Below are 144,179 nucleotides of genomic sequence, written 5' to 3'. Positions count from 1 at the left end.
TAATGTATACAGGAAAAAACATGATGGCTGGCCTGAAGAGCATCCCATGCTTTGATCTGATACCAGTGCAGAGGCGGAGTGCTTGCCGGTGCTTGTTAGATGTGTGCTGTGGGCAAGTTGGTGCATTAAATATGTGTCAAGCTTTTTGTCTTCCTGTGTATGATCATGATATAAGCATCATTGTAAACTGGGTGGTTTGAGCCCTGAATGCTGATTGTCTGACAGTCGTGGTATATCAGACCGTATACGGCAGGTATGACAAAACATTTATTTTTACTGCTCTACTTACATTGGTAACCAGTTTACAATAGCAATAAGGCATGGGGGAGTGTGGTATATGGACAATTTACCATGACCAAGGGCTGTTTTAGGCAGGACGCATCGTGGAGTGCCTGGACACAGCCCTTAGCTGTGGTATATACAGTTGAAGTCGGAAGTTTACATACACTTAGGTTGTAGTCATTAAAACTTGTTTTTCAACCACTCCACAAATTTCTTGTTAACAAACTATAGTTTAGGAACGTCGGTTAGGACATCTACTTTGTGCATGACACAGATCATTTTTCCATCAATTGTTTACAGACAGATTATTTCACTTAAAATTCACTATATCACAATTCCAGTGGGTTAGAAGTTTAAATGCACTAAGTTGACTGTGCCTTTAAACAGCTCAGAAAATTCCAGAAAATGATGCCATGGCTTTAGAAGCTTCTGATAGGCAAATTGACATAATTCGAGTCAATTGGAGATGTACCTGTGGATGTATTTCAAGGCCTAAATTCAAACTCAATGCCTCTTTGCTTGACATCATGGGAAAATCAAAAGAAATCAGCCAAGACCTCAGAAAAATATGTAGACCTCCACAAGTCTGGATCATCCTTGGGTGCAATTTCCAAACGCCTGAAGGTAACACGTTCATCTGTACAAACAATAGTACGTAAGTATAAACACCATGGGTCCACGCAGCCGTCATACCACTCAGGAAGGAAACGCGTTCTGTCTCCTAGAGATGAACGTACTTTGTTGCAAAAAGTGCAAATTAATCCCAGAACAACAGGAAAGGACCTTGTGAAGATGCTGGTGGAAACAGGTACAAAGTATCTATGTCCACAGTAAAACGAGTCCCATATCGACATAATCTGAAAGGCCGCTCAGCAAGGAAGAAACCACTGCTCCAAACCCGCCATAAAAAAAGCCAGACTACGGTTCTCAACTGCACATGGGGACAAAGATTGTACTTTTTGGAGATATGTCCTCGGGTCTGATGAAACAAAAATATAACTGTTTGGCCATAATGACCCTCGTTATGTTTGGAGGGAAAAGGGTGAGGCTTGCAAGCCGAAGAATACCATCCCAACTGTGAAACACGGGGGTGGCAGCATTCTGCTGTGGTGGTGCTTTGCTGCAGGAGGGACTGATGCACGTCACAAAATAGAAGACATCATGAGGGAGAAAAAGTATGTTGATATATTGAAGCAACATCTCAAGACATCAGCCAGGAAGTTAAAGCTTGGTCGCAAATGGGTCTTCCAAATGGACAATGACCCCAAACATACTTCCAAAGTTGTGGCAAAATGGCTTAAGGACAACAAAGTCAAGGTATTGGAGTGGCCATCACAAAGCCCTGACCTCAATCCTATAGAAAATGTGTGGGCAGAACTGAAAAAGCGTGTGCAAGTAAGGAGGCCTACAAACCTGACTCAGTTACACCAGCTCTGTCAGGAGGAATGGGCCAAAACTCACCCAACTTATTAAATTACATTTTTAAATTTTTGACCCAAGTTAAACAATTTAAAGGCAATGCTACCAAATACTAATTGAGTGTATGTAAACTTCTGACCCACTGGGAATGTGATGAAAGAAATAAAAGCTGAAATAGATCATTCTCTCTACTACTATCCTGACATTTCACATTCTTAAAATAGAGTGGTGATCCTAGCTGAGTTAAGACAGGGAATTTTTACTTGGATTTATTTTTAGGAATTGTGAAAACTGAGATTAAATGTATTTGTCTAAAGTGTATGTAAACTTCTGACTTCAACTGTATGTCATATACCACAAACGCTGAGGTGCCTTATTGCTATTATTAACTGGTAATCTGTCACATTCTAACCATAATTATTTTGTGTTTTCCTTGTTTTAGTGTTGGTCAGGACGTGAGCTGGGTGGGCATTCTATGTTGTGTGTCTAGTTTGTCCGTTTCTATGTATGGCCTGATATGGTTCTCAATCAGAGGCAGGTGTTAGTCATTGTCTCTGATTGGGAACCATATTTAGGTAGCTTGTTTTGTGTTGGGGTTTGTGGGTGGTTGTTTCCTGTCTTTGTGTTCACCAGATAGGACTGTTTCGGTTTTGTTATTTTCTGGAGTGTAGTGTTCACGTTATCGTCTTTCATTAAACATGTTGAACACGAACTACGCTGCATTTTGGTCCTCCTCTCCTTCGACGGAAGAAAGCCGTTACAGAACCACCCACCACAACAGGACCAAGCAGTGTGGTAACGGGCAGGAGCAGGAGAGGCAGCGATGTCAGGATTTCTGGACATGGGAGGAGATCCTAGACGGGAAAGGACCCTGGGCACAGCCAGGAGAATATCGCGCCCCAAAGAAGAGCTGGAGGCAGCGAAGGCGGAGAGGCGCTGGTATGAGGAGGCAGCATGGCAGCACGGATGGAAGCCCGAGAGTCAGCCCCAAAAGTTTATTGGGGGGGCACACAGGAAGTGTGGTGAAGCCAGGTAGGAGACCTGCGCCAACATCCTGTGCTTTACCGGAGGGCGAGAGAGACCGGGCAGGCACCGTGTTATGCTGTGGAGCGCACAGTGTCCCCAGCGCGGGTGCATAGTCCGGTGCGGTACATACCAGCTCCTCGTATCGGCCGGGCAGAGTGGGCATCGAGCCACGTGCCCTGAAGCCTGCTCTATGCATCTGGTTTCCAGTGCGTCTCCTTGGGCCGGCATACATGGCACCAGCCTTAAGCATGGTGTCCCCGGTTCGCATGCACAGCCCAGTGCGGGCTATTCCACCTCGCCGCACTGGCAGGGCGACCGGGAGCATTCAACCAGGTAAGGTTGGGCGGGCTCGGTACTCAAGAGCTCCAGTGCGCCTGCACGGTCCGGTCTATCCAGTGCCACCTCCACGCACCAGCTCTCCGGTTGCAGCCCTACCGGTGCTCCCGCCTGTCCAGCGCGGCCAGAGCCTTCCTCCTCTCCAGTGCTGCCAGAGTCTCCCATCTGTCCAGAGCTGCTAGAGTCTCCCGTCTGTCCAGAGCTGCCTGAGTCTCCCGTCTGTCCAGAGCTGTTAGAGTCTCCCGCCTGTCCAGAGCTGCTAGAGTCTCCCGCCTGTCCAGAGCTGCTAGAGTCTCCCGCCTGCCCAGAGCTGCTAGAGTCTTCCGCCTGTCCAGAGCTGCTAGAGTCTCCCGCCTGTCCAGAGCTGCTAGAGTCTCCCGCCTGTCCAGAGCTGCTAGAGTCTCCCGCTTGTCATGAGCCGCCAGAGCCGCCAGTCTGCAAGGAGCCGCCAGAGCCGCCAGTCTGCAAGGAGCCGCCAGAGCCGCCAGTCTGCAAGGAGCCGCCAGAGCCGGCAGTCTGCAAGGAGCCGCCAGATTCGCCAGTCTGCAAGGAGCCGCCAGATTTCTTTTGTGTTTTCCTTGTTTTAGTGTTGGTCAGGACGTGAGCTGGGTGAGCATTCTATGTTGTGTGTCTAGTTTGTCCGTTTCTATGTATGGCCTGATATGGTTCTCAATCAGAGGCAGGTGTTAGTCATTGTCTCTGATTGGGAACCATATTTAGGTAGCTTGTTTTGTGTTGGGGTTTGTGGGTGGTTGTTTCCTGTCTTTGTGTTCACCAGATAGGACTCTTTCGGTTTTGCCACGTTTGTTATTTTGTGGAGTGTAGTGTTCACGTTATTGTCTTTCATTAAACATGTTGAACACGAACTATGCTGCATTTTGGTCCTCCTCTCCTTCGACGGAAGAAAGCCGTTACATAATCATCTTATATCATCGAAATGAAAGTCATGTTGGGGTGCTTGTCTTGGGGCGGCAGGGTAGCCTAGTGGTTAGAGCGTTGGACTAGTTCAAACCCCCGAGCTGACAAAGTACAAATCTGTCGTTCTGCCTCTGAACAGGCAGTTAACCCACTGTTCCTAGGCTGTCATTGAAAATAAGAATTTGTTCTTAACTGACTTGCCTAGTTAAATAAAAGTCCCCTGTTTTAAGATGATACACAAGCAACCTTAATCTCACTGAAACGGGGGCTCCCAATCAGCTAGGTCATTTTCTCCGAACACAGATATTTAAACAAGCTAAACGGTCTGGGGTTTAAATCAGTAGATATAGATGTGAACTTCAAAATAGCCTGCGGTGTATCATGGTCCCAATGTGATCAGACGTTGCCATCAACGTTGTAAGACTCTTTGCTCGCAAAGGGATAAAAGACATCTGACAATGCAGCATGAAAATTATCATTTTTCTTAAAATATCTGAACTGGATAAAAAAAAAGAGATTCAATAGCCTCCGCATGTCTCAAGGACAAATTCAAAGCCTCCGCCAACATAATAGTTGAGAATGCTCTGGGAGAAGTCATTGAATCCAATACATATGCATAAAGTGAAAGACACTCAAACTGTTTGTGATTCACTGTGACCTTGAAAAGGCAGCCTGTTTAGAATCTGCCAATACTTAACAACCTCCAGCTAAATAAGGTCAGATGGTGTGAGCTTGGCATTGTACTGTACGTAAAAGACTGCAAGAAATAAAAGACTGAGGAGGTTGTTCAAAAGTTTGAAAAATCTCAATTCAAGTAGTTTATTGTGAGTAACAAAAGAGAAGTTATACAATCCTTTCTATTAATTCAACATCTCCCTATGTGAACCTTGATATTGTTGATATGACTTTGTAACAACCCCCACACCTAGTTCCCTCAGTTCACTCTTTGTACTGATCTTCATAACTCTGATCCTGAAACAAACTTGGTGACATTGTGCTTTGTTTCCTCAGGGGCACGCTGAGGGGACATATTCTATGCTATTTCAGCTCTGCATGTCTCCAGTGCTGAGGCTGGGTGGGAGGCTACCTGCAGGGCAACAGATGAGATTGCTGATATGCTGTTCCAGAAGGCCCATGCACCCCCCTTTGAGCCACCAGCAGACCCCTGTCCTCTCTCTGCCCATACATTTTGAACGGTTGCAAGGGATTATGGGTTCATTTGGCCAGACATTTAGCTCTCCAAAGCCGCTCCGTCCTCGGACTGGAGGTGCCTCGAGAACATGAGCCCTTCTGTACCAACCCTGCATGCTAAATGGGGATGGGGACTCAGGAGGCAGCTCTACTCCATGACAATCCCTGCCCCGGAGCTTGACGGGGTGTCAGACAGTCAGCCCAGGTGCCACAGTGGCTCAGCCCCTCTCAGAGCTCCAGACAGGGCCGAGCCAGGCCTCTGACATCCTCAGTTTATGGGGAGAGGCTCGGTCCAGACACACAGCTGACCCCATGCCCTCCTGTCCACTATTTACCTTCAGGTGGCCACACTTCCAAGAAAAAAATGGGATTTAAAAAAAAACTCACGTCTGCTTTCTTTTAGGTTTTCAAGACATAAATGTGAAATTGACAACAATGGGTTAGAAAACACCTCATCTGACCCTGTGGCCCAGTGGGGCTCCCAGACTCTGACTGGAGATTTATTTTATTTAACCTTTATTTAACTAAACATTTTCTTCAGGCCAACTGAGCACACACACATTCAGTGTTACCTGGATGGGATGGGGAGAAAGGACACATGAATCACCATTGAAAATATTAATGAACACTGCTTATGGGAGAATAGCTGAATTGGCACCTTTTTCCACCTTGAACTCCTTCTTTACTATTAGCTTAATTTTACATTATTTCAAACATTTTATTATACAACCTCACATGCAAAATATATGAAAACACAATATAATATATTTAAATAAACTTGACCTTTGAAGATGGGTTTAAAAAGAACGGACAGCAATTAAAGACAAACACTTCTGGTTTAGTGAATAGTGTGCTGTTCTTGGTGCGCATTAGTGCATGTGCAATTATGGAGAATTATTCAATGGGAGCGTAATTATGCAAAGCCTTTTAAATGACAGCCAAATCTGTTGCATTATGTTCATTGTTTTGCAAATGTGGTTCATGATTCCTTTCTCTGTCTTTTGCTTAGCAACACCTATTTAGTATAATTTAAACAAACTTTGACATGGGCTTTTGACAGTGGCAATCTACATAATCACAAATGTCCTTCTGCACTGGGTATTGGCTGGGTAATAGCTGTCCACTGGTGATATTCCATATGTGCATTCTTCAATAATAGCTCAGCTATAATACAGATCTACTATACCCTCTTGTTTTGAAAAATATATTTATAACAATCCTAGCATCATTTTGCCATAAGCTGTAGCTTATCCAGACAAAATGCTTATACTAGTTAACATGGCAGTTTTCCAAAGAAATTGTAGGCTACTGTAAATGTTGTTTTAGAAAATGTAATGTTTAGGTGGATACATGAGAGATCTCTCGAGGTTGGATTTCACTGTCATTTAAAAAATGGAATGGAATCAGTAATTACGTTGGTACACAAATTAAAGGATGCAATTGAGAAAACTACAAAGCTGTCATAACACATTTAAATGGTATTTGTGTTTGAACAATAATTGTAGAAGTATGTGTATTTGCGTTTATGTCCTGATCTGTCTGAGATGCACAGAAAACTAGAGCATAAATCAAAGCCAAAGCAGTAGATACGCCTATATGGGCTCTGAAAGCAATTTGTTTCACCCTTAAACGAGAAATGTTTCAAATTGATTTCAAATTGTTAAACAGATGAAAGGGAAGGTGAAAGAATGAAAGTAGATAGGAGTATTCTGATTGTCTCATGGCAGAACTGAAATGTAAGTCAAAAGGGATCACCAGTGTCCTCAAACGGTGCTCCCAAGGGGTCAAAGTCAATAACGTATTACATGAATTAAAATAGCCTCCTCCGTCCCTCACTGTTCTCTGCTGGACAACAAATAGCTTCTGATTTTTTATTCATTGGTTTCTATCAGAAAGAGATAGTTGGTAAAGAACGTGTCAGAAACTCTCTAGTAGGACATACCTTCCCCACAGAAGGAGAGACCCATGCTGAGACCCACTGCATTGGACTTCAGAAACTCTCTAGTAGGACATACCTTCCCCACAGAAGGAGAGACCCATGCTGAGACCCACTGCATTGGACTTCAGAAACTCTCTAGTAGGACATACCTTCCCTACAGAAGGAGAGACCCATGCTCAGACCCACTGCATTGGACTTCAGAAACTCTCTAGTAGGACATACCTTCCCCACAGAAGGAGAGACCCATGCTGAGACCCACTGCAATGGACTTCCTACCTCACAAAGAGAGAGAAAATCCTATTTCATAGAAAATCTTAAGCAAAGAGCACAAAAATCCCCATGATCAAGCGGCATGGTGTGAAAAAGAAAAACACTCTCTGGTTATGAGCTGACAACACAGTGCCTTTATTTAACATGGTTTTCATCTGTGACCGATCTCACCATTTATTTCAGAGTTGCACCTCAGATCAGATTGTGTCTAACCTGAGCAGCGAATCCTCGTGAATTGGCAGCTTAGAACGTTTTACACCATCGCACCATGAAATGGGATGGGTGCCATGCTTCCAATCCACCACAGATATGTTAGGTTCTGCCTGACAACATTTTTACCACCCAATAGGGGGACTTCAATGGCAGACTTGACTACCATTACACCTGCAATTCGAAAACCTTTTGTACCTTGTTGTGAACCAACCCATGGTTTAATCAAACTGCTTACCTGTAACCTTTTGAGTTTGCATGGACAATACAAAGGGTGTATATAGCACCCTTTTGGGAACCATACTTGATACTCCATTACAACTATGTTATAAGAATATGAATGCCAGTTCTCTATACAAAAACATGTAAACAATATATGCGCAAGTTAGCATTCTACTACTACTAGCAACTCCATGATAAACTAAGACAATTGTGGTGAAGTGACCTAGCTATGTTTCACCATTACGTTTTAATTACCTGGGTGATTTGATTCACACTGCCCATTGAGTTCCAGACTTGTCCCCGACACAGAAGTTGTTAAAGGCCTGGCTGTGATTTATTTAGCCAATTAAACTTGGGGATAATTAGGCAGAGACAATGAGAGAAGTGGGCAGGGAATTTGTCCAGTATGCAAAGGTTAATGATAAGCCTCTTTGAGATAAGTGCCATGTGACCAGTTAAGACTTCAGTGTAACGTCTGATCCTACACCCACAGACATTGTCGTTGTCGTGCTCTGGTCTCCCAGCTCTAGCTGTGGATCTATTAGCACTGCTGCACAGGTCAATAGTTGCTTCATTGAGTTACTGAAAATGCAAGGGTCCAGACAGAGGCAATAGAATGCCAGATCCAGACTACTGTAGTACTTCCACACTTTATTCACTCACACTTATTTGGACCTCATAACTAACAATATTTTTTGAATAATGCAACCTGAAAATGTAATTACTGTGTTAAGAGTATCTTAAATAACTCTCACGGTACATCAGACACACCCCCTACCCATTCCAACTGGCGCTGGCTTTGCTGATAAATACTTTGTTGAGGGTAAATGTACTTGATATGATTGTGATGTGTTGTTGTCTCAAGTAGGTATCTTAAGATGAATGCACTAATTGTAAGTCGCTCTGGATAAGAGTGTCTGCTAAATGACTCAAATGTAAGATACGTAGATGTTACTGATCCATGCTGTACGTGTTGGAATTCACCATCACCAGACACGTGCTCTGCTGTGATGGTTCCCTCTATGATCATGGTGTAGAGTGAGACTGAACACTGAACACTGAATCAAGGAGAACAGGCACCGTAAAAGTGGGACAAATATTGTGTGGTTGCATGACATACATTAAAAATAAACTGTTACCATTTTATTTCTCATCCTGCTATGGTAATTGGTAATAGTCTGTGAAGGAGCTCTGAAAATACAAGTGACAGATGTGAGTCAAAGCCAGGTCTATGTCTGAAATAATCCCTGGGAGCGCTCTGAGACCTCTCACCACTTGCCACCAACAGATGGATCTGAATTAGAGAAGATAAATGAGAAATGACTTGTACTGTATGAACACCGTCCAGCACACAATACAACACAGAAATGTTATCCATGGCATGAGAAACAGACCTGGAATGCTGGTTCACTATGGGGAATAAGTAAACCCACATTATTCTGATATGAAACTCAAGCCCTGAGAAAAGAATAAGATCAATCATGTCTTTCATGCTTTTCTCCAAATGCAGGATGTTACTAGTCTGGTAGGCCAGTGTCAATGACAGGTTGTATACTATAAAGCACTGGTAGCATGTACATTGAAACAACACACAAACCCAAGAACAGGAACAAAATGTCTACACTGCGTCATGGCTCAGGAGCCGCTGGGAATGCAGAGGGGGATGGCAAGAGAAGAATCCCTGGATGGGGAGAAAAGAAAACTGGGCCTGTTAGTCTGTCCATTTATACCTGCTGGGAGAACTGGTGAGGGAAGTGATCCTGTAAGTCTACTCTGTTTTGCCTGCACCTCCCACCCACATACCTCCCTCCAACCTCCTCTGATAGAAGCAGCAGTCTTTGCAGACCTGTGCTAAACAGACAGCCTATTGTAGCCCCTTGCCCTTCAGGCTACGAGCTTTCATCGGTGGGTTTGTCGTGCCCAAACAAAAAGGGGAAGTTCTGGGGTCGTTACACACAGAGACACAAGGCTTTGTTTACTGTATGACTTCCTAAAAGCCTCCCAGCAGAATTGGGTCGACCACCGTATTCCAAGTCAGTGGCAACACTCCAAAGATAGAGAGGGGCTTCTTCGAGGACAACCTATCATTGCCTCATCATTGCTCAGGGTGTATTACTGTAATTCACATTAGCACATTAGGCTCTCCTGATTTCAGTCTAAAAGGGGATAGACAATGAGTAGCGTTTTCGTGAATAGAGGAAATCAGAAATAAATTGTTCGAATTCCCCCCAAAAAACTCTTTACTGCATAAATTTCCGTGGAATCATCTGTGTCCGTGGAATCATCTGAATGTGAGTAAAAAATATGATTTGTGCCAGATGCCTCCAATAAAATGATAGGGGATTTTTTGCCATTTTGTAGCCTACAGCAATCTACTCTAAGTATTCTGTTGGAGATTCTGATTATGACGGTCATTCAATTAGGTTTGAAGCCACCGATATTTCATCAACATCTCAGTGGTTTAGCGCCATATTCCCAGGTGTGCTAACCATACACAGTACCAGTCAAAAGTTTGAACACACTTATGCATTCAAGGGTTCTTCTTTATTGTTACTATTTTCAACATTGTAGAATAATATTGAAGACATCAAAACTATGAATTAACACAAATTGAACAATGCAATAACCAAAACAGTGTTAAACAAATCTTCAAAATAGCCACCCTTTGCCTTGATGACAGCTTTACACACTCTTGGAATTATCTCAGCCAGCTTCATGAGGAATGCTTTTCCAACAGTCTTGAAGGAGTTCCCACATATGCTGAGCACTTGTTGGTTGCTATTCCTTCACTCTGCAGTCCAGCTCATCCCAAACCATTTCAATTGGGTTGAGGTCGGTTAATTTTGAAGGCCAGGTCATCTGATGCAGTACCATTACTCTCCTTCTTGGTCAAATAGCCCTTTCACAGCCTGGAGGCGTAGGTGTGTTTTGGGTCCTTGTCCTGATAGTCCCACTAAGAGCAAACCAGATGGGATGGCGTAACGCTGCCGAATGCTGCGGTAGCCATGCTGGTTAAGTGTGCCTTGAATTCTAAATAAATCACAGACATTGTCACCAGCAAAGCACTCCCACACCAATACACCTCCTCCTCCATGCTTCACAGTGGGAACCACACATGCAGAGATCATCAATTCACCTACTCTGCGTCTCACAAAGACATGGCGGTTTGAACCAAATATCTCAAATTTGGACTCATCAGACCAAAGGACAGATTTCCACCAGTCTAATGTTCATTGCTTGTGTTTCTTGGCCCAAGCAAGTCTCGTCTTCTTATTGGTGTCCTTTAGTAATGGTTTCTTTGCAGCAATTCGACCACGAAGGCCTGATTCACGCAATCTCCTCTGAACAGTTGATGTTGAGATGTGTCTGTTACTGTCAGGTTCGTTGGAATGAATATCGGACCAAGGCGCAGCGTATGTTGAGTTCCACATAATTTTAATGAATGAAGTGAAACTTAGCAAAGACAAAAAACAAAATAAACAATAAACTAACAATGAACCGTGACTACAGAGATGCTACGTGCAATAACTCAAAACACATACATTCAAACAATTGGGAATCATACACAAACCCCAACATAGAAAATTAAACCTAGAACCCCACATAGAAATAATAAACTAGACTAAAACCCGTAGTCACACCCTGACCTACTCTACCATAGAAAATATAGGCTTTCTATGGTCAGGATGGGACAGTTACTAAAACTCTGTGAAGCATTTATTTGGGCTGCAATCTGAGGCTGGTAACTCTAATGAACTTGTCCTCTGCAGCAGAGGTAACTCTGGGTCTTCCTTTCCTGTGGCGGTCCTCATGATTGCCAGTTTCATCATAGCACTTGATGGTTTTTGCAATAGCACTTGAAGAAACTTTCAAAGTTCTTGAAATAATCCGGATTGACGGACCTTCATGTCTTAAAGTAATGATGGATTGTCATTTCTCTTTACTTATTTGAGCTGTTCTTGCCATAATATGGACTTGGTCTTTTACCAAATAGGGCTGCCTTCTGTATACCACCCCTAACTCATCACAACACAACTGATTGGCTCAAACACATTAAGGAAAGAAATTCCACAGATTAACTTTTAACAAGGCACACCTGTTAATTGAAATGCATTCCAGGTGACTACCTCATGAAGCTTGTTGAGAGAATGCCAATAGTGTGAAAAGCTTTCATCAAGGCAAAGGGTGGCTACTTTGAAGAATCTCAAATATAAAATATATTTTGATTTGTTTAACACATTTTTCGTTACACCATGATTCCATATGTGTTATTTCATAGCTTTGACGTCTTCACTATTACTCTTCAATGTAGAAAATAGTAAAAATAAAGAAAAACCCTTGAATTAGTAGGTGTGTTCAAACTTTTGGCTGGTACTGTACATTACATCTTCAAAACCATTTAGCACATTTCATAAGATGGTGATCATGTAAGTTTGATCCTGTTGAATGCCCTCTAAAAATCCAGAAATTAATGTGACATGAACATGAAAATTACATATTTAGGTTACACTGAAACTATGGTTATATATGTAAATATTTGTTATTGCTGGTATATTTTTTTAACAAGGTAGACGTGTTTGTAAATGTGCTTAAAATGCACTTCATTAAGCAAGATGGAAATATGTTACTGGCTGGATATTGTATCTGTGTTTTATACTACCCTGCATAAAAATGTTGCTGAGTTGCAAAAAGCTTGTTAGAAGGTCTACCACCTCCACATACTGTAGCATTCCCACTGGAGAACTAGCCATCTAGGCTGTCGTCAGTGTCAAATAACCTACCCTCTACACTCATGCTTTTCCTAGCTTCATGCTACCAACGTACAGGGTCACAGTGAGTCTACACAGACAGTACACACAGAGAGTTGCACAACTTTTTGGCCACAGAATTGTGTAGCAGTTCCCTGTGTCTGAAGTAGGCTGTGCTGCTTAGCTTGTAAGTCTTCCTAACACGTTTTAATATTCCATTACAGCTTTCTATTAGCAAATGATTCCTTACGTACCAAGAGCCATATATTTAGAGAGTTAGGCCAACTTTAAGAATTTGTAATATTGTACTAATTGTAGACTTTCAGGTACATTGCATTGTTTAAACATTCCCCATATAATGTTAATGAGGAGCTAAGATGGCTACCATAGAATGTTGAAGTGTCATGTAAATGCATCATAATGTAGAAACCGCTTCGGCCCAACTCTCTAAATCCATGGCTCTGAGCATACCCTGTTTGGTATTTGTTAAGAAAACAATCCCAGCAATTAAATGTAAGGAGAGGGAATCAAAAAGACCACACTATGATTTTCTGGTTTTAACTAAGAAAACTACAGTTGAGATGATATGGGCAGGGTTCTAACGGAATGTCTAAATTGTTTCGTTTTCCAAGACATTAAGAAGATAAATGATTGTGCGTGTCTGTTGACGACATGGGATATGCGGTATCCTGACCTGAAGTCTACAGTTGCTATTGCCAGAAGAAGTGAAAGAAAAACAGGGAATGGAAAACCTATCTGAGTGTGTGATTGCAGTGCGTCCTGGGTAAGTAAGACAACAACTGGACCCCTTTGACAGCTTGCACTTTTATATCTGACAGGCAAAGAAAGGGAATTATGTGGAAAGAGAGAGATATCAGGAGGTTCTGAAAGATGAGGAGATATAACAAATCAAATGCAGAGAAAAAAATAATAAAGACAAAAGATAAGACCAGAATAATAAAGATTAGATGTAAGACCAGAATAATAAAGATAAAAGATAAGACCAGAATAATAAAGATAAAAGATAAGACCAGAATAATAAAGATTAGATGTAAGACCAGAATAATAAAGATAAAAGATAAGACCAGAATAATAAAGATAAAAGATAAGACCAGAATAATAAAGATTAGATGTAAGACCAGAATAATAAAGATAAAAGATAAGACCAGAATAATGAAGATAAAAGGTAAGACCAGAATAATAAAGACAAAAGATGAGACCAGAATAATAAAGATAAAAGATAAGACCAGAATAATAAAGATAAAAGATAAGACCAGAATAATAAAGACAAAAGATAAGACCAGAATAATGAAGATAAAAGGTAAAACCAGAATAATAAAGACAAAAGATAAGACCAGAATAATAAAGACAAAAGATAAGACCAGAATAATAAAGATAAAAGATAAGACCAGAATAATAAAGATAAAAGATAAGACCAGAATAATAAAGATAAAAGATAAGACCAGAATAATAAAGACAAAAGATAAGACCAGACTAATAAAAAAGGTAAGACCAGAATGTCCCGCTCATGCTCTTTCTTTCTTTTCAATCAATGAACCTATAAAACTAGAGCTTCCAGTCCGGCATTATTGAGACCTATGAATACAGAGGCAATGTAATCATGTAGATTACATTGGTGCATACAGACAGTATGAAGTTCAGCAAATAACAGCAACACATTCATATTGACCTGGCACCCTGGCACCATTAAGCAATTACCAGCTAATGACTATGTTTGTGAAGGCCAGAGGGTTAGCATCATTATGTGTGTAGTCAGCCGCAACGGTCAGCTCTGTCTGACCAGTGAGGGAGGTGTAAATAGATGTGACCTGCATATACATATTTCAGAAAGATGTTCTCAAAACAGAGGCATTAAGGAAAAGCAATACACTATAATCCACAGCATGCCTGTGCAGGACAGAACTTCTGCATGTTCAACTGCACAGACTTGATTAGAGTCATCAAATAACGGAGATAATAACAATACATTTAGGATGATCCTCATGCCCTAGCATGTACTCTATGATGAAAGGCAATCAAAGTATTTAAATATAAGCCATAGATAGCCTTACATCACATTCTGCACATGCATGAGCCTATAGCGAAATGTTTATACAATCTTATACTGAACAAAAATATAAACACAACATGCAACAATTTAAATGGTTTTATTGAGCTACAGTTCATATAGGGAAATCAGTCAATTGAAATCAATTCATTAGGCCATAATCTATGGATTTCACATGACTGGGCAGGGGCGCAGCCATGGGTGGGCCTGGCTCCCAAATGGATGGCTCCCAAATGGATGGCCCTCCCAGGCCCACCCATAATTTTTGTTCAGTGTATAAAGTCTAGAATTGCACCACTATGTAGCTGAGTGGGATTATATGAGTTTCATGTGGTGATACGGCACAGACACTTACGACTTGCCCAGGGGAGTAGAAAACAGTTATTTTGCAAAAGCAGCATGGGACAAGGAACATTCCACTAAACAATGTCTGTTTTCCCCTGCATCTTCATACTCTACATGAGGACATTTATATACTGTAAGTGATGATTAGGAGGGAATGAGGTCTAATAACTGTCTTAGAATGTCACTCAAGTGTCACCAACTTGACAGTAAGTACGTTATCCCCCCAAGCCAGGGAGACATAAATGTCTATTGAGCAGACCCCAAGCTGGTGGGGCAAATCCCCATGCCATATCTATTACTAGGAATTTCAATTTAACCGCAAATATAACTTTACATCCATTTAAACCCATAAAGTGCACTTTAGAGCTCCCTTTATTATACAGTGGCTATTATTAAGTGAAACGCTCGGAACAGGGAATAATTGGTACTCTGGTTCTTCATAACGTTGAGTTTTCTAATCCAGTAATGTCGAGCTATCTCTGGGAATTAAAAGTGTGTCTGTTCTTTTTGTGCTTTGTGTCTTAGAGTGCCAGTTTAGATTTCACATGTTGAATCAAACATTTAAGAAGATGTGAAACACAATCGTCGCGTGATTTAATTATCTGATAACATTGTATAAGCTATGCTTTTCCAGTTAAATCCATGTATCTGGATCTGTCTTGTCAATCCTGACCAGTGCCCGACCACTATCTCCCCCTTTTCCCAACAGTCCTCAGGGTCATAAAGTTAAGCTGTCTTTTGTTTATCATTTGATGCTTTCTCTGGTTTCTTCCCTTTTGGTCACATATGATAATGTCTGATATTTCTCTCATTTTGGTCACATATGACAATGTCTGTTTTGGCTGTATGTCAACCTCTGGCTACACATTGAAAGTGGGTTATTATGTATTTCTATATGTATCTTATTTAAACAATATTTTGTTATGTGTTTTGTATCAACGTGTTTGTGATCTGAGACAGAGGTCAAATGTGTGTCAGAGAAAACAGGCCCCATAATTGTTTTCTTCTCTAACAAGATCAGCTTTAAACCATAGCTCTCTGATTATTTTCTCTTTGATGAGATGCAGACCGTTGTTTAGTATCATCTCTTGTTTTGTTGCTTTCTTGTGTGTTAAAATATCTTTATTTCATATTCAATAGGATTTGTTTTGCTAGTTTTTGTTATTAAAATCGATGATTAACATTAATAAAATCCTTAACATCACATTTACATTTCATAATACAAAAAGGATTGAGAATTGATTATAAAGAAATCAAAAAACAAGAATCTCCCATTGTTCACCCCTTCCTCGTTTCATTTCAATAGTTCTTCTCCCTTTTAGTTCCATTTAGTTCCGTTGCCTCCCGGTTGTTAGCTTGTGCTACGGTATTCATTTCACTTCCTATAATGAACAAATAAAATGTATAAAAGTTCCACCACTGACATTCCTTTTACTCATAGCCCACGTTTTAAACTTGGTCAACTTCTTTTAGATTTTTCAGGCAGAATTTTTGTACAAAAATAATATTGGCCTTGTCTTTTAAAAGGGTCTCTATTTCTCCTTCCGATTACTGCTCAACTACTATAAAGGCCATGTAGATTACTTCAGAATGTTAATTTAGTGTGGCATCATCAACAAATACAGGGTGAAATGCTATGTAGGGGTAGGTTTCACTCCTTTCTTTTTCCATTACATGTACTGTAGAGTGACTTCGCTTAGCAGGTTGAGCAGGCCGCATTGATTTTTTGGGGGACCGTTTTTGTTCACCAGAAGCAATTTGCAGGCCAAATTGCTGGGCGATATGGACAAAAAGTCATACCACAATAAATTAACCCATTGTATATACCATATACAGTGGGGAGAACAAGTATTTGATACACTGCCGATTTTGCAGGTTTTCCTACTTACAAAGCATGTAGAGGTCTGTAAAAAAACGAACGAAAACGAAACAGTTCTGTCTGGTAAAGACACAGAGACAGAAACAATCACCCACAACTAAAATGGGGAAAACAGTCTACCTAAGTATGATTCTCAATCAGAGACAACAAACGACACCTGCCTCTGATTGAGAACCATACCAGACCAAACTCATAAACACAACATAGAAAAAAGAACATAGACTACCCACCCCAACTCACGCCCCGATCAAACTAACACAAAGACATAATAAAGGAACTAAGGTCAGAACGTGACATTCAGCCTCATTTACTGCCTTTAAGTTATTTTTATAGTTCACTAATATGGAATGGCATTCCCATAGGACATCTCAAGTGTTGAAAATGTACTGGTATTGTTGTGGGGCAGCTCACAGACATATGCATCTGACACCGGTTTGTTGATAAAATCACATTTCTGTCTCTGAGAGTCTGTCTCTGCCCGGGTGAAGTAAAAAAAATGCAAAGCACTGAAGAAACAGTAATCATGCCACATAATTTATCCCATGTTTAAACAGTAGAAGGCTCTTATTCATGCCTTGGGTCAAGTAGCGAGAAAAGGAGGGAAATCGTCAGAAAAACCTTAATATGCAGTGATCCAATTAGTCAGTTCAAATAGAGTGATATGAAAACTTATCTTTACTAAGCATTTTCCTATCTGTTGTGTAGTTCTATTCAGAGATAACAGAGAGGAAGGATAGCAGGAAGGATTGTAGGCATATGTAGAGAGAACGTATTGTATTGCGGTGTTCTCGGCTACTTGTGTAGGCCATTGGAACCAGAGTACGATGATTTGTCAGTGTATAAAGGCAGGCTGTTAAGCTTGAGTAATTGTCATAGCAATAATTTTAAAAAGTACACTTTTTTATATTTCATTTAATTACACAAAGAACAGAAGTTGGAATGGAAAATTATACACAATTGAAGACTAATGGAGCCTCAAACGACACAACAGAGGAAAAAACAAGCATTGATTGATGTGCTCACATTAAAGTTAAGCTACAACGATACTTGTGCTTTCTATTCAAGCATGTTATTTCATAGCAAGTGGAAATTAATTAAAGCTTTCAAACTATCTGCAGTATGTACCAAAAAACACTGCCTTTATGCACCGATTTCAAATTAATCTGCCGTTTTACCCATTGCAAATGGGGATAGAGTCGGTTTGCTTTCCGTCCATAATTTTCCTTTAACATTGAAGTTCCAGTACTTTTCAGGGAAGCCCTTCAGTTCTGCTTGTGTCGTGTAAGTTCTTCCTCTGCGTGCTGGTTCCTTAGAGGTCTGCCTTACTAATGACTGGGTCAGTGCCTGTGTCATGGGTCTTTGGGCTACCCCAGACATGGCAGGATTCTTGGAGTGACAGATGAAGACATCCAGACACCCATATGTATGGAAACCATGTGGTTACTCAGTTCCTCCTTCGTGCTTCAGGAGAAGCAATTTGATTGGCTGAGACAGGATCATTAACGTCTACCTGTATATTTTGGAATGGTGAAAAAGACCCGCCTACATAACTTCAGTTGTTTAAACAGCTGTCACTTTGTACCTGGAAAAATTATGAACTATAGGGTCACTTTGTCCAAGAATAATATCACAAATCAACCGTTTGCATAAACTGTACAAGGAAGGGTAGGTCATTCTTGCAGTCAATGATTAAGTCATTGAGATGTAGCTTTGAGATACATAAACCTTTTCCTCCTTATACCTGACTATAAATGTGATCTTTATATCCTCTGAAACACAGATGACAGCACATGGTGAGAACTGACATTGACAGATTCCCGCGCAAAGATCAGACTTCTGATATAATCTCATGATATGCTGTGGAGTTTCAATGTTAAGACTGAAAGAATATGAAAGGATGAGGCGTGACAATGACACTAAGAACCTATAAGCCGCCAATTACTGTCCATGTCTCATGCAGCCACTGTTCAATGAACAGTACATTTACAACACCCTATTCGTTATCACTTTGCTTGCCACCCAGTGTCATATACAAGGATATAACCATGTCATAATATGTCATAACAGCTGACATCATTTGTCATAACCTGACATCATTTATATTTACACCTGTTGTGACATATATTGCGTTATTTTATGGCTGGTTATGACATACTGTAAGAGTGTCAAAACCCACATTAATTCAAATTTGTTTTTTCCCTGCTAAGAAGTTTCCTTTAAAAAAAAAAAAGTTTTTATCTTAGATCCTTTGTAGATGTTGTAATGAATTCTCTACAGTCATGTTTTTTTTCGTCATATTTTAAATGACTTCTAGAAAATACACTTTATGACACTGTCATGATCCATTACGACCATCCTGTGTCGCTTTACTTGGACTAAGAAAATACACTTTATGATACTGTCATGATCCATTACGACCATCCTGTGTCGCTTTACTTGGACTAAGAAAATACACTTTATGATACTGTCATGATCCATTACGACCATCCTGTGTCGCTTTACTTGGACTAAGAAAATACACTTTATGATACTGTCATGATCCATTACGACCAACCTGTGTCGCTTTACTTGGACTAAGAAAATACACTTTATGATACTGTCAGGAAGGATTATGAGCATCATAACCATATAAGCCAGGCCTATCATGTACATTCCCTTATTTATATCAGTCAACAGTCAACAAGAGGGTGTCTTGTCCTGCTCCTGAAATCTGCTCCTGCATTCATTCCAGCAACAGAGCATTGGAGTAGGTGCATGCCTGACATCAATGTGTGCTCAATTACAGTGATAATTTAACATGGTCAATGTCAAAGACGGTTATAATTTATATCATAAACATACTGTTGACACGTATTGTTACTCACCTGGAGGCCCGCGGGTGATTTTATTTGGCCCCCCAAGTTTTCTGAGCAAAAGATAAATAGATAAATAAAATACGTGTTGAATTTTCATTGTTGGACATAAAAAACGGTAAAAACACCAGGAAATCAGCTATAAGTGATTTTAATTTGGGAAATCTGACAAATGTAAGATGTGATCACATACAAATGCAAGCAAAGTTTGAAATCATAATGTTTTAGTCCAATATTATGTCTGTTTGGGCTTCTTGCAGTCAATTTGCAGTCAATTATTTGTAATTATGTTCCAGCTCCCCTACCATGCGCTCAAAAAATAAATCGTCCCCCAGGTGAATGATCCCTGGTGTAATGGAATGTTTTACCTTGTGTGGTAAGTTTTGTGGGTTTTGACGGTCTTATGGAGGTGTCATAACCAGTCATAAAATAACACAATGTAAAACTATGTTTGTCTGAATTATTGCAGAAGAATAGTGGGTAACACTTTATTGACACCCAGCGTCGCAACACGTTATGAAACGGTCATAACCATGTCATAATATGTCATAACAGCTGACATAACTTGTCACAACCTGTCATAGCAGGTGGAAATATTTGGGTCATGACAGTGTTATGACATATTATGAGATTGTTATGACCTTGTTATAACGTGTTACGACGATGGGTGTCAATAAAGTGTTACCCACTATTCTTCTGCAATAATTCATGCAAACATAGTGTCTATGGTATGTATTGTATAATGTAAAGTGTTACCATAAATGTATTAATAACCTGCTGCAAGACTTCAGCACGGTATGTGCTGCAAGGATTCTGTGGTGGGGAAATACACTTCACGTATGAAAACTCATCATTTAAAGTTATCGTTATTCGGCTGTTCATGCAACGACGAATCTCATTTTAAAGACAAAAATAGGTACAGGTTGCTGGGCTCAAATCAAGGGATACGTCCCAAATGGCACCATATTTCATAGTGCACCCTACACCCTACATAGTGCACTACTTTAACTAGAGCCCATTGGGCACTCGTCAAAAGTAGTGCACTATGTAGCGAATAGGGTGCCACTTAGGACACATTCAAAGCCTCTCTCTTTCAGATATTGCAGCTCTGTCAGAGTGTTACTGTATGTGTCACCAAGATCCAAATGTGGTAACAGTATAGCATTACTTGACTGTCTCTAATAAATCACCTACCTCAGAGAGAAAAAAGCAGCCAGGGAGTCAGTTAGGATTTCCATAGCGTGAAATAGTAGTCGGTGGCCCCTCTGAATCTGAAGGATGCCCAGCAGAAAGGTGTTTTATTTGACTGTTTCTCCAGCTGCCTGTTCTGAAATGCTGACGGCATCCACTTTGGTAATGGTTGGCCTGCCTCTCCCAGCATGTGCAGCCAGCCAGGCAAACGGCCACCCACAGCCCAGACAGAACAGAGCCTAGCCCAGCTAGCCGTTGTCAAGCAGCCATTGCTCCTGAAAAATAATATATGTCCTATCCTCCAATTATGGTTTAATCAGGTCCCTGCACAATATATCGACCATTTCTCATTCCTTTAAGCATTTTTGTTTGGAATATTGCAATCGTATCCTCTTGTGAACACAACCAAGGTTATTTATCCACTGTCTCATCCTTATGGGACTGGTATTTGCCTTCAATGTTATTTTTGGCAAATATTTGGTTAATTTGTCAATTGAATATGCTTTTTCATGAAGTGTAAGGGCTTACTCTGTAACGAACTTGCATAAAGCCTAAACTTGTCTGAAATGAGACATTGGGGAACTTGGTCAGTGCAACAGTAGTGTATTGATAGGAAAATCAAAGGAGTTCAGCATAAACAACAAAATAATGATTCGATAATTAACAACAAATTAACTGAAAACCTTAGTCCTACCAGAACCTCTGGTTGAGTCAAAGTCCAAGTCCAAATAAATGTTTGTATTCCAATGGAAAAACCTTTGACGGACAAAATCCAGACGGATTTAAAGTCCCAGATATAAAGTCCATAATCCAACATAAATTGAAGTTGATGGTTCTGAACTATTCAATTTACACCAAAAACAGAGGAATATGGGAGTAAAAGAGACCTGAAATCCATTTGAGCAAACAATGCTAGCTCTCATTTTCATTTTAGGCTATCATGGTAACACACGTTACAACTCTACTACTTCATTGCAATTGACACCAAAAGTGAAACTCACCGATTCGACAGACTGTAATTCTTTACTGCATTAAGCTGTGAGATGGTAAGTGTAATTTCAGAAGTTTTGTCCTAAAAAGCCAATTAGTACTTACAGTGCTCCCTATCCCTCTCTATTATGAATTGAGCGTCTTTACCCATGGAGAAAAATGGCCAAGCTCCTTCATCTGGCAAATCAAAGCAAAATAATCCTACGCTCTTCAGATTTTGCAGAAGCCCCGAGCTTTCAGATAATGAACTAGTGGCCTTGGGAAGAACCTACTATCATTAAAACATCAATTGTCTCATCAAGAGACTGCTACTTTTTCAGCACTACTTTTTCCCTTTTCTCAGAAAACCACTATTTTTTTTACCTGTACAGATATAGGATCTTAATTTGATCACCCTGTTGCAGGATAACTTTCCTGTAATACAATAATTCAACTGTAAAATGTGTAGTGTATTTGAGGTTTCAAAATACTTCTGAAGTTTGTAATTTCAACTTTGAAATTTCAGACTTGATTTTTCATTACGAAAAACGTATCAACCCGTACAAAAATGTCCATTAATTATAATCCACATAATAATTCACACTTCCTGTTGCTGCAGGATTATTTTCATGCTGTAGAAAACTGGCTCAAATTAAGATCCTGCAACTGTATGCCTTGACTCAGAAAGGAGACAAAGTAAGAGACCAAGAAATAAATCCTTTAACCTGTGAGACACCTTAATGAGATGCCATTGGTTCGCTCCAAAGTTTCGGCTCAACTTCAGATTTAGTTAATTTTTCCTGCAGGAAACAAAAGGCATTATGTAAGCTTTAAAGGGATTGGCCCCCATCTAGCCCTGCTCTTCTGTTCCATTTCATCTCCTGATTGGGTTAATTCTTGTTTTGGGTAAAGGAGGAGGCAGAAGTGCTGAGTGAGCGAGAGAATGGCTTTGAAGCAGGGCCCGCCGTGCCATGCTGCCACTGTACATACTTTGCTCTACCGGTGTCCTTTCTCTGCTCAGAGTACACAGGCTGAGGAGCCTCTCTCTCCATCTCTTCTCTGTCTCTCTCTCCTCTCGCTCTCTTCCCCCCTCTCCCCATTTTCTCTCTCTCCCCCTTTCTCTTCTCTCTCTCTCTTTCTCTCTTCACATCACCATGTGTCCTTTGTCTCCACACCACTGTCTTTGCCTAGTTTTCCTCACCTGTACTTCTCCATTTCTCTTGCTCTCTCTCTTTTGCGCTCTTTTTTTTCTCTCTGTGTGTGTGTGTACATGTTTGTGTGCGTATGTGCGTGTATTTTGCACCACCTCTCACTCTCTCTGTCTATATGTACTGCATTATGTGAAACTCCCTCCCATTTTCTCCCTCTACTACTCTCTCTGTGAAGCCACACTCCTTCATTTCTCCCTGTGAACATCAGTTAGAGACAGAGAGAGAGTGAGAGAGAGAGAGAGAGAGAGAGAGAGAGAGAGAGGGGGGGAGAGAGAGAGGGAGAGAGAGAGAGAGGGAGGGAGAGAGAGAGAGAGAGAGAGAGAGAGAGAGAGGGAGAGAGAGAGAGAGAGAGAGAGAGAGAGAGAGAGAGAGAGAGAGAGAGAGAGAGAGAGAGAAAGCCTCACTATGCTTCTTCTGACAGCCATGTAAACCCCAAAGTCACACAAGTTAACAGTGGCATATTTTCACATGCTAATTCAGGTGCCCTGGGAAGTGTTGGCATGCAACAATGACTTATCTCCGAGTTAACGTACACCACTAGCATATTAATGCCAATATAAACAATACTCCAGGGGTAAATTACACGAGTTGGGCAATACCACCTACATGTATATTTTTATCAATATGATTTATTATTATTTCACATTTGGGGTGTTTAAAATGTCCACTTACTGTAACATGAAAGGGCAAGACTATAAATGCAAGCTAAATTAAGGCAAGCAAGCCCCTAAGGGTGGTAATGTATTTGCATGTTGGTTCTAAAAAACATTATTTTAGAACAGTCATCAAATGACCTCAAGAACACTCACCTCTAGACAAGACATTCTCCTGGGACAATGTGTATGGTGGTATTAATAACAGTAAAATTAAGGGCGAAGGTGAACATTTTAACACATGCTAGACCTACCAAGCCAAAAACGTCACATGGTTGGATAGATAACAACTACAAGATAGATAACCAAAGTCATGGGCAGAGGCGGACTTACCATTAGGCAACTCAATTGCCTGAGGCTTCACAGTGGCCTCGTGAACTTGGCATAATTTCATTTATTTGGTCAATAGTAATATGCATTAACCTGCTTCTTGCAATGAAAGTATCTGTCCTGTCCCTATTTCGCTGCCTGCTCTCACTCCCTCTCCCCAATTTGTGCATGGAGTGAAGGGAGAGATCAAATCAAATCAAACTTTATTTGTCACATAGACCTTACCGTGAAACGCTTACTTACAAGCACTTAACCAATAGTGCAGTTCAAGAAGAGTTAAGAAAATATTTACCAAATAACTAAAAAGTAACACAGTAAAATAACAATAACGAGGCTATATTACTGGGAGTACCGGTACCGAGTCAATGTGAGGGGTTAGTCGAGGTAATTTGTACATGTAGGTGGGGCAGTGGCGACACGTCATTCAGGGCAGCGCCCCACCTGTTTTGAGCCCCATATTTTAAGAAATAAACAATAATAAAAAATAAAGTTTTTATTTTATTTTTTAAATTGGGGGGGACTTGCCTATTTTGCATGCTATTTTGGCCTTAATACGTGTCACATATCAGTTTGCAAATAATGTAAAAAACATATATATATCATTGAGTTAATAAAGCCGCATACAAACATGGTCTCTTTTTTGTTTTCTTGAGTAAGGCAGCTCCAAAATGCAGGTGTTTCAGCCTAGATCAGTGCTTTCTATGGTGGTGGGACAAGCCAAACAGAAAATAGGAGCATTGCGCCGTGATTGGCTCAGTGTTCTGTCACTCATGGGGACACTACGTCATAACCAATTCTGAGTTCTATTATAAGTGCCTTTCCAAAAAGGCTCAAGGTCATTGGCCACAAATAAAATGATGTCAAATCACATGTTATATGTGCAGCAGCTTTGATTGGGCTGATCATGTCAACATCTTACTTTCAACATTTCAGCTAGCAGTCATCATCATGAATCAAGTCGACAATCTGCTGGCATATCATTTTTAATCCTTGTCATATGAAGAGAAATTATAGATGAAGAGTATCGGTGCTCATTGGTCATTGGACAGTAACATGACACTACAAGTTTGCCACGTTCGTTCGTAGAAATGGACCAAGGTGCAGCGTATGTTGAGTTCCACATAATTGAATAAAGAAAGTGGGTGTTCTGTGTTCGAATCTCATCACTGACAACTTCAGCGTTTTAGCTCTTTATTAACTTTATAACTACTTACTACATTTTAGCTACTTTGCAATTTCTTAGCATGTTAGCTAACCCTTCGCCTAACCCTTACCTTAACCCTTTAACCTAACTCCTAATACTAACTCCTATTACCCAACCTTACCCCCTAACCCTGCTAATGTTAGCCACCTAGCTAACATTAGCATTAGCCACCTAGCTAACTTTAGCCACAGCAAATTGGAATTCATATCATATCATACATTTTGCAAATTCGTAACATATTATACAAATTGTAATTTGTAACATATCATGCGAAATTAATGATGGATGATGACAAATCAATAAATTTAAGTGAACTATGTTACGTCTATCCCTGAGTCCAGGATGTTATAAGTAGCCAGTCACCAACTTCTCAGCAGTCGTCAGATTGCTTTTGGTGAGAACCACATAATTCAGTCCTGCAGGGAAAGAAGCTAAAAAAAAGTGTTTTGTAACTGCCTGCTGATGACGACAGTGTGGTTGGTGGAGGATCAGCTTTCACTGGAAGGGAACCAGAAAATAAATGTTGTATATAGCTGTATAATAAACTATTGCGTATGTGTCACTAAACTTGCAGTTACTCTTGTGAATTATTGGTCGCAGATGGTAATTTCTTCTCAGGCTTTATGAATTGTTTCGGTTTTGGTAGGCTACAGTACATCCACTTGCCTAATGATGTCACATTCATTTCCAATGATATCTCAACAACTAGGGGGTTCCTTAAACAGACTGAATGGGAGTAGTAAGTGTCTGTCAGTTCACAGCTTGAAAGAACACTTGGTTTTGCAGCAACAGCTGCATCTAACCCTCTGGCCACTCTCTCATTATTGTTTCCCCATATGATGGACAGTTGGACACCTGTTTCAACATAAGTTGCTATAATTTAAATATTATATGCAAAAATAGGATTTCATTGCCCAATCTACACCATTCAAAAATGATGATTTATGATTATTTATGTGTACCTTTCATCTGTCACATATATAATATGTAATAACTTATCCACACCTTATTGCAGAGGATAGGCCTAGTTGCTGCTGATAGCTTTACTAGAGCTGCGTACCAAATGGCATCCTATTCTTTATTTAGTCACAATTCACACCCTGAAAAGGGAATAAGGTGCCATTTGTGACACAATCTATTAAACAGTGAACACTACCACTACAACAATAAGTCTTCCCTTGTGAAGAGTGTCACTTCCACATGACCACTAACCACAGCACGGCTATAATAATAAGAACCCAATTAGAGAGTGCCATGGTCACAGTAAGCAACAGATAGTAAAAACAAATAGAGGTAATGCATCTTGGAAGCTTATAATGACCTGAGATCTGACCCAGAGTGACAATTCCTTGGCATAATACAGAATATGGTTCGATGGATCATGGATATTCTATGATGTATTAATGCCGGAATGTTAATATTGACATCATAAAAAGACAGCATTGTGGTTTTTGGGAAACTACTTGTAAATGTAGAAAACTTTATGTATTGTTTACTCTTTGAATATCCTTGTGATCATTTGTCTATTCTAGCGATGGGGAAGCTTTGTAATGCCTGAGCTTGTCACGTGGGAATCAAGCCAAAGATTGAGACTGAATAACAAATAGCCATGAATATTCAAATGTCTTTGAAACAAATCCAACAGACAGAGTATAATGACAGTCAGTGGTACAGTAAATAAACACAGTCAACAGGTCTGAAATGATGCCCCACTGAACATAAGAATTATTTTTCAAATCAATGATTAAAGTCACGGTTTAAATTATTGAGATAGACTATAACTATAAATAATAAAACATGCTGTATAATGAAGGTAACTTTAAGACATTTAAATGATCTAATAATGAAGGATACAGCATAATGCATTGGTGGAACACGTTTCCCAGGTGAAGAGGATTAAGACTAATTTGCATAATAAACATGTCAAACAAAAAGTTAGGTACATAAAACTTGAATGTCTCCTTACATCCATTCATGATGTACATAGTTTATTAATCAATATTTGTGGGCCATAATTACAGCTGATTTTACTTGGTAGAGGTCAATTGTGATTAATTGGTGAGCTGAAACACATGTTGTGTATGTAAAGGGTTACTGCGTTCCTCTTTTACGCTTTAATTTATCAGTGATTTTCCAAATCAACTGAGCAACGGGAAATTAACGTTACACTTTTTAATTGTGTTCTGTGTTTATCTTGATGTAGAGCGCTACTTAGAACCCCAGGATGCAGTTAGTTCCATCTTTACTGTAGCAGTTTTCCATGCAGCAACACAACACAACATAAGGAGTCAACTCATCTCCTCCTAATGCCCAGACTCCTGTCTTAAGGTGGCCTTCTCAAATCAAATTGTATTTGTCACATGCGCCGAATACAACAGGTGTTACAGTGAAATGTTTACATTCAAGTCCTTAACCAATAATACAGTTTGTTTTTCTGAAGATGATGCACCCATTGTCTTTACTCACTCTTCTAAACAAATACATGGGACATTACAGTGAAGTGGTGACATGGTGAAAGTATGGTAACAGTTTATAACAACATTATTTGCCCAGATAGCCCTTCATCTTTTTATATTTATGTTGTTATTTCAGGGTAATGCACCACATACTTTGGATTAGAGTTTTTTGGTTTAGGCTATGTTAATGTAGGCTGATAACTATTTGCTTTGTCTTGTATGGAAGGAAAGTTTCTTACCATCATCTTACCCAAAGCAAAGAGGTCCATCTTGCCCAAAGAAGACTGGACTGTAACATTGACTAAAACCATAATTCATTAAATTATCCTGATGAACAGCCTCTGCAACGAATGTATTTGTCACAATGCTTGCACAGGATACTTTTCTACCAGCCGCGAGTGGATCATTCTTCTGTCAGTCTAGTTGAGTGACATCAGTTGTGTTACAGTCCACGCCCAGCAGATGCGGATGCTATTTGAGTGAGACACGGCAGGTTCTCGTACATAGAGCTGTTTTAGCGTCGTCAATGGGAAGTGCACGCCAAGGTGGAAAAGCGAATACTGTCTAGCTAACTTCCATTTACAACATGGGTTCTACGTCGATTCCGTGTTTGTGGATTACATTTTGCCTTCATTTATGTTGTTTGATGAACACTGGAAAAGCGCAGAATGCGAAAGAAGGTATGTAATAAAGTTTGATAACCTCTCATCATCGCCTCATCCAGGCTACATCTCGAAAACTGATCGGCAATCGCGCGTAGTGACATCCAGAGAAATAGCGCGCAGTAGACTATCCTGCGATTTTGTTGCTTGCGCACGAATGATCATTCCTGTATTTGTTAAATGTTTAAAAAATACAATATGTCAAGACATTAGTTCAATGACATTACAGTGTTGTTAGTCAGTGGATTGCAGTCTGGACATTACACAGCGTTTGTGTGACAAACGACCCGTCGTAGGCTATTTTAGTAGGCTTTTACGCGTGGCACCAAATCCAAAATAAGGCTCTAAACGGACGATGGTGAAATTGTTGTTTTCAAGGCTAAAATAGTCTACATTTAGACTGTCATTCCACTCAGTCTCATATCATGACTTGGGATAAACTTCCAAGATCGATGGGTAAGCTAATACCAACCCATTCACCCTAAGTATGGTACACATTAACCCTCCTTGTCATTACAGGAGTTCATGTTTGAAAGACCTGAAATGAGTCTATAAAAACTGACATGCACATAGCGAGAGCGCACAAGGAAAGTCTATATCACAGACACGGAGAGATAGCAAGATCAAGGTATACTGTTTATATAAATGAACTAAAGGTTAATTTTGCTAATTGACCTAATAATATAAAAAATACAATTGGAAGGAGATAAATAATATTAAAGTATTGCCAAGTTGCTGACCTTCACTTTTAAGGTGATTATTGTATTCGTAAACACACTGTAATGATTCTGAAATACAAACTATTTTCGAGTCTGTCTGAAGTTTGAAACGGTCTGTGTAAATGATTTAATGCATATGGGGCTATAATATCTGATCGCATGTCTGATCAATAGATTGAAATTATATTTAGCCTATAGTAACTCTGCTATTAAACACTTTATTTCACGGCTCTGCGTTCAAGGAGAGGAATCGGCAGTACGCTCTGAGGCTCTATTCGGGTGAATGAATACAAAGTCTACTCGCTAATAATCTATTAAATGCATATATATATATAAATATTATGTTAGATAAGTGACACTTTTACACCAAATTCATGTTGCCGTTGGTAGACTACAGCCGAACAGTTTTAGGATTATATTTCTGTTGTCAGTGCGCCTGTCGCCCATGGCACAGCAAGGACTCGTGCATTGCTTTTTATTGTCTTAGATTTACGTATAGAGGCAGGTGTTCTTGTCTGACCCTATTGCACCAGTATGTATGCCTCCATACTGAAAAGACACAAACAGATAGATAGGTTTAAAAAAAAAATGCAATTTTACCCCATGTTTATGTGGGTTGTAGGCTTCATGAAACCCAAAGTTGTCACAAATAACACTTACCATTTAGCTTAATGGAGATAAAAGCTGTCCTTAGTCTTAATAGGAAGGGTAGCCTACTGTATGTGACATGCGTTTATCCAGTAGTCTTCAATGTGAAAGCAGTTCTCAGGCAGTGCCATTGAGGTAAAAAAATATTGTCATCAAATCAATACCCTATTGCACAGCCTGTAATTGTTCATTTTCATAGCTGGCTGCAGAAAATGGGTCATGTGTATAGTCATCTAGCCCTCACATACTGTATCAGGCTGTAGACTTTCATAGCTTATTCATTTAATAATATTTGTCGAACTGACAGTGGCACATACAGAGATTTAATCATCTGCTCTACCATTTTATTTCCTGTTGCTAGTGATTCTGTTGGATTCCAAGGCACAGCAGACAGAGCTGGAGTGGATATCTTCTCCTCCTGGTGGGGTAAGTGGGACACTAACTAGCCTACACCTCTGAGAACATATAATACTCCAATTAACACTATTCTTTCCAGCGTTACCATGCTCTACCTCAATGGAGGAAAATCTAGATTTAAATGTGAAATTTCAACACGGTCCAGTATTATTATGTCTTTCTGGCTGTGTCATTACCATGGATATGTGCCTCTGGGTCATTACCATGGATATGAGCCTCTGGGTCATTACCATGGATATGTGCCTCTGGGTCATTATCAGTTGCACTATCCAGAGGCAAGCTTTTTAAAATTGTCATAGTGTCGGACCGAGTTCGAGAAAGGCCATTTGGGTGGGGTGTTTGTTTATGTTAATTGTTGTTAATTGTAGCAGTCCTGAAAATCTATAGGATGGGTGGCATGTAAGTGAAGACATATTGATTTTGTTTTTGATGTAGCCCAGGCCTCAAGTCACCTTTCCATAATAGCCTGTCCGTAAAGGTTTTAAAATCTAAAATAACAACATTTAAATAATAAATAAATACAAATCTAGCAATATGACTGGAAAGTAATCGTAGTTGATCCATTTGTTTTTATGCTTATCAGATTTACTTATTTGCTATATTAGGAATATCTAACTTTAGGCTTATCTCTGTTTTCTAATCTTTCTTTAGGTCTGATTTCACAATAACACTGCAGAGGTTTATGGATTTAGTTTAATAGTTCCATACTCATTTCCAAATACTGTAAAAGCAAAATGGATGACCAATTGTTTTTAAAGTGCTCCAATAATGGAGGTCTTTTCATGCCCTATGTTTTTGTGATTTCATTTAGCTAACCCAACTTTAGACAGTGTTATTACTAGTTGTTACACCTTGTACACGTCTTTATTATTATGTTAAAACACTGTATTGACTCAACACCACAGTAGGACACAAAACCAGCCAGTATTTACATTGTTGTGTTTTGATTTCCTTGCAAAAGTATGTTGCTGTTGAGAACCAATCCATATAAATGTACCAAACTTGTGCTCTGTTCTTTTCAGTGGGAAGAGATCAGCGGGTTGGATGAAAACTACACCCCCATTCGCACATACCAGGTTTGTCAGGTCATGGAGCCCAATCAGAATAACTGGCTTCGGACTAGCTGGATAGAGAAGGGCGATGCCCAGAGGATTTTTGTGGAACTGAAGTTCACGTTGAGGGATTGTAACAGTCTACCCGGTGTGGTGGGCACGTGCAAGGAGACATTCAACTTGTATTATCAGGAAACCGATTCGGAGGTCGGCAGGAATATACGAGAAAACCAGTACGTGAAAATTGACACAATCGCAGCAGATGAGAGCTTCACTCAGGGGGACCTGGGAGAGAGGAAGATGAAGCTGAATACAGAAGTACGCATCATTGGGCCGCTGTCCAGACGAGGGTTTTACCTGGCCTTCCAGGATGTAGGGGCATGCATCGCTCTGGTCTCTGTCAAAGTTTATTACAAGAAGTGCTGGTCCATCATTGAGAACCTGGCCACTTTCCCAGACACTGTTACGGGATCAGAATTCTCCTCTCTGGTCGAGGTCGAGGGCATGTGTGTCAGTGACGCAGAGGAGGAGGCCGATAACGCTCCCAAGATGCACTGCAGTGCAGAGGGAGAATGGCTGGTGCCTATAGGGAAATGTATATGCAAAGCTGGATTTCATCAGAAGGGCGATGCATGTGAACGTGAGTGCAGTTATATTCATCTTGCTCTATCCTCTCTATACGTCATTTTCATTAGTGGCATAACTTTTTCTATCCTCTGCTACACTGCAATTTTCAATATGGAAAAATATTATTGTTTTAATTAGGGGAAATAGGAAACTTATTGGTAAGCAGAAAATGTGCCTCATTCAAATGTAAATGTTTAGACTAGTTTTTCTCTTTGATTTATGGTTTTGCACAGGGTCACCCATGCCTAAACAACAGAAAGAATCTGTTCAGTATTTGAGTTTTTAATTATACAAAACAGGCAAAGGACAATCTAGGCCACATTGAATAGTTGTGGTGGCAAATAAAATTAAATCAGCTGATTTGAGGGCCATATTAATGATGGATAAAGTATGGAGGCCTGAAAATCCTCAGCGTAATAATTGGAATCCATGTTAATTGTTTGGTTAGCAGGCTCTTAATTTATAGCCATGGTTCTGTTGACACTGGGATTAAATGATAACTTGCACTTCAGTTTAGCTCAGTGCTCCTCGGTAAGAGCACTTCCCTCTCTGGCTGGCTGCTGGCCAAGGCAATCACTTGCAGAATAGACAGGTCTGGAGGATGTCCAACCAATCTCAGTATTCCTCTGCCCCTTCCAAACAACCCTGACAGAGAGAGAAAACAAATAGCCGCCATACTGTGGCATTTAGGCCCCAAGATATTTATGAAGGGCCCTAACAGGAAACACAATTAAAGTCACTGCGGATATGCATTTTGTGTTGTTTGGTCCTAGCACCATGCCTCGGCAGTTAGCATTAAATGCTTTATGTCACTCTAATTGCACAAAAGATTATTTTCAGCGGCCACCTGACTTGTAAGATAACAATCACTGTGGATTAAAGGGGAACTACTTAAGTCACCGAGTTTAAGTGCTCTGTCTTGTCAGCCAAGCTTTTTTTCTTTCACGGAATGGGCAGTGTCCCTCTAAGCAGCTTATGAGGGGTACTGACCAGTAATAATTAAATGAAATGTGTCTCAGGACAAACTAGAAGTCCAGGCAGGCTGGCCACTTTCAGGCAACACGTAGGCCTCCACCAGAGAGGTAGGTCTATACCTTCTACCATGTGAAGTGCACTTAGGTGATATTATCAAAAACAAACAAAAATTGGCTCTTGAGTAATGTTGCTCTAAAATGTGGCTAGAGGTTAGAGCTTGTTCAACACCCGGTGAGTCCTTTTTTGTGTAGTCGTTTATATTATTTTGGAGCAAACAATGTAGCATATATTACATCAGAGCTTTGTCTAAAAGTACCAGCTGAAGCCTGCTCTTCTGCTTGTAAAGCAGGCCTGTTAGAACTGAACTGTTGCCCATTCGAGGCAATTAACTGGTCCAACTACTGTGCCAGCTAAAACTGTCCTTAATGAGGTGGAAAACATACCCACCTGTGTATGAGTGATTCAAATCCTTTCTCAACATGGTAACTTTATAAGATATTTATTTCCATTGGGGCATGGCTGGCCATTGTATTGAGGGGTAGTTCATCTAAATAAAATGAACATCTTACTGCAGAATCAGCAGCTTCTCGCAGAGATCTGTTGATATTAAATCGGCCATTCAGTGGTTTCTCCTAGAGCAAGGGGAAAATCCAACAGTTTTCCATCGGTTGAACACCACTTCAATGGGGCCTAGAATGGAAGAGGGTTTTGTCCTCTGTAACTGCCCCTTAGCTACAGTACAGCTATAATACTTGTGTTGGAGTTTACTCAGTCTTCACCCAGGCCTCTCTTTTAGCATCCTGCTTGCGATACTGTGACTTTCTATATAGAAAATAGATACACATTCCGCTCACTGTCCTATTTTCAATATATGCAGTATCCTCCAATTGTAAAATGTCCATCTGTGAAATATTGAGCAGAAGGCTGCAGGAGGAGCAAGTGAGTTGAGCTGTCAGTCATGTCATTCGAGGACTAGGAGCCCCCCCTCTGTGAATGCAGAGGCCTCCTCCAAAACGTGTTGTGATCCACTCATTCATCACCGTCACTGGAGAGGGACTGCATGTCTTTCACTCCTCTCCCTCCCCGTCTCTGTCTCTCTTTAACTATTTTGTGGCATCTGCAGCACTATAAATACCTGTGTTTCTCTCTCTCCCAATGTTAGGAGAATCAGTGTTATGGGTGTTGAAAAGGGCACATTTTAAGTGTCCTGCAACGTGCACAGGGTTTATTTGCATAGAAGTGTGTGGTGCTAAAATAGTGGCCATTCAGAAATGGAGCCACTGAGTCGTTACGAGAAATAGAGGGCCCTTGTGGACAGACATTGGTGTCTTTGTTTTGCCAGGAATGTAGGTTGTCCAATTTTAACACATCACATAATTATACCCTAAAGCAACCGACTCTTGAGAACTGATGAACTATTCACCTGTTCAACTCTTTCTCCAGTGTGGGAGGCCTAGTCTCTCAAGTAAACAGATAAAAACACAACCTTATCCCAGCGCTATCGCTACATGCTAACTAGATGATTCATGAGAGGATACAGCATCCTGCAGACACTGACACCATCCATCTTGGTGTGTCAGGAACTCAGACAGTGGTTAGTCTACGGCTGATTGATGGGCTGAGACCCCTGAGGGAAGGACCTAACTGTGATGCGGTTGACCACACAAGCCAAGGTGTGTCTGTCTATGTGGAGGGGAGAGGGGCACCAGGCAGCCCCAGCTCCAGGCCCAGGCAAGGCCATTACTTAGCATTTCAAATGAAGCCAGGAGTCAGGGGTCCTCATGCATCTTGACGCTCCTCCTGATTGATAAGGTGTGATTTTAATAATGCTCCAAATGGCCGTCCTTTACAACCGCTCCTGAGCTTAATTATTCAAACGGTGGAGCGCACAGAATCCCCAGGAGACACAACTGGATTGAAATCACTCAAGATTGAAATAATTTGGTGATGGACGGTGGCTAGTCTTGTCATCGCCCGTGTCGGCTAGCTTCTGGTGAAAAGCTGCATTCTTCCACACCTTCAGGGTTGTTCCTGTTTTTGTTTGTTTGACCTGGCAGGTAGCACAGTGATAGACTGTGGGGCCATTGTATCTGTTGCTTTGAAACACAAACATGGTTGACAGCTAGCATCAAGTCTCAAAATGAATTAGTTTCGTTTTTGGGGGGGGATTCAAGTAAATAGTATGTAGGCTTATACAAAGTGTTCACCAAGCCTTAGATATTACTAATATTTGATATGGAGATTTACATTTTTGATTTGTTAGAAGCTGGAGAGACACATATCGACAGAAACAAGCACCCTCACATACTTACACACCCCATATGTATAGTCACAGCGTAATAGAGTATGTGCCTGTTTTGTCCAAGGAGAACAAGTCACTGGGAAATAAATGGTAGGCTTTTATGCAACAGAGCACTTCTAAGCACATTTTTAAGTCCCCTCTCTGCCTGCTCGGGGTGTAAGTGGGGAAAAAAGTGTTGAGCTTATGTAATAAGTTATTGATTTTCCTCTTAAAGGAAGATTGAAGTGTAGAGCCACCGGTCTACAAAGCTCCCAGAGGAGACAACAGACAGAGCCTTCCCTCCCTGCCTCCCTCCCTCTCTGCCTTTCTCCCTGACGCACGGTAAGGTGCTAAGACCCTGGGCCGAGTCACTTTCCCCCACATGCCACAGGGACACTAAACGGCAAGACGTTGTCATCTGACATAGTGTTCCCCTGTCCGATCGGATCCCTCCCAACAGAATGGTGGCTGAGCAATTACAAAAAAAGACATCTGTGCCACAGTTTAGATAGCCAAAGGAAAATAAAGCCCGCAATCTCAAGAGGTATGGAACCGGGGATCGATGGAAGTGTCTGAACCTGTTAGTGCAAGTGGAGATGAGGGCTGCTGAGGCATGGGGAGGGGGCTATTGTTGTGCGGGGAGAGGGGGCCAGAGAGGTGACTCTTCTGATGAACAAGGGTCAACTGCTGCGATCATCCATCTTCCGTCTTGGCAGTGTTCTGTCATCCAGGGCGCTCACGTTACTAAGCACAAAAGGCAGGCATCCATTGTCCAGCCCGGCCTTGTTTGCAGCCATGTGTAAATTAAGTTAATATTCACTGACCTTAAGCGTAGCCAATGAGAGACCCCAGTGTCACCTTGGAAATAACGCCATCTGACACAAAATAGCAAAGGTCTCTCTTTTAGGGTCAACAATGTCTACCCACATATCTCTTCCTCTGTTGACGTCAAAATGGAGAATGTTTACTATGATTCTGTCTATAGATGAAATTCAACTTGGGTCTCTAATTTGGCCTGACAGCTCAGATTTAGTGACAGATCTATAGATGAATAATGTGTGTCAGTTAGTTAGCCTCCATTTTGAACTAACATGACTCCGAGTGCTTAATACGAATATTAGGTATGGTTTTGCCCCATTTGATTAACTGGTATTCAGCTAAGGGGTTAAATACATTTCATGTAATGGTGTCTTCTGGGCAAGTTGGTGTGTCCCCACAAGCGTTAAGTGGATTATATTTTACTGTCCTCTGATTCATATTTATATATACATGATTTAGTTCCAGCAGCTTATCAAGCGAGGTGAAAGAAAAACCTATTACCAATGACCAGGCAGCGAGCAGCAATGTTTCAGGGAGACTTATTCCGGATATTTTTAGGTCTGGATTTTACACCCTCAATGTATCAACTTTTATCTCTAGGTATAATATCTGCAAGAATGACAAACAGTAGGGACAAACGTTAAAGATAATAGAGTTTTCGTTTGATTTGATATAGCAGCAACCCAATATGCATTATGTTCGAGTAAAGACAACTAGATTCAGCCGCGGGCCGATTTGTTTCAGAGCGGATGTTCGGGGGACCGGAACATAATTATAATTTGTACACTGCAAATTGACTAAGCCCAAAAATAGATTTTATTTGAAAATAACAATAATTGTATAACCTTGATAACATTGAGACATGTTTGTGAATTTCCCTTATTTTTTAAAAGTGAGAATACTTAAGAACAGATTTACTCAATTATTATTATTATTTTCTGAATTCCTGGTGATTTTACTGTCTTTTCTTACCCAACACTAAAACCCCCAAATATTTTAGTATTGTATACTGTATGTGTTTTTAATGAAAACTGTGGGGGCCGGGGGAAAAAGCATGGTTGCCGACCACTGGATGTGAATCAATGCATATGGGCATATTCTATTTTTGCATATGACTTTGAAACAAATATTTACCATGCCTAAATGAAATGGAAATGAGTGAGCCCCGTGAAACTGTTTTGTTTAGAAAATGAGGCATTTGTATTTCATTTCACATGTTAAAGTTTCCCGCAGAATGTCAGGCCTGGCAGCGTTGTGCAGCTAGGAGTCTTGTATCCAGGGAAACTTTGATTTTTATTCTTTTATTTCTCATTCGGAAGTGGTGGTGTATATTTAAAAGGGAGAGACATTGTATCCAACATTAAAATGACTACCCTGTTTATTATAGCTCTCCACATTTACAATTTAAACCAATCTGTGCTCTTTCCAGTTCTCTGAGGAAGAAACTATGATTCAGTCTACTAATGAGAAGCAGAAGAAACTGCCTTTTTCTCATAACAAGGGATTAAAAAGAGCAAAGGCACTGCACAGAGGAATACAAGCTACTTTGTGAGGCAGGCAATGAGTGTGTTTCTGTGCTAGGTTATTACTAAATCAAAAATCTAAGCAAATTCATTGTATAAAAATGAATAAAACAGCCAATGTTCTCTTGACTCAAGCCGCCTGTTTTTCCCCACTCCAAATAATTTGATCTGCTCACGTAAGCAAAGCAGCACAGTGGTACCGCTTATTCAGATGCAAAAAAGCATGTTTGTTCTAATTATCGTGATTATTATAATCCATAAACTCATGATTAGCATTTGTTTGAACTGGAACAGCCACGGACCTGAGCTGGGTTTAGATGTGGTGTGTAGTTGGTTGTCAGGACAGGATCTGGGTTTAGATGTGGTGTGTAGTTGGTTGTCGGGACAGGATCTAGGTTTAGATGTGGTGTGTAGTTGGTTGTCAGGACAGGATCTGGGTTTAGATGTGGTGTGTAGTTGCTTGTCAGGACAGGATCTGGGTTTAGATGTGGAGTGTAGTTGGTTGTCAGGACAGGATCTGGGTTTAGATGTGGTGTGTAGTTGGTTGTCAGGACAGGATATGGGTTTAGATGTGGAGTGTAGTTGGTTGTCAGGACAGGATCTGGGTTTAGATGTGGTGTGTAGTTGGTTGTCAGGACAGGATCTGGGTTTAGATGTGGAGTGTAGTTGGTTGTCAGGACAGAATCTGGGTTTAGATGTGGAGTGTAGTTGGTTGTCAGGACAGGATCTGGGTTTAGATGTGGAGTGTAGTTGGTTGTCAGGACAGGATCTGGGTTTAGATGTGGTGTGTAGTTGGTTGTCAGGACAGGATCTGGGTTTAGATGTGGTGTGTAGTTGGTTGTCAGGACACGATCTGGGTTTAGATGTGGTGTGTAGTTGGTTGTCAGGACAGGATCTGGGTTTAGATGTGGTGTGTAGTTGGTTGTCAGGACAGGATCTGGGTTTAGATGTGGTGTGTAGTTGGTTGTCAGGACAGGATCTGGGTTTAGATGTGGTGTGTAGTTGGTTGTCAGGACAGGATCTGGGTTTAGATGTGGTGTGTAGTTGGTTGTCACGACAGGATCTGGGTTTAGATGTGGTGTGTAGTTGGTTGTCAGGACAGGATATGGGTTTAGATGTGGAGTGTAGTTGGTTGTCAGGACAGGATCTGGGTTTAGATGTGGTGTGTAGTTGGTTGTCAGGACAGGATCTGGGTTTAGATGTGGAGTGTAGTTGGTTGTCAGGACAGAATCTGGGTTTAGATGTGGAGTGTAGTTGGTTGTCAGGACAGGATCTGGGTTTAGATGTGGTGTGTAGTTGGTTGTCAGGACAGGATCTGGGTTTAGATGTGGTGTGTGTAGTTAGTTGTCAGGACAGGATCTGGGTTTAGATGTGGTGTGTAGTTGGTTGTCAGGACAGGATCTGGGTTTAGATGTGGTGTGTAGTTGGTTGTCAGGAACTGAGCTGGGTTTAGATTTGGTGTGTAGTTGGTTGTCAAATCTGGATTGATGGTCCTCTTTGCCTCGTTAGGTTGACCTGGCTGTTTCTCTGTGGAGCAGCGCGCACATCAGCACGGCCAACTGAGGCCAAACGGACGCCTTTGTGTGTAACTGGAGCCCACGGGGGCTGGCCCGCTGTAGGGAGACTAGTGGCTGGTTTGAAATTGTTCCTGTGTTCCAGTCCTTTCTGTCACAGCAGTGGGTCCATGGGGATTGGAGTGGGGTGGGGTAGGAGGGAAAGCGGGGCATGGGGAGAGGGGTGCGAGGCATTGGCACAATTTGGAGATAATGCTTGGTTGCTGACTGGGGACATTTTAAGCGCTGATTCGTTGTAGCTGCAGGGGGCTTTGGGTCGGGGTAGACCTTTGGGCCCTCTGCTTTTATCCCGAGAGCAGCACAGTCTCTTCTCTTCAGTGTAGAAGTCTTTCAGCAATAAGAGGTCCTCTTACATCTAGCCACGTCCTCCATTTAAAGGTAGCCAGCCGCCCGGGCTAGCTGCCCTTAAGACTTTTTTCTCCCGTCGCCATGCAAGTTTAATGAACTAAACAAAAGACGATTAGGCAGGGACATTTCCATGTCACTGGAAAGTCATTTGGAAAGCCCTTACCCTGCATGATGAATTAAAGAAGTGAAGACCTCTCTCTCTCTCTCTCTCTCTCTCTCTCTCTCTCTGGAAGAGGGTGTACTTTTGTACGGACACAAGGTTCAGTTTCTGCTCATGCGGAACCAACGCTATAAATTCTGTAATGATTTAATGTGAAAACGTCCTTCATTTTCCACCTGCAGACCCATGCAGTAAATAAGTGTGATAGCTAAGTGAGGAAACAGGTGCTGGGGTTTATTGTTGCTTATTTCAATTTCTGACAACATGCGGTAGCTCAGGCTGTAATGCACTAGGAACAGATTTGAAAAGTTTGTGAACTGGTTGTGAATATTGTTTTTTTCACACTTATCATGTGACCTTTGTTATCAATGTGACATTTACCAAAACAACTGTACATATTGATTATTGAATTTGATGTATTGGCATAATTATCATCACACCCGATACAATCTGTTCTCTTCCAAGCCTTAGTTTTTAATATAGATGCCTTGGTTTTAGGTTTGACACAAAAAAATTGAGGCTAAAGATACTTCCTTTGGTGTTGGGAACGACTAAGTGGAGCCAACAAAATGGGAATGTCAGAAATATAATGTATTCAGCAGTAATTGCACAGCTGATACATTATCCTGCTGTTTTACTTAATATAAGTTAAATCAGTTAATTTTTCTGTTATATTTCATTCCTAATTATGTGTATATTTCTAATTATAAAATGAAAATACTTTAAGATTTAAATAATATTTAGGTAGCCAGAAAATATTTTTGGGACTTTTAAAAGTTTGATCAGTAGGCTAGCTAGCTTTGATCTTAGCTCGGTACGTCCAACCAGACACTTCCTCAGGAGTTTGGCTGTTTGGAGGCCAAAGCAGTGTGCCATCCAACACAGTGTAAGGGAATGCTAATCTTCTCTTTGTTTCTCATAGTAAAGCTACTTATCTCCCCTTAAGCAAAGGTAGCACCGATGAATGGAGGGGTTGTCTAGGTGTGCTGAGTACACGCATAGCCAGGCACAGCCATTCAAGCTATGTGTGGTGTGGGCCTATGTGGGAAGAATTAGTGACAATATGATAGTTTTTTAGGGTTTTCAGCCATTTAATCTGGTCTTTCTAGCTAAAATTCTTCATCTGAAAGTTTGTTTAGTTTTTTTGCTCACTGTAGCCTTGTTTCCTCTCTCCTTCTATCTCCACCCCTCCATTCAAAAGCCCACAGGAGGTGTAGGTGTTTGAAAGTAGCTTGTTTGGAAGGGGTTAGACATTGAAACTCTATCCCCGTCCCCTGTGAAGAGGGTTCCAGCAGGGTCTCAGTTCTCTCTCCCTCCTCTCCTTTGTGTGTTGTGCCACTGTTTCCAGGAGCTGGGTAGGCGCCTCGCCTTTCAAAGGTGGGAGATTAACATGTCTCGGGGCAAAAGCCCAACTGTTCAGCTTAGTTTCTCTTTCTTTTCTTTCTTTATGGATAAAAAAGAGGGAGATTTAGTAGAAAAGTGCAGTACGCTACCTCAAGATTTTTTTTTCTCACAGAGGTGGAGAAGTCTAAAAAACACCTGTTGCTAGGCGGATGCTGTGAAATTACTTGCAAGATTTACTCCATGGGAAACAAGAGAGGTTGTTGAAGAAAAACCAAAGGGCATTAGCGTAAAAAAAAAAAAAAACAACTGTGTAGAGTACACAACATGTCAGTAAACAGAGCTTGATGGATGTCCTAACACACTACTTGCCATGGCAAAAACACCCATCTAATCAGAGCCACACAGTATGCAGAAGAACCCAGCTTCTCCAGGGCTATTGACATCCCTCTCCAACAACACAGTGTCACGTTCATAATTATATATTATGCCCTCAGAATAAAACCCAGTCATGGACCTAAAGCAATGATTCTGGAATAGAATTTCATGGCTCTGTGAACGTTGAGAAGCAGGGTGTTTTTAAATTACTAGCAAAGAATGTCCCCGGTAATATGAACATTGAGTTAGCAGTATAATGGAGTTGATGAAACAACACCTCGCAGGGTGAATAGGAGATAAATGTGTTTATGCTGTGTAGCCAGACAACGGAGCACTGAGGTCAGATCAAACAAAACAAGGAAGAAGGAAAAGACTCTCGGAGGAAATGGATTCATAAAAACCAGCCTAGACAAGCTTCCCATATTTTGTGGGGCCGGTGTTTATAGTTGATATTTGTAAAGACATTTCCCTATCGTAGCGGCGGTGGCGACAGAGACTGTTTAAGGAAAGGCAATGGCGTTTTGAAATTAGAAAATAATCTGTTTCCTTTATCGTGTTTGACCTGCTTCACCTGGCATACATCAGTGAGCGGAGCCCGGTCTGCCTGGCTGTTGGTCCTGTCGACTGCAGCTCTCTCCCTAGGCCTCCTTTATCACTCTAATGGGGTGCTATCTCTCTAAGCTTCTCTCTCACTCCGGGTCTCTGCGGCCTCCACTCACCGGCCTGCCGACTCTCACATTCTTTCTCCATCCATCCTGACAGACACGCAGGCTGGTTTAACACATAATCAGGCTGGATGAGAGGGTGGCCAGGGGGAGGCCCGGCCCTGTCAGGGCCCTCAGACTAGCCCACACCAGTCCATCTCACTGAGGGTCAGGAGAGCTGGAGCACCACCACCAACACACACCACCACCACCATCACCACACTCACCACCATCACCACACTCACCATCACCACCACCACACTCACCACCACCACGAAAACCACCATCACCACTACCACCACCACCACCACCACCACCATACTCACCCTGATGTCCCCTCTGTCCTCAGTAGTTGATAGGGAGAACTAGCCTGTTTAGACCCTGATGTCCCCTCTGTCCTCAGTAGTTGATAGGGAGAAGTAGCCTGTTTAGAGCCTGAAGTCCCCTCTGTCCTCAGTAGTTGATAGGGAGAACTATCCTGTTTAGAGCCTGAAGTCCCCTCTGTCCTCAGTAGTTGATAGGGATAACTAGCCTGTTTAGAGCCTGAAGTCCCCTCTGTCCTCAGTAGTTGATAGGGAGAACTAGCCTGTTTAGAGCCTGAAGTCCCCTCGGATCTCAGTAGTTGATAGGGAGAACTAGTCTGTTTAGAGCCTGAAGTCCCCTCTGTCCTCAGTAGTCGATAGGGAGAACTAGCCTGTTTAGAGCCTGAAGTCCCCTCTGATCTCAGTAGTTGATAGGGATAACTAGCCTGTTTAGACCCTGATGTCCCCTCTGTCTTCAGTAGTTGATAGGGAGAACTAGCCTGTTTAGAGCCTGAAGTCCCCTCTGTCCTCAGTAGTCGATAGGGAGAACTAGCCTGTTTAGAGCCTGAAGTCCCCTCTGTCCTCAGTAGTCGATAGGGAGAACTAGCCTGTTTAGAGCCTGAAGTCCCCTCTGATCTCAGTAGTTGATAGGGAGAACTAGCCTGTTTAGACCCTGATCTCCCCTCTGTCCTCAGTAGTTGATAGGGAGAACTAGCCTGTTTAGACCCTGATGTCCCCTCTGTCCTCAGTAGTCGATAGGGAGAACTAGCCTGTTTAGAGCCTGAAGTCCCCTCTGTCCTCAGTATATTATGTGGAGAACTAGCCTGTTTAGATGTGGGGGTTATTAGGGAAGTGGAGAGTGTTGTTTCCCTATTTCACCGACTCTAAAAGTGAGGTAAAACTGTTGCTTTCCGGGAATGGTAAAACTAGCTAGAAGGCAATGGGCCCTTTATGAAATGCGATCTGTCAATCTAAGTGGAAGATTAACCGAAGGAAAAACTCAAGTGCCATTGCGTCACGCCGAGACATTAGGAATAATTATCATCTGGTAAGGCCACAGGAAGCGATATGTCAGCCTGTCACAAAATGTCAGCACAGGATGAGAATCTCATCTATCCTCTTTCCTTTTTCTGCCTCTGTGTCCTTTACCCAGATTGCCATTCAATTGCCAAACATAGAGAGCGTCTGGATGGAATTGAAGAATGTTAAGAAGCCGAGCTCGGAGGAAACAGACAAAGCAGTATCTTGAAAAAATTGAGAATTTAATTTCTTAGTGTGTGTCTGTTGGAGATAACGGCTTGTTGTTTCATCCTCTCGTGGCCCCGCAATGTGGAGAGTGATGTGGAGAGTGATTGAGACGTCCTCAGTATAGGGAGTCAGTCAGGGCATATTCCTCCCTAACTGTGCTCCTAGCCCCAGAGTGAGGCCTTTCCTGTTCTATCAGTACAGTGCATAAAATTGTGACTGCAGACAGTTTTTTCCCCCCCATCGCTGAATGAAAGCGTTTGACCACTGTAAGGTAAATGACAGATGCTGTCTGTTGCCCCTCGCTAAGGAGCCTGGTGGAATGTCAGACTTGTGTTTTCAACCTCAGCCCTGTTCTCTAAAGACCGGCTCATTTCGCAGTGTGGTGTAAATAAGGCCTGTGTTGTCTGTCCCAGCTCCTTCTCCATGTTTTTTAACCCACCGTCTGTGTCAACAAGCACAGCATGTTAACCTAGCCTTTATCTGAGTGGTAGTGTAGGGCGGGTGTCACAAAACCAGACATTTTCAAGTAGTCTCTGTACTTTTTTCCCCCACGTGTGAGTTTGTAGGTCGGATTCGGCGTCAATGTAAAACGCAATGGATTATTGTGAGTCAGGAGATGGACATGTACGGTGCTCTAATGTGTTTCCGTGTCAGTGAAGTTCTCAAATACTGTATGAGAGGCAGGCCGGGTTTGTCCTGATATTACAGACAAGCACTAGAGATTAAACCCAGGGTAATTATACAGTGATGTGTTATTCCCCCCCCCCCCCCCCCCCCCCCCCCCCAAAGAAATGTGTTGCTGCAAGGGAAAAACGAGGGGAAAAAAACTATCACCCTCTTTTACCTAATGCTTCAACATCTCCGTTAAAGAGTGTGTTTTCAGCTGATGATGCCAGGAACAGGATCTGACCAAAAGGGTCTGTGCTGCTGGGACTGGAATGCAGGCTCTGGGATGGCTGTGTTTGTGCATGTCACTCAGTGCACTGTGAGAGAGGGCTGGAGAGGGAGAGCCAGGGCGAGCCCAGAAAATGGTTACCCATGTCACACAGCTGTTGGATTTGAGGCCCTAATTTGCCGCCTTGTTGCTTCTGTAAACATTTCCGGATGCCAAAGCCGGTCAGACACGTTGATAAACACAGGGGCCCTGATGACAAAACAAGGAAAATAATGTATTTTTTTCATGGAAACTTTAACTTGGAGTACTATTTACTTTTCAAATCCCTGTGGTTCTAGTGGCTGAGATAGCACTAATCTGGGCCTGCTAGCTAGCGACGTGGAGGCTCAGCCTGGGAACATGGTAGCCAGGCAGCCCTGGGCTCAGCTGGGCCTCCCCTCCACACTGCTACACTACACTCAAACCTAAAGGTAAACAGACACACTGGCTTATCAGAGTGTTTAAACAGCCATGCGTGGTGAGAGAAGAGAGGAGAAAGCAGCCTTTCAAACAGCACCGTTGGCCAATCTTTAACGTGCCTCAAATGGACTGCTCTATGTGATCACAGACACGGGCCAACATGTGAATATTTACATAGTCTTATCAGAGTATGGTATAGCGCATTATGTGTGTGTCTTTGCGCAGGTACATTGTTTGCACGTAAAGTCTAATGTTATGGTAGATTGGTAAATTAGAATATGTGTGACTAATATGTTTCGGCAGGCAGCACACAACTCTAACCAAAGGCACCTCTCTCACAGCCTTAAAATCCTGTTTTCAATTACTAGCTATCTCAGCTAAAGTAATGTTAGAGCTAAAATCATGTATTTTCCCACCCTTTCTCCGAATAATGTCTTGTTTCATGAGGCTGGTGAGATAAATAGAGAGTGACAGGGCTTTTATGTTGCTGAAATGGGGAAACCCCGTCCCTCGCTCTCCTCCACGCGCTGAGACGGTGTTAGAATGAGGAAACCTGGGTTCCCTTATCCTCTCTATTTTAGATCTGTCACAGAAGTATGGCCAACGATTTTGAACGCTTGAAAAAAGAGTGCAACGGAGATCTGAAATGGGAAACATCGCCATGAAAATTTCCCCAGCAGCTCATGAAATTTTTTTATTTTTTAAATGTTTTTATATAATTTGCTAGTTTGTATGCAGAGCTATTTACAGGCGGATAGACTCCTTGCAGATTGGAACAGAAATCATGTGGGCAGAAGGCTTAGCAAAGGATCTTACACCAACAGTAGGTCACCGTGGATTAGCAGACTTAGTGTTGAGACAAAAAAAGCCAAACCTAGAATTTCCCTATTCACTAACATGGAACCCAAACCGCCTGCGTGCGTGCGCCATCGTGCATAAATGTATTTTGTCCCCCCACACCAAACACGATCACGACACGCAGGTTAAAATATCAAAACAAACTCTGAACCAATTACATTCATTTGGGGACAGGTCGAAAAGCATTAAACAATTATGGCAATTTAGCTAGCTAGCTAATTTGTCCTATTTAGCTATTTTGCTGTTGCTAGCTAATTTGTCCTGGGATATAAACATTGAATTGTTATTTTACCTGAAATGCACAAGGTCCTCTACTCCACCAATTAATCCACACATTAAATGGAATCGTTTCTAGCCATCTCTCCTCCTTCCAGGCCTTTTCTTCTCTTGACTTTATATTGCGATTGGCAACTTTCATAAATTATGTTCATTTCCGGCACTGACCTCGTTCGTCTTTCAGTCACCCACGTGGGTATAACCAATGGGTAGCTGCTTCTATAAACCAATGAGGAGATTTGAGATGCAGGACTTGCAGCGAGATCTGCATCAGAAATAGAACTGATTTCTATTTTACCCCTTGGCAACGCAGGCGCTCGTTGGCGCACGCAAGCGGTGTGGGTGCAATAATTGAATAACATGTATGTCTAAATTTATTTTGAAGTGCTCGCGCACGTGACGCGAGTGGTGTAGTCAGCCTGTAATGCTTAAAAGTGAATTTGGATAATGTGATTCACAAAGCCCTCTATATGAATAATTGTATTCATTATACTGGAATTGTTTCTTTGCTAAAAAAAATTGTTATTATCGCTGGATTTTGTCTGGAAGTATGCCCTTTTTTGTCCCCTCATGATTTAGTTTGTGGCCCATTGCATAAAACAATGATCTGTGATAATTCAAGATGCTCATGTGGATAGATTGAATCAGCGGCTGAATTAATGAATTGTCATTGAGACATGTCAATGGACCCACACAAACAACCATGTGAACGATAGTGAATTATTCACTGTCTCCTATCCCTGGTGGACAAGCCTATTCATCTCACCTCTTTCTTTTGAAGGTGAAACATTAAAATAATCCATTTAGGATTTCTACAACCTTGTCTGTGTTCCCACGGAGCACTGTAGGACAACATTCTCTCTCCGACTGGGCTTTGATTAGCAAAAACCCTTATTTATTTCAAGTTTCAAGTTTTTTTTATGTCAGGTGAACAAGCACTGTAAAATGCTTTTTTGCCAGCTCTAAACCCAACAATGCAGTAATCAATAACAATGTAATACTAGAAATAACAAGGTAGAACAAAAATACACAAGAAGTGAAAATAAGAAGAACACGATAAAGTAAGAAGCTTTATTCAGGGTCAGTTCCAATACTATATTTACAATGTGCAGGAATACTGGAGGTAGATATGTTTAGGGGTAAGGTGACTAGGTGTCATGATATATATTTTTTTATTCAATTTTTTTTACCTTTATTTAACTAGGCAAGTCAGTTAAGAACAAATTCTTATTTTCGATGACGGCCTAGGAACAGTTGGTTAACTGCCTGTTCAGGGGCAGAACGACAGATTTGTACCTTGTCAGCCCAGGGGTTTGAACTTGCAACCCTCTGGTTACTAGTCCAACGTTCTAACCACTAGGCTACCCTGCCGCCCCAAAATGATAAACTGAGTAGCAGCAGAGTAAATTATTATTAGTGTGTGTGTGTGTGTGTGTGTGTGTGTGTGTGTGTGTGTGTGTGTGTGTGTGTGTGTGTGTGTGTGTGTGTGTAGAGTCTATAAATGTGTGTGTATGTTATGTGTGTGTTGGAGTGTCAGTGTGTGTAAGTGTGTAGGGTCCTGTGAGTGTGCATGGAGACAAAAATTAAAATAAAATACTAGGGTCAACTCAGATAGTCAGTGTAGCCCTTCTGTTATCTATTTAGTCTTATGGCTTGGGTATAGAAGCTGTTCAGGAGCCTGTTGGTGTCAGACTTGATGCACCGGTACCACTTGCTGTGCGGAAGCAGAGAGAAGAGCTTGGGTGGTTGGAGTCTTTGGCGATTTTCCGGGCCTTCTTTTCACACCACCTGATATAGATGTCCTGGATGGCAGGGAGCTCGGCCCCAGTGATGTACTGGGCTGTCCGCAGAACCCTCTGTAGCACCATGTGATCGAGGGCGGTGCTGTTGCCATACCAAGCAGTTATGCCGCCTGTCAAGATGCTCTCAATGGTGCAGCTGTATAACTTTTTGAGGATTTGAGGGCCCATGCCAAACCTTTTCAACCTCCTGAAGGGGAAGAAGCGATGTCACCCCTTCTTCACGACTGTGTGTGTGTGATTGGACCATATTTAAGTCCTTATTGATTTGGACACAGAGTAACTTAAAGACTAAAGGATAAAAAATGCACCAAATATAGCCAGATTTTTCCTCTGGTTAATAAGCAGTGATTTTTCCCCATGCAGTGCAGGCTTTGCCATGGTGATATTTGTGATGTGTTTTTAAGTAGAGTTTGTTAAGCTTGTTGATGATGCCAGAGGGGCAGGTTGATCCAAACACCAGCTGTTCTGTGATGTGAGCACAAGTGTAATGCTCTGTTCCATCATGCCCTTTCTCTTTTATGGGAATTCAAGTGTGAACTAAAGTATTTTCTCTTTCTCTCTCTCTCTCTCTCTCTCTCTATCTCTCTCACTCTCTCTCTCTCTCTCTCTCTCTCTCTCTCCCTTCTCTCTCCCTTCTCCTCTTCTCCTGGTCATAGCATGTGGCCGTGGGTTCTACAAGTCCTCGTCCCAGGACCTGCAGTGTTCGCGCTGCCCAGCACACAGCTACAATGACCGGGAGGGCTTGTGGCGCTGCGACTGTGAGGACGGCTACTACCGGGCGCACTCAGACCCACCCTCTGTGGCCTGCACAAGTAAGTACTGGAGTGTTGCTAAGTAAATGAAGGAAGGACCTGTAGTAGAGTCTGCATTTATGCCCCCATTAACACATCCTCGCACACGTACAAACAATCTCGCACCCCTTCCAGATCCTTACTGACCACCCTGAGAATGTTTAATCTGGAGAAGTCTGGTGAAAACCCACTCCAGAGTCCATACCAGAGCCCTGCTTAAGCTTCCCAATATGTCTTTAGAATGATGTTAATGGGCCTGGGTGTCTGTCCCCCCCCCCCCCCCCCCCTAGCTGGTAGCTAATTTGCCATTTCCCATCTAAAAGATTGCAATTACAGTCAGCAGCAGTAGCCCTGGCAGCACCCTGTGTCTCCATTTGTCCTGGCCAATGTGGCAATTATGTGACAAGCATTGATGACTTGTTTACACAGGCCAGGGGATTCATTTTACAGGGCGGGGCTCATTTGCTCCCAAATCCACTCCTGTTGCTCCCAAACAGGTTGATTCAGGAGAGCCAAGGGGTATTTTTACCGAGAGAGAGGGAGATTGAGAGAGAGAGGGAGAAGAGGGGGACAGATAGAGAAAGAGAGGTAGATGTAGATGTGGAGGGAGAGGAAGAGGGAGAGGGAGAAGGAGAGGGAGCGAGAGAGAGAGAACGGGGAGAGATAGGGGGACAATGAAATTAGTCTTCATTTAAAGGAACAGTAGCGTGGGCAGGGTGGTACAAGACTGTGCTAATAAGGTGAGGTGGAAAAGTGGACTTCTTCTGTAAGTCTGACAGGCTGATTTATCATTAGTGAGTTATTCCAGCGTGTCTCTCTCTCTCTCTCTCTCTCTCTCTCTCTCTCTCTCTCTCTCTCTCTCTCTCTCTCTCTCTCTCTCTCTCTCTCTCTCTCTTACATTTCACTGCCCCACAACCATTCCCTAGCAACTACAGGATGGTCTCTCTCTCTCTCTCTGTTGAGCTCTTCCCATGTTTGTTCTGGCCAGTCTTAATACAGTCATTGACTTGAAACAAGGACAGGACACACTGAATGCAATTTGACCTAATTGTTGCCTGGTACCTATCCCTTCCCATCAAAAATTGGTAGAAAAAAAGCCCACATTTCCACGGTAACCAGTCTCCACCAGGGCCGTCCTGTGGCTTTTATGAAAAGACTCACTTTACTGCTCCGCAAATCCCTCTTACATTGACCAAGAGAAGAACACATCTGGTTTGTTATTTGTCGATGCCCTCTGCCTGTTCTGCTGTGAAGAATCACTTTGGAAGAAACAGGAGATTGAGCTCTCTATTTCACAGATTCACTATGTCTAGGTTTATACAACATAGAAAAATATTCATTGTATTCAAAATTACCAATATTAAGTAAAGTTTAATTCTTCCCATTCAACCAATAGAGAAGGTTAACAATGCTTTTATGCCTGCATATGTAAATTATTGCTGGATGGAAGTTATTGTGACCACATCAATGTTCGTGGACATTTTCTTTGTGGGGTCTTGTATGGTCTGGGGTACAATAGTAAACGAAAGCGAATTTACATTGCTTGAGCAAACAGCTTGATTGACATATTTTGAAATGGCCGCTTGTAAACCTCCCTTATGTTAGGCTCTGCACAAACAGATAGATCTCTGCAGCAGATGGATTAGACATCTAAGATGAAGATTGGACGAAGGGGAATATAAAGATGCAACATCACGGGAGGTAATTCACTGCAAGAGGCAAAAAGCCACGCAGAACAAAAATTAGGACACTAGTCAAACAATATATTTTGCATTATAATTGTTGCAAATATTGCATGTTGGGAGAGAAGGGAAAAAAAAACATTGTATGATAATCTTTTTACAATATTTGCTCACTCCATTTTTATGCAAAGCCAAGAGATAATGAGAACTGTATGCGGGTGACACTGCAGGAATCCTGCAAACATTTTTCCAAGCAGAAGCTGGGGCAAAGACTTGAAGCTGTTGACTGGTTAGGGAGTGGGCATCAATCATGTGACAGCTGTGAATAGTGCTGGTGGTAGTAGCATCTGAAAAGGGCAGTTGTGATCAGCCATCTCACCCCGTCCTCCCCTCCAGCCCCTCTCCCCCATCTCCCCTTTCCCCCCTCCAGCCCCTCTTCCCCATCTCCCCCTTCCTTCCCCCCAGCTCCTCTCGCCCCCCGTCCCACTCAAATTTGCCACCTCAACAAGTTGACATCTCACAGAGGGAGAGGGAAAGGGAGTGAGAGAAACAGAGAGAAACAAACCATTCTGATTCCTGCCTGTAGTTGCTAGGGGGTGTTCGGGTGCCAGTGAAATGTAAGAGCCCCACTCCTCTTCTCCTATCACAGCCCCCCCTCTCTTCTGCATGGCTTCACTCAGCCAAGTTTTAATCACCCAGGTCAAAGGTCATGACACGTGTTTGTAGATTAAGGATTACTGCTTGGCTGATTTGAATACCAGCCTCCCCTTTCTCCTTCCATCCCTCCAATTAGTGAGCTAATACAGATGTATGATTTTAATTTGAGACAGTTTGCTAAAGCAGGGAAATCATTTTGCAGCAACAGAAAATGTTAATTATTATGTGGATTATAATTTTTGTTGGGGTTGATACATTTTATTTAAGGTCAAATCAAGTCTGACATTTCTAAACGAAAATTACAACCTTCTTTTTAAACTCCAAAGTTGTACATTTCCCGCAACAGGGTGATCAAATGAAGATTGTACATCTGTAGGGCAGTGGAGGGCTGAGACAGCCTGGAGCACTTCTCTCTCCCAGCGCAGCTTTCTCTCACACCAGATAAGCACAGGATTCTTTTCTCCTAAGCCCTCTGACTAACTCAACTCTAAACAGACAAGCGACAGGCTCAGGAAGATGACCTAATTATCAACTAACCGCTATTAACCAAAATAGTCAGCCATCTTGATTTATGCAATATAATTCAGTTGAGAAATGTCCATTAGATTCTGTTGACACTTTGGGGGAGTGAGAACGTGCTGTCAGAGGCGGTTATTCATCAGCAATATCACAGGTTCACCCTGTCTCTGGAGAAATAGCTGCATTACGCTATGAGAAGGAGGTGGCAGGACACACATGCACACACTCACATGCACGCACACACACACGTACGTGTGTGCTGACACACACATATGCGCACACAACACAATGCCGTGTTGGAAGGAAGAAGCTAGCATGTGACTGAGACATCTCAGACTGTGAGGGCTATGGAAGGCCAATCCGTGAAATGAAACTTCACCGGGAGGAGGGGGTGAGAGAGGGAAATGAAACTTCACCTGGAGGAGGGGGTGAGAGAGGGAAATTAAACCTCACTAGGAGGAGGGGGTGAGAGAGGGAAATTAAACTTCACCGGGAGGAGGGAGTGAGAGAGGGAATAGAAATATCACCTAGAGGAGGGGGTGAGAGAGGGAAATTAAACTTCACCGGGAGGAGGGAGTGAGAGAGGGAATAGAAATATCACCTAGAGGAGGGGGTGAGAGAGGGAAATGAATCTTCACCTGGAGGAGGGGGTGAGAGAGGGAAAGGAAACTTCACTGGGAGGAGGGGGTGAGAGAGGGAAAGGAAACTTCACTGGGAGGAGGGGGTGAGAGAGGGAAAGGAAACTTCACCAGGAGGAGGGGGTGAGAGAGGGAAATTAAACTTCACTGGGAGGAGGGGATGAGAGAGGGAAAGGAAACTTCACCAGGAGGAGGGGGTGAGAGAGGGAAATTAAACTTCACTGGGAGGAGGGGATGAGAGAGGGAAGGAAACTTCACCAGGAGGAGGGGGTGAGAGAGGGAAATTAAACTTCACCAGGAGGAGGGGGTGAGAGAGGGAAATGAAACTTCACCAGGAGGAGGGGGTGAGAGAGGGAAAGGAAACTTCACTGGGAGGAGGGGGTGAGAGAGGGAAAAAAAACTTCACTGGGAGGAGGGGGTGAGAGAGGGAAATGAAACTTCACCTAAAGGAGGGGGTGAGAGAGGGAAATTAAACTTCACCGGGAGGAGGGGGTGAGAGAGGGAATAGAAATATCACCTAGAGGAGGGGGTGATAGAAGGAAATGAAACTTCACCGGGAGGAGGGGGTGAGAGAGGCAAATGAAACTTCACTGGTAGGAGGGGGTGAGAGGGGGAAATTAAACTTCACTGGGAGGAGGGGGTGAGAGAGGGAAATTAAACTTCACCTGGAAGGGGGGTGAGAGAGGGAAACATAAAGAGACAGAGAGGCGAGAGCAGCAAGCCCTTGAGCTACCAGGATCAGCAGACAGACGGTGGACGCTCGGGATGTGTCGCGCCTCCGAGTTGCAGGTGAGGCGGGGGGAGGACAGTGTCACCTCACCCTACAGTGGCTTGGAGAGGACTGTGTCGAGGCAGGGAACCAAGCCAACCCAGTGAACAGGAAGCACTATGTCTAGCCAAGGACAAAGAGGGGAAGCTTGCACCGTATTGCATGTCTGCAAAAACAAGACCAAGACCAAAACACAGGCCACTCAAATTCTATTTCAATATCCTCCTCCAGCTGTTATCTCTGAAATCACTGCCCTGGTCTTTGTCACTTGAGACCCAATGAGAGTGGCTGAGTAAAACTAGCTATTATCTGTTGGTAACCGTGATCATTGTAATGCAGTACCAACAGACCCCAGAGACGTGTGTGTGTGTGTGTGTGTGTGTGTGTGTGTGTGTGTGTGTGTGTGTGTGTGTGTGTGTGTGTGTGTGTGTGTGTGTGTGTGTGTGTGTGTGTGTGTGTGTGTGTGTGTGTGTGTGTGTGTGTGTGCGTGCGTGCGTGTGCTTGTTTGTGTGACTCTCGCTCTTTGTCCCTGAAGATTCTTAAGGACGCAGGTTGAGTGTCGGCGACAGTGCTGAAGTTGTGCCTTGGTGCTCGCTAGAGTCACGCCGCCACTCCTCTTCACCTGCCACAGGTGTCTCTTTCATCTTCAGAGCCCCGAGTCTCACCATCTTCTCCCTCTGGGAGGAATGAGTAAAATAACAAAATGTGCAGTATTTTTGACACAGACGATTGTAGTTTTCGCTCTAAGCATACCTATTACCTGTTTGTAAATACGTCTGTCTCATTAAATGGGTTGAGAAGCTCCTTGCGAGGGTTCACTAGAGGAACCATTCTGATGAAAATGGAGTCGTTTACAATTTTAGATGTTTTTTAAAAATGCTAATGAACAAAGATTACAAATCATAATCTACAGATGTAGGTATTCAAAGTTGAAAAAGGCTTCTAAAGTTTCTAATTTCCACTTTCAATCGTCAGACATTATTTGCCCTAACGGAAAATGTGTCAACCCCTACAAAAAATGTCCAGTAATTCTAATACACATTTCCTGTTGCTGCAGGATTATTTTCCTGTTGTAGCAAACTGTGTATGATTAAGATCCTACATCTGTATGGTGTATTAAGGGGGCTATAAAACAAGAACTCAATTTCAAGTGTACAGTATGTAAACATCTGGGTCATAAAAACAAGGGCTGGAATTTGAATGATAAAAGCAGCAATTTGTAAATCATTGTTTTTATGAGAGGAATGTCATTCTTTGCCATTACACCCCCTGTTCAGAGGGCAATGGTTTGTGTAGTGCAGTTTGGAGACTTTCTGGAACTGATTGTTATTCTATAGGCTGTTGTAAGGCTGTTGTGAGATTAAATTTCACTTGTAAATTCTGTGGTGAGTCAGACTTGTCTGTCTGCCTATTTTACTCAAATGTTTAGTGTCTCTGCAATTCATTGGAAAGGAAACCCTTTGTCTCACCATGGGATAATTCTATTTTGGGGAGGACTGAGGGAGAGCTAATAATGCCCCTTTATGCCTCCCTTTGATCCTCCATTCAGGATGAATAATTATACAATGTAATGAATGACATCTTAATCATTTCAAAATGGGATATTCCTACAAATCTTACATTTTTCATATAGGCCTATTCCATGTTTTAATGTAAACACTGATTTGTGAATTGTGGATGCATGACCATCGAATGAAGGGAACGGGCATCCAAAAAGGGTCTACCTTGTCCTGGCATGAGCCATTCACACCCTTCAATAGGTCAAATCTCTATAAAAGGATAATCACACTCAAAAGTAAATGCTGTTGCACACTTGACATTACCATGTTGAATACTTCAGACATTAATAATTCATAATTGTTGCTGATTAACAATGAAAACACCCCTTAAATGGGAGAAAACAAATGACGTTGGGCACACGACCAGTGGCTAACGATTAACATTCATATTTAGCATGCACAGCATCATATCAGAGTGGTAGTAATGCAGCCATTTTGCATTATAATGGTCTCCATGGGTTATTTCTATTTCAGCACCTCCTCTACATTGACCTTACTTGTATTTAACTTCCTCTGACGACCTGCACTAGTTTTTCTTTTTAGATCTGAGTTCTGTCATAATTGTGTGTCAGGCTTAGAGCTGGCATGTCCCGTGGAATTCAGTCTGAGGGAACAGAACAGAACGGTGAACCACAGATCCAGTCAGTGCACACATATGGTTGGCTGTCACTTTCCTTCCCTGGCACTCTGTTATTTAACTCTCCCTCCTCTTCCTCATTAAATCGTCTCCCGCCTTTCCTCCTCTCCCTCCTCTCATTGTCTTCCCTCCTGCCCTAACAGGACCTCCCTCGGCACCACAGAACCTGGTTTACAACATCAACCAGACCACCGTCAGCCTGGAGTGGAGCCCGCCGGCCGACATGGGCGGTCGCAACGACGTCACCTACAGGATTATGTGCCGGCGCTGCAGCTGGGAGCCCGAGGAGTGCGTGCCGTGCGGGGGGAACGTGGGATACTCCCCCCAGCAGGCGGAATTAGTGGACACCTACGTAAATGTGGTGGACCTACTGGCCCACGCCAACTACACCTTTGAGGTGGAGGCCGTCAACGGGGTCTCTGACCTCAGCCGCACCCAGAGGCTTTTTGCCGCAGTCAGCGTCGCCACCAGTCAAGCAGGTAGGCTCGTAGAGTTACAGTATTCAGTTCAGTTTAATTGCCTAGAACACTGAGAGAAAGTAGAAGTGCTGGGGAACTTCAATATTCCTCTGATGTGGGCTGGTGTGGGCTGGTGTGGACTGGTGAGGGCTGGTGTGGGCTGGTGAGGGCTGGTGTGGGCTGGTGAGGGCTGGTGTGGGCTGGTGAGGGCTGGTGTGGGCTGGTGTGGGCTGGTGAGGGCTGGTGTGGGCTGGTGAGGGCTGGTGAGGGCTGGTGAGGGCTGGTGTGGGCTGGTGAGGGCTGCTGTGGGCTGGTGAGGGCTGCTGTGGGCTGGTGAGGGCTGGTGTGGGCTGGTGAGGGCTGGTGAGGGCTGGTGTGGGCTGGTGAGGGCTGCTGTGGGCTGGTGAGGGCTGCTGTGGGCTGGTGAGGGCTGGTGTGGGCTGGTGTGGGCTGGTGAGGGCTGGTGTGGGCTGGTGAGGGCTGGTGTGGGCTGGTGTGGGCTGGTGAGGGCTGGTGAGGGCTGCTGTGGGCTGGTGTGGGCTGGTGAGGGCTGGTGTGGGCTGGTGAGGGCTGGTGAGGGCTGCTGTGGGCTGGTGAGGGCTGGTGAGGGCTGCTGTGGGCTGGTGTGGGCTGGTGAGGGCTGGTGTGGGCTGGTGAGGGCTGGTGTGGGCTGCTGTGGGCTGGTGAGGGCTGTTGTGGGCTGGTGTGGGCTGGTGTGGGCTGGTGAGGGCTGCTGTGGGCTGGTGTGGGCTGATGAGGGCTGGTGTGGGCTGGTGAGGGCTGGTGTGGGCTGATGAGGGCTGGTGAGGGCTGCTGTGGGCTGGTGTGGGCTGATGAGGGCTGGTGTGGGCTGATGAGGGCTGGTGTGGGCTGCTGTGGGCTGGTGAGGGCTGTTGTGGGCTGATGAGGGCTGGTGAGGGCTGGTGTGGGCTGATGAGGGCTGGTGTGGGCTGGTGTGGGCTGATGAGGGCTGGTGTGGGCTGGTGTGGGCTGATGAGGGCTGGTGTGGGCTGATGAGGGCTGGTGTGGGCTGATGAGGGCTGGTGTGGGCTGGTGTGGGCTGATGAGGGCTGGTGTGGGCTGATGAGGGCTGGTGTGGGCTGATGAGGGCTGGTGTGAGCTGATGAGGGCTGGTGTGGGCTGGTGTGGGCTGATGAGGGCTGGTGTGGGCTGATGAGGGCTGGTGTGGGCTGATGAGGGCTGGTGTGGGCTGATGAGGGCTGGTGTGGGCTGATGAGGGCTGGTGTGAGCTGGAATTGCTTTCATGATTGCGTTACAAAGAAATGTAAGTAATGTTCATATGCAGCATTTTTTGGTCTTCTAGATGTTCAGGATAAGCGAGTCAAATATGGCCATTTTAGGATACAATATAATGTTAAAAGTTTGCTCTTTAGTCTCAGCACATTCTGACAGAATTATATGGGTATTTTGCACTGAAGTCATTAGTGAAGTTCAATTGAGAACATGCACCTTAAGTACCTTAAGCATTCTACTTTGGCTTTAATGATCATAGGCTGATATTATCCACAACATTTACAGTTTGCATATTCCCCAGATTAATTTAAAGTGTGCGTCAGAGCTATGGTGGCAAACATTATTAATGTAGCAAGGCTTGCTGCCAGTTTTACCATAGGAAACAGTGCGTGTCGCTAAACGCCCCTGGGAACCTACCATAATTAAAATGCTGTATTTTTTGGGGTGACACACTCCAACTCAAGGCTGCACTAGATCTTTTTATTTGTTATTATTTCTATGGATCCACCAAACAAGATTTGTCTATCATGCTCAAGCATCCATGAAATCCAGTTGGCGTAAAAAGTACCTACTAACTAGTGTTATTGAAAGAGGACTGCACAGGTCCCTGTTTTTGACCTCGTGGGAGAACTGTCGACGTGCCCTTGAGCAGGGTGTTGACCCTGATTGCTCCTTTGGATCGCTCTGGATGGGAGTCTGTTAGATGAATGAATGTAATATAAATGTTGAGCGGCTTCACGGCAAGTAGATTGTATGGTTTAATCATTTTAAAAAAGAGGATTGCATAGCCATTGTGGCATATAAAGAGAGTATGGGGAATATTATCATCATAACCATGTTGCTTACCAGTGTCTACAGATGTAGGATCTTTAATTTGAGTCACTTTTCTACAGCAGGAAAATAACCCTTCACCAACAGGAAATGTGAATTATTATGTGCATTATAATTCATGGACATTTTTGTAGGGGCCGATACATTTTTCTGAAGTCCGACATTTAAAAGTGGAAATTACAAACTTCAGAAGCATTTTTAAATCTTGAATACACTACCAGTTTTAAATGTTTAAAAGTTCTCCTGCAACAGGGTGATCAAATTAAGATCCTACATTTGTACGAGCATTCTGGGACTCATGTGGGGCACTCATAGGCTATTGTGGTATACGTTTAAGTTTTACTTTGAGGCACCTTTCAGATTACTGGCTAACTGAAATGAGGAAAGGGATGTTTTCTTTTGGGGTTTAGTATCACCCCTACCCAACCTTATAAATAAATGGAGAAGAGCTGCAAGTCTTTGAATTCTTTGCTGAAAGATTTGGGTTAGTCCTGCACATCCAGCCATGTCCTGTGGTGCTATGATACTCTCCTAGTAAGATGAAGCTTCATACAGTATCTGTTACATTCTGCAACGTTTGATTGCACTATAGAAAATTGTACCACATTTGGCATGTATTGAGAAATGAAAAGATCAAATAAACAAAGTAGAGAAACGAATATGGCGACAACCTCCATTCTTAAATTGCCAGAAGGTTACAGAGAGAGAAATGGGTGGAAGAAGATGGTAATTGCTGCCAGGCAGCAGAATACATTTGGGATGAACTGTAGGGAATGATGTATGTTCTGTGACACAGTTGATGACAGAGACACACGCTGGATGGTGCTGGTGGTTGCCTTGCCAAGGACACATGGACACTGCAAGGAGGGAGACCTGCAGGAAAACACAGGGAAAACAATTAACACATGGCTCTCTCAAAGCCTCTTATAATTACATGTTGACAACAGACAATTACTCTGCTCACCCTGAGGAATATTTAGCCGTCATAAATGGAAGGAAATAAAGGGACGCATTTTGATGAGGAAGGAATTTGAAGCTATGTAGGCTACTATTTGAAGCTATGTAGGCTACTATTTGAAGCTATGTAGGCTACTATTTGAAGCTATGTAGGCTACTATTTGAAGCTATATAGGCTACTATTTGAAGCTATGTAGGCTACTATTTGAAGCTATGTAGGCTACTATTTGAAGCTATGTAGGCTACTATTTGAGGCTATGTAGGCTACTATTTGAAGCTATGTAGGCTACTATTTGAAGCTATGTAGGCTACTATTTGAAGCTATGTAGGCTACTATTTGAGGCTATGTAGGCTACTATTTGAAGCTATGTATGCTACTATTTGAAGCTATGTAGGCTACTATTTGAAGCTATATAGGCTACTATTTGAAGCTATGTAGGCTACTATTTGAAGCTATGTAGGCTACTATTTGAAGCTATGTAGGCTACTATTTGAAGCTATGTAGGCTACTATTTGAGGCAAAGCTAGTTTAAGATGCACTCCACTATTTATTGTAATGAGATGTGTTGATATATGTTTTATTAACCTATAGCCTAGATACATGATGACTGATTTCAACATTATGGATGTAAGAGATTGTTTGGCTTCAGTTTGATGATGGGCAAACACATATTGTTAGTGAGATCTTCATGTGAGAGAGCAAGAAGAATCAGAGTGTTGTTGTGCACGTAGAAGGCCAGACATTAACCCCGTCCTGCTCAGCTCTTAGCACTGGCCCCTCACTGTGTCCGGCTGCTCTTCCCGGAGCCGTTAGGGAACGCTCCAGCGCTTTGTAATTGGAACGTCGGCGCTTCCTAAAACAATGGCCCCTTTCCGAGCAAGCATGCATGGCCACATCGTTAAAGAATGACTGCATTATTAAACCCTTTACGGCTCATCATCCAGAATTGATTAACCTTTCCTGGGGAAGGGGATGGAGGATGGGGGATGGGGGGGGGGGGGGGGGGGGGAGAGAGAGAGAGAGAGAGAGAGAGAGAGAGAGAGAGAGCTGTGGTTCAGAAAATGTCTTAAAGAGAGGAGGGAGAGGAGAAACCCTCTAGCGGGTGGTGCCTATCTCTTCTCCTGCATGATAATCAGCCTGTGCAGAAGAGAGGAGAGGGAGCTAGAGGAGAGGAGTAGAGGGACTGACTGGGGGAAGGAATGCTCCGCAGTGCTGCTCGAATGCAGATGGTGATCCATCTGACGAGGAATTCACACCTCCCCTAATTATACCAAAGGAAGTGTGTGGAGTGAGGCTGTGATGAGGCAGGCTGCAGCCGTGGAGCTGGGGAACTGTACAAGGTGCTGAGTGCTTATTGTTCCAAGTAAAACCTAATTACCTCTCATCTCAGTGTTTAAATAGCTACTGTTGGAGACACAGTGCAAGTTCATCATCTTGATTTCTATCCGACTCCCCCCCCCCCCTCGAGTCCTCACCATCTCCTCCACAGGTGAATGAATAGAAATGTGTCATCACATCTTGATGATGTGGAGTTTTTCCGGAAGGTCTTTTCGTGGAAAGTTAGGCTAGCTAGACAGAGAGTGCATTTCAATCAGGGCTCTATTGTTGCTGGACAACTCTACAGAGCCATCCTCGAAGGTCCTCCGTGCTCCGCCTGCTTTCATGCCGCCACACTTGTAAACAAGGCCTTCTGTTCTGTCAGGAGCCAGTGAGTGGGAACCTTTCATGGAATAACCATTCATATTTATTCAACAGAGTGTGTGTGCACATCTCAGACAGAAAATTCACTGGAGAACAAGGTAGAAATAAGATTGGAATTGGTTAAGTGGAATGGCTATAGGAGTGTTGTGGTGGCGGGACACTCAGCCACAGATGATGATGCTGTTGAGGTACGAGCAGCAAGAGGCTTAAACAATATCATAAAGAGAGAAAGGGAAACGCTGTGGGAAATGATTTGAATGCTGACTCCTCATATTAGCCAGGAGCAGCGATCAGAAAGAAACTTCTACTATCGCTGAGCAATGCTGTTTGTGTTCAGAGCCCTCTAGCATGCATGAGTCAGAGTGGGACTGGGATATACTGTAACTAAGCAACATGTATTATTTACACCTAGATGAAGATTGGGGTTGTCTTTTTTTCTTTATGACATCATCTTTCATGGTGGAACTGTTGAGGTGAAGTGTATGGAAAATATAGGAAGCCTTTCTTTAATAAATTGTTATAGATGAATGGATTCAGATAAAACAATTGCTTATTTGTTTATTTTGAGAGAATCTCCTTCAGGACTATTGTTTGATTAACTTCATTGGTACTATAAAGGAGATTGGAGTGCCCTCGTGAACAAACCTATTTAAACATTCAAAGGGAAGAACACGCTATTCCCTTTGCTACCAATTCACCCAGGGAAATATGCATTCTAGCACGCATGAATGTAAGTTAAGCATTTCACTTTGATCTGAAAAGCCTCTCTGCTCTGGCTTTGCGTGAGAAACAAATATCCCCCTTTCAACAAAGTTGTTGGCCTGCTAGTGTTGTCAGGACTACTTGACTGTCTGATGTCAGTCATTTGTATGAAGGTGTACAGCAACATAAAAGTATTAGTGTAATGATTGGATAATCAATCTCCCTTAACACAGTGAAATTAGTTAGATAAATGTTGGGAGTGTGAAGTATTTGGACTTCTAGGGCAACCATGCAAGCCGATACTCTCAGGTTCTCCAGCGGTAATCTATACGGTCACTTTATCCACACTTCATCACCACAAAATGGATATTGCTGAATGCATTGGTGAGAGTAACACTTTTGGGAACAATAAGGCCCATTGATTGATTCCTAATCTGTCATGGTGGCCTTAAACAGAATGGATTGATTGATTCGGAGGATTCCCCACTGACTTCCACCACCCGAGCCGGTGTAATTTTCTACTTAAGCGGATACTCCTTTCTAGCGTTTGTCTGTGGTTTTACGTTACCTGGGAGCCCATTCTTTTCTCTCTCTTTTTGCTCTGCCCCTCCACATGCAGTAATTTGATGAGAGCCGGGCAAAGCAGTCCGATTCAACAGCTGCAATAAGACAGCGCTGGTCTCCCCGAAGCACAAGCTCTCTGGCACTTAACCTGTTGCTTTCTGTAAATGCCTCCTGATTTGTCTGTCACCCAATCCGTCAGCAATGAATAATTTTCATGGAAGGTGCACTTTAATTACTTTCCCATTTAAATGGCATTATCGTGGCCTATCTAGGTAATTAATCTCCCAAGTATCCTGTTTCAGTCTTTTATTGCTGGCAGACGAGCCACCTAAATCCCCCTGAATCTGCCGTGCATGACTGAGCTTTAGCTCACAGTAGCCCCACAGTGTTCCGTCTTTCCCCTTGACTTGGTCACCCACAGTGGACAGCCCAGTGGCAGAGGGGCTTTTCTATGGGAACACACAGAGTTTAAGCTCTCCGTGCACCCTGTCAGAATGACAGTCCTGTTTCTCTTTCTCTGCCTTGGAAAGGACACTTTTACAGACACCGTTGCAGACCGACTGTGTGGAAGAGCTGTGAAAGACATTTCCCAGTGGGCACACACTGGTTGAATCAACGTTGTTTCTACGTCATTTCAATTAAATTACGTTGAACCAATGTGGAATAGACATTGAATTGACGTCTGTGCCCAGTGCGTTGTTACCGTCCACTTAATAGCATTTAAAAATAATAATAACTTTGTATTCCTTAGTCATTCTAAACTGTGATGACGTTGATGAAAGCAATATCTATCAATCTCTCAGTCTAGGCTTTTGTGTTTGTGTGTGTCTGAGAGTGTTGTGTTGTTATGCGTGAACATTTGTAGAAAATTGTGTTATTTGCCAGGAGCTGCAACTTTTTCATGATTATGTTTTTTCCCCAACTGGGAATCTTGTCAAAGTTAAAAGGCTCCGGTGCCCATTCCTATTCAGTTTCATCTTCTAGCTGGTGTCTCCTTGCAGAAGTCAGGATGGAGACCAGTTAATTATTTAGACGCCTGCGAAACTGCAAACAAAGTTGGAGGCAAAGTTTTTCCCAGGCTGCCTATTGTTCACCGTAGCAACATAGCAACTGAACTTTTTACTGGATCATTCCCTGATCATCTTCCAATCTTCACTGTTTATGTCAAGGACCAGGACTCAATCATTCGTTTTACCTCACATCTCAATCCTTTAAGACCATTGGCATATATGACATACTGGCATACAGGACAAGTCCATGTAGTGCAGATTACGAGCTCAGTGAAATAAATGTCCTTACAAAGAGTAGGACAAAAATGGAACACTAATATAGTTCATTCAAAATTGGATGGACTCTTATTAATGAGTTTCTTTGACTGACAGGTCCTAATTGAAGTAGTTGTTGGCTGGGCGGACATACCAGACGAGGGCTGGGATAACTAATAGCATGACCCGGGAACAATGCAACGCTAATGAAAAATTATGAAAATATTGTTAGCACTGATAAAAATGACTCAACACAGGTTCAGAGACAATGCTTGCATTGTTATATAGAGGAATGGATTTGGCAATGCATAACCCTTGCTTTCAATGAGGTGGCACTTATTGTGTACCTCTGAGTTGTTCAAGAATGTGTTCAGCATTAGTATGTAACGCTTGTCTGTAACGCCAAGTGTGTAATTACCTCCCGCGCTTTCAAGATGTATACATACAGTAACAGTCAAAAGTTTGGACACACCTACTCAGTCCATGGTTTTTCTTTATTTTTACTATTTTCTATGTTGTAGAATAATAGTGACGACATCAAAACTATGAAATAACACATATAGAATCATGTAGTAACCAAAACAGTGTTAAACAAATCTAAATATATTTTATATTTGAGATTCTTCAAAGTAGCCACCCTTTACCCTGATAACAGCTTTGCACTCTTGGCATTTTCTCAACCAGCTTCATGAGGTAGTCACCTGGAATGCATTTCAATTAACAGTTGTGCCTTGTTATAAGTTAATTTGTGGAATTTCTTTCCTTAATATGTTTCAACCAATCAGTTGTGTTGTGACAAGGTAGGGGTGGTATACAGAAGATAGCCCTATTTGGTAAAAGACCAAGTCCATATTATGGAAAGAACAGCTCAAATAAGCAAAGAGAAATGACAGTCTATCATTACTTTAACACATGAAGGTCTGTCAATCAGGAACATTTCAAGAACTTTGAAAGTTTCTTCATGAGCAGGCGCTAAAACCATCAAGTGCTATGATTAAACTGGCTCTCATTGAAGACCGCCACAGGAAAGGAAGACCCAGAGTTTCCTCTGCTGCAGAGGATAAGTTTATCAGAGTTACCAGCCACAGAAATTGCAGATCAAATAAATGCTTCACAGAGTTCAAGTAACAGACACATCTTAACATTAATTGTTCAGAGGAGACTGCGTGAATCAGGCCTTCGTTGTCGAATTGCTACAAAGAAACCACGACTAAAGGACACCAATGAGAAGAAGAGACTTGCTTGGGCTAAGCAACACGAGCAATGGGCATTAGACCTGTGAAAATATGTTCTTTGGTCTGTTGAGTCCAAATTTGAGTTTATTGGTTCCAACTGCCGTGTCTTTGTGAGGCGCAGAGTAGGTGAACGGATGATCTCCACGTGTGTGGTTCCCACCGTGAAGCATGGAGAAGGATGTGTGATGGTGTGGGCGTGCTTTGCTGGTGACACTGTATGTGATTTATTTAGAATTCAAGGCACACTTAACCAGCATGGCTACCACATCATTCTGCAGTGATACGTCATTCCATCTCGCCAATGACCTAACATACCTCCAGGCTGTTTAATGGCTATTTGACCAAGAAGGAGAGTGATGGAGTGCTGCATCAGATGACCTGGCCTCCACAATCACCCGCCCTCAACCCAATTCAGATGATTTGGAATGAGTTGGACCACAGAGTGAAGGAAAAGCAGCCAACAAGTGCTCAGAATATGTGGGAACTCCTTCAAGACTGTTGGATAAGCATTCCCGGTGAAGCTAATTGAGAGAATGCCAAGAGTGTGCAAAGCTGTCTTTATTTAACGAGGCAAGTCAGTTAAGAACAAGTTCTTATTTATAATGATGGCCTACACCGACCAAACCTGGACAACGTTGGGACAATTGTGCACCGCCCTATGGGACTCCATATCACAGCCAGTTGTGATACAGCCTTGTTTCGAACCAGGGTATCTTTAGGGACGCCTCAAGCACTGAGATGCAGTGCCTTAGACCGCTGCGCCACTCGGGAGCCCCAAGACAAAGGGTGGCTACTTTGAAGAATCTCAAATATAAAATATATTTTGATTTGTTTAACACTTTTTTGGTTACTACAAGATTTCATATGTGTTATTTCATAGTTTTGATGTCTTCATTATTAGTAAAAATAAAGAAAAACCCTTTAATGAGTAGCTGTGTCCAAACCTTTGACTGTTAATGTACATATTCATGGTGATAAATGGATACATTTATAAATGTTTGGCTGAATGAAATTATGTTGTAACAACTGTATTAAAGGGATAGAGTTCAGATGAACTTGTAAATACCATTTGTATGTCTCTGCGTCCAGTATGAAGTAAGTTAGAGGTACAATGTCCTCAGAAAGTATTCATACCCCTTGTTTTTTTCTCTACCATCTATGCAGTACCCCATAATGACAAAGTGAAAACGTATTTTTGAAATGTTTGCAAATGTATTGAAAATTAAATACAGAAATTCCTCATTTACATAAGTATTCACACCCATGAGTCAATACTTTGGCAGCGATTACAGCAGGGTAAGTCTTTAAGAGCTTTCCACACCTGGTTTTGTGCAACAATTGCCCATTTTTATTTTCAAAGTTCTTCAAGTTCTGTCAAATTTGTTGTTGATCATAGCTAGACAACAATTTTCAGGTCGTGCCATAGATTTAAGTCAAAACTGTACCTAAGCAACTGAACAAGTTTTTCCTCTAGGATGTTGCTTGTCCATTCCATTCCCCAGTCCTTAAAGATTACAAGCATACCCATAACATGATGCAGCCACCACTATGTTTGAAAATATGGACAGTGGTGCTCAGTAATGTGTTGTATTGGATTCGTATTAATGACACAACTTCATTGTTTGCCACATTTTTTGCTGTATTACTTTAGTGCCTTGTTGCACTAAATGGACAATGACCCAAAGCATATTTCCAAAGTTGAGGGAAAATGGCTTAAGGGCAACAAAGTCAAGGTATTGGAGTGGCCATCACAAAGCCCTGACCTCAATTCTATATGAAATTTGTGGGCAGAACTGAAAAATCGTGTGTGAGCAAGGATGCCTACAAACCTGACTCAGTTACACCAGCTCTGTCAGGAGGAGTGGGCCAAAATTCACCCAACTTCACTCAACAATTTAAAGGCAATGCTACCAAATACTAAATGAGTGTGTACACTTCTGACCCACTGGGAATGTGATGAAATAAATACAAGTTGAAATAAATAATTCTCTCTACTATTATTCTGACATTTCACATTCTTAAAATAGAGTGGTTATCCTAACTGACCTAAGACAGGGAATTTTTACTAGGATTAAATGTCAGGAATTGTGAAAAACTGAGTTTAAATGTATTTGGCTAAGGTGTATGTAAACTTTGTTGAAGTCGGAAGTTTACATACACCATAGCCAATTACTTTTAAACTCCGTTTTTCACACTGGCAGCTTGCGGCTGTGTTTCCCTTTGTTGTCTATAATAGTTTTCAAGCCCTGCCACATCCGACGAGCGTAGGATTCAACAAAACATCGAACAAAAAAACAAACAAAATAGCATAGTTAGTTGGGAGCATGTAAAACGTCAGCCATCCCTTCCGGTGCCATTCTTTCCTTCCTCTCCGGCAGCTGAGTTAGGAAGGACGCCTGCATCTTTTTAGTGATTGGGTGTATTGATAAACTCTCCAAAGTCTAATAACTTCACGATGCTCAAAGGGATTTTCAATGCCTGCTTTTTTTAAAATCTACCAATAGTTAGTTGCTAGGCATTGAAAAGCCTCCCTGGTCTTTGTGGTTGAATCTGTGTTTGAAATTCACTGCTCGACTGAGGGACCTTACAGATAATTGTATGTCTGGGATACAGAGATGAGATAGTCAAACAAAAATCAAGGTAAACACTATTATTATTGCACATTTTTACTCCTGGACTTATTTAGGCTTGCCAGAACAAAGGGGTTGAGTACTTATTGACTGAAGACATTTCAGCTTTTCATTTTGTATTCATTTATTCCACTTTGACATCATGAGGTATTGTGTGTAGGCCAGTGACAAACAATCTAAATGTAATCCATTTTAAATTCAAGCTGTAACACAACAAATTGTGGAAAAAGTCAGTGTGAATGATTTCTGAAGGCACTGTAGTAGCTATTCTCATCGAATTCTAGTCATTGAGCTAAGGGTAGTTGGCAATTGCGCAAACGCTAGAAAAAAATGTTATCCACTAATTAATCTGACTGTGGAAGTAGATAAAAGGCCTCATTTCCAAAATCCCGAACAATCCCTTTAAGATATTCACCTTTTGCTTGAAACACAAATTTAGTTTACGATGAACCAGGGAGATCCTTTGGAGAAGTTGCAACTCACTGCTCAATCTAGTTGACCAGCAAAGGGCCCTACACACCCTACGCAAACAGAGCGAAGGAGCGTCCTATACGGTCTGTTCCAACATTTTTACGCCATAAAAAAGTACATAGAGTACTTAAAAAACACTGCTACATCGCTTTGTTTGTGTAAAGTTTGTAGTGGCTTTAAGTAGAGCAGACTGAGTGAGGCTGGCCTTTGTGTTGGTATGCAGAGTCTGTACGCCCCTTTGCTGCCCATGGGGGTGACTGTGAGGCCCCAGTAAACACTCATATACTCTCTCTTTCTCTGAGACACACACACACCAGCTCAGCATGCACCTGTGACTCCCAGACACTGTGTTTATATGGAACACATGCTCGTCCATGCTAGATCCCCTGGCTGGAAAGGGCTCCAGCAGTTTGCAGCGTAGGCATTCAAGTGTTTCATTTCCTGTCGAAGAACTTAAAGGAGTTTGGAAATAAAACCTAAATAGTGATGCATGTCATAGATGCCTGATAGTGACCAAATCCCCATCGACCAGAGAGAAAAAAACACATACTTCCACGAAGCCAACCACCAATTTCAAGACCTTCGTGGATTGTTTCTTTCACAGAGGGAATTTTCCCAGCACTGCTCTGGGTGCAGACTAGTGGGATAATTTACTTACGATCCAGACAGTTTAACCCAGGTTGACAGGGAAAACTCTATCTACTAGACTGCCACACACTGGAAAACGGTTCCGTCAGCCTGAGGTTAGACATTTGATATCCATTTGCAGTCTATTTCAGCTTGTCACCATGACTTTTATACAGAGAGAAGAGTTGAAGAAAATGAGCTGCAACGTCTGCAACAAGAAAACAACTACCTACTTTTCAGAGTTTATTTTCTTCTTTTGAATTCAGCTTGGGAAAAATCACAGATTGTCTTATGGGATGGGCTTTGGCAGGACTTGTATGTTGTATCACACAAGAATGTATTTTGGTAGCAGCGAGAAACCGAGATTTTTTTCCGGGTCTGTGAGCATTACTCACTGTTGTTTTGTGAGATAAAAAGAAAGGAGGCAGATTGACAGGTCTGTTTTTTCACTCTTTCATTGTCTCATCAGCACACTGTCTGTCTCCTGCAGTGAGGGGAACTAATTATGTCTTCAACCCCCTGCTTCACCCCCTCCCCTTTGTTCAGATCATCACACTTGGAAATCATAATGAGTTTGAGTCAGACGACCACTTCGGCACTGAACGCAAAAAACAATATCAAAATCCAGAAATCCTCCAAAACTGCAGTTGCTACCTCTGAAAAGGCCTGCTGGTAATTGGGGGTGACCTCTTGACCCCCAAAGCTGTCGCCTTATAGCCTGACCACTAGCCACCTGCTTGTCTCCTCAGCTGTGCTAGCTGAGCTCTTCACCTTCCCAATGTACAGCAGCTCAGTACCAGAAACACATTGTCTTTTAGCAAAGGACAGGGAATATTTGACAGCCATCTGCTACGCTGCTTTTGATGATTTGGTATAAAAACAACAGTAAAAAGATTATATCATCCATGGAGTCCACTGAGTGTTGGTTACTGGTTGTGAAGCAGATGGGACAAACATCTGGGCTGGAAGAATTTAGCGAGGGGCAGGAGGGAAGCTGGGTCTGACTGAGAAGTGGCCTTCCTTGGGCTTTCAAACCTACCTCCCTCCCTTCCTCCTTTCCTCAGTATCCATGCCCAGTGGTGAGGGTGGAGTCATCTCTGTGGTCATCTGGGTTAGTCTGTAACAAAATCCTTGGACAGTTCTGTAAGAAGTTCTAGAGAAGGACTTTTTTTTTAAGTGTTCCTTTGGTGTCCTATTCTAACTAGGGAGTCATGTAGTTGGGAATTTAATTGCCTGTTTAACCTTGTGCATCAGTGCAATTTTATAATTTTATACTTGGATGACAAAAACATATTTTTACTTAATACTGGTGGAGAAACGGCTTAATTACTATCTTGGTGTCTCAAAGGATATTTCTTCTGGTAGTAGACTAGACAATAGTCTGTGTTGGGGATACATTATCCTTGCATGATCAGATTCAGCCTTTTTGCTATTATTTGTGTTTGTTGTCTGTTGTGATAGTGTGGATGTGCACAAAGCTTTGGTGAAAAGGTGCTTTCTAGGTTCCTCATGCATAAAACCACCATAAAACCACATTATTTCATAGTGGAATTATCAATATACATGTATTTTTATTTGAAGAGATCTTGGGATTGTTTTCTGAAAGTATTCTCTGAAGAAAAACGATATAAAAAACTTGAAAGAGCCGATATCCCCAGAGACTGCAATAATGAAATGAGTTAATTAAATTCTCCTCAAATGCTCTCGTTGTCACGCCACTGAATAGCCATAGCCAGCAATACTGTCACATAGCAGCTAGACTAATACACTTTGGCAAGACCATATTGTTTCATGCTGTGGATACTCTAGATTAGAGGTTACTGGCTGATACTGTAAGACATACTCCATGCACGGTAGCTTCATTGGGCTTGCTGCTGCAGGTGGGAGCAGGCTGAACCCCCAGACTGTCAATACGGTTTTGTTAGTTTGTTACCTCCAGATAATTGAAAGGTAGTTCATTTTAAATTGTGTGAACATTCCTGGTATTTACATAATAATACGGCAACATCCTCCAATTAGCTGGTGATTTGTGGATTTGCTAAAGAAAACAGTGTGAAACAAAGAGAGGCAAAATCTTCTGTCTGTCAGTGTGCAGTGCGGGTAATTGGGAACAGGGTTTGGGACAAGCTCAACAAACTGAAAGCAAACGATAGTCCAGCCCTCCCACTAGCCCTAAGCCTGTTCCTTACTGTCTAACAATGCCCAGAAATCACCAATTACTGTAATGGCAAATCCTGGCCTCAATACACAGGCTGAGAGAAGTGACACCTGGTTGATCTTCATCAACAAGGTTTACTTGATCTCTCAATACAGAGCTGCTCAGTCACTAACTCCCCTATATGCACAGCATTTAACCGTCTTAGTCCAATTTCAGGTTATTTTGTTATCCCATTGGGTTCATTGTTAGGAGAATGTTCTATCTGTGTAAAAGCTGTTTGTGTGCTCTCTGCATTGCTGGTGGTCCTCCCGGTTGTCCTCCCAGTGTAGAATATCACATCACAAACAGCCCCACCCCCTTACCCTTCACTCCCTGCTGCCGCCTAAACTAAATCCACATCGAGGCTGCATGGCCAAAATGGAGAGCGCATGGGATATGGATATGAATGGCTGGACTAACTGTTCTTTAGTTTAATAGTGAAGGATTAAGGCAATTCAGACTGATAAACAAAGAAAAGGCTGTGGCAGCTTTTTAATTGTGCTGTTTGATAAATGGCAGCTGCGTTAGGCCAGGCATTTTAGGAGACAACACAATTAAAAGTGATGTAAAGCATTGACTACTGATTAGTTCCATGTGGAGGGCTGAGAATTTGATTTGACCAGAACACATTTTCATTTGTAATAGATTAAGGGAAGTCTTCCCCCCTCTTCTAAAGACGAACAGGTCCACAGAATCTTGTGCTCTTACTGTACTGGCGTTCTCTTTGAGAAAATAAAATGACAATTCCGAGAGAAAATTTGAAGTAAGTCAAGATTGGGGTTTTTGTATCTGGCAAAGCTCCAAACTTTAATCAGGCTGACGACTTCAAAGGCCTTGCTGCCGGCCTTTCTATTTTCACATTTCAATACATTCCACTGGCCGTGTTCCTCCTTTCATAAATCCAGAGAAACGGATTCATCTGCCAAGCCTAGCTGAGTTTTATTGGGCCATTCCCTGGGTTTGTCATTTTAAGCAACTTGCAATAACTTCACCACAACGCCATGAAAAAGTCTTGCTTTGATTCCCAAATGAGAAAACATTATCCAGCTAATGGAGCTATTACAAAAAGTACCCTCAATGATTATTAATGAAACACGGTATGCTACCTACATCATGCTATATTTCATGAATACCGTTAGTCCTGCTCTTCTGTGGGCACATCAGAATCAGTCTCTATAGATGTAGCTGGGCTGACCTCTACAAGAATGTTTCTCAACTTTGAGTAAGATCTTGATTAGTAGCTTTTATAACATTTACCATTCAATATTTATCCTATTAGTCTGTGACTTACTTGTATTGTTTCAAAGGGCCATAGATTATTATGTAGTTGATCAATTGTTTTTAGGGCTGTTGGAGTTAATCAGTTCATCAGTTAATCAGTTAACTTTGTGTCGTTTTAGTGCACCATTTTGTTTTTGTGTGATTATTTGCATTGTCTGAAAGTACAGTACCAAAATGCATAATATATACAGCTAAAATCTACAATGTGATGTAGAAACTAGTTGACATTGAGGTTAAAGAAAGTGTGCATTTTAAATGTACCTGATTTTGCTAACCATTACTTTAGACAGAATTAAGACATTCATATTCTTGTAATATTATTTTCTGAAAAATCCTTAAATTATACCTCACTTTGAGCAAATTCTGACAATGCGATTAATTGCGATTAATCACAGAAAATTCTGAGAATAACTCATTTAAATCATTTGACAGCTCTAATGCTTGCTTTATATCAGAGATGAATTGCAGTCATCTTTTTCCTACATTGAGGAAAGAAGAAAGAGTCATTACAAAGTCAGTTAGAAGAGTTAGTAACCAAATAATGCTCTTATAAGACAAACTCTGAAGAGTTCATGGAACTGTACAGTGTTCTGAGGGATAATTACCTTAGATAATGATGCCAGTGTAACTCATCATGATCCTTATGTCAAAATGTGAGAACGTATTCATATTCACACACTCACACCTGCTCTCCCTTGTATGAGCAAAATGTTGATCTGAATACCAAAAAAATACTACATTTATAATACCCCATTACTATTTACCAGACTTGTGTAGCAGCAGAATCATTTCAGCTGTTGTGTTGAGAGATCCATTGTTTTCCTGAGAGCTGCGGTCTGGGGGAATGAGTCTAACCAAAAGCAGTTCAGGTACTGAATACAAACAGAGAGGAAAAGACGGAGCGCGAGGATTTACTCCGCCCAAAATCTGTCCGCATGAGATAAGCCTGTTTTTGTATGGAACTCTAAGAGAGAGTGTTGAATTACCTGAGGCTTATTTGATCTAATAGAAGTTTCGTAATGTTTAGTCTGTTACAAATATACTGATATAAGTGGATGCACATGGCATTCTGGCAACTTTAAGATAAACAACTTAGCTGTGCCTGTTGTTCACACTTGTATCTGCCCTCTCATTGGCTAGGATGGTCCCACCTCATCTCGCCTACCTTCAATCATAGCGGACTTGTATTTCCATTGTTCGAGCGAGCGGTCACTTGGTTATCTTGTCAATATAATAGATCATCTTTGATACAAAACAACAACAAACAGATCATATCCTCCTACCTCAGCAGATATAACCTCCTGTGGTTCTATTTCCTGGGTCAAGGGTCATACTACTGTATATGGTATAGCTTAGCCAATATCCACCAGCTGAAAGGTTGGGGGCAGCTGCCTCCAAACCCCTCGCTTTATTGTTATTGTCATCCCACCCAGAATAGTGTTGAAAAGACTTAGGGGGGTGCTTTCTAGGGAAATGGAGCTGACCTGGCTATCTTCTGGGTATTATAGTGGTGTTGCGCTTCTCACGGCAAACTGAAGCCGATTTGTGCCCAGTGATTATGGCCAATCACATGCTCTGGAAGCTGGCGTAGGCGAGGGGAGTAGGGCGGTGGAGGGACAAAGGACAGTCTCACTGGTCTTTGTAGGGTAGAGAGAGAGAGAGCCTCTCTCAGCAGTTCAGGGTTCAGCTAAGCAACCTGAGAGAGACCCTTGTTTTAGAAGGTAGGATATCACTCAGCACAGTTTAGGTTGAAATCAGTGAGTGTTTCCATGTAAGGAGAGAGAAGACAGTGGTGGGAACAATCAGCTCTTTCTCATTCTGTTCAATTCATTCCCAACCTAGGGGTGGAAACAACGTAAGACTTCAATGAGTTTTAGCACGCCAAAACAGGTTTTACCTGACACTTTATAATAAATCATGGTTACAGTTGTGATCAAAACAGATTGTTGCAAGCTGGGGAAATGTGGCAAACCAACTCTGAAATTGTCTCCAAAGCCAGGAGTTGTAATGTTTTGCAGTGTGATATGAGAAAGCCCCATAGACACAGAGTCATTGGATTTCTCTTTATATGGTAATCAGACATGACTCATAATCAGTTATTGTTTCTGTTTAGCTAATATAATACATCATGAATAAATATGGCTGGGTGGGCGGTCACATCTAAGATCATCAACGCATCTACATACTTTATTCCCTGAAGGAACTATGTTTGGAGTATGTGTTGAAGTATAAATTGAGCACACACTGTCAATGTAAGTGCACGTGTCTGATTTTCACCATGCCCTGTCACTTTGTTTTTGACTGAACATAAGACATCAAGCTTGCTTCACATCACACAGATGAATGATAGCTCACCGGCGATGACACACAAAAAGCTGACCTCTAAAACTATACTGTGACTAAGCAGACTGTTCCGCGCAATCTGTGTCTTAGCTGTCTGTATGGCTCAGTGGAGGGCGGGTTGAGGGCTGTGGGCTGAGTTTGTCTGGGTGTCCGAGGCAGGGTTTACTCATCATGACAGCTGCTGCTGCTAGTATGTGGGCCTTCCAAATCATGTCATTACTGGCTGCTTGGAGTTTGGTGGGCCTGCCAGCTCTGTCCCTCAACGCTCGGCACACTAAGCAGATTTTTCTCCCGCATGGACAGGCACGCTCACCTGTCACGGGCGGACTGAGTTCAGCTCCATCCTACACCCACTTGGAGTATTCCTCCCACTACTATGTTATGTCATCATCACCCGGTTTGCGACAGAGGTAGAATGAGGTGGCAAAATAGGAGGTAGAATGACGGAGTTGTGACGTGGGCATTTATCTGATTTGTGATTTACAGGCAGACATAAGAGAGCTAAGAGGCAGCATACCTCCCCTCTGAGAGCGTGACTGTGACCTGTGGCTTGAGAAACATAAAGAGTTGCCAGTAAACTGAGAGGGTCAGAGTTGTAGTGAAATCTACTGTGGTCGGCCATGTCGTTAAATGAAATGACTTTCTACTCTTTTTTTGTCCGTCTTTTTCAGTTTTTTTGTTTTGCCTACGCTACAACAAACATTCAATAGTTTGTTGAATAGAACCATCTCCCCACTTATCTCACTCTGTGAGTCTGTGATGTCAAGTTTGTTGACTGATCATTTCCAGTCTGCTTGCCAAACCAGAAAAAACACTTCAACCTCAAATCCGTGATGTTCAAAAAAGAAAGTCTTGATTATTGTGCTGCTCCTGCTTTATCTGTTGACAGACTCAGGTAGTCACTCAGTACACTGGCCACAGCAGCTCCAGGGGTGATGATGATGTCTTTATTTTCCAACATATCGCACCCCTGTAGCTTTCCAAAATGTTTCAAGCAGGCAGGGTTATTTTCCACACTGGGGAGAGATGGTCTGCCTTTGGCCTGGAATCCACAGGTATGGACCTGACTCGGTGTTCTTACACAGTGAGAGAAAGAGAGACAGAGAGAGGCAGAGAGAGAGAGAGAGACAGAGAGAGGTCTGCCGGCTTGGCTTAGAGCTGTTGGCAGTCAGCAGAGTGCGTCCAACCAGACTGCTCAATGCAAAATTACAGACTTGGCTGGAGGGGCTCTGGATATAATTTCCCTACTATGGATGCTGTCCAAGACTGTGATTAAAGAGCATATGAGCTCTGATTAATATGATCATCTTGGTGATGACAGAGGTATTTCTATAATAAATAGATCTTTATGATGCCAACCCTCGGTGATCATATGTTCCCCCGATTCCTGCGAAATGGTTTTGTAGTGGTTTCATTTGGCATTTGTATATTCGCCGTGCCGATGCCAAACTTAAGATTTATTCACCGCTGATCAGGAAATGAGGATGCGGGGTTAAGGCAGTCTAAGACAAGCAGAGCTGCCGTTGTAGGAAGGCATAGATAAGTGGCCATAATGCTCCAGACCCCAAAAAAATAGTCGTGCCTCGGGATTCCGACACACGCTAGCCCCATCACCCTCCAGCACACTGCATTTTATGAATTCTCTCTCATTTCAATCCCCTTATGGCTCGGTTGTCCAATCAAGGCTTTAGATGCCTGCGCCGGGGGCCTGGGGCTGTGCTTTGACATTTAATAGAAGCGACGAGGAGGTGGAGGGCCTTGTGGCTGGTTAGCAGTGGATCCTGTAAATGTCCACAGTCACAGTCAGACCTACTCTTAGGAACATTCTGCCGTGTGCGCCGCTGCTGTAATCTGCCTCTGTGCTTTTTCAACCCAGAGCCTTTGTTTTATTAAGATAAATGATAAAGCCACTCTGTATGCAAACACATAGGCTTTCTCTGCTTAGGCCTGTTGGTGGATTTGAAAAGACAGGCCTTGCAGCTGCCTGCAGCAGAAAGGTCATTGAGGCAGGCGATAAGCAGATCCAGGTGTGTACATTACTGCATTACCACCTGTCCCACTACTTTCATTTCTCATCAGTTGTTTCATCACCTGATTCCCTGTGATATTCAGTGTGCTGAGCAGGATTTAGATATCATCATTAGAATACGACTCACAAGGGATTTGGATGAGCATGGCCGTGGCGTATTTTTTCTGCCTTGAATTCCATGGATCTGGCCCTGTACATCTTTCAGGGAGGTTCTGTTCTGTACTCCGACTGGGATTTACACTAAGTGAGTTCAGATGGAAAACGGACTGGAACAAAAACTAGATTCATTTACAAAGCCACAGAGATCTCACTCTGTTTTTTACCTTACATGTATTTCCGACGACCGCCCCTAAAACAGGTTGGTATTTAGCATCGTTTACATTCTTCTCCTCCCACATCCAGGCATGCTGTTTATTGTCAGTCAAATTTGGATTGCCAACATAAGTCAACAAAAAGCCTTATTTGGCAGCAAGTAAAATGTATTGCATTAAATTGGCCTCTTGTATTCCCCTTGGTGTGAGCAGCAGAGGATTTGACAGAAATACGGAGCTGAATTACACATTTTATGACGCTGTTATTGCATGTTAAGAAGCCAAATTTGACTTCAGAGGTGAATGCAGGGTCTTTGTGTTGTGTTGTGTTTTGTATTGTAGTATATAGGGCAGGGACAATACCAGTATCGCAATATTTTATCCATTGCCAAAATTATTTGGTCCTTTAAAACCTGCTGTGAGTAAAATATTGTGTGCTATAGCTTGGAAAATAAATTAATGTGACTCTGGATGACAACATAATGATGTTTGTTTCCAACATTACGGTTGTTTTCCTAAAGAAGTAGGAATCCGCTTCGTGTTTTGTTTCCTTGCTAACGAGTATCGTGATACTGGTATCGTCCCGGGCCTAATAGTACATGAACCATTGTTTACTCTCTAATAATACATGGACCATTGTTTACTCCCTAATAGTACATGGGCCATTGTTTACTCCCTAATAGTACGTGGACCATTGTTTACTCCCTAATAGTACATGGACCATTGTTTACTCCCTAATAGTACATGGACCTTTGTTTACTCCCTAATAGTACATGGGCCATTGTTTACTCCCTAATAGTACGTGGACCATTGTTTACTCCCTAATAGTACATGGACCATTGTTTACTCCCTAATAGTACATGGACCTTTGTTTACGCCCTAATAGTACATGGACCATTGTTTACTCCCTAATAGTACATGGACCATTGTTTACTCCCTAATAGTACATGGACCATTGTTTACTCCCTAATAGTACATGGACCATTGTTTACTCCCTAATAGTACATGGACCATTGTTTACTCCCTAATAGTACATGTACCATTGTTTACTCCCTAATAGTACATGGACCATTGTTTACTCCCTAATAGTACATGGACCATTGTTTACTCCCTAATAGTACATGGACCATTGTTTACTCCCTAATAGTACATGGACCCTTGTTTACTCCCTAATAGTACATGGACCATTGTTTACTCCCTAATAGTACATGGACCATTGTTTACTCCCTAATAGTACATGGACCATTGTTTACTCCCTAATAGTACATGGACCCTTGTTTACTCCCTAATAGTACATGGACCATTGTTTACTCCCTGATAGTACATGGACTATTGTTTACTCCCTAATAGTACATGGACCATTGTTTACTCCTTATGTTACAGCATCTTTCTTTTTCTTGGTTCAGACTTTTATTCACATTTATTTACATTTAAGTAATTTAGCAGAGTCTCTCATCTAGAGCGATTTACAGTAGTGAGTGGATACATTTTTGTACTTTTTTTCCATACTGGTCCCCCGTGGGAATGAAACCCACAACCCTGGCATTGCAAGCGCCATGCGCAACCAACTGAGCCACACGGGACCTTATTATTGGCTGTGGTTCATTAGCCTAGTTGACTATTATAGCCAGGGAAATGTCCTTATGAAGACAGAATTATTTGGGTCCCCGGCCTTGAAAACAAAACATTGACTTATCTTTCTCAGACCATTAATGCGTACTATATGACTGGCAACCAAAAAGACATTTAGGCTATCATTCTTCTATTTACATCATCATGATCCTGAAGTTGATGATACAATTTTCCTTTTACCTTGAAACATGTCATTATAATTGTTTAATATTGTCAGCGGGCCACTAGGGTATAAATAGGAGCTAAATGCAATGGTCTGGTCACTCTGAGGAAGACATCAGCTTGACGTCGAAACATCAGTCACCTGTCCGCATTCTGTACAATGGATTAAAGTGAGCAATAAGAAATCAATCTCTGCCTTTTTTTGTTGCGTGCTTCAACTCCTTTTAACCTGGAATAGGCACTTTAGGATTTTTTTTCTTGGTAATCCAGTCTCTTGGTGACACATTGTTTCTCTCTTATAAATCACTCTCATTTTAATAAGTTTTTGTATTTATTTAAATGTTATTTTATCTGACCTTTATTTAACTAGACAAGTCAGTTAAGGGCAAAAAGGCCTCCTGTGGGGACGGGGGCAGGGATGAAAAATAAATATATACAGTGCCTTGCGAAAGTATTCGGCCCCCTTGAACTTTGCAACCTTTTGCCACATTTCAGGCTTCAAACATAAAGATATAAAACTGTATTTTTTTGTGAAGAATCAACAACAAGTGGGACACAATCATGAAGTGGAACGACATTTACTGGATATTTCAAACTTTTTTAACAAATCAAAAACTGAAAAATTGGGCGTGCAAAATTATTCAGCCCCCTTAAGTTAATACTTTATAGCGCCACCTTTTGCTGCGATTACAGCTGTAAGTCGCTTGGGGTATGTCTCTATCAGTTTTGCACATCGAGAGACTGACATTTTTGCCCATTCCTCCTTGCAAAACAGCTCGAGCTCAGTGAGGTTGGATGGAGAGCATTTGTGAACAGCAGTTTTCAGTTCTTTCCACAGATTCTCGATTGGATTCAGGTCTGGACTTTGACTTGGCAATTCTAACACCTGGATATGTTTAATTTTGAACCATTACATTGTAGATTTTGCTTTATGTTTTGGATCATTGTCTTGTTGGAAGACAAATCTCCGTCCCAGTCTCAGGTCTTTTGCAGACTCCATCAGGTTTTCTTCCAGAATGGTCCTGTATTTGGCACCATCAATCTTCCCATCAATTTTAACCATCTTCCCTGTCCCTGCTGAAGAAAAGCAGTCCCAAACCATGATGCTGCCACCACCATGTTTGACAGTGGTGATGGTGTGTTCAGGGTGATGAGCTGTGTTGCTTTTACGCCAAACATAACGTTTTGCATTGTTGCCAAAAAGTTCAATTTTGGTTTCATCTGACCAGAGCACCTTCTTCCACATGTTTGGTGTGTCTCCCAGGTGGCTTGTGGCAAACTTTAAACGACACTTTTTATGGATATGTTTAAGAAATGGCTTTCTTCTTGCCACTCTTCCATAAAGGCCAGATTTGTGCAATACACGACTGATTGTTGTCCTATGGACAGAGTCTCCCACCTCAGCTGTAGATCTCTGCAGTTCATCCAGAGTGATCATGGGCCTCTTGGCTGCATCTCTGATCAGTCTTCTCCTTGTATGAGCTGAAAGTTTAGAGGGACGGCCAGGTCTTGGTAGATTTGCAGTGGTCTGATACTCCTTCCATTTCAATATTATCGCTTGCACAGTGCTCCTTGGGATGTTTAAAGCTTGGGAAATCTTTTTGTATCCAAATCCGGCTTTAAACTTCTTCACAACAGTATCTCGGACCTGCCTGGTGTGTTCCTTGTTCTTCATGATGCTTTCTGCGCTTTTAACGGACCTCTGAGACTATCACAGTGCAGGTGCATTTATACGGAGACTTGATTACACACAGGTGGATTTTATTTATTATCATTAGTCATTTAGGTCAACATTGGATCATTCATGGATCCTCACTGAACTTCTGGAGAGAGTTTGCTGCACTGAAAGTAAAGGGGCTGAATAATTTTGCACGCCCAATTTTTCAGTTTTTGATTTGTTAAAAAAGTTTGAAATATCCAATAAATGTCGTTCCACTTCATGATTGTGTCCCACTTGTTGTTGATTCTTCACAAAAAAATACAATTTTATATCTTTATGTTTGAAGCCTGAAATGTGGCAAAAGGTCGCAAAGTTCAAGGGGGCCGAATACTTTCGCAAGGCACTGTATATATAAATATAGGACAAAACACACATCATGACAAAAGAGACAACACAATACTACATAAGAGATACCTTAGACAATAACATAGCAAGGCAGCAACACATGACAACAAAATGGTAGCAACACAACATGGTAGCAGCACAAAACATGGTACCGACATTATTTGGCACAGACAACAGCACAAAGGGCAAGAAGATAGAGACAACAATACATCACACAAAGCAGCCACAACTTTCAGTAAGAGTGTCCATGATTGAGTCTTTGAAGAGATGGAGATAAAACTGTCAAGTTTGAGTGTTTTTTGCAGCTCATTCCAGTCGCAAGCTGCAGCGAACTGATGATGGGGATAAGAGTGATCGGCAGTGCATCTCCAGGTAGGAGATGATTCCATTCATGCTCTACATGAGGGTAGAGGACAAATATCTCCATGACAACCAAGCAGCCCCAGCTACTCTCCTATCCTCTTGGAGGAATCGGGGTGTGTGTCTCAGAGCTGCTGATGATAGGCTGCCAGCCCTGTTAGCCCTACTTCCTAATTTGGCCACTGACACTGAGCAGAAGAGTGTATTTTCAATAAGTGGGGTCCCTGCTGCCTAAACGATTATGTAACAAAGCTGACCAGTGATTTCTGCATCTGTTACACAACTATTTGGAGATTAGAACAGAGTTCACACAGCATGGGACAACCATTGAGGGGCAGGTTTGAACGGATCGGACTGATTGAGGGGCAATGATGCACACGGCACTGTCCATGTCAGTGAGTATGAATATTAAAGGGGTCTGGAGCAATTTCCCCCCCACTGACCCTCACACTCACGGCACAGTTCAGCACAAGACTATAGTTATTTTGTTATGGTGGGTGACACACAGGAAACCTGCTGAAACGCATTGAATTGAATTCATTTGCAGACATAAAATTGGCCAATCGAGAAGTTATTCATCATTGATTCAAATTTTGGTCAGAAAGCTTTTATTCGATGTTTTAAAGATGTAGACACAGTATACCATTGTTACCACAGTATACTGATGTAATATGAAAGAGCCAACCTCCTCTAAATCAGTTTCTGCTAATTACTTTGAAGCAGAGGCCCCTTTGACCTCCCTGCATGCCCAGCAAAGGTGCCCCTAGTCCAGCATTGTCATTATACAGGTAGTGGTCTGACTAGCTAGCTAGTCTCTTGCTAACTCTATTTTGAAGCACACCACATCAAGGGTAATTTGATAAGGGTATTTATATAGGGATATTTTCACAAGGGTATTTTACAAGGGTATTTATGTAAGGGTATTTTATAAGGGTATTTATATAAGGGTATTTTTATACGGGTAATTATATAAGGGTATTTTTATAAGCGTAATTTTATAAGGGTATTTTTATAAGGGTAATTATATAAGGATATTTATTTAAGAGTATTTTTACAAGGGTATTTTTATAAGGGTATTTATATAAGGGTATTTTACAAGGGTATTTTATAAGGGTATTTTATAAGGGTATTTTATAAGGGTCTTTTTATAAGGGTAATTATATAAGGGTATTTTATAAGGGTATTTTATAAGGGTATTTTATAAGGGTCTTTTTATAAGGGTCTTTTTATAAGGGTAATTATATAAGGGTATTTTATAAGGGTATTTTATAAGGGTAATTATATAAGGGTATTTTAAAAGGGTATTTTAAAAGGGTATTTTAAAAGGGTATTTTATAAGGGTAATTATATAAGGGTATTTTTATAAGGGTATTTTTATAAGCGTAATTTTATAAGGGTATTTTTATAAGGGTAATTATATAAGGATATTTATTTAAGAGTATTTTTACAAGGGTATTTTTATAAGGGTATTTATATAAGGGTATTTTACAAGGGTATTTTATAAGGGTATTTTATAAGGGTATTTTATAAGGGTATTTTATAAGGGTCTTTTTATAAGGGTAATTATATAAGGGTATTTTATAAGGGTATTTTATAAGGGTATTTTATAAGGGTATTTTAATAAGGGTATTTTATAAGGGTATTTTATAAGGGTATTTTAATAAGGGTATTTTATAAGGGTAATTATATAAGGGTATTTTATAAGGGTATTTTATAAGGGTATTTTTATAAGGGTATTTTATAAGGGTAATTATATAAGGGTATTTTTATAAGGGTATTTTATAAGGGTAATTATATAAGGGTATTTTATAAGGGTATTTTAAAAGGGTATTAAAAAAAGGGTATTTTATAAGGGTAATTATATAAGGGTATTTTTATAAGGGTATTTTTATAAGGGTAGTTTTACAGACACTCTTTTATACGTAGCACTCACACTGAATTTGAATCAGGGTAAATATAGAGATGATCAAATGAAATATAACTCACAGATGAATAAAGACATTCTAGCTTTGGCTTATTATCTATATTTAATGACTTGTTTGAAAAGAGAAGGAGATTGCCAAGTGCTGGGAGTGAAAGGAGAGAACCCTGGTTCTGCTGTAGGTGCCGAGCAGAGCTTGGGAATTTCTCTGTTACAAAGGACTCCACTCAGCGATGTCATCCACATGAAAGCTGAAGCCTTGATCCTTCTACAAAATGAAAGCGTTACTTAACGGGGCTGAACAATTTACGTCTGCTGTGGTCGCTCTCACCATCTCCCTCCCCGAACTCTAAGCGGAGGTGACAAAGCTGTGAGCGGTGGTGGCTGGGAAAGCACATTTCCGTGTGTGGCTCGTCGCGGCAGGCAGTGGAGCGGGCGGATGAAGGACGCACACCAGTGCAGATCGAGGCCCACTAGCCAATCCCAGCAGTTCCCCTCACATTCATCAAAGGCTGGGCCTATCATTGTCTGAGGTTTTTATTTTCTGAGTCACTGAGCCTCTACTGCTTGCTCTGAACACAAAAGGTGAATTCTCCTTCTGTCTTCTTTTCCATGTCTGCTCCCAGAGTGATTGAAGAACCTTCACTACTAAGCTGGTAGACCCAGTCTGCTGTTTCCAGCCCAGGCAAGACTACACTGTCTCCCAGCCAGTTAGGCTATAGCTGGAAAACTAGTTATAACAATGAGGGAGTACACCCACCTCTTACACACACACACACACACACACACACACACACACACACACACACACACACACACACCATCTCTACTTCCCTTCGTCCACTGCTTCAACATCCCTCTCTCTCCTGGGTGCCGCCAACATTTAATACCAGGGAGTTTTTCCTCTCCTACGTGAGTCACAATGTCAAATGGGAAGTATTGGGGATTATGTCATAGCTCATTAGTGTCAACCCTGGGACCATACTGTCGCCGATCTTGATGTTTTCATAGAGGCTCCCAATCTATTAAAATTGAGATCCTTAAGTGGGCCATAAATATCAAGCTTGTGGTCATGACAGATTGAAATCTAGAGGACAGACCAAAAACAACGTACTGTGTGTAAAACATGTCTGAGGTGGTTCCTGTCTGTGTGACTTCACACCGGTTTCCTTAGCCTAATATTTATATCATAGGCTAACCCAAAGTATGTTATCTGCAGGTGTTTAAAGTGTTGAAATTACCTTGTTGTTATTAGATTTCCTGTCTACTGTGCAGAGCCTGTTAGATGCAGCAAACTCCCACTCATTTTCTATTTAAATGCTGTTAAGGAACCATGGCTTTTAAGATAGTATACGTCATCGAGTACACTCAGTCAATAATGTGGGCGTAAGATACTCAAGCTTGACTTCAGTAGTTTGGTAATTAAAAGCAGAGTAGTTTATAGAGGAGCAGAAAGAAAGGAGTTTCTATAATGAACTGACATTTTCTCTGCCACTACTTCCGCCACTGTAGACTTACTCAGAACCAACCGGCTGAGTGAAAGAGAAGCGGATATTAAAATATTCCAGCGTAATGTATTCATAAAGGTATTCAAATGCAGCGCATGACAGAGAGTGGGCTTCCGGATGAGTTAGCTTTACAGGGGGAGGTGTTGGGGGTCACTAATACATTCTCTAACATTGCAGACTGAGTGATTGCACAAACGCTTTCCCCCAAACAGTCACTTTGAGACGGGCATAACAATTAATAAATGTTCTGGTACACTAAGCCCCTCGGGTTTGTTAAAAGTCTTGTGGCTGTCTGGGTTCTGGTCTCTATAATGTTTAGTACGTCATTAATGGTTGTCACAGGGTGCTGCCTGAGTAATCCACAGGGGAGGAATAGAACCGTTTAAAGGAACATGCCTTGTCCGTATTAATAACCAACCCAGCTCCCTCACTCATTTTCACCCCTCAAACATTTGAGATGTTTCAAGGCCACTGCTACCCCTTCCTTTTTTAAATGATCATTGGAGAATTCACTTTTTTCTCTCCTGTGGAACAGATCTGCAAATGGTGTGCATTGATCTAATGATGGCACCTAGTGAAAACAAAACATTGCAGATGTGTGTCACCTGTGGTTGAGTTAGGGAGGGAGGGAGGGAGGGGTGAAGTGGAGGAGGGAAGTTTGGATGGGCTGCTGGGTGACTGACAAGAGTCCTAGCAGAAGGCTCAGGGCCAGAGGGGGGTAAATGTGGAGGATCTGATGATGAGGCCTGCCTGAGCATGTGTCCCAAATGGCACCCTATTCCCTACATAGTGCACTACTTTTGACCAGGGCCCTTAAGTGTCCAAAAGTAGTGCACTATATAGGGCAGGGTTTCTCAACTGGCGGCCCGAGAGAGAGACATGCTAGAGGTGTCTTGAGGCTGTTCTAAACTCAAACCAGAACATCCATCGATCAGGAGAAAGGCGGTTGTCTGTACTTATAAAAGGACCAGTCACAGGGCAGGGTGCAGAGAACAGGCATCCAAGATGGCCCAAGTTAGGCTGCCTAACCTTTTGTTGTGGAAACTTAATCGTCCCAGTAACTGCGAGGCCATTGTGAAAAAGATATATTGTTACCTTGCTTTGGTTGGATTGGTAGGATTATATGTGACATATCAAAACAGGGAGTTTGTGACAGGGTCTCTGGTGTCGTGTGCGTTACTGTCAGGAATGCAGATGAGCCCTAACAAGGTTTAAATCCAGCAGCAGTCATTAGCGGGGAGATCATCTTAAAACAAATCTGGGGTCAGGCCCTGTTGGGGCCCAACAGCTCCGGGAGCTCCTCTTCCACTGGGTCACTAAACATCATGACACATAGAGACATCAGCACTTTATCCGCTCTGAGCTCCAACTTCAACCTTCCTTCCCACACAATCAGGGCTCCCCCTCCTCCTTCCTATGCGAAATCCCTTTGTCTGCTTATTTCATAGACATTCTCATAGGATATAGGATAATAATTATTTATTTATTTATTACATTTATAAAACGCTTTTCATTATACAGAATAATCTCAAAGTACATAAAATAATAAATAAAGAGAAAACAAGTGGAGACAGCTAGACATTAAGAACCCAGCTGACACTAGCAGGGACAAGGACACCAAGGAGCACAGATATCAACAGAAAGCCCCGAGTCTGTGGTGCCTTCAGGTGGTCCGGGAGGGCAAGCTGAAAGCTGAAAGGATATACTCTACTGTATATTCATAACTTCAAGTTCAATTAGTATTTTCCATTTTCTGTGGAAGTTCTGGAGTTAAACCTTATGTGTCATAATTTGTGATTCTGAGAAAATAAAAGCATTGTTTCATTCAGAACCTAACTGGCCTTGAGTCATGACTGTGTGGAAGTAAGAGTATCATACACCAATCTGTCCATCTTCCAGCTCACACCAGCAATGAGCAATGCACGCCCCAACTGCACAAAGATTTGAATTCATTACCTTGAGTTTATTATCTTTGCTACAAAAAAACCTGCCTATGTTTACTTCTTCTTGCTTAACAATGGATATTCAAACATGTGGGAGAATTTAAATATTCAGAACTGTTACAATGTACAATTACAAGCTTAACTTCACAGCTCTTCACACCCGGTGCAGTAACAAGACACTTTAATTGTGCTGTAGAAGGGGAAAAAGAGACTGACTTTCAGAGTTTATGCTCAGTGCAACAGATAATTACTCTGCTATAAACCAGGTGTCGCGAGGTTACAGGTACATTTCACTAAAAGGATTTTTGAATGCCTCTGTCATTAGGGAGAATAAGTGCTGCCGGTTCGACCTCCATCTCACTGGAATTTATTTTACTTCATTGTAATATTCAGTATAATAATATATGCCATTCAGTAGGTGCTTTTATCCAAAGTGACTTGCTATCATGTATGAATACATTTTACATATGGTTGGTCCTGGGAATCAAACCCACTACTGTGGCGTTACAAGTGCCATGCTCTACCAACTGAGCTATGAAGGACCACATGTATAGAGAACCCACATGTTGAAGTTTTACACTGGCTGGGATAATGCTATCTTACGCTGTATGCACTGTAATTAAGAGGTGTAAACATTTAGGAGCAGCCGTGTGAATAGAGTGTGTGTGTGTGTGTGTGTGTATTTGTTTGTGTGCGTGCGTTTGATGAGTTTGAGAAAGAAATACACATTTAAACATGCAACCAATTGCATGGAGAAAAAGTTTATTTAAAAAAGACTGTGTGCAGAGTGGGTTCACCCATCACTTATTGACATGTCTTGTTCCAACAGCTCCCTCCCAAGTCAGTGAGGTCATCAGGGAGAGAGTGCAGCAGCGAAGCGTCCAGCTCTCCTGGCAGGAGCCTGAGCAGCCCAACGGAGTCATCACTGAATATGAGATTAAGTACTATGAAAAAGTGAGTGTGTTTGAGAGAGAGAGAGAGAGAGAGAGAGAGAGAGAGAGAGAGAGAGAGAGAGAGTTGAGTGTGTTGCCTGTCCGTGTGTATGTACCTGTGTGTGATTGTGTTACAGCTTTGAACACAGACAACTTTGGCTCTCCCAAACCCTACCCCCCATCCCCTCCCTATCTCTATCCTCTCCTTTTTAGTTTCATTTTGCCTACTCTTCACTTCACATTCTATCTGCATGCCGTTGCGAGTGGGATCGGCTGGATTCTGCGAGGAGATCCTTTGTCCCATAATTGCAATAATGAATGAGACGCTCATAAGATTTTAATCAGTCCCTGGTTCTTCACAGCCACTCACACACACATACCAGGCAGCACACACTTTATCATGCTACTCTGCCATCATTAACAATCTGTTTCTGTATCTTCCCTCTCTCCTTTCCCCCCTTCACCCCCTCATATATAATATAACCTCAGCTCTCGCGTGTCCTAAGTCTGAGCAGATGAACAAGGTAGCGATGGGGTTGAGGAGGTTGAGAAGAGTGGGTTTAACACAACAAATCAAAGGGCTAGATTCCATGACTCCTGATGTTCCAGGCCCTGTTGGCCATGGCCTCTCAGGCTGCCAGGAATCAGTCTCCTGTGTCACGTACTGTAGCTATAGTCTGCCCAGCTGTAAAATTGGAAGCAAGCATGACTTCACTCCTAACAGGCTTTGGCATTCCATTTGGGTTTTTTTGCAGAGCAAATCATTTACAGATCAACAACAAAAGACACAGTACACGCAGTCTGTAAATTCTAAACGGATTCTGAGCCTGGCATCATAGCTTTTTTTCTTCCTATTGGTTTGAGCTAGAGAGTCTACACAGAGAGTCATTATTTAACACCAGATAGGGTTAAATAGTTCATTAATAAATCTTCTGAAATCATATAAAAACACCAGACAAACTGAGGCATTCACACATTTACAGACACATTCTGGCTGTATCTTGGTGTCTCAGATGGAGTCAATTCATTCATCATCTAGACATACTGGTGTCTACTGTCTACGGTTGCAAATTGACAGGATGATTATAACACAAATCCTGTTTGTTCCTCTCTATAGGACCAGAAGGATCGTATCTACTCCACAGTGAAGTCCAGATCCACGTCAGCCACAGTGAACAATCTGAAGCCCAGCACAGCCTACGTGTTTCAAATCCGAGCCTTCACCACGGCCGGCTACGGCACCTACGGACCCCGCCTGGAGATCACTACCAAGGAGGAGGCCTCAGGTACCAGCAGAACACATGCACAGGCAGAGATGATTAGTGTGTAGACCTTCATCAAAATGCCACTGATCTCATAGCTCCATTTATCCCATTTAGAAATATGGTTGAGTATCGTCCACAAGGAGCAGTAGGTCCCAACTAAAGTGCCAGGGCTCAGAAATCATTACTCTTCCTCTCTCACTGGTGTTTATATAGCAACTGAAGTGACTTGATTTAAAATGCATGAATTCTCCCAGTCATACACCATGTGCACTGACAGTATAAAGTGCCTTAGCACCATTCTTTTGAGCAATTGGTGGTTTGTCAATGCAAACAGTCTAACAGCATAATAGGCTCTGAACGGGAGACAATCCAAACTGAATGTGTCATTGTTTCAAATGAAGGGCACCAGCATTACCATCTGGGACCGTTAAGCCCACTTTCTGAAACAGTGGAGCCGTGCATGCAGAGGGCCCAGAAATAGAACTAGCCTTCCGTGTCTCTGTGGTAAAGGGTGAGAAGGGGGTTATCAGTCTCCCTGCTCGCTACTCATTGGTTCTATTATGTCCTGCAGATTTCAATGCCTGATGTGCTGAATGTTCACACTGTGTGCCCTTTGTCTGTGTGTGTTTGTTTGTGTGTGTGTGTGTGTGTGTGCTTACATGTGTGTCCCTCTCCAAGCATCCACCATTGTCTCCAGCGAGCAGAACCCCGTCATCATCATCGCGGTGGTGGCCGTGGCGGGGACCATCATCCTGGTCTTCATGGTGTTTGGCTTCATCATTGGGAGAAGGTACGCTCTCGCGGGCCCCATTGACTCTCCACTGCTGTGAGTCTCTGCTTGTCAGTTAGCCTTTCTGTCACTCACAGGCCTCCATAGCCGTGGAGTCAGTCCACCACACACCACAGGCACCCATCGTCTATGGCATGCTGTGCTAATGGATTGTGATGCATCATTTTCCAGTCCTCACACTGTGAAGAACAACTGACTCGGTTTTTTGCATGTTTATTTTTTGTAATGGATCCATTATAGAGACAAAAGTACTCTAAAATTAAAGCTTTTGTCTCCTCTTTGTGCGTGTGTGTGCGTGTGTGAGTGTGTGCGCGTGTGTGCCTGCACGTGTGTTACATCATTGGCGTTAAACAGTAATACACTCATGACACTGCCTGTAGCCGTCTCCTCCCAGATCAACCCTCCTGTGTGTCAGTCACCACCCTGCTCTCCTCCAGTGGTCCTTCATTTCTATGTGGATAGCATTTCATCACAGCATGCCTTACATGGGGGTAGAGCCATACACATGTTATTTCTATATCCATTTGACATTAACCTGCATGTCAATCATCACTCCATTATCAGTTCAGTTTGTTGGCAAACCATATTGTACAGTGCTATAGAACAACCATGTACTACGAATTACCGGCCCGAGGATGCATTCAATACATCAATGTTACACATATAACAAGGACTACTAAACAGTCTTTTACAGAGTATGTATATGGAATACCAGAGGTGGGTACTTTAGTTCAACATCAGCACCCAAACAGTGTTCCCATGCTTCTCAACTGTATCTGTACCTGCAGCATTGTGGCGCTGCATTAAGATTCTAGTAAAACAGTCTTCTGCCTCGGCCCGATCAATTGATTGTGTGTTCCTCCACCTCTCTCCCTGTCAGGCACTGTGGCTACAGCAAGGCAGACCAGGAAGGAGACGAGGAGCTGTATTTTCAATGTGAGTCCCTTCTTTCCTCATCAGCTCACACACACATTGAAACATCTCACTTACAGCATGTCGCCTCACAGGAAGTGGGTCCAACAACATTCCCCCAACTGAGTTTAAAAGTAATTGCCTAAGGTGTATGTAAACTTCTGACTTCAACAAAATGTACATACACCTTAGCCAAGTACATTTAAACTCAGTTTTTCACAATTACTGACATTTAATCCTAGTAAAAATTCCCTGTTTTAGGTCATTTAGGATCAGCACTTTAGTTTCAGAATGTGAAATGTCAGAATAATAGTAGAGAGAATGATTTATTTCAGCTTTTATTTCTTTAATCACATTCCCAGTGGGTCAGAAGTTTACATACACTCAATAAGTATTTGGTAGCATTGCCTTTAAATTGTTTAACTTGAGTCAAACGTTTCAGGTAGCCTTCCCACAATAAGTTGGGTGAATTTTGGCTCATTCCTCCTGACAGAGGTAGTGTAACTGAGTCAGGTTTGTAGGCCTCCTTGCTCGCACACACTTTTTCAGTTCTGCCCACACATTCTCTATGGGATTGAGGTCAGGGCTTTGTGATGGCCACTCCAATACTTTGACTTTGTTGTCCTTAAGCCATTTTGCCACAATTTTGGAAGTATTCTTGGGGTTGTCCATTTGGAAGACCCATTTGTGACCAAGCTTTAACTTTCTGATGTCTTGAGATGTTGCTTTAATATATCCATATCATTTTCCATTCCTCATGATGCCATCTATTTTGTGAAGTTCACCAGTCCCTCCTGCAGCAAAGCACCCCTACAACATGATGCTACCACCCCCGTGCTTCACAGTTGGGATGGTGTTCTTCGGCTTGCAAGCCTACCCCTTTTTCCTCCAAACATAATGATGGTCATTACGGCCAAACAGTTCTATTTTTCTTTCATCAGACCAGAGGACATTTCTCCAAAAAGTACGATCTTTGTCCCCATGTGCAGTTGCAAACCGTAGTCTGGCTTTTTAATGGCGGTTTTGGAGCTTCTTCCTTGCTGAGCGGCCTTTCAGGTTATGTCGATATAGGACTCGTTTACTGTGGATATAGATACTTTTGTACCTGTTTCCTCCAGCATCTTCACAAGGTCCTTTGCTGTTGTTCTGGGATTGATTTGCACTTTTCACACCAAAGTACTTTCATCTCTAGGAAACAGAACACGTCTCCTTCCTGAGTGGTATAGCGGCTTTGTGGTCCCATGGTGTTTATACCTGCGTACTATTGTTTGTACAGATGAATGTGGTACCTTCAGGTGTTTGGAAATTGCTCCCAAGGAAGAACCAGACATGTGGAGGTCTACAAAGTTTTTTTCTGAGGTCTTGGCTGATTTCTTTAGATCTTTCCATTATGTCAAGCAAAGAGGCACTGAGTTTGAAGGTAGGCCTTGAAATACACCTCCAATTGACTCAAGCTTCTAAATCCATGACATAATTTTCTGGAATTTTACAAGCTGTTTAAAGGCACAGCCAACTTAGTGTATGTAAACTTCTGACCCACTGGAATTGTGATACAGTGAATTATAAGTGAAATAATCTGTCTGTTAACAATTGTTGGAAAAAGTAGATGTCCTAACCGACTTGCCAAAACTATAGTTTGTTATAGTGGTTGAAAAACAAGTTTTAATGACTCCAACCTAAGTGCATGTAAACTTCCGACTTCAACTCTAGCTTCTGGTTGGTATTTGATAGATACATCTATTGAGAGGAGGACAAGAGGCTCCAAACTGCAAACACATGAATATGAGAGTTGTCAGAGACAGTGATCCAGGGCAGAGCTGAAAGAGAAAATTCTTCATAAAAAATGTAAAGGCCCAACTTTTCAGCCACTTTGGTAGGATAGGAGGATGCTGTCGACCTCCTGGTGGTACTCGGAGTAGAGATGTAGAGATGTACACACATATTTACTCTATCCCAAGGTTCCTCTTCTAGGCTCCTTTAACCAATACACACACACGGACACACACCACCCCATCCTAACGATGCCCCTAGAGATGCAGCCACAGACATCTTCCCAAGCGAAGCCCAAATGATCTGTTGCTGTAGGCAAACTGCTGATTGTGAAACAAAGGTTCAATGTGTCACATGGCCACAGTGGTAGAAAGAGGGCTGTGTTGGCTTTTCGCAATCCTCGGCTGATAAGTACCTGACAGATCAAGCTGCAGGAAGGCACAGGTCCTTCAGCTAAAAACACTGGGAGATGGAAACGCAAACAAGAGCTCTCCGCTGTGTGTTGTTGGGCCTAATAGAGGGACTGGCAGGGTGACAGAAGCCAGATAGTGCGTGAATTCAACATGTAGGCCCAATTTGTCCTCTGTCTAGTGCCCGGAAGTCGTGGTAAGATGTCTCCCTATCAGATCCAGTGACAGCTTGGATGGACAAAGCAATTATAGGATGGATTGGAGGGAAATATCAGCTGCCATCGCTGGAGCTCCTCGCTGGAACACAATGTGTTCGTGTTTATGTTACTGGATAGGCCAACATGGCTTTCCAAGATGTATGCAGAGGATATTATAACATTTATGTTTGTCATTATTGAGCCTGGAGCTGATTAGTCATTTAATGATGGTGTTTGGTGTGTCTGTTTTCCTTGTTTCTGTCTGTACTGTGTTTTCGCTGTGTGTTACTCTTCCACTATGTGCATCTCATTAAATAGCTTGTGGTATTGAAGTTGGCAGGTTATGTTATAATTAGGTATAATTTGATATGAACAAATTAGGTCAGTGGAACACAGTCATGTACTATAACCCTGTAATTTATTAGTGTGGTGTTATATACATGGGAAGAACTACACTGCTTCTTCTCAGGCAGTGGCTTTTTTTTACTCTACAGATGTAGGATCTTAATTTGAGCCAGTTTGCTACAGCAGGAAAATAATCCTTCAGCAACAGAAATTATCTATTATTATGTGGATTATAATTAATGGAATTATTTATAATCCACATTTTTCGTTAGGGCGTCAAGTCTGACATTTTAAAGTTGAAATTACAAACTTTAGAATCCTTTTTAAAATTTGAATACACATTTCTGTTTCTCAGCAAATTGTGAGTGATCAAATTAAGATCATACATCTCTATGTGCGCATGAATATGTATGAACCTTTCCAGTATCATTGTGTTATAATCGTAATATTGTACTAGTTGTGATAGAACTAAAGTCACCATTATCTGGGTAGCAAAATCCAGAAGGTTATCAAGTCACAGACCATAAGAAAATAACTGTCTTCTATGACTCGTATTACAGTATAGGAGGGATTGCCTTACCAGACTTTTAAATTCACTGGCAGAGCTTGAGAGACTTAGCTAACTCAAAACCCTGCTCAGTATAGCAGACAACTTTCGCAGCAAATCCCATTCTAGGCTGCTGAAATCCTTGTCGCTCCTTTGTGAGGAGGTTAGGAAGAAAATATAACGTTTTCATTTCTATTGGAGGAAAATAAAAAAGGAGTAACATAAAATAATAAATGTCTGGTTTAGGGTGTTTGTAGAAAGACCTTTTGACATGGATGCTTTCCATCAGCTGGCTGTTTAGCAAGTCCTTCTGAATGGATGCCCTTGGTAATGGTGTGCCTGTCAAGCTCCCGGCCAGCCTGGTGCTCTGTATGCATATTTAATCGTAACAGTAATCCCCTTACCTTTCTACAGTTAAATTTCCAGGCACCAAAACATACATTGACCCTGAAACCTACGAAGACCCGAACAGGGCTGTCCATCAATTTGCCAAGGAGCTGGACGCGTCCTGCATTAAGATTGAGCGAGTTATTGGAGCAGGTGAGTCTGGCTGGTGTCTCCCAGCTCTCTCTGTTTAGTCACGTATACTCATACATCATAATGACAACCACATATTTACACCTTGAATGGGGACACGGTTTATCCTCACCGTATATTGATAGTGGGGAAAAGTTCATTGCAATTAATGTGTGGCCCTGCTACTTTGTAAAAGGCAAGACAATAGCAAAGCAGCTCACAGCTGATAAATTGCTGCCACAATAGTTTTAGAGATGCAGTCAATGAGAGTATCTATATATCCACAGCTTGTCTTATTATGTGTCTCTGCTACACTCCCCAGAGCAGAACAAGATGTCCTACTCCAATTTGTTTTGTCCTGCAGCGCAGCTGTTTTGTCTGAAAACACACTAAGCGCTTTGTCAAAACATGAAATGCAAGTTTTTCTAAAGGGTCATGACAGGTTATGTCTCTGTCTGTCTCACAGGAGAGTTTGGGGAGGTGTGTAGTGGACGGATGAAGCTCCCAGGGAAACGGGACACATCAGTGGCCATTAAAACCTTGAAGGTGGGCTACTCTGAGAAACAGAGGAGAGACTTCCTTTGTGAGGCCAGCATTATGGGCCAGTTTGACCATCCCAATGTTGTCCATCTGGAGGGAGTGGTGACCAGAGGTAAGGACTGCATTCTCTTACATGCACACACACACACACACACACACACACACACACACACACACACACACACACACACACACACACACACACACGCATACACACACGCACACGCACACACATGACTAAAGCTCTAGCAAGGAATTAGAGCAAATGCACTCAAAGACCATGCTTTAAGGTCACAGAAAATGTCAATATTTCTTGTTTTTAGCTTGCATTTCAAGTGTTAAATTGCTACAGTCATTATAAACGGAATGTACAAAACATTAGGAACACCTGCTCTTTCCATGACATAGACTGTCCAGGTGAAACCTATGATCCCTTATTGATGTCACCTGTTAAATCCAATTCAATCAGTATAGATGAAGGGGAGGAGATAGGTTAAATAAGGATTTTTAAGCCTTGAGACAATTGAGACATGGATTGTGTGTGTGCCATTCAGAGGGTGAATGAGAAAGACAAAACATTTTAGTGCCTTTGAACGGGTTATGGTAGTAGGTGCCAGGCGCACGGGCTTGTGTCAAGAACTGCAAGCCTGCAGTTTCCCGTGTGTATCAAGAATGGTCCACCACCAAAAGGACATCCTGCCAACTTGCCACAACTGTGGGAAGCATTAGTCTACATTGGCCAGCATCCCTGTAGAACGCTTTCGACACTATAAGAATATTTTGAAGATAAATACACATCCTAGAGGATGAGAGGACGAGAGTAATAAACTAAATATAGTACTAATGGTCAATAGGGAATTGTCGATGTAAATAGTTGGTCTTCAGTTCAACAGCTGTTTAGAATCTGTGGAATGTCAGTCCTGAACTCAGAGCTACATTTGCTACGTGTGCTACGTTCTAGACATTGAGTCGGGAGCAGGATACTTGTTATTTGGCCATTGGCCCAGTCGTACTGCAAGGACTTTCTGATTGGTCAACCCCAGGCTAGGGTGGGGGGTTATAAATGGCATCCTGTTCCTTTGTTCGGTGGAGAAAAGCTGAGGACAGGGGAGACTAAACATCTACCTCCCAGCATAACATCTTGATTTGTCCTCAAATAAACCTATTTTTCTCCCCCTGATTTGCTTTGGAGTTTGTGTTATTGAAGAATAACATCAATTGCTAACAACACCTTGTAGTGTCCATGCCCCGACTAATTGAGGCTGTTCTGAGGGTGAAAGGGAGTGCAACTCACATATTAGGAAGGTTTTTCTAATGTTTTGTACATTTTGTGAATCACGTGAATGTGTGAAAAGGTTAAGTTGCCAGACCAACTGCGAGAGGAAGACATGAGAGGAACATTTTACAACATATTTTGCTAGCTGTACAATGTGAAAGTGCTCCAGTCAAGAGGAATGACATTGAGAAGTATCTGATTGAATTAGCCTTGCTCCCTGTTTTATTTTTTCTAATTTAGACAGCCTAATATAAGGGGCAGATGTTAACACTTAATTACAAACAAACGGCTCAAAATAACACTGAGGCGGAAATGTATTTTTAGCAGGCCGTCATTAATAAACACTTGCAAGCCATATTTATGAGTCAATTAACGGAAAGTGTCACCTTTGTTTTCAGGAAAACCGGTGATGATTGTGATTGAATATATGGAAAACGGCTCATTAGATGCTTTCCTCAGGGTGAGAACCTTTCAATGCATTCAAATGGCAAATCCCTTACCAGTTATACATGTATAATACAACATGTTCCCAATAAGAGCTTCTTATTCTATGAATAAAAGCACTGCAATAGCTTTGTGACCTGGATCTCACTGGATCTTGATTAGCTGACGGTTGTCCTCTGTTGTGTACAGAAACACGATGGTCAGTTCACAGTGATCCAGTTAGTGGGAATGCTGCGGGGCATAGCAGCGGGGATGAGATATCTCTCTGACATGGGATATGTCCATCGAGATCTGGCTGCACGAAACATCCTTGTCAACAGCAATCTCGTATGTAAAGTATCTGACTTCGGCCTGTCAAGAGTGATCGACGATGATCCCGAGGCTGTCTACACAACAACGGTGAGTCAATTAAGCCAGCCCCGTATTACTTTCCCTTCCTAGACACCTTGCGCTCTCTCTGAATACTCAAATCCAGCCAACAGCCAATGCATGAAAATGTAGTATAAAATATGGATGCATGCCCATGCATGCCTGTGCTAGCTAGCTATTCAATATGCAAAGCATGCAGTCTATGTGGTAGAGTTTTTGCTTTGAAAGTTTTCAAGTTTTGCTGACCCTGTGTGCAGAGTTATAACTCTATTTTAATTTATGTTTTAGGGGAAGATGCAGGATATAATGAATGTGATCTTTAGTCCAGCCATTGACCTGCATTTTACTGAACAGGGTGGAAAGATACCTGTTCGATGGACAGCAATGGAAGCCATCCAGTACCGTAAATTCACTTCCGCTAGTGATGTGTGGAGTTATGGCATTGTCATGTGGGAAGTCATGTCCTATGGGGAACGGCCTTACTGGGACATGTCCAATCAAGATGTGAGTTGCTCTCTTACATAAAGTCAATTATACACCAAATGTCATGTCAGGTTTCACATGTAGCTCAGGGACTAGCTACCATATTGCCCAGGGGTTAACAGAATTAACAGAATTCTTATAAATGATTTAAACATGGGCCACAATTACTATTCAGAGTTAAATGAGGTGTATTGTTAGGTTTTAATTGATTCCGTTTTAATCAGAGATTGATATTCATAAAATGTATATATGATAATATAAAGAAAAAGAGTAGCTACCCAGCATACAAATAATTTTCTGACTTCAAAACGGCTTTTAACCTTTATAATGAGTTAGGATAATGAAAACCAAATTTGCCATTAGCTGAGTTCAATAATTCCAGAGCTATTTACTTAGTCATGTAGAGCCTTTAGTTTGAACTGCAGTCATTGCTTTGTTTCAGCTAAATTGGAACAGATGAACATTGCATAGCTGTTCATCATGCTGATCGGAAAAGTGGCTTTAGAGGAGTTTGGCCGCCAATTCAAACACCAGTAACGATGATACCTACAGATGTAGGATCTTAATTTAATCTAATTTTGTAGCAACTGAAAATGTGAATTATTATGTGTATTAGAATTCATGGATATTTTTTTGTAGGGGTTGATACATTTTTTGTTAGGGCAAAACAAGTCTGATATTTTAAGGTGGAAATAAACTTTAGAAGCCTTTTTAGAATACACTACAAGTTTACAGGAACAGGAACATTCTCAGGAACGAATGAGAGTGATCAAATTAAGATACTACATCTATAAGTAGTAACATTTTTACATTTTTTATTTAACCTTTATTTAACTAGGCTAAGAACAAATCATGATTTTACAATGACGGCCTACCCCGGCCCAACCCTCCCCTAACCCCGACGATGCTGGGCCAAATGTGAGTCGCCCTATGGGACTCCCGATCACGGCCGGTTGTGATACAGCCTGGGATCAAACCAGGGTCTCTAGTTACGCATCTAGCACTGAGATGCAGTGCCTTAGACTGCTGCGCCACTCAGGAGCCCAAAATCCACCAATGTTTGCGAATACTAGTCTGGGAGATGCTCCAGTGTTAGTTGTCTCCCTTGGCAAAGTTAAAGATTATATAATCCAGTAGGACAAGCATTCTTCTCCTCAGCAGAAAAAACTAAAAAGGATTATATTACTCTCAACTCCTCCTAATGGGAAGCCTGCTGATTGAACAATCAGCTGGTAGAAATACTAAACATGATTAGCCATTTTAGTGCTTGACAGGCATCAATGTCAGGGATTTCAGTTCCTCTGTCAAGATGTTGGCAAACAGCTCCTCTGGGATACACAAAGAGAAATATTTACATTTCCTCAACAGTTTCAGTGTTTCGACACTTTTCCTTCCGTAGTTCAGTGTTGTTTGAATAGCCCTGACAGGAATAACAGATTAATATTTGCAGAAAACAAATCCTAGAATAGAGGAAGAGACTGTTGAGTCTCAAGTCAAAGTTTGCCATTGCCCCTAATGTTAAATGTTCTCACGCCATAGACTTTCAATGGACTTGGTTTTCAACTATTGACACAGTGAGAATATATGTAGCTTTAAGGATATGCAGATGCCCCCCTATTGATGAGACAAACAGTATAAATGATTCATCTAAAGGAAAAAAGTGCCACTGTTGGCTAAATGAATTACAATCATGTCTATTGGTTCTTTATAACAGACAGGAGCAGCTCTTCCAGTGACTAATCTCAGTGCCATACAGGGACATACTATTGCTACTCTCAATAGCTCCTCATTTGGGTCCTGCTACTCTGTGTCCTTGTGTCTCACCATCATCTTTACATGCTGACACTGAGCGATGAACATCCGGTTTGGCTTGTTTCCCCTCGATGTACCACGTCTGTATATAGGGAACCACAAAAGACTTATGTACGGACACTTCCTGTTTATCTTGATTAGAGGATGAAATGGTAATGAACTGTAGGAAGTGGTGACTTGTGTTTATGTGGTGGTAATGACTCTCCTGTGTTTCGGTTTTCCCAGGTGATAAAGGCAATAGAGGAGGGGTACCGCCTCCCTGCTCCCATGGACTGCCCTCCAGGCCTGCACCAGCTAATGCTGGACTGCTGGCAGAAAGACAGGGCTGATCGACCCAAATTTGATCAAATAGTTGGCATCCTTGATAAGATGATTCGCAATCCCAATACCTTAAAAACCCCTTTGGGAACATGCACAAGGTAAGGAAAGCTTGTCTCATTAACCCTATGACTGAGCACTACAAAACTCTAATGAAATAAATTGAATGTTCAGCTTCATTCATTAGATTTGACCATGTTTGCTACAGATGTAGAATCTTAATTTGACCTACAGGTAACTGCCAAAATAATAGAAACACTTGAGTAAATGAGGGATACAAAATAAATTGAAAGCATGTGCTTCCACACAGGTGTGATTCCTTAGTTTATTAAGCAATTAACATCCCATCATGCTTAGGGTCATGTATAAAAATGCTGGGCAAGACATTATTTTGGCTACCATTGCTATGCCCCCATAGGATGACAATGCCCCGATCCACAGGGCATGAGTGGTTACTGAATGGTTTGATGAGCTTGAAAACGACCGCATGCCATATCTGTCTCAGTCACCAGATCTCAACCCAATTGAACACTTATGGGAGATTCTGGAACAGCTTTTTCCACCACCATCAACAAAACACCAAATGATGGAATTTCTCATGGAAGAATGGTGTCACATCCCCCCCCAATAGAGTTCCAGACACTTACACAATCTATGCCAAGGTGTATTAAAGCTGTTTCAATGCCCTAGTAAGATCATTTCTGTTGGTGTTTCCTTTATTTTCTGGCAGTTACCTGTATATTGTCACAGCAAAATAATCCTGTGTTTAGTTCACAATGTTGCTTGATTGGTGCTTAGGCTGGAAACGTTGTCAATAAAGAGGTGAATTGGGAGCTTTAAAAGTGTGCTGGCCTTCTTGTTTTATACTACAATTTTAGCCAGCCAAAAGTAGGCTACATGATGAGTGCTATATTGTTTATATAACTGTGCGTTTTCAGTGAATTTATGTCAATCACGAAGCTCATCTAGATTTCCTGCCGAGCAGGAAAATTCTCAGCAACAAAAGAGTGATCAAATTAAGATCCGCCATCTGTTTAAGACTCTGGAAGTATGTATTGTTTCTTCATATTTCATTCCTATGGAACTACATTAGTGGACAATTCAGAGCATCCAATGGTTGATTTATCCATAGGAGTTCACAGATGAAAGATAAATCCCTGAGAATCAATAAGCCAAAGCAGCTTCCATGGCTTTATGGTCAATAGCAGGGCTTTTAAATCAATCGCTGTAATGAGTTCCTGGGACTTTTAGGTGCTGTGGGAACTCTGGACCCCACTGTGACATTTGTCAAATTAATTATATTTACAGTCTGAACACAATCTCTCTGGGTGAGATTGAGAACGTAACCCCCCTGAAAATGTAAAAAAAAACTCTTCCGTTTCTGGGGGCCATTGTGGAGGTTTGAAGCGAAAATTGCCATCCAACTGATGTTGAGGGTTTTTGATAGTTACTTAGCACACATATTTGCCTGAAAAAGAGGATCAGATGGCATAGTCACTTTTGAATTTGATATTGAAGTGTAAAAAATGTGTTAATTTATTTTTCACCTGCAATTTACTGCACCCCGGGATGTCTTTGGCTGTCTTTGTGTTTTGTTTCCAGCTGAATTTGTATTTTCTGTGGGAATGTTTTTGCATAAGATGTTCATGTCTTTGTCTTGCTCATCCCACAGACCGATTAGTCCCCTGTTAGATCAGAGCACACCAGACTTCACGACGTTCCGCTCGGTGGGGGAGTGGCTGGAGGCCATCAAGATGGAGAGATACAAAGACAACTTCACCGCCGAAGGCTACAGCTCACTGGAATCTGTGGCCAGGATGTCAATCGAGTAATGAACTTTAAAACACTTGTGGATGCCAAAGCCACCATAGCCAGTTCTGGAGAGTTATTTTATAATTATTTTCTCATTCAAAATCCTTGGATATGCCCGAACTGAATTTAAATTTAATCATTTTGATTCATGAACACGCCTGTCGAGTTTTACATGTATTTTTTTTATCTTCCATTTCTCCTTTAATGAAATACCTAGTGCTATAAATCATGAGACGTTTTGAGCATCTTTGTGGTACAGTGCTGTGATTTATGATTGGTTGTCTTGTCTTGCAGGGATGTGATGAGCTTGGGGATCACTTTAGTGGGACATCAGAAGAAGATCATGAGCAACATACAGACTATGAGAGCCCAGATGCTAAATCTCCACGGCACGGGCATCCAGGTGTGATGATAGACTACAGTGCCCCCTGTGGACAGGGGGGCAAAGAGCTATATAGAGCAGCGCTAGGGCAGAACTTCCCAGGATAATCATAACAAATCATGTGACGTGACGTCGTCTCCTGTGTCTGACTCTGTTTTTCCGGATGTTATCGGAATTAAAATCATTCCTTTGTTCCTTGGCAAAGGATTTAACCCCTCTTTAGAACGGGTACTAAGGAGAGATTGAGAGAATACTCCCTGGACATGATGCCGCTCTGAGAAACTCAACCGCAAATAGAGATGGAGCTTTGGAAAAGGAGTTTTATCCATATTACCTTGTTCTTTTAACCTAATGAATTTTTTGGGGGGAGGGCACCAAGAAAATGGATTTCACTTAAAAAAGAAAAGAAATCCCCCCAAAACTTTTTTCCCTTGCAGTGTTTAAAAAATATATTTTTTATTCTAGTTTGTTCATTTTGTTAGTTTCAGAAGGCACAGTGATATGGTCTGGTACGTAAAGTAATCTAACATCTTTCTTTCGCGTTACAATTTTTTCCTCCTTTTATTTTGGACTTGACAACAGGGTAAACGTTCCCATCAAAAGGACAGGGAGGATGAATATGGTGTCTGAACATTTTGGTGGAGATGATTTCGACCAGTTTGTCTTGAGACACTACTGCCTGTTTTAACTGTTTGCAGTGAGTTGTGTTTTTTCTCCCTGATGTTTTTGAAGTGGAAATGGCATCCATCCTGCACCTCAGATCAGTGACTTCAAGGATAGTAGTATTCACTTGGTTTTTTCAAGCTTGTAAGAGTGGCTTGTTGTATGAATTTTTCTGAAGACAGATGCTCTCGTTGTATAATGAAAACATTTCAAATTTGTATGTAGGAATTACGAAACAGTATGACACCAACAAGGCAATTCGATTTCAGATTGATCACAACTTTTATATCTAATATCAAGCATCAAATTGGCAATGTTTATGTTTACCGCATGAATTATTTTACCTTATTGTCCAATATACTTTCAATCTGAAATGTTTTGTTGTTTAATTATTTATTTGAACGTTTCCGCAGACAGCACTATAGAAAGAAACGTAAAGAGACTTGATCCACCACAAAGGGTTTGAAATGCCTAAACAAACATATTATTTGTTGTTGCAGCAAATGGTATTCGTTTCCTATTTTGGTGAAAACAGTTGTCAAGGGTGAATCTATGAAAGGCGGTGTATGTTCGTTCTACAAGTAATTGTCCCTTAAAACGAATGTATTCCCATTCTTTTTCGGCACTTCTATGGCAAGTTTTTTTGCGATTCACCGAGACAGTCTTTTGTAGGGTTGAATGGACAAGTTCCCTTTTTTCTTTGTGGTATCCTGTCATCCTGAACTTGAATAGATCAAATCAAGTGCATGCACAGTGATGGTTAACACAGTCAGTGTAGGGTAGAATATTGAACAGAGCAATAATTAGCCCAGGTGGAAATGGTCCTCTGAGATTTTAAGGTGCTAGGTTTTACACTAATATCAGTTGTGCTGGGAAAATTCTTTGGAAACGTTCTGTCACCAACAGGAAAAAGGAATACGTATTGACCTTTTTCCTGTTGAAGATGACCTGGATTATAGGGCTGGGACGATAGATTGGTACAGTACCCCGGAATACCGAGTTATCAAATAATGAAATAGTAATGCCACTTACGAAATGGTATACCGTGGCATGCTAATGACTTAATAACAATGTCACAGAGTATGTTTGGAATATATGACTGTTACAGTGGAGTGAAATGACATTCAACCAGCGGAGAGTCGTACATATTAGTCATGACATCATCTTTTCCATTGCAGCACACTGCATTTGCAGGCGTTCAGTTCGGTGTGAGGTACCTACACTAACTAATATTATCATAATATATTGAAAATCCTAATACTCCTTATTATGATGCTCATACTCTGAAAATCACATAGCGTCCCAGCCACATGTTTATTAATGTGTCTCTGTTCAAACCTTTCCAGGCAAACAGGGTGATGTAACATGCATAAAAGTGTTTTCTAGGCTTTTTTCCTTAACTTACCTGGCCCTTCGCATGTTAATCACGGCACAGAGATAAGGAATGGGCTCTGCAAAGATGTGCTAAAGAGCCAACCTAATGGTGCCATTGCAGTCTTCTCTTTCTACAACAAAATGAATGTTATCACGTTGAATATGTCTCCAGCACTCTGATGGTCGATTCACTAATTTCTTTGTCATTTAAAGTAAAGAAAATATAGGTATTTCCAATTGCAATTATATCCAAGGCTGTCTTTATGGATTGATCATTGATTCAGATTTTCAAAGCTGCAGCTTTTCCCAATGGTTTATTTAAGACGCCTTTTAATATGCCTGTAGATTGAATTGGTCTTCAGAAAACCAACCTTGAAACACTATCATGGACTATGGCTGCAAGCTTAGTTTTTGTAAAGCCATTAGTGACTTTGTCTATTTTTCCTAGATTAATTTCCATTGTGCTCGGTCCAAAGGGACTCACACCTGTGGGGGGGTACCCAGGGAATCAGACCATGCCCAGCCCGCTCTGGGCCCCATGTCACAGACAGACCCATTCTTTATCCATACAGCAAAGCTCAGCAATTGGGAACATGCCAGCCCTTTGAATTGAATACCAGCGTAAAGTCATTCAGTCAGCACAAAACTCCCCAGTTCACAGGAAGGCAAGCAGGCTCCCTCTCTCTCTCTCTCTCTCTCTCTCTCTCTCTCTCTCTCTCTCTCTCTCTCTCTCTCTCTTTCTCTCTCTCTCTCTCTCTCTCTCTCTCTCTCTCTCTCTCTCTCTCTCTCTTTCTCTCTCTCTCTCTTTCTCTCTCTCTCTCTCTCTCTCTCTCTCTACTTTCCCCTGCTCTGATCTCCAACAGCGGGCCCCTAGGGGCCTTCACACCCCGGAGGTGGAGGCCCCCACTCCCCCTCCTCCCTCTCTCTCTGAGTCTGGGGTCCTGTAGAGACAGCAATTTTGAGCCAAATTGAGATTAAGACCTGGATACAATCGATCTGCCATATAAATAATCTGTGACCTTCACAGGCCTTCACAACCTTCCATCCTCATGGTTTCTCTCCGCTTTTACTTTGTTTCTTACCCGTTTTCTTGTTGAGGATGTTCAAGTGAATATATGGGGATGTTGTTCTGTTTCAACAAAGCTGAATGCAGTTTGTGTGGTGAGTTGATTGGATTCAGGAATGAGAACACATTTTAAATACAAAGTAGAATGGTTATTATTTTCAAACCTTTTGGACAAACTGTTGGAAATTGTGGACACGCCTTTGCAATGCATAGGTGTTGGATGATTCCAAAGAGTTCAGCACTGTTGATTGTGTCAGAAAGATCTGAGGTCCGAGGGGAACTTTGTATATGTTCTAATTGTAAAACCTGTACATTTTTATTTATATAGTTGTCTTTTTACACATATTACTCTGTAGTGAGCTCTGAATACATTGAAAATGCACTATATTTTTCTATCTCACTTGCAGATAATTATTGTCACCCAGAAGATTTCAGTTGTACAGACTTTCTCATTTAGGACCAAAGACAGGTTTTCCATCTAGAATTGTATTTTGTTTTTATTTTCTCTTTTAGTTTAATGTACAGTTATATGAATTGTCAATGTATTATTTATTTTTTTCTGTGATGAGAGTATTGAGTATTCATCGGTCAAGAGTATTTTCCCCAAACAGCAGAACTTTAAAATCATTACTTCTTAGACAATTTCCTGTTACATAGGACATTTCTTTTTTGCTTTGTAACCTTTGTAATAGACTGTACATATATTTTTGGAAATATAATACAATCTCTATAGAAATCTTTTGTTTCTCATTGGATTCTTTTCCATCATAAATAGCTACTATTATAAAGGATTTCCATGTAAACGTGGTACAACCTTTGCTTTTAAACAGTTTCAAAGAGTTTAATATATTCATCAACACACACCATTTTGTAAATCATTAATCCGTGTTCTTTGAAAGTTAAAGTAAGAATACAATCGAAGTAGTTTTGATTCAATCTAAGCAAATGTGATACATGACTGTTTGTGTTTTTGTGATAGTGAGTGTGAGTGTGAGTGTGTGTGTGTGTGTGTGTGTGTGTGTGGGTGTGTGTGAGACTGAGTGACATGGGAGGGTACAGTCTATATGAAGAACAATAGCTGGGATGGTGTCATTAAGAAGACATTACTAAACCTCCAACATTGCACAAAACATCTAATTAAGCTCCATCCTGAGGGATTTTATACAAAGGAATTTTAATCGATTTATAAGGATTATATCTCCTGTTATTCTAATATTTATTTTATTAAGTTGGAATGGTATCAACATCTCGTCCCACGGGCTGATGGACTGCAATCATTATTAAGGGTTGCACCCCAAATAGCACCTTATTCCCTTTATAGTGCACTACTTTCGACCTGTGCCCATAGGGCTCTGGTCAAAAGTTGTGTACCATATAGGGAATAGGGTGCAATTTGGGATGCATTCATAGTGTATATTTCTAGGGGTGTTTGGCCCCCATCCATGCATTTTTGGGTGAGTAGGAGAGGCTCTATGGCTACTCCTCTGTCACCACTAATCCCTACAGTACACTACAGCCTGCTTATCGTCCTGCCATCTGACATGGACACAGAAATGTTTGAGTATTTTGATATACACAGTAGAGTTGGACTGATTTAATAGCAACACGAGAGTGTTATTCCATCCTCATGGTTCCTAGTTTGGCAGATTTATGCTTAGGGTCCATTGGTAGGGTGGTTGTATGTTATCGTGTTTTTTTCTCACGACTGCAGGCTGATTGGACATAGTATTGACATTGAAAATGTGAACTCCAACAGAACAGGTATAGAAAAGAAGCTCTGCAAGTTTTCCTGTAAAAGTTGGGTTTTATTTTCAATCAGTTGCTTGAGGCGTTGCAATACTTATCTTCTCTATAAAACCCTTTTCTCAATGTTTGAATAGGAAACGTTGATATCTCCCAGATATGCTGCACTTAACTCAACCATCAGACAGAGAGGGAGAAAAACTGGAAGACTGCCAATAGAGGATTAAGGGAAATAAATAATTTATATTTTGGAATTCTGCAAAAATCTGAAGCACTAGTTTGCCATTATTCATACAATTCACATCTAATACCAAGGTCAATAGTGATATTGTTGAAATATATAAGAATACACTTCGCCTGGATTGGATAATACCAGTCTGCCTCAACAGGTTAAAAAATCATGACCCTTTTAAATAATGAGGGCTCATCATCCAATGGCCAGCTGTGTTCTGCTGGGCAGTATGCTGTACATGGAAATCAGATGAATGGTAACCCACTGGGGACAGAAGTCAATTCAACATCTATTCCACGTTGGTTCAACTTAATTTTATTGAAATGACGTGGAAACAACGTTGATTCAACCAGTGTGTGCCCAGTGGGAAGGCTTAGCTAAACCATCTGACTTCCTGCTTTCTATAACTCACTTCCTGGTTTGAAATATGACTGCTGGAGCTAGTGGACTTGTCAGCACGAAAAGCCAAGGACAGATATGCAATTTCCACACATGAAAAAATTGGATGTTGACTGGTTACGTGACTATTTATCATGTCTGATCCCAAGGTGAGCAGTAATGTTTAAATATGACATGATGAGCATGCAAAGGTGTGTATTTGTTTGTGGGGGTTTTATGGCAGCTACGAGACTTTTAAAAAGCAATTCTGGATTTGACTGAGGATTCAACTCACATCTGTCCAACACACTATAAATTCACGATGTCTGTTAAGCAAACCTGCAGATGGGGCGGCAGGTAGCCTAGTGGTTAGAGTGTTTGGCCAGTAACCAAAAGGTTGAAAGGTAGTGAACCTACTGTTCACTGGTAGGCTGTCATTGTTTTTAAATTTTAAAAAAACTTTTATTTCACTAGGAAAGTCAGGTAAGAACAAATTCTTATTTTCAATGATGGCCTAGGAACAGTGGGTTAACTGCCTGTTCAGGGGGAGAACAACAGATTTGTACTTTGTCAGCTCGGGGGTTTGAACTTTCAACCTTCCGGTTACTAGTCCAATGCTCTAACCTGATTGTAAGTAAGAATTTGTAAGTACCCTGCCGCCCTGATTGTAAGTAAGAATTTGTTCTCAACTGACTTGCCTAGTTACATTTAAAAATATATTGATAATATAGCATTGATTGAGCATTTCTTTTTCCACAAAAAAAAATACTAATATACAGTTGAAGTCGGAAGTTTACTTACACTTGGGTTGGAGTCATTAAAACTCGTTTTTTAACCATTCCACAAATTTCTTGTTAACAAACTATAGTTTTGGCAAGTCGGTTAGGACATCTACTTTGTGCATGACACAAGTAATTTTTCCAACAATTGTTTACAGACAGATTATTTCACTTATAATTCACTGTATCACAATTCCAGTGGGTCAGAAGTTTACATACACTAAGTTGAATGTGCCTTTAAACAGCCTGGACATTTTCAGAAAATGATGTCATGGCTCCTGATAGGCTAATTGACATCATTTGAGTCAATTGGAGGTGTGCCTGTGGATGTATTTGAAGGCCTACCTTCAAACACAGTGCCTCTTTGCTTGACATCATGGAAAAATCTAAAGAAATCAGCCAAGACCTCCACAAGTCTGGTTCATCCTTTGTTATCAATTTCCAAACATCTGAAGGTACCACGTTCATCTGTACAAACAATAGTACGCAAGTATAAACACCATGGGACCACGCAGCCGTCATACCGCTCAGGAAGGAGACGCGTTCTGTCTCCTAGAGATGAACGTACTTTGGTGCAAAAAGTGCAAATTAATCCAAGAACAACAGCAAAGGACCTTGTGAAGATGCTGGAGGAAACGGGTACAAAAGTATCTATATCCACAGTAAAACGCGTCCTATATCGACATAACCTGAAAGGCTGCTCAGCAAGGAAGAAGCCACTGCTCCAAAACCGCCATAAAAAAGACCTACCACGGTTTGCAACTGTACATGGGGACAAAGATCATACTTTTTGGAGAAATTATGAAACATAAATAGAACTGTTTGGCCATAATGACCATTGTTATGAATGGAGGAAAAAGGGGGATGCTTGCAAGCCGAAGAACACCATTCCAACTGTGAAGCACGGGGATGGCAGCATCATGTTGTGGGGGTGCTTTGCTGCAGGAGGGACTGGTGCATTTCACAAAATAGATGATTTCATGAGGGAGGAAATTTATGTGGATATATTGAAGCAACATCTCAAAACATCAGTCAGGAAGTTAAAGCTTGGCCGAAAATGGGTCTTACAAAGGAACAATGACCCAAAGCATACTTCCAAAGTTGTGGCAAAATGGCTCAAGGACAACAAAGTCAAGGTATTGGAGTGGCCATCACAAAGCCCTGACCTCAATCCTATAGAACATTTGTGGGCAGAACTGAAAAAGTGTGTGCGAGCAAGGAGGCCTACAAACCTGACTCAGTTACACCAGCTCTGTCAGGAGGAATGGGCCAAAATTCACCCAATTTATTGTGGGAAGCTTGTGGAAGGCTACCCAAAATGTTTGACCCAAGTTAAACAATTTAAAGGCAATGCTACCAAATACTAATTGATTATATGTAAACTTCTGACACACTGGGAATTTGATGAAAGAAATAAAAAGCTGAAGTAAATCATTCTGTCTACTATTTTTCTGACATTTCACATTCTTGAAAAAAAGTGATGATCCTAACTGACCTAAGACAGGGAATTTTTACTGGGATTAAATGTCAGGAATTGTGAAAAACTGAGTTTAAATGTATTTGGCTAAGGTGTATGTAAACTTCTGACTTCAACTGTATGTAATTGAAAACAGTTTTGAAACAGGTATTTCACTGAAACTCAAACATCTCCTTTTAGCCTTAATCGTCAGTCTGGTTTGATCATTAGGCCTACATCTGGAAGCATATTCACAAGTAAGAAATTCATCCTTTGGTTGACAAATATGGACAAATGAACAGGATCTTATGCAAATGAAAAGCTTCAAACTCAAATATAAGGACATTTGAAAAACACGTTTGGCTTTAAGATATATAGGCTGAATAATTATGTGCATATTTGAACATTATTTGCATATTTGATTGTATGAATCGAAGAGACAATCAGCCTAACTGATCTACCTCAGACAAGACCTTCCTTCAGCAGACAAACAGAAAGGTTATTCTTTTTTTGCTTGTGTCATATTTTATGTAAACGCAGAGAAATAATTGGCAAAGTGCAGGGAAAGGTTTACGCATAATAATTACAGTGTCTCTGCACTCACCTAAGATGATGACATTGACAGCAGAGTCATTTCCTAGCTTGACATTCAAACATGCTTAAAGGTAAGAATCATCAGTCCAGTGTGATGCAAATAAATACATAAACTCTGCAAACTCACACAAAGCTGATTGAAACCCGTTTTGCTCAAGGCAGATACTGTGAATGGATAATGGTCATTTGTGATTCAAATCTGACATTCGTCTTACCCCAAAGAATACTAAATCATAAGCCTTTTTATTTGAATACCTTTCAAAATATCTCCCTTTTTTTATGAAACGCGCTGGCATCACTCGAGTTAGACGCATTATCTCTTTATGAAAACCCTTTCAGATGCTTTTCCCATACCAGTCTACCACGGACAATTTGATTGGGAATAGCCTGGATTCACGCTGATTCCTTTTTATGGCCTGGCACATGGCACCTTGCAGCATTAAGTATTTAGGGGCTAGTAAAATATGGCTCCCCTTCTCTGGACTGCCATCCCCTGGGCAGATGATCAATTTCACAGGCTGGCAAAAGCCTCTGTGGAGAAGGATGATGGATTTGGCCGATCTGATGGTTTCTTTAAAGACATAGTAAGTTATGCGTATCTGCTATTAGCTGGCCAGTAGCAGAGAAGGAGACCGCTCGTTTGGCATGAGCTAGCCGAGGCTCTTTTTCTAGCCCCGTAATGGCCGACTGTGAAGACGAGCCTCACAAATCCATGTACCTGCACATAGTATCAAGGAATATATTCATGATAGCATATTTGGGCTGAGGAAGGATTTGAAATGCCATTTATGTTGAGCTGCTCTTGTTATGAAACCTGAAGAATCAGAATTCTTGGGTTCAGAGAAGTCAATGGTGTTTACTCGCCATCATAGATATTCCATATCTATCTCCTTGCCTTTTACTAGTCACTGCTGTGTAATGAGAGAGTATGATGATGACTATTGCATAACATTGTGGAAGGGCCAGTGCAAAGATCATTGATTAAAATCCAATTCAATCTCAGCGGGGTTCTAAGCAGGGAGGAAAGAAATAAATCAAACCTGGGAAAATAACGATGCAATAAAGGTTTCTTCCTCAAGGGAATCATGCGAGGGAGGAACCAAAGCTAAATAAATCAGTGAAGTCAGACCTACTCCGCACCATCCACGGCACGCAAAGGTCAAGTAGTGTGAACTGCGTGGGTGCCACTCTACTGAGAGTCAAGGGTCAATCATGCATCTTCTCTGCAAATCGCCCTCTCATTGGCCAGCAATGTGAGGGATGAAGAGGCAGGGAAATCAGAGTGTAGCCAATTGTCAATAGAGAGATGTGTGCCAGCATTGTGACACCATTGTCTTTCCATCTCACAGGAGATGTACCATATTATTAATGGGAAATGAATACTGTAGGAGATGCCAACAACTCAGGCGGTAGTGAGGTATCTGGGTAAACGTGCTAGAACAGAGTTTGCATAACCACTATAGTGATATAGAATAAATATTGCTTCACGACTGTTTATGAACCGACACATGCACAATACTCGTCCCTATCGAAACAATTACCATACATTCCTGTGAAGATTTGTTTGTCTGATATGTACATTAACAGCAATTCCCCTCTATCCCTTTTGTAGTGGTATGGCGCTGTACATGAGACCCTATGCATGTGAAAGACAACACTAGAAAATCTCCACAAGACTAAAATTAAATGAGCCACAATTCATTGACACCTGAATTTGATACAATGTGAACGCATAGTAGTTCAGCAGAAACAGTGGCCAACAGCTGCTTGGCTGTCCTCTAGCAGGATGCTTGATTTTGATAAACACAGATGACAAACTCACTCCCTCAGTAGCCAATATTCACAGCTCATAATAACACTGGAACCCACTAGAATAGATGAGAGGCTGCCATTCGTGCTGTGTACCTGGAAGAGGGAGCTGTGGTATGGCTGGAGAGAGGAACTAGGGCCTTATGGATGAGTGCCGCAGGGCTTGGAGGGGCTTCCTATCCCCACCACCACCAACAACAACACCGCTAAGAGCAGCAGCCAGGATAGGCCATTCAATGCCCAGAGCCCATCCTCCACGGGGGTACCTAATGGGGCCTCTATTGACCGAGGGCCCAGTGCTCTCCCCATGGGTCTAATGGGAAATACTGTGCTGAACTAGAGGAAAAGAAAGACACATGGTTCTGTTTTGGTCCTTGGAAAAGGTACAAAGTACTACTTACTGTGCCCCTGACACATTGTATTTTCCCTCTCACAGATCGATTCTCAGTTGATAAATCAACAGTTCAAAGCGTATTTAAAATGGCACCTTGCAAGATAACTCTTGTCGGACTTGTATCAATCATTTATGTTGAATGAACTTATGATGCATGAAAAAATTGCTACAGTTGCATATCACAATATTATTTTTGGATGATGTTATATTGATATTTGACTCCATGTATTGATTTATGAAAATACTAAAATACGAATTAAAAACCCATGCTTCTGTAGGTAGCATAAGTCATCGCTTGTCCGCTGTTTCTGCAACAAAACTCTGGTATTTTTCATCCTATAGCTTGTTCTTCATCTTCTTCTTAAATAGTTTTCAGCGCTTTTATTTCCATGACTGAAAAACAAACTTTCTCATGCTCTGTCTTGTCTTTCTGTTGCAAACATATAGCCTAGTGAGCAATATGTTTGGAACATCGAATCGCAATACATACACTATAGAATCAGGGGAATCACAATACATATCATATTGGCACCTAAGTATCGTGATAATATCATATCGTGAGGTCCCTGGTAATTCCCAGCCCTAATGGAGTACAGTAAGCTGCCCTCTATGGTGTACTGCCTTTGTTTGAATATCTGCTTATAGCTCCAGCCTCTGATGTATGGAGTACATATCCCCTAATAACCTTGGTGTGGTGTTATTCAATGTAGACTAGGTTAGATATCAGACACATTTTACAATGAAGTATGGTGTGTGGTGCAAAGGGTCATGGGAAATTGTAAGCCCAGACCAACATTCATCATGCCCTGATTCCAGCTTGATCAGCCCTCCAGGGTTAAGGGGAGAGATGTGGGGAGCCATTGATATTTCTAATATGACTTAGATGAGGGTAAATGGTACTTCAGTACAGTCTCAGCTAGGGAACTGTCTGGAAAAGAAACTAAATCAACTAATGGCAATTCACCCTGACCTATATGGAGAATTTCTACAGGAAGTTAATTACTCCCTAGCACTGGGAATGTTTCCATATCGATGTTTTATTTTGGTTATTTTGGTCTGTGCTCAAAGGTTCTATAATCTGAGATGACAGTTGCGGAGGCATGTTTCTTGTCTACTTCCTCGCCTTCCTCAACCAGTTTGTAAGGGTTTTATTTCTATATGAATAACCATTTTGGGAATCACATCCTGTCTCACTTTTCAGGGAGAATGCCTCTAGTTTACATAATTCATTACTTATCCCGTTTATGCAGATTCAATGATTACTAGATTAACCTCCTGGTCTCCATTCAACAGTAATTGTTAACAAGAAATTGAGCTTTCATTTGCAATTGTTTATTCTATTTCTGTGACTAACGCAGCTGTCAGCTGTAGCACACATCTGCAGCGGGAGATTTGGGTATATGGAGGAAGAGCACAGCTAAACTAAGCCAGAACAGAGATGCTTTTGAATACAATGAAATGCATCCATTTCCCCCCATATAGAGCTGGATGGTGGTGTGGGGATTCTGATAAGGATGGGAGAAAACTCACAAATGAATCACTAATTTGTATAACAAGACAAACAACAGATCCCCCTTGAGTGCTAAAACAATTATCTCTATAGATAACAGACTAATTTGGGGTTGGAGTTCAGTGGCTGAAGTGGAATGGTAGTTTTGACATGTACAGGGGCATCATTAGTGTTGTTGTTACACATGCACGGACCCATATTTCACTTGTCTGACATTGGATATACATGGGGAGCAATTATAGGGTATGAAATGAGAGGATTAGTGGATTCTTTCCAGCATGGTTCAATTAGATCCAGTTTGACATTCATAAAACCACTAGTCCTGTTCTTTAGACGTCTTTCAGAAGACAGACGGCACAAATACACCCTTGTGGAATGTGATTTTTTTTCAGAACTATATTCTTTGGAAAAGGATTTGGAACCAGTGAGAAACTATAAATCCGATTGCTTGGTTTTGAGAAAGTCAAAATGAAGTGTCTGAAATTTATAACGAAAAGGTGCAGGTGAGGATTTTCAGATTTGTTATTTTTATGATTTACATAGATAAAGACATTGTTATTATGATGTTGTAAACTGTGTATTTCTCAAAAAGACAAATCAGTGAATTCCATAACTTCCCAAACAAAGGTCTGATTTTTATTTTATTTTACGTGAATACCAATGCAGTGGTGAAAGGCATACTCAATTGTCATACTTGATTAAAGGAAAGATAGCTTCATAGAAAAGGACTCATGTAAAATAATACTTGAGTGAAAGTCTAAAAGTGTTTGGCTTTAAATAAACTTAAGTATCAAAAGTAAATGTAATTGCTCAAATGTACTTAAGTATCAATAGTAAAAGTGTAAATAATTTCAAATTCCTTATATTAAGCAAACTGGATGGCAAAAGTTTTTGACATCTTTTTTTTTAGAGATTGCTAGGGGCACACTCCAACACTCAGACATAATTTACAAATGAAGAATTTGTGTTTAGTAAGTCCGCCAGATCAGAGACAGTAGGAATGACCATGAATGTTATCTTGATAAGTGCGTGAATTGGACCAGTACTTTTGGGTGCGAGGGAAAATGTATGGCGTATGGAGTAAATCATTTTCTTTAAGAATGTAGTGAAGTAAAACTAAAATTTGTCAAAAAATATAAATAGTTAAGTAAAGATACCCCCAAAAATGACTTGAGTAGTATTTTTACCAAATTACTTTACACCACTACACAAATGTTGGACTCATAAATGTCTCTCAGGACTTTGTCAGTTTGGATTTTGAGACCCTTCCTGCCATTCATTATGACATTAAAAAAAGCTATTTTTTTCTGGCTTTTTTTTTCATTGCATTTTCAACAGAAAAAAACTATGCACAACATACCATTACACACAAGCGAATGGGTCTCAAAAATCTAAACTTTGTCAACGAGTAATCAAATTCCACATTTGACAACTGAATGGAAAGTGGGGAAGACAACGCATTCAATTCACAAATATTGGTTCCATCACCATGTAATATAACCCTCAAAGGGAGGGACATGATTGATGTAGTCCAAGCAGAAGGGGGAGTGATAGGATCTTATCTGATATATGTGTCACACACTCAGAACAGGTGAGAAATAGCTGCAATTAACACAATGTCATTGGTTGCATTATCATAAATATTACAAGGTGAGAGGTAATTTGCATGATTGATAGGAGTAGTCGTTGACAAAAGGATCCTCCAAATAGTATTCTCCCATAAGGCTTTGCAGTATACGGCTTTGCAGTTGATGTTCAGTGAGTGAGTACTATTGTGTCTCATATAATAGCTATCAGTATGTATTCAGTTGATAAATCTCAGTTTGGCCCTCCCCAGGCCCAGTCCATTGTGCTAATGTTCTGTGTATGGTCACATGAAGGATGGAAGAGTAATACAGGAGTAGCAAAGACAAATATCTCAGAAACATCATCTTCTCCAGTACATCACAACACTTGGACAGCTTTCCATGATGTGTTCCTCCCAAAATGTATTTTCAAAATTTGTATAAAGATGACTTTACTACCTACCTGTGTTAATTGGTTCATGGTGTGGTGAGGGAGTGGTGCAGTGTGGATTGTGCTAAGGCAAGCAGCTTGTTTTTAAGGGAATTACATTGAGCGATAGATAGAAGGGTTGGCTCCGATTTAAAGTGATGCTTCCTCTTGGGCTCCCGAGTGGCGGAGCCGTCGAAGGCACTGCATCTCAGTGCTAGAGGTGTCACTCCAGACACCCAGGTTTGAATTCAGGCTGTATCACAACCGGCTGTGATTGGGAGTCCCATAGGGCAGTGCACAATTGACCCAGCATCGTCCGGGTTTGGCTGGTGTAGGCCGTCATTGTAAATAAGTATTTGTTCTTCACTGACTTGCCTTGTCAAATGAAAAAATTACAATTCCTTCTTTTACTTGAGGTGCTGGGAAGGGAAGACTGCAGTGACTCTCAATGGAAAGATGTTGTTGACCCTTGTCAGACTCTACTTATGAGGTCGTGCCAACGGTAGATGCAAGATCAATGTAAATGTAAATAATGCTGTAGTGGGTCACTCCAGTTGTCACCATACACTAACTCAGCCATGTGACTGCTCCTCTGATCTCATACCCATCCACACATCCAAGTCGTTTCTCCCTGTTTTTTCTGATTTTTCTGCATGACACTTGTGCCCTAAGACCAGACCATGCCAAAGATAAAAAATGATTTTTTTTAAGAATCAGGTTCAATTTAAGACATTCTTTCAATTACCTTTTAGTGCTTCTGTAAGAGGATCCTTGCTGAGTAGTTTGGCTTTAACCTTTTATTGCAGTGGACTAAATCAGGGTCACACGGAGTGTTTCTTGGAAGTCTTAACCAAACATAATTTGAAACAAAAATATCCACCTCACACACATGGTTATGGGCTTAGAAAAAGAAGACACCTGTACCATGTCAGATATTGAGTTGAAATGTATTACATTTTGAGTTTGCACCTCAATATTACACTTTATATACAGTACATCACAGAAGACTGAAATATAACAGAAGCGTTTGACATAGAAACACCGGGTTTTCTGGAGGTTTTTGGAAATAATGCTTATTAATTATGGAATGTTTTAATAATATTCCACCCATGAGGCCACTAGAGGGTGATTTGGACATTTGACTGTAGTAAAGGGCTACAGCATAGTGGAATTTAATGAATTTAATCTGCACCTTTTATGTCACTTAGGGGGGTCACTGATATAGTATTTGATGCCTTTATGATGATTCTATATGAAATTGTATGTCCCCAGCAAACAGGGGACGTCTTAAGGACGTCCAGTGGTTCATGATACAACCTGACATTCCAGGTACATCCTAACGACTCATTTTTGTTTGCAGGGGTATGACCATATGGGCTATCCATAGCACCTGATTGCGTAAGTATGCAGGGAGCATAACAAATCAATGGAGACATTTGGCGTGTTTTTTTCTCAATGGAGAGCTGCTCACTGATGTGTGACCTGAGGTTGCAGGCAGATTGGGATATTGGAACAGATGAGCGCCCCCTGCTTTGGTCTAGTCCCTTGTCAATACATCTCTTCTGATGAGGAAAAGCGACCAGCTATATAAAATATGCAGAGGACCTAGCTAAGAGATGAAGAGAGTGAAGGCCTTAGCTTTAGGTTCAAAGTGCTATATGAAGCCCTGGTAAATGCTGCAGACACCTAGAAGAATAATAACATATCTGGGCTTGCATTGCATGTCTTCTGGCCTGTGTAAAGCAAATTCAATTTTTCTGAGAATACAATACGAGCAGTTCGATCAGTATGCACCGCGGCATCCCAGAACGCAATCTGCTGATCTCTGTGCCATTTCTGTATTTCACCATGTGTAAAGTTGACTATCTTTCTGAAGGGACATAATCTTTTGTTTGCTGACTGCAGGTCAGTGGCAGTATTGAGTGGAAAATGTTTGCACGTACAGTAAATCTAGTGGTAATTCTTGAGGTCATTGCTTGGAGATGTTCTTGCTTCCATGTCAGAGCGGATTTTAATACATTTTGTGAAAAATCAATGAATTTTCATTTGCTAACAGGATTTCATAACTGCAAATCACTGTAACTGAGAGAGTGAGAGAGAGAGAGAGAGAGAGAGAGAGAGAGAGAATATAGCCACTTTTTCTAATTAAGACGATAGAATCCAGATCAAGTTCAGAACATGTCATTTATTAATTTTCTCACTTTCCCTTACTTTATTTTCCTCTAACTGAAGTTAATGCATGTGGATTTAATGGACTCCCATTAAATGCATTTCTGTTCAATCTAAAGCAAACGGGTAAAATACAGCAAGGCAATATACGGTCTTGCCAAACAGCCAATCGGTGATGTAGTGAAGGGGAATCCATGTCATTTATACTGAAAGAACTTCATTGGATACACACAGTTTATTCTGGATACAGATGCTAATTGCATTTTAATGTGTCATTAAAAATAAACCCATAAATCAACTAGTAGCAGTGTAATTGGGGTTTAGAGATTTAATGGCCCCTTAGGAGACATAATCCCACTTCCAGAGGAGTGGTGAGCACAGTGCAGTGTGGGATTTCAGGGCAAACAGATAAATGGCCAGCTTTTCAGTGTGACCACAAATATGTCCAATGGTGCTATTCAGCTCTGAGGCCCTGATTTGAGCAGCCAGCACATGACTGAAACACAGTGGAGGGGATCCAGAATACAGGATTGATTCTTAGGTTCAAAATTAACTTAAACACAACCATTGACTTGTGATTGTACTGACAATTCTCAGGATGCTAAATCATTGCTTTCATGCAGAGGTTACTCTGTACAATGAAGGTGATTTTTCATGACACATACTTTAAGTTAAAGCCCAAATGCAGTCTTTTAAATGTAACTGTATGTCTATTAAATCACTGTGTGCTTTCATTTCATGAAAATATCTCCAAATAAATGTATATGAATTTATTTCCCTGAGCCTCCTTTTACCATTGAAATGCTCAGTCTGATTGCGTAGAGGTGTGTTGATACACATTTTAATATATTTACATACACAGCCCTGATTGGCAGAGAGGACCCTATAGACTCTTGAGCCTACCTGCTTACCAATTAAAAGTAGGATACATATACAAATAAAAGATGACTAGTCATTGTTCAAAATAATCAGATCAGATTGTGATGTCTTTATCTGGGCCAAAAACTCCATCCCACCGGAACAAGCTGAAATTCCAGGAATTTCCTCTAACACAAAATCGGTATATCATCATTTTTATTATTATTATTCGACCTCAAAATGAAACATGAAAATCATGGTCTTGACTGCACTGCCCCTTTTAACCATAGAAAAAAAAACAAGTAATCAGGTGAGATGTCTGTGAACAAAACACTTGTTCATTACATCCACAAACCCTCCAATAATCAATAAAGAATAGGATTTCTAGAGGTTGGGAGAATAGGGCAGAAAGTAAGTCCAGGAAAGGTGGTCAAGCTTCTATTGTTGGTGGATGAGTGTGGGTTGAATTGGGGGGTAGAAAGAGAATTGTTTGAGTCTAAATTTCTCTCTTACCCTCTCTCTGTTATGTAAAATCCAAGAGCAAGCTGAAACAAGAGGGGAAAACAATGAGGGAGAGAAAGAGAAACATTTGAGTTATTTTTAATTGTTGTCCCACAGCGATATGTAATTGTCAGATGCTTTATCTGTCAGCTGCACTCCTGCCAATATACAGTAGACAGCTCTAGGCCCTCTGGGAGGTTTCACGTGGGTTTTTTCTCACCCCACTCCCTCTGGCTGTGGCAGGTGTAGAGTCATTACAACTCTGTTATCTCCACCATGGCAATAAAAGCACATTAACCTGCTAGCTGGAGATCCCTGCTCATTACCCTAGTGAGGCCCAGTAAGGCTCAGTGGACCATGGAACCAGGGGAGAGGGGCTGGGGCTCTGTCCAGAAGGGCCCGGCCCAGACCTGCTGCTTTCATCTTTCCACTGGCTCAGAGACACGGAGCATGGTGAGGCAGGGAGACAAGAGGTCACATGAATGAAAGCATCAAACACTGCTGGATTCTGATCACATTCCACTCTAGCCTTCACAGGCCATGGCCCTGTCTCAGAATGCTTAGAATCCCCCACATGCTCCCCCATAGTAACCATCTCTCAACAAAAGACAGGGATAATAGGTGACCACTGACAACACACTCCACCCAGCACACGGCCCTGGCCCTTCTGCGGTCAGCCATCGTGGCAGGCAATCTCCATTCACACCCGGATAAAGGCCTGCTGGTCGGGCTCGCCTGGTTGGGGCTACCTCGCCACAGGGGCGTGTCCGCCTCCCTCTTTCCACCTTACTAATCCAAGGCTAGCCTACCAGAGAAGACCATTGAGAGCATACCTGGCAGGCCCCTCCATATCCATCCAGCTGGTTCTGAGATAATTAGCCTGTAGATTTCTCTTATCCCCACTGCCTGTGCATCCCTGAGAACAAGCCCTTTGTGCAGGAGACATTTACTAAGGCCTCAATGGACTCCTGGAGGTGTGAGGTGGTGGGGGCCAGTGTCCCAGCCCCTCAAGGAGATGGAGAAATGTTGACCCTTTGTTTTCCCTGTGGAGCTTTTCTCTCAACCTGGAGGTTTGGAGATGATTAAAAACTCTGTAACATTGTTAAAGGAAACCAGATTCATTCAAATGTTTTGTTTTGTCTCTATCTGTGTACAATAATGTTTGATTCTGTTCTTTCCTTCCTTCTCTCTACAACCTAGTCTAAGAGCATTTCGTATTATTCTTAATCCGTACACTCCATTCAGTATGATATGTTATGTTTCATATGGTATGTATTAATTTGTGGATGTCCATCATCCATTTCGTATGATATGTTACGAATTACAATTTGCATGATATGTTATAAATTTCCAATATATACTATATATTACAAATTTGCAAAAAGTATGATATGTTATGATTTCCAATTTGTTGTGGCTAATGTTAGCTAGGTGGCTAGCACTAATGTTAGTTAGCTGGCTAAAGTTAGCTAGGCTAGGGGTTAGGTTTAGCGGTTGGGGTTAAGGTTAGGATTAGGGTTAACTAAATGGTTAAGGTTAGGATTGGGGTTAGGGGAAGGGTTTGCTACCATGCTAAGTATTTGCGAAGTAGCTAAAATGTAGTAGGTATTTGAAAAGTTGCTAATTAGCTGAAATGCTAAAGTTATCTGTGATGTGATTCAAACACGGAACCTTTGGGGCGACGTTTGCGTTATACGCCCACACATCCACCCCGACCAACCACTCCCTTTTTGTTTCTGCCTTAACTTCTTAAGGTATAGGGGGCAGCATTTTCACTTTTGGATAAATAGCTTGCCCAACTTCAACTTCCCGGCTACTCATGCCAAGAATATAAGATATGCATATTATTAGTAGATTTGGATAGAAAACACTCTGAAGTTTCTAAAACGGTTTGAATCATGTCTGTGAGTATAACAGAACTTGTGTAGCAGGCAAAACCCAGAGGACTAACTGTTCAGATGTTCTTTTTTTGAGGTCTCTGTCTGTTCAGTGAGTTCTCATTGGGAAATGATATTTCTTTGGAACTTGTTTTCAGTTCCTTCCACAGTTCCTTCCACTGGATGTCACCAGTCTTTGGAATTTGGTTGAGGTTTTTTCTTTGTGCAATGAAGAAGTATGGCCATCTAGGAACTGTGTCTCAACTCTGTTGAGCGTTGCGCAAGACTTGAAAAGTAGCTTGGTTTGTTGTCTTCCTGTATTGAACACAGATAGACCCGTCTTCAATTTGATCATTTATTAACGTTTAAAAAATCCTAAAGTTGTATTACAAAAGTAGTTTTTTTGGAAAAGTTTACAGGCAACTTTTGAAATATTTTGTAGTGACGTTGCGCAATTTGGAAGCTGTTTTTTTTCTGGATCAAACGCGCCAAATAAATCGACATTTTGGATATATATGGACGGAATTAATCGAACAAAAGGACCAATTGTGATGTTTATGGGACATATTGGAGTGCCAACAAAAGAAGCTCGTCAAAGGTAAGGCATGTTTTATATTTTATTTCTACGTTTTGTGTAGCGCCTGCAGGGTTGAAATATGCTACCCTCTTTGTTTACTGTTGTGCTATCATCAGATAATAGCTTCTTATGCTTTCGCCGAAAAGCCTTTTTAAAATCTGACATGTTGGCTGGATTCACAACGAGTGTAGCTTTAATTTAGTATCTTACATGTGTGATTTAATGAAAGTTTGATTTGTATATCATTTTATTTGAATTTTCCGCGCTGCATTTTCCCTGGCTTTTGGCCAAGTGAGACGCAAGCGTCCCCTATACCATAAGAAGTTTTAATTAAGTAACATTCTGTTTTATATAACCATACCAAACGTAACATATTATACTAATTGGAGTTTCCAGGATTTGCTTTTACTATGTTACTTCTAGTCTATGAGACCAGGCTGCTCTCTCCTGTCACATTTATTGCCTCAGTCAGCTGAGTTCAAAACTGTTTTCTCTGGTAGGAGACCAAGATATACAGCTTTCAGTTTTTTGGACATTAACACATTTTTACTTGGTAAACATAGAAGTTCCAAAATAAAATAAAAAGTCCTCACTAACAACTTTATCGTCTCATCTCCCAGCCTTAAGAACCAGGGAACTGTACACACAGATGGAGGTAATATGCCGCACTCCAAAAAAGTGAGGCATATAGGCTTCACTGTTATGCAACAAAAAGAAGCAAGGATTAGGCTTAGATATGAATTAGTACACAAACATACTTTTATGCAATGTAACAACACAGAGTGAAGCAGAATGTATGCTGATGTGTAGATTGTGGCCATCAAGATCTAAATAGAAGGGGGAACATAACAGACCCTTCACTTCATTCTGCACCTATTCCAGAATCACATTAGGGTTGTAGAGTGCTGCTTTAGTGCTTTTAGCTTTTCAATTAGGCCAAATAATTTGTGTCCACCTCTATGAGATTAGATTTTAAATTAGAAACATGTTGTGTAATTAATTATCGGAACTCTCATTTTGTGGACAAAGCTCTTTAACTCCAAACAACTTTTTAAAAAAATTGTCAAAGAAGTATGTAAATGTCCCTTCTCTCTGTCCCCTGCATGGCTAATGTGATGAGCAGGGTGGAGCGGAGCTAGCTCGGGGCTGGGGTGTAGTGGACAGACAGACAGGCTGAGTGATTAGCTCAGTGACGATGAGAGGGGGCTGTCACAGCAGTAGCACTGAAGGCCCATCAGGCGCCTGCATAACCATGCTGTCGGGCTGGCGCTGCGTCTGTCATCTGCCTGACACCTTCACACAGGGTGGTGTGTGTGTGTGTGTGTGAGATGCTCATTCCTCAGCACACTGCTAACTCTTCTTCTGCTGCGGCTCAGCTTAGCAAAGTGGGTCAGGCCTCTGCTGCTACTGCTTGCCTCCGTCGCCCCTGGATCCACACATACTGAGAGAGACAAAAGTGCTGCTACAGCGTGACTGTTTACACTGCAGGCCCTGTGTATATACAGTGGGGCAAAAAAGTATTTAGTCAGCCACCAATTGTGCAAGTTCTCCCACTTAAAAAGATGAGAGAGGCCTGTAATTTTCATCATAGGTACACTTCAACTATGACAGACAAAATGAGGGGGAAAAAAATCACATTGTAGGATTTTTAATGAATTTATTTGCAAATGACTAAATACTTTTTTGCCCCACTGTATACCATACGTGTACTTTGCATCATATGTCTATTTGAGGTCTATATTGAATTCCTGTGGAGTCCTCCTCGGGTGTTTAGCCTGTGATAATGACCCCTATCACACAAAAATTTCAATAAATTTTAAACCACATAATAATTCATATTTCCTGTTGCTGCAGGATTGTTTTCCTTCTGTAGCAAACTGGCTCAAATTAAGATCCTAGATCTGTAGAAGTGGCTGACTAGAGTGACGGATGTGTTCAGCTAAAACAGACATCAACAAGGCTGGTGGTTTTAGAGTATGGGTAATGCTCTGGTAGGTCATGTATTTATTTTTTTTACCATATGCCTGCTGTTCATTAGAACTGTTAAAACTCTGATCACAAACTAGGTACACAGTACTCCAACCTATCAGGCCACTCTGAACTTCATGTGAACTTAATGTTAGTACACTGATCAAGAGTGTTCTAGAGTAGAGCTGTGTTCTCTGTGACACATGCTCTGCATTTTCTAATCTACATTTACAGGTGATGTCATGTATTTATAAAATGGAAACAAAGCAGTCATTGATTTGCATTATGCATGCTCAGGCAAAGTCCTCTGAAACAAGTAGAGACTTCAAACATGACAAAGTGATTGAAACATTATGCCTACAACTGGGTTTAGGGAAAACAAATGACAACGCAGCAGCCCTACGGCTATGGCTCTTATCTTTGAGTAACTCCTTGAACCTTAGATTTCGTCACTTGAACCTTGACCTCTGCACCGCTGCAGCATAGCCAATCAGAAATTCAGTGGAGAGCTCTATGACCACCCACCCAACAGTCCTTATAGTTAGCATAGATTATAAACCTCACAATCAGACCTGTAAGGGACGGCGAGCAGTTTTTTTGTAAGGTATCCTTCATCTGACCACAAAAAGTATAGTTCTTTACTTAAATGCTCCTATACGATCTTTAAAATGATGCAAGTGCACTTGAGTTGCTTCTTAGAGGGCTTTCCTCAGAACGGGAGCCATTACTGTGTGTATGTAGCTACACCAATTCCTGTTTGCTAACAGTTGAAGATCTATTTTAGAATTGGTGCAGAAATCCCAATAGAAAACAGCCCCTCTAGGGGGTTTGGGTTTTTTGTTTCATATTCATGCAATTAAAGCATACTCTCCTAATTATCACTCTATTCCACTCCAATCCTTTTGAAGAGAGACTTTTTTTCTCTCCTCTTTTGAAGCTGTATCAATAAAAAAAAGTTGAGAAAAGGGGACCAGTTTGGGAAAGGCAAACATTTCTGTTGATACAATTCTACTTTGCACATTTCTTGAGAGACCAAATCCCTATTTTAAGTGTTTATGTAGACACTATTATCCTTAATTACCGAGGTACAGTGCCTTGCAAAAGTATTCAGATCTATTGGATTTCTTCACATTTTGTTGTGTTACAAAGTGGAATTAAAATGGATTTAATTGTCTTTTTTTTTAAATCTACACAAAATACTCTAATGTCAAAGTGGAATAACAATTCTATGTTTATTTAGATAAATAAGCAATTCCTAACAAATATAGTTGATTCAAAAGTATTCAGCCCCTACATTAGTTCAGGAGTAAAATGTGGCTTAACAAATCACATAATCATTTAAACTCTGTTTGAAATAATAGTGGTTGACATGATTTTTGAATGACTAACCCTTCCTCTGTCCACCATACAAATTAAGTGCACTCAGTCAAGTATTGAATTTCAAGCACAGATTCAATTACAAAGACCAGAGAGTTTTTTGAAAGCCTCAGAAAGAAGGCCAGTGATTGGTAGATGACAATAACAAATCAGACATCATATCTCCTTTAAGCATGGTCAAGATAATAATTATGATGTGAATTATACAGTATATTAAATCACCAAGACACATCAACTGCTCAGGGATGTTACCATGAGGCCATTGGTGATTTTAAAACAGCTACAGAGTTAAATGTCTCTGATGGTAGAAAACTGAGAATGGATCAAAAACATTGTAGTGACACCACAATAATGACCTAAATGACAGAGTGAAAATAAGAATTCAAATATACAGAATAAAATATTGTATAGTATGCAGCAATACATGAAAGTATTACTGCCAAAAAAACACAGCATAGGAATGAACATTTTGGACTAAATGCAAAGCCTTATATTTGGGGCAAAACCAACACATCACTCAGTATCTGCCTACTTATTTTCAAGCATGTTGGTGTCTACATCATGGTATGGATATGCTTTACATCGGAAAATACTGGGGACTTTATCTTGTTGAACGTTCCTGAAAGGCCAAGTTACAGTTTGACTTAAATTTGCTTGAAAATCTATGGCAAGAATTTTGAAAAGAATAGTAGGTTTCTATTTCTCAATCCAGGTGTGCTTACCCAAGAACAAGCACAAATGTAATCAATGCCAAAGGTGTTTCTAATGTATTGACTCATGGAGATGAGTAGGTATGCATCAACTTTATTTTAGTTATTTAATTTCTATTCATCTTAAAAAAATATTTAAAAAATAATCTTCCACTTTGACATTACAGAGTATTTTGTGTAGATTGTTTACAATTTTTTTTTTAATCACTTTTAATACCACTTTGCAACAATAAAATGCGAAGAAATCCAAGGGGTCTGAACACTTTTGTAAGTCACTGTATGTCACCGATTTAATGCAAGCTGTCCCTGAACATGTTTTTGTTGGGCTTTCTTTTATTTGCTTATATAGTGTTAGTTAGACTCCAAGTCAACTCCTTGGTCTCTAAATTACCCCACCGTGGTATCAAATAAAATACAATTTTATTGGTCACATACACACCTTTAGCAGATGTTATTGCGGGTATAGTGAAATGCTTGGGTTCCTAGCTCCAACAGTGCAGTAGAATCTAACAATTTACAACAATACACACAAATCTAAAAGTAAAAGAATGAAATTAAGAAATATTAAGAAATATGTAAATATTAGATTGAGCAATGTCAGAGTGGCAAGCCGATGTAAACATTATTTAAACATTATTAAAGTGACTACTGTTCCATTATTAAAGTGGCCAGTGATTCCAAGTCTATGTATATAGGGCAGCAGCCTCTAAGGTGCAGGGTTGCGTAACCGGGTGGAAGCCAGCTAGTGATGACTATTTAACAGTCTGATGGCCTTGAGATAGAAGCTGTTTTTCAATCTCTCGGTCCCAGCTTTGATGCACCTGTACTGACCTCGCTTCTGGATGATAACAGGGTGAACAGGCCGTGGTTCAGGTGGTTGATGTCCTTGATGATCTTTTTGTCCTTCCTGTGACATCGGGTGTTGTACAGAAGTTCATGACATGAATGGAATCATTGGCAAATGACACCTGCTTACTAAGAGTGATATGTTAATTGTGGTGTGTTCAGTCCAGGAAAGTCAGGAGATACTTGTAAGCAGCATGTCTGCTCCCATACTGTGTTTTTCTCATAACCTGTTGATAAAGAGGACTGACAGCCTGACTGACAGGACTGACAGTTCAGCCTGACCGCAAAGACCTTCAGCAAATAACTGGTAAGAAAACAGCAAAGTGCTCGAGCCAAACTGCTGGTGTTGGAGTACTTAGGGACATTTGAATCTGAATGACAATTTAATGACCCTCCTTTCCTCTCGTCAAGTGCCCTCAGAAATGTAATGCTTGTGTAATTTCACTTTCACTCAAACTCCTTAAGATCCTGGTAATTACCCACAATAATGGAGTTTGTGATGATGCGATACATCAACTGGCCTGGGGTAGAACTGGGAGAAGTGCGTTTGTTGTGCTAGTTCAGAGGGATGACAGTGATCCAGAGCTGAAAAGACAACAAGTGTGGTGCCTATTTAAATGTTTGGTGAAATTAAATGAAAGGTGACACAACAAGAGAAAAGGAGAGTGGGGACCCCCCTGCCTCAGCCCGGTGCCTGTAATTAACTTTGGTGTGACAGAATCACAATTAACACACAACAGTGTTTATAACTGATCGGCTCTGTTCTAATGTCTCCATCAGCGCCCAATGAGGAGAGCAGAGAGGGGTTTACCTGTCGGCTCCTGATCAGCTGATCGTACTCCGATTGGTTAGAAAACATCCACTGGTGGTGGACTGCACACCACCCACCAGGGTTGTTTGTGCATCCTGAAGTGAAATCTCTCTTTGATAGTGGAAACTCACCCACAGGCAAGGACAGCATACAAGGGAATAGTTACAGGGGTTTTAAATGGAAGCCGCTAAAGGTAGATAAATCACTATTAGTCCGCCCATTGTTGAGTATGTCATATTACTGTACCTTTCCAGTCATTGTTTTAGCAAAAATGTACAGTGTGTTTTTGAATTTTCCAGTTTTTTAGAGCACTGGTGGCTGAGAGTGAAGGGGAAGAATAAGATGGTGGAGATAGCAGGTCTGGGAGGAGCAGAAGGTCCTGGTTGTCTGACCCCTAGTGAAGAACAAGATGGTGGAGATAGCAGGTCTGGGAGGAGCAGAAGCCCAACGTCTAACGTAATGGCCTAATGTCATATCATAATTTTATTTTGATGCAGGTCATGTTGTTCTTCACATTACCGTCTCTGGCAAACGCACACTATATCAAAGTTTATTTGTCACATGCACAGGATACAGAAGGTGTAAACGGTACAATGAGTATTTTGTTTAGACATGTAGCTAGCTAGCTAAACAATGAACCATAATACTAACTCATAATGTTACTACCCTGCATGAATCTACAAGTAGCTAACAAACTAGGTTCAATGTTAGCTAGCTAGTTAACATTAGGCTATAACTAGCAATGCAAATGGCTCTGAGATATGAGTAATACACAGATCATACATGTAACATTTGCTAGCGAGCCAGCCAGTCAGCTAACGTTAGCTAGCTAGCTACCAGTACACTTTAACTTGCAATGAAAATGACTTTCTGACACAATTAGAAATGTATAATATCTGAAAATGTAGCTAGCTAGACTGTCTTACCTGTATACATGGATGAACACTTCTCCCTCTCTGTCACGGATGCCATGGTTGCCCTTAACTTGAAGATTTAATCCATAGACAGGTGTTTTATACGACTCCCTCTGCCTGAATTTTCTCCATCACTTTAGTTATCATACTCTGCTTCCACCAGGCATTCCATTGATTTCAAAACTCGGTCCTCCAGAAAGTGGGGAGCTATTTAAAAAATAACTGTTAGAAAGGATTACCTACACATACTGGGCAGCTCATTATAGACGGAAGCGTGCTACATGGCAGACTTATCTCTTGGCATGTCCAGCCCATCCATTATCTCAGCTAATCATGACTAGCACGAAGGTTCCTCAGCCAACTAGGCTTGAAATGTAACAATTGTGTTTGTATTTACAGGTGGCTACAAGTTTGTTATCAAGGCACATGAAAGTTCACATGTTCCACAAGGCATTTCTGCCAAAAAACGCATTTTGATAAAGAAAAAAGTTTTAGTTCAAATGCCTATCTTGTGAAGTAGTGACGAGCGATATACACCTAGTTTCCTAAAACAAGTCACATATGACCATATGGCACAGTTGCACCAGGTCCTCCCATGGACTCCAACACTGGGAGCAGGCCAGCTGGAAGGAAACTCACTGTGACGGGCTTGAGAGTCCAACCTTTAGTCTGTTCTGTGGACCTCTGGATGCTTCTGGGACTACCAGCAAAACAAATCAGGGGAGCATTTAGATTAAACATATCTTACAACATGCTATACAGTTATCCCTCTGCCCAAGTATCTGGATGACACCGCTCTCTCCACCGCTTGACACAGCTCTCTCCACAGATGTTGCAAGCAACCACATCCTAACGATGTGATACTTTGGGTCATATTTGGTTCATGCCCCATGGGAGCTGATCTTTTTGCTTTGTGCTTCCTTGGAGAAAGGTATTAATCCTAATTAGGATCTACTCATTTTTCTATTGACTGCTCTGAGTGGACCACGAGCGTAAGGGATGTCTTCCCTGTTCAATGATGTGAAGGTCGGGTGCCCCAGTTACGTCTAGGGAGCACCCTCACTTGATAGGAGGTATGGAGGACTGTAGGAGAGAAATATACTTATAGTATACTGCACGTGTGCTTAGAGATACTTGTTAGAAAATACTTTGGTTCTGTTCATTTTGGTTTGGGAGAGTCAAGCCATGAAAATATACTCAATGGAAAACCTTTTTTACTTGAAGTATTTAGTCATTTTGTGGCACCAGCTTATTTGTTTTATGTGTGGATATAAAACAATAATTTTGGTTCCAAACCACAGTTTTTGAAGACTTTTGGGCTTTAATTGACTATGTGTATAAACATCAGAGAATCCGCATTGAAACCTTCGTTTCTCTTTTCAAAGAATATCAAAGCTGAAAACCAACTGTGCTTACACTGCCAAATGCAGGAAGCCAGCTTTCTGGGCTCACAAAAATTACTTGTGACTCACAACAAGAGATTTTTGAAACCTTTGATTCCATCTGAATAATGTATGGTAATTAGCAGCACTGCTTTAGTATTGCACACTGAAAATGAGTGAGTTGTAACAATTATTTTACTTCAATATAATTTGTCTCAGTGGGGAACAATTAGGCTATGCAGAGCAATGGCCAGCAAGATTGCAATCAGCATTCAATAAATGCAAACAATACAAGCAAGTTTGTTTCAGGTTAACTAATTTAATCAATTATTTGTCCTCTTGTCCTTGTCCTAAGAAAGAAACATACAGATTTTGGGGGGGAGGCTTAACCCAAAGACAGAAAGATCATTGCATCTGTAAGTTTTTTTCAGATCTTTTTTTTTCTTTCTTCATATCCAGAGAGAAGAAAATGGAAAATGGAGAATAAAAAAATAAAAAAAATGACACTAGTCTACAGTATAATGAGTTAGTACTGATGAGTAATAAGTATCTGCCACTGTGTCCAATTTCCCAAACAAGGTTATATTGTTAACAGTGTCAGGAATGCGATGGCTGGGCTTAATTTCAAGCCAATGCATGACTGATATGCATGACTTACTTTTGTAATTGTCTTGGTGCGTTGGACCCAAAGACAGACATGGCAATCTTTGCAGTCTGGTAATGTATGTGCTAAAATGTATGTAAAACTGAATTATCACTTCAGGGTTTGCTGTGGGCATTCTCCTGCCTCTAGAGATGCACAGCATAGTCGCCACAGATAGACACAGCAGCAAATATTCCAAACTAGTGTGATATACCAAATTGATGTACCATTTCAAGAGCATACACATCAACTCAATCACGGTATCTTACAGCAACCCGATCACTTTATCAATGGTCTACATCACATATGTCAGAGTCAAGGCCCGCGGGCCACATCCGGCCCGCAAGAAGGTTTTTTACGGCCCCTGGGATGATCTTGATTTATTATTAGAACCGGCCCGCAGCAAGCCGGCAGCCCGCAGATCTTTTACACGCACCAATACTACATTTCCCACAATGCAAAGGTGACGCACCGAGCAGTAGGCTGCTTCATTTCAATATTTATTGGCACAGCAGTCGTCAGCATCACAGTAAAATTAACTTTCAGATACCCATCAAAAATGGCAAAACGGAAGGTGGATACTGAGAACCGGGGGTTTCAAACAAGGTGGGAGTCGGAGTATATGTTCACGAAGGTAGCTGGAAAACCTGTGTGTCTTCTGTGTGGAGAAAGTGTGGCGGTACTGAAAGAGTATAATCTGAGACGACATTATGAAACGAAACACGCGGACAAAAACAAGAATATGGACATGGAACAAAGGCTACAAAAGGCAGAGGAATTAAAACGAGGCCTCAAATCTCGACAGGCTCTGTTCAAAAAAGCCAAATCACAAGGCCAGGCTGCTGTCAAGGCCAGTTTTATTTTGGCAGAAGAGATCGCTAAATCAGCCCGGCCATTTACGGAGGGGGATTTCATCAAAAACTGCATGATTAAAGTTTGTGACGAAGTTTGCCCAGAAAAAAGGCAACTCTTTTTAAATGTGAGTCTGAGCAGAAACACCATTGCCGAGAGAGTAGACCAGTTGTCCATCAATCTAAAAGAGCAGCTTGTGAAAAAGGGAAAAGATTTTATTGCATATTCCTTGGCTGTGGATGAGAGCACCGACATTTCTGACATTGCCCAGTTGTCAATTTTCATCCGCGGAGTGGACTCCAACCTAAGCGTGACAGAGGAGTTTTTGGTTTTACGTCCTATGCATGGCACAACTACGGGGCATGATTTGTATGAAGAGGTGTCAAGATGTGTAAATGAGATGGAGCTGCCTTGGGAAAAACTCGTGGGTTTGACAACCGACGGAGCACCTGCGATGTGTGGACACAGGAGCGGACTGGTGGCGAAGATACGGGAAAAGATGCAAGAGGAAAACGCGACAGGTGAGCTGACAGCTTATCATTGTATCATACACCAGGAAGCGTTGTGCGGTAAAGCCTTGAAAATGGAGCATGTAATGAGCATCATCACGCGCACAGTTAACTTTATCAGAGCCAAAGGTTTGAATCACCGCCAGTTCAAGGCATTTCTGACGGAGTTAGAAACGGAGCATGGTGATTTGCCTTATCACACAGAGGTGCGATGGCTAAGCCAGGGAAAGGTGCTTCAAAGATGTTTCGAGCTTCGTGAGGAGATTTGTCTGTTCTTGGACAGCAAAGGGAAAGACACAACACAACTCCGAGACGAAATGTTTCTGTGTGAAATGGCTTTTCTGTGTGACATTACGAGTCATCTGAATGCAATAAACTTGCAGCTGCAGGGTCGGGATCGTGTCATCTCTGATATGTACAGTACAGTGAAGGCATTTAAAACCAAACTGACTCTGTGGGAGACGCAGATGCGGAAAGAAAATTTGAGCCACTTTCCCAGCTGCCAGACCATGAAAGAGAAGCTCTCTACCAGTGCGTTCCCGAGCACACAGTTGGCTGATAAAATAGGTATGCTTGCCGCTGACTTTCGACGCCGATTTGCTGACTTTGAAGCACAAAAAAGCAGGTTGGAACTGCTCGGTAACCCATTTGCTGTTGACGTGGAAAGCTCACCACCAAACCTCCAAATGGAGTTGATTGACCTCCAATGCAATGATGCACTGAGGGCAAAATATGCGGCAGTGGGTGCTGCGGAGTTCGCCCGTTTCCTCCCCGGCACAATGCCCCAGCTGCGCATCCAGGCTGCTCAAACGTTGTCTATGTTTGGCAGCACATACCTGTGTGAACAACTGTTTTCTTTGATGAACCTGAACAAAACATCACACAGAAGTCGACTTACTGCTGAACACCTCCACTCAATTCTGAGGATTTCTTCAGCTCAGAGCCTTACCCCGAACATTGATGAACTTGTGGAAAAGATGGGACACCACCAAGTATCACCCTCAACCTCAAACAAGTGAACATTACTGTGCAATCACATATTTAGAGTTTTTACTCAGTTCAAGTTTAAAAGTTAAAATTTAATATTTGTTTTCACTGCATGTTACTTCTCCTTAAACAAAGTGTTGTTTTTGATTAATAGATTTTTGCACTTTATTTTTTTGTATTTCAATCCAATTATATTTTAAAAATATTTCAGTTGAGTGGATGATAGAAAATTGCTATTATTGTTTTTTCTTTGAAGTAAATTTAGCCCACTTTTGCTAAAATAGAAAATATAGTCTACTGATGGTGCCTTGAATACCGGTTTCTTTCATTTAATGTTCATGTTATGGGGATATTTATATAAAGGAAATTTGTCTTTTGTGTCTGTTGAAAATTAAAGATTACTGACAGAGCCATAAGAAAATATTGCTTTATTTATCTGATCATATTGTAATATATTTGTTAGGTTTTCAGTAGGTTCAATTAGGTTCACTAGACTATATGCGTCATTTAAAAATTTTTCAATGAACATTCGAACAGTCCGGCCCTCGTCTTGTAGCTGATTTTTTTATTTGGCCCTCCGTCCATTTGACTTTGACACCCCTGGTCTACATGATTCATATAAAGTCCAAAAGTTCATTTGGATTTCTACGGTCTAAAAAAAACTATTTGAGGAAACGTTACGTCCAATGCAGCCGTTATCATCTCAATATCATATTATTTCTGGGTAAAAAATGTACCTTACTGTAATTGTTTTGAAATAAAGTGGTTGAAAAGAAATAGAAATAACTTCAGGGGCAAAGAGCAATTTCTCAAACAAGAATTTTGCTTTCTGGCAAGGGAAAATGGAAAACGAGCTGCTATTGGCTCTCTTTCTTACTGGTCTATAAACTGATGTACCACCTTCTGATGTCACCAGTTTGGCCAAAACTCCATCCCACCACAACATGCTGAAATTTTAGGCGATCCTATCAAACAGCTCTTACACTAAATGTGCATAATCATTATTTTCACAATTTCACAGTATTATTCCAACCTCATAGTGTGGAAATGCATAGAAAACACCGGATATTCACGTTTTTGACAGCACTGGGCCTTTAAGCACAGAGTTTATCTGGCGGTCACCACCAGAATTCTCTTGGTAGTATTTTAACCGCAGAAACGAACACAATTGTTTGAGGTCCTATCAAATTTCATGATTTGAGAGTATATATTTTGGGAACCTTGTTAAAGGTGTTATACTTGAAACATTTTTTTGTTACAGTAGATTGAACTTGTCCTACAGTTGCCTGGTACATTCAGGGTTTAATCTGGTTTGTAGTTCCTCTGTGAATAAATCAAGTGAAGCAGGGTATATTTCAGCATCAGTAATCCTGTTATTTGTCTATCTTTTTACTGGCCAGTGAATTTTCTAACTTTTAATATCTGCTTATTAGTTTCATGGATTAACATTATGCAGTACTTAATAGGATTTACTATAATACTTCCAGTTTTAGCTCATTTTAACATCAGGGACAGTATGGGGGATGTGACCATCATACTTAATTGTGTAGTTGATTTTGAAAAGCTTTGATACTAAAACGAATGTGTTGGATAAGAAAAACAGTGTCACTGTCAGCTTTGCAATCCATTACTTTTGGGGATATGTATATGTATTTGGAATGATGTCATCATATGTATTCTAATCCATTACAGTATGGTTGTATTTTTATTGAGTCAAGGAGAACTGTCAAGTCATAAGTCAAATCTCCACTAGTAGCAAATGAGAGATTGGGAGAGTCCTTATGTTTGGGGTGGCAGGTAGCCTAGTGGTTAGCGTGTTGGGAAAATAATCAATAGGTTGCTGGATCAAATCCCTGAGCTGACAAGGTACAAATCTGTCATTCTGCCCCTGAGTAAGGCAGGTAACCCACTGTTCCCTGGTAGGCTGTCATTGTAAATAAGGATTTGTTCTTAAACTGACTTGCCTAGTTAAATAAAGGTTAAATAACAAAATATATATAACTGCTACCATCTGTCACACACTGACAATTAGGTAGCACCACTCCAATTGCACTGTCAGATAGCATTTACATGTAGGAAAATGGATCAACTACTGTATATGGTGAATGGCAGACTCAAATGTTATTTCCAGAGGTTTGACACAGTCTGTGACAGAGACATCCATGGGAATATGCCTGGGTTGTCCATTACTCTGTGTGGATGAGACTGGAGTGGTTTGGTGGCGCCGAGGAGCTAGGGGGCTTGAATAGAACTCTCATCCATGTGACCAATCAAATTAAAAACCATCATGTTTACCATACCTATTGGCCCTACTGAGAATAAAATCGCTGTTTTTCAGTCCTAGGTGTCCTAGCGGGACAACGTCTGGTGAAACTGGAATTCAAATAAATAATCATACATATTATGGATATTAAACATTTAGGTACATATAAGTGTCTTATATGGGTTGAAAGGTTAAATTATTGTTAATCGAACTGCACTGTCCTAGCTAATACAGCGAAAACATGCCATGCGATTGTTTGAGGACGGCGCCCCACATTAAAAATATTTTTCCACCGGCAAAGGTTTCATAAATTCACAAATAGCGATGAAATATTCACTTACTTTTTGATAATCTTCCTCTGATTTGGCATCCAAAGGGTCCCAGCTATAACATGTAGTTTCGTTTTGTTAGATAAAATTCTTTATATCCCAAAGTCTGTTTAGTTGGCGCCATCGATTTGAATAATCCACTCGTTCAACCTGCAGAGAAAGGAATCTGAAAATCAAAAAAGTCAATATACGTTTCTATTTACTCCTCAGATACCCTAAAATGTAATCAAACTATAATATTTCTTACGGAAAGAAGTATGTTCAATAGGAAACTGAATTCATCAGGTGCGCCCTGTCTTCATGGTGCACGCAAACACGAATTTCCAAGACGTGTACTAAAACTGAAATTTCTTATTCGTTTTTGAAGTTACAAGCCTGAAACCTTGAACATAGACTGCCGACAACCTGTGGAAGCCATAGGAATTGCATCCAGGGAGCTAATTTTCAAAATTACTTTAAAATACTTGACATTCTAAGAGGATGGTCTCTAAAAAAAAAAAGATTTCCGGTTGTTTTTTCTTTGGATTGTGCTATATTCGCCTACATTATTTTAACATTTCTACAAACTTCAAAGTGTTTTCTTTCTAATAGTACCAATTATATAAATATCCTGGCTTCAGGACCTGAGCAACACGCAGTTTACTTTGGGCATGTCATTCAGGTGGAAATTGAGAAAAAAGGGGTCTAGTATGTGGCTATATGAGAAGTGTATGATGATGAAGGTAACATGCAATGTATGTATTATGTTGAGTGTGTAATGTCTATTTTATATACAGCAGTGTTGTGTGTCTAAGACAATTTTCCCCTTGGGGATATAAATGTTCTATCCTAACCATAGTTTGCTGATTGAGATGTTCTGGAGAAGTGCTGGTGTAGACGGCATGCTCCACCTATATCGGATGGTGTGTTCCATTGGGTTCTTGCGCCTTAAAAGAGATGTCGTGCTGCGGTTTTGAGGGTTAGCTTAATTGACCGATCTGGATCACAGGGAAAAGGGAAAGGAGAAGTCAGGGCCGGACGTCGTACAGGCTATATATTTGCTGTGCCTCCCCTCGTTCAGATGGAAACAGCTCTGCCATACATTCTCAATGAATCATTTAATAAATAACAATAGGATATAACATTACAATTTTATAAAGTATTTAAGATCAATAGCTAATAGAATAAGGGACCAATGTCGAAATATGAATAGACCAAATAAATGAATAGGAATTAGTGATATAAAATGACTTTCAATGTGATAAAACATTTCCAAATGTTTCACAATAACAAAGCCCCTCAATAGAATTTAAATTACCCACAATGTGATTTTAAAGATTTATGAAATCACAGATACAAATATGAACCATGTTCTCAATACCATGAATAGAATATTATGTTAAAAAGGATGTTCAATGAAATAACCTCATAACCTAGGCTCAATGAATTAGCCAATTAGCCAGATAGCTATTGAATTGGCCTCAGAACTGATTCAATAATAGACAAAAACCCACCCACACATATTTCATGCAGAATCTTGAAACCTGCATCACAGGGCAAAAGGAAAGGTGACATCAGGGCTAGACGTCATACAGGCTATATATTTGCTGTGCCTCCTGTCAGAAGAAGAAAACGAAACAGAACCAATGGTAGCGAGTCACCTAACACTAGCAAGGCGCTAACCTTAGCCTGCTAGCAAGCTGGCAAACTAGCTTAGTCATATTACATCAGGAAGACAAACAAATCACACACAGAGCCTGAAAAAATGTTGGAAAAAATGATGTGAATTGGTGGAAATTCATCACAGTTTACCAACTCCTGTTACACTAGCAGTATGCTACATACAGATGGAATCTGTATATTTGTCTCTTTATAGGATTATATAGTAATTATTGACAAATAGGTTGGGAAAAACAAAACAATGAGGCCTTACTGTTTTTTCGGCAAACAATAATTCCTTGGATAGCCTTTCAGAACTCAGAGAATGAACAATGTTCTTCACCTTTGTACATATGAAATAATTTTGGGGAGATTGCTGCTTAGTTTCATTCATTACCTAACACTTGCACCGGCCAAATTCTCTGAGGACAACTCCTGGCAGCCTGCAGCAACGGATTCAAGGTATTGTTTCTGTTTTTAAATTGATAAGTGAATCAGAGGGGTATTATATATTAATTATTAATTCACAATGTGACACAAAAAACACCGGCAGATCAAACTGCTGAAATGAATAAGAAATGACTCTGCGCACAACAAAGGCAGAGCGCGATGGGTTGAATATCAATGGAGCTATTTTCCAGGACCTGCTGTAAGCCATAATAATGCTCCTTCCTCTAGTATAGACCCTGTGGACCGGTACAGTAATGACCTACTGTATCAGTCAGAAAATTGCTACTGGGATTGCTGAGGGATATCAGTCTGTCTCCACAAGGCACGTGGCAGTCCCGAATAGAGTGAAAAGAATTACACTTCACCAAAATTGGGGGAACATTTGTTGCATTACTAATGCCCCATTTTGAAACGCACCAAATGCACAGTGACAATCAAAATCCAAATTGGAAACACAATCTGAAAACACATTTTTAGACTGAGCCTGGTTTCACCTTTGCAGCTTGGCACTTGTATAGGATAATGCAGACAGACTCTTTGTTAAATCTGCTCTTGACTTATAAAGAGGAGTGGGTCTACAGGATCTCATATTCACACAAAACATCACGCTCTGTAGGTGCATGTCTATATGGAGGCTTGCCATATAGAGAAATAACATCCTCATAACTACCATTCATTGACATGCACCTACAGAGCTTGATGTCCAGTGTGAATATGAGATCCTGTAGACCTACTCCTCTTTATCAGTCAAGAGCAGATTTAACAAAGAGTCTGTCTGCATTATCCCATACAAGTGCCAAGCTGCAAAGGTGAAGCCAGGCTATCAGTAATCTGAGCCAAACCTCACAGCCCACATTCAACCTTGCCCAGGTGCTGGTGTGACCATAGGCAGGGCCTGACATAATGGACTGTTTCCCAGTGATCTGGGAAGAGCTCCATCACTGGCCTGGTCTGCACCAGCCAGTCACATACAGGTGTTTGCCTTTATCTTCCATTCTGAGTGGTCAGTAATTTAGGGCATCAAAAGCAAACACCTGTACTCACATTCGGATAACATGGTAGGTCTTGTGGTGAAAATAATAAAAGGTGAAGTATGTCAAATAATGCAGCCTTACTTTGGATTTCTCAATGAAAAACTGTTCAAAAGGCCTGTGGGAATCTGGGATTGTCCATTGTGTGGACCAGTGATGTGCAGTGAGGTTGGTAAGCACGGGCTATTATCAAAGCCGGATTTACTCACAAATCAACCTTGATGAAGACCAAGTTCACCATGCAATAGATAGCTCCAACAACCAGAGTGACATATGCTATTAACCGAAATTGACAAACAATTTCCCCCAAATGTCAATACCAATGTAGCCAAGATACACAAGCGATAGCTTCTGATGGCGGCATATTTCATATCATCCGACAAAATGACCACATCCACAGTTACAACTAATATGTGGCACTACAATATCAATATCTGGACACATTTCATCCGAATAATTCGCAATGCAAACTCCATATCATTTCACAATGGATTTACAAGTCGTCCGATGTGAAGTAGCTGGCTAGCTAATCAGATGTGTGGCTTTTAGATCACACACACACAACAGAAATATAACACAACGTCAAGGAAACACATAGTAATAGCTAGTTATAACTAAATAGCAAAGCAACATCTTATATTAAAATGAAACAAACCAATGCATGGCGCAGTCAGCTTGCTAAGAAGCTAGCTACACTAGCTGCTAATGTGGCTTGAAAACAACAATGAAAACAAGTAATCCATAGTAGCTATAACACTCGCATACATATTTAGAACTAAATAGCAAATGCAAAATATCACTTTATATCTAGCATGTAACGGAGACCCAGGGAGTCGGGAAGCAGGTGCAGTCAGGGTGTATAATAGGAACGAACATGGAGTGAATACAAAAACAGGAGTAGCGTCTAAACATGAAAACAGGAAACAATGCTACCTAATGGGTGATACAACAGAGTGCTAGATAAAGGGGAAGTAATCAGGGAGTGATGAAGTCCAGGTGTGCCTCATAATGGTTGCCAGGTGTGTGTAATGATGGGTTGCTAGGTCCGGTGGTTAGTAGACCGTCAACGTCGAGCGTAGGAGCGGGGGAGCTGGAGTAGACGTGATATAGCAAGATATGTTAGCCTTTTCAGCAGGTCAGTTTTGAATCTCTTAGCAAGCTAGCTAGCAAGCTCTCTCCACCGTCTGAATGCAAATATGAGGTTCCCTCTCGATACTGACACAAAAATAATTCCCATTCCTTATGTCCTCAAAGCAAAAGTAAATGTCCAAGATGTCTCTGTAACAAGTATTAATGGTAATGAAGTTTCAGACAAGTGGACAGTACAGTACTCACTGTTCGCCTACTGCCAGACAGCTGCAGTAGCAGTGAGGGAGATGGACTGTAACATGTGTATAGATCCTATAGTCTATGCTGCTTCTGTCTGGTCTTAACTTTCATTATAGTTGACGTTCTACCTTTCCACTCTGACGTTCCAAATGGCATATTACATTATTACAACTTGGAAAACAGTTTGAGATACAATAGTGTCTATTTGTTAGGTAACGGGCTGTGTTTCCTAGCCAGCTAGCTTTATTCAGTTCAAGGGTGGATGCGAGTAGCAAATTATGCAGACATGCCCAAATGTGCACAGCTTACCCCCGGGCAAAACTCACAGAACATGTTTAGGCAATACGCATGCTCAAAATATGAAATCGTCTCGAATGAAGTTACTTCACGCTAGGCAAAGCAGTGACATTTATTCTGACCCTGTCCATTAACAGTGAGTTAGGAAAGGCAGCACACGTCAAGGATTTTAACGGATGGTAAGAAAGGCATGAATACCCTGACGCCTTTCCTGGGGATTTGATGCAGTTTTAGCGAGGGAACTGATTTTAATGCTACTTTGCTGCCGTTGCTCTGATCACACCTGCTAAGCACGAGAGACAGAGAAACAGATATGGAGCTCAATAGTGCAACCTTTCTCTGTGGATGTTTTGTTTTGCTTTGGCTCAGGCATTCATTGATTGTTAAGCTATGTACTCTTTCAAATAGATTGAAAGATTGCTGCATCAGAATGTGTTCCCCTCACGATTTACAGATTGTCAAAGTGATCTAAGAGATATTTATGCACAAAGTGGATGCAAATTATGAATTGAGATTCACAAGGGACAGAGTACTGTAATGTTCTCGATGTGATAATTGCTGCCGGGAAAAGCCACAATTTAACACAAGGGATCAGATGAGATATGCAGGAACATCTGATGATGTGCATCTTGCATCCCACAATCGTTATTGTGGATTGTTATTGAGATTACAAAGTAAACTTCCCATAGCCCAATGCAATAAAGCACTAAGGACATCCAGGGAGTTGAATAAATGCACGAGTGTCACCCTAATGCAAATTGCTATGGTGGATAGCTACATGAAGTACCACCATTGTTTTGGAAAATATTCATTGAATCATTTTTAGGGGGCAGGGGAAATGGAGATGTACGCATTGTATTCGTAAAGCATTGGGCCTTGTCATCCAGAGGGAGGAAAGGTTACAATAAAATAGTTTATTTTACATTCCAAACCTCTGACTGACTGACTGCTGTGTCCAATATGACGTTACTGTTAATGCTATTGGTTGAACAAGCTAATACTATAGGGTCAATCCATTGGATCAGCAATCATCATATAACATCTGAGCCTTTTGAGTTTAACAGTCTAATAATCATCTATTACATGTTACTGGCCACCAGACTATTGACAACATTACTTGAAGGTTGCTGTTTGGAACATTTCTTATTTCCTCTAGAATACATTTTGGAACAATATCAAAAATGTTCTCAGGAGCTGCGTCTTGACAGATGAGTGAAGGGGGATGTTTACGGACCTCAATTTACATCCCCAACTTTCCAATACATCTTTAATTTACTGCAGAGTGAACGAAATGTGATAGACAAAATTCATATTTCATAAGTTGTGTCTCTCTTTTACACCATAAGAGGACATGGCTGTGCACAATGAATGGTGGAGTGGAATAATGAAAAATGAGATGCTGAAGTTACATCTCAGTAGAAACATACATTCATTTGATTTGGTGTGGGCCCTTTTCCAATGAGGCCATTAAAGATTACGTTTGAAAGTTTGTGTCAGTTTGACTGTCACAATGAAGTCCCTGGGAGTACACAAATCAACAACTTCCTAGCACTGATTAACACATGGCTCTATTGATCAATGGACTACAGTGGACTACAGTTCGTACAAGGACAATTCTTCAAAACAGATGTGAGACCAGGTTGAGTATCTGTGTTGACCACCTGCATTAACCTAAATGTGTTGTAAAATGTTTACTACACATTTATTACGCAATATTTTTTATACCTGTTCATGTGGCAAAACGTAGGAAGGCAACAGGAGTTAAACTGTAGAATATGGGAAATCAGTTCTCTGGGAATGTTAGAGAATGCAATTTCTTTGCAATTAAATGCATTACAGTGAAAGACGTGCAGTTAGAGTTTCCTGCCCATTTTCCGATGGAGCTTATGTCTGTCAAGAGTTGTCTAATGAAATACAGTACACAACTACTTTAGTGTGAGTTACTATTGTATATATCTCTGCCCCCGTGTCTCTCTCTCTCTCTCTCTCTCTCTCTCTCTCTATTTTCCTCACTTTCTCTATGCCTCTCTCTCTCTCTCTCTCTCTCTCTCTCCCGCCCTCTTTCTCTGGATTAAGACTTTAGAGAGGTCCGTGAGAGGTCATGTTTCATGAACTCAGCATTACATTATTCACATGCAGTTGTCAGGGTTAAATGCCTCAGGAAATGGCCATATTTGAAGCAATCTTATACTCCACTGTTTGTTTCTCTAGAAGTAAGCCCTTTGGATTACAGATCTGAGGAGATAATAGGAAATATCAGTTTGAGTATAACACCAGTCATAACATCACAATCTAAATCTTACTAGTGGAAACAAAAATTAGTTCAATATGATAAATATGTAATTTCTACAGGCACTGTATTTTGTGAGGCATATGCCGATATACACTGAGTGTACAAAACATCAGGAGTACTTTCTTTAGCCTGTCTCCTCCCCCTCATCTACATTGATTGAAGTGGCTTTAACAGGTAACATCAATAAGGGATCATAGCTTTCACCTAGATTCACCTGGTCATGTCATGGAAAGAGCCGGTGTTCCTAATGTTTGTACACTCAGTGTACAGTATATACAATCACATAGATTTTCTGAAATAGATACAGTAGTCAGTTATTTACCATAGGATTAGTGTGGATGAATATATTTTTCAGATTATTTTATGGGTTTGATGTCCAGACCACAACGACATTAAATCATTTTTTGTTTATTTATTTTATTTCACCTTTATTTAACCAGGTAGCCTAGTTGAGAACAAGTTCTCATTTCCAACTGCGACGTGGTCATGGCTGAACATTCTTGTATATATACAGTATAAGCCACTGACATTGTTCATAATACACTGTCCCCATTTCCACAGTTGTATCACAGTCAATGAATGTAGGCTACCGTACAGTATGTGACGTATGTTCAGGTTGCAGAGTCTTCCACTCTATACAATGTTTATATACGTGATCCGGTGGCGGTCGGTGACGTTTAAGTTAAGGGAGGACAATTCTTTTTTTTTATGAGCATGGCCTTATTTCTATTAGAGCATATTGGATGACTGTCATTAATATTCCACTCACCAAGCTCAATGTAACATCGATTGGTTTAGGTTACTTCAGGATAATCACATTTTTTCTATACCAGTCATAAAGTTGCTACAATCTAGAAATTTGAGGATTCGAACTGACAGACATTGACACATTCAATTCCGCCTTGCACGTTCTTACCTGCATCTAGCTGATCTAGGGTGTAATCATTAGTCCAACAGTTGCAAATGAGAGTTTCTGCTGGACAAATTCAGGTATGTTTATCCCTGTTCCGTTCTGTTTGATTCCATTTAAGAAAATATTTTAAACAGAATGGATACACCCCTGATCACACGCAAACACAGTTCACTTTCATAGCAGCCACAGCATGATCCCTTTGATCGTTGTATAATTGCTACACGCATCTACATGCTCTCCTCTTCTCACCTTGTCCATTCGCTTGTGGACTTCAGTGCACAACATATCAGCTGTCTGTGAACAGAAGGGAAAATCTTTCCAAGCCAAACTTTCATAGCATAACCACTAACCGCTACACACAGCCTATATCATATTATAATGTCATAGTCAACATAGCCACTAGAACTAACATGTTAATGAACCCGGTACAATCATGCAGTACAGTGTACAGTCAGCAAGGAGTTAGGCACTTACACCGGTGGACCACGGTGGGAGTAATTTAATAAAACCAAAAGCTTACCTTGATGTGGAAGAGTTCCTGTGTTGGATAACCATAGCCAGCTAGCTAACATAGCATCCCTCTCTGTTTGAGTAGGCTAAACTAGCTAACCGCATTTGCTAGCTAAGTAAGTAAAGAAATGTCTTTGTTCAAAGCTGTTCAACTATTGTCTTTCTCTCTCTTTGAGTCAACTACTCACCACATTTGATGCACTTCAGTGTTAGCTAGCTGTAGTTTATGCTTTCAGTAATGGATTAATTCTCTGGTCCTTTGATTGGGTGGACAACATGAGCTCTGATAGGTTCGAGAACGTCCTACGGAAGTCAAAATGATTGTGTAAGTCTATGGAAGGGGTGGGTGAGATCCACGAGCCTCCTGGGATTTGTATTGAAGTCAATGTACTCAGAGTAGGACGAAAACTAGTTGTTCTCTGGCTACACCATGGTGCTACCCTACAGAGTGCTGTAGAGGCTACTGTAGATCTTCATTGCATAACAGTGTGTTTTAATCAATTATTTGGTGACATGTGATTATATTTTGTACAGTTTTGTCTAAAAAGGATACATTTCTATGTTTCACTTTTTACATTTTTCTGAAATTCATTGAGGAGGATGGTCTTCCCCGTCCTCCCCCGAGGAGCCTCCACTGACGTGATCAGTACAAACTACACAACCAGGATTACAGTAGCAGAGGTAGAGATCAAAGTGTCCTGGGTCTCTGAGACTATGGGAGGAAGTCAACATGCCAGTTTGATTTTGTATGAACAAGACTGTGATGTGCCATGCACTATATACTGTTCAAATCCATATACCAGAGCAATCAGTCTACTGGATAGATGGCTCCTTCTAGAATGATTCCTAGTTCACCTCACTCTAATCTATGACTCCTGATTTGACTCATTCTATCTCTTTGGATTGCTCTTATTACTGGACATCTAGAGGAAGCTCTTCCTGTATAGAAGTAAAGTAATATGGCATACTGTAGTTCAGGGTTCAATTGTAAATGAGAACTTGTTCTCAACTTGCCTACCTGGTTAAATAAAGGTGAAAAAAGGTCAAACTCATTTTGTCATTGAGGGCTGCATTTTGTCTTCAACAAGGTTTTGAGGGCCGCACTGAACATTTGTTACATTTCCTTGATTACCAAATTCATAAAAGATAGTCCTCTATTCACCGTTTTTGGAATTTTTGATACTCCCTGACGGTCTGTCTTTCATTTAGGTGATTATTATTGAGCTGGAAAGAGTCAAGAAACTGTATAAATGTTGGTCAATTTTCATGTATACACAGTTTCCATTTGGTTGTAGTCATTTGAAAGTATATTGAGTTTGTTTTTTGTTTTGTTTTACTCAAACAAACCTCGGGACAGATTCGACCCCTCGTGGGTCATGTTTGACACCCCTGCTGTAGTTGATTGCATGTGTGAGGTCAGATGCTTATGGTGACTCAATGAGGCCAAAAATAAAGCCAGCCTTTAAAGGCTGTGAAGGTTAGTGGAACGGCATGTGAAGAGAGCAGCAAGGAGTGACCTCAAAGTATTTTCTCAATTGACTAAAT

At 41.3% G+C, this 144,179-nt stretch overlaps 1 protein-coding gene across 9 annotated transcripts; it reads left to right on the top strand.

Moving 5' to 3' along the window:
- Window positions 1–28,228: 28,228 nt before the first annotated feature.
- LOC110529510 (ephrin type-A receptor 7) lies at window positions 28,229–104,447 on the top strand. Of its 9 annotated transcripts, none has more exons than XM_036984909.1 (17): window positions 28,229–28,399; window positions 30,110–30,174; window positions 31,188–31,857; window positions 48,444–48,599; window positions 55,183–55,518; window positions 86,317–86,441; window positions 87,537–87,705; window positions 88,363–88,474; window positions 89,355–89,410; window positions 93,082–93,195; window positions 93,638–93,823; window positions 95,386–95,447; window positions 95,621–95,830; window positions 96,155–96,304; window positions 98,321–98,514; window positions 100,086–100,241; window positions 100,520–104,447. In XM_036984909.1, the coding sequence occupies exons 1-17, from the start codon at window positions 28,306–28,308 to the stop codon at window positions 100,632–100,634; spliced, it is 2,970 nt and encodes a 989-aa protein (XP_036840804.1). In that variant the 5' UTR covers window positions 28,229–28,305; the 3' UTR covers window positions 100,635–104,447. The 9 variants fall into 9 exon arrangements, with proteins under 9 accessions (XP_036840804.1, XP_036840801.1, XP_036840803.1 ...); XM_036984906.1 differs by having other exon boundaries at window positions 96,089–96,304; XM_036984908.1 differs by having other exon boundaries at window positions 93,070–93,195.
- Window positions 104,448–144,179: the final 39,732 nt, after the last annotated feature.

The sequence above is a fragment of the Oncorhynchus mykiss genome, chromosome 8, assembly GCF_013265735.2.
Source record: "Oncorhynchus mykiss isolate Arlee chromosome 8, USDA_OmykA_1.1, whole genome shotgun sequence".
NCBI classification, from domain to species: domain Eukaryota; kingdom Metazoa; phylum Chordata; class Actinopteri; order Salmoniformes; family Salmonidae; genus Oncorhynchus; species Oncorhynchus mykiss.
Note: the sequence above shows the minus strand (reverse complement) of the source record. Positions and strands in the feature narration are given on the sequence as shown.

Bases quoted from the DNA above. Each gene is read 5' to 3' on its own strand.
- LOC110529510 (XM_036984903.1), top strand. From the start codon at position 28,306: ATGGGTTCTACGTCGATTCCGTGTTTGTGGATTACATTTTGCCTTCAT. The intron at 28,400-30,109 runs GTATGTAATAAA...TCCTGTTGCTAG, and splicing joins AGCGCAGAATGCGAAAGAAG to TGATTCTGTTGGATTCCAAG. The intron at 95,448-95,620 runs GTGAGAACCTTT...TGTTGTGTACAG, and splicing joins CATTAGATGCTTTCCTCAGG to AAACACGATGGTCAGTTCAC.